The following is a 144,179-nucleotide window of genomic DNA, read 5'->3' on the forward strand; positions in this document are numbered from 1 at the left end:
AACATTTGATGATGCATCTGTGTGTTTAAAGTTGATTTTGACACCCCGGGGGCCAAGTTGGACCCAACACTTGTGAGACTGTTGAGAGTATGAAGAGAAGAGGTCTACTTTTACCAACGTGTGTGCTTTAAATACGATGAACAGTGTCATTGGTATTTACTTAGATATAGTACTATCCTATAAATGTAAAGGCTATGCCGACAGATTGAAATTTGTATCACGACAGCTAGGAGTATCTGATACGTTTCAAATCCTATTTCGTTTAACGATTACTCTTTTACATGTTACCTAGATCAGCGACGCTTCACACAGCTCCACTTTCTGGAGTGATTAACTTCGAATCACTTTATTATGGTGCACATTTTTGGTTTGTGATTGTTCATTTATGTCATGTGTGTATGTTGCATCAGTAATATGTTGGTATGGTCACCGATAATGGAGTAAGAAGCCAAAAAAACGTTGGCCCGTCTTGGCCCGGCCCGGCCTGTCTTTTACGCAATCCCCTTTTCAGGTGGGCAAAACACATGGTTGGCAAAACATTTTAATGTAATTTTAACTCTTTCATCATGCTATTACATATCAACTTTATCACATATCAGATATCAAATGTGCGTTGAAACAGTGCTTTTGCACGTCAAGCGTTTGGATCAAACATTTCCCCCTTTTCCTGTGGTATAGCCAGTTCATTGGTTGATTCAACCTCAGCTGCACTGTGATATTTCTTTAACACAAAAACCGCATGCAACCGCTGCACGATATGTATAATTAACAGAATAACTGACTGTAAAAAGAGCAAATACGAGAACCACATATACGTCACTTCCTCCATCAGGTATCCTAGCAACAACGGTGTCGCCATTCCCGCGGATGCTGCGCATATCATAATAACAGACGTAACCTTTCCCGTGACCTTGATGACGTGCTCTTCGACCCATGTGAATGTCGTTGGAAATACGATAGATGTTGCCAGACCAATCCCCACAGACGAAATCCAAATTCCAATATTTACCGCAAAGAGGGAACAGATCAGGAATGCGCCCAAACTCGCTGACAAAATTACAAGACACAGAATTATCATTGAGGATGGAGCCAACATCTTAATGAAAAAGATCCCCAGAAACCGAAAGGCAGCAAAGCTCCCCCAAAACACAGACGTTACCAAAGCTCCATCAGGCTTGGTCCAGCCCATCCCTTCCACGGTAAATACCGCCAGGAAAGACATAAACGTCTCTTCTAGAGCGCAATAACAGAAAAAGAATGCCCCGATCAAAGCCACAGTTATCACATAGACCGGAAGTGGTATGCGCTGTCGGTCATCTTGTTGATCGTCTTCCGGCTTCCGGTTTTTGTCAACCTTACGGAGAAAGAACTCCACGAAGAAGGGAACGGACGCAGAGAGGAACAGGACAGCTGTGATTATGAAAGCAAAAAGGATTTGAGATTTCGGAGCGTCTTCAGTAGAAGCAGTCGTCATTTTGTTACTGGTGCCATTTAATCCCAAAAGGTCCTGGACGTATGCACTGGTTGAATTGTATCCATACTCAAGAATATTGGACTCGTTGGCCGAGTGCGTTGTGATCATGGGTTGGGCGGACTTTGGGGCTAGGAAGGGTTCTGTTACCAGAGGGGCTATGACGCCTCCCAGGGCGAAACAGAAGTGAAGAATCTGCATGAAAACACGACTATCCTTGCCCCAGAGTCGGAGTAAGTCGGCATTGCCACCTGCAAGTAAAAGAGACTCATCAGTTGTTGCATGTTACTTTTTTTGTTGATTTTATGTTAAAAATGAAAGTTACATTGGTGACAACACATCAGTGACTGGCTGATGGTGTGAAACAAGTTTTATCATCGAAAACTAGTCTCCACGGGAGTTATTGCTTGGTAACATCAAGCAATCACCAGCAATCAAGCAACTGTATGCCAATGCTTTACGGACCCTTGTGTCGTCATTGGTTACCACAATCTCATTAAAATCAAATCTGAGTTCTCGCTTTCATTAAACAAAGATCTGAGGACATCCCATTACGGGTCACGTCAGAACGACCTTTTATCCGACCAATCAAAGCGTCGCTTACCAGATCATGAAAGTGACAGTCGGAATGTGTTTTCTAATCATGCAACCTCGAAAACGTTAAGACGGAGTATTCCGAACGACAGTTACGGCCGGTACGACTGATTCCGTCAAAATTATCCTCTGTCTCTCGCTTCCGTGGGATAAACATTTGAACGGAGGAGGCGTTGCACAGTACGTGGGAAGCACTGCCATACAATTGCAGCCATATATTAGACATTTCGGAATGTTCGTTTGTTCAGTTTTCAAAATTTTAATCGAGAAATGTGTCAACATATTTTTGCAAGCGCAGTCTGAAATGGAAAGCTCCGGGTTGAAACGATTGCCGCAAAACTCGGGAAAGCTGCTTTCAAATTGGCTGATGTCGACTTCTTGTTAGTCGTTTCAGTCAAAGTTCGCGAAAGGTCATTCCGACGTGACTCGTAGTGAGATGTCCTCAGATCTTTGCTTAGGGGCAGCGAGAACTTATAGATCTGATATTAATGAAATTGTCGGTTACCATGATGTCGCAATCAAATGGCATCACTTATCTCTCTGCGACTCATGGTGGCTGGCAGTACCTTCTGCACTTAAGACCCTGCTTATTACTTTTTAAAACTGAAACAACTGTAGAATAATATTGGATGATGTTTTATCGGCTCGTGTATATATATATATATGATTTCAAAAGACACTCGGGTTAGATTCTCCACATCCGACGATGCTTGTCGTAAGAGGAGACTAACAGGATCGGGTGGTCAGACTCACTGACTTGGTTGATGCATGTCATCGTATCCCAATTGCGTGGATCGATGCTCATGATGTCAATCACTGGATTGTCTTGTCCAGACTCGATTATTTACAGATCAACGTCATATAGGTGGATGCCAGAGAATCCTAATCATGAGAGCTGACTAAGGGTCACCAGGTGGTCATGCTCTGCGTCATAGCTGATTGTGGGTCATCGTACCTAGATTGTATTAGACGTTGATAATTCAATTGTGGCTTTCAGAAACCCATACTTGTGGTCAGAGGCGACTAACGAGATCGGGTGGTCAGGCTCGCTGATTTGCTTGATGCATGTCATCGTATCCCATTTGCGGAAATTGATGCTCGTGATGTTAATCACTGGATTGTCTGGAACCGGTGGCCATTATAGTGTCGGGTGGTCAGGCTCGCTGACTTCGTTGATATATGTCATCGATCCCAATTGCATGGATCGATCCTCATGATATCAATCACTGGAGTGTCTGGTCCAGACTCGAATATTGCTGAGTGCGGCGTTAAAAACAACCCAACCAACCAACCATGACCGCCGTCATGTACTAGAATATTAGTAGAGTGCGGCGTTAAACAACAAACAAACAAAACAAAAAGGCCCAGATTGCGTTGTACGTTGTTCCAGGATCGAAGCATTTACAGACCGCCCTGGCAAAGCCATGTTGTTGCTAACTGCGCCATAAACCAACAAACAAATATACCTACCTGTATCCACACCAGCAGCCACGAAGGATCTGAGGAAGTACATGGCGATCATCGCTGGCAGCGGAGTACAGAGCGGGATGACGACGGAGAAGATGCTGCTACCGACGAGGCAGGCCGCCAACAACAGCAGCTTGTTACACTTGTCGTACAGAAACCCACTGAAGAACGCGCCGATCATGTAGCCAACAGCTCCTGATGTGAACAGCGCAGAGGCCTGCTCCACCTTCGTGTTGGTGATCAGCATGAGGTCAAGGAACGACGGGCCGCCCTGGCCAGCAGAAAAACCCTGCAGAAAGAGTGAATTAATGTATGTGTGTTTGTTGTTGATCGTCTCACTCAGACATATTCTAGCTATATGGCGCCAGCGTGTAAATAATCGAGCCTGGACCAGACAATCCAGTGATTGATATTGTGAAGAACGATCGGTGTATGGTGACAGTACAACGTTATTTGTTAAACTGTCCAACTGTCCTTCCATTTTGGGTCTTTTTTTAATGGATAAATGTGAATATAAATGATATGGTATTTGTAGGTTACAGAGATACAGTATTATTTGGAGTGAAAAAGAGTATCCACCGACGAAACGATACTCAATTATCTTCTTCTTATAGCAAAATGTTATGTGTATAAATGTGTCTCAATGATGTGTACATTTCATAACTATGTTAAGGAGCCAATGTTTCATGTACCAACTATTAACAAACATCAGAAAATGCACCATGAAACCACAGAGCAAATATCAGAAGCTCTGCCAAAATAATGTCTACTAAATATGCACATACTACGACCCGTTAGGCCAGTAACGTGGTCCTGTAGGGTCTGTTGTAAAATCGTGATACATAATGTGAATTAAATTTTAATTAAAATAGAAAAAAAAAAAAAAAAAGACAAGTCACCAAGCATGACCACCCGCTTCATTAGGTCGCCTCCATTAGTTCCATGAGGACCAATATTCTAACCCAAATTGAACCCCACAGGGCGACAAGCATTGCGTTAGGCACTGCGGACTTATTCTACCCCTGAACTCACAAGGGCCGTTTCCATGGAGTGCCATTACATACCCTCACTGTGACCCGTAATCTCCCGGGGGAATCAACGAGTTGGGTTTCAGATCGCTTTGATCGTTTGTTTGTTTGTTTATTGTTTGACGACACTCACAGCAATATTCAAGCCATATCATGGCGGTCTTTATATAACTGTTCTGGACCTGACAATCCACTGATCGACATCATGAGCATCGATCCAGGGCTGTTTGCATGACGTGTCACCTTAAACACATACTGTAACGCCGCACTCGGCAATATTCCAGCTATATGACGGCGGTCTGTACAGGCAGACAAACACAGTCTATTAAAGTATATAATTGTTCTTGACCAGACAATGAGCATCGATCCATGCAATTCTGATACGATGACATGCATCAACCAAGTCAGCGAACCTGACCACCCGATCCCGTTAGTCGCCTCTAACAAGCATGGGTTGCTGAAGACCTATTCTACCCGGACCTTCTCTTCTCAGGGCAGATCTCTTTAAACACTACTTCAGTTATATGACGGCGTGTCAGTGTCATTATAATCGGGGTCCGGTTCCACAAAGTGATCTTAGCACTACGATGATCATAATTCAATGTTAAAGTATGGGACTTACGATCACCTTTGCGCTAAGATCGCTTTGAGCCCTGATCTCACCCCGATACATCCCTCACTGAATAAAAGTCTGACCACACTGCCAGAGAGTGAGTGAGTTTGGGTTTAACGCCGCTTTTAACAGTATTCAAGTTATATCGCGGCGTGTCAGCTTAATTGAGGGAGGAAAGCCCGAAGTGATGCAGGTCTCAGACGTTTACCACTTCGGTGAAACCCACGAGCACGGGTATGGTGCTGACAAACCTAGAAACAAAATCGGGGCGAACCGGGATTCGAACCCATAGGCTTCTGGGGTGCCCAAGAGACGCAACTCTGCACAGCGAATCGCGGCAACTTAGACGAATGGGCCACCCGTGCCTCAATCCAAAGAGAGGGTTGCATCATGTTAACTCTCATTTTAATGAAGGATGTGTTGGTTCTTGAACTAATCTGTTGTCATCTTTCTAAAACGATCGCCTTCTTTCTTTACCATCCAATTTGGATATTTCCATTTTAACAAAAGAAAACCGCCACAAAACAACACGAACAACAAACAACAACATGTTCCCGATAGTACTCCCCCTTTAGGTGTCGATAAAAAGGCGCTCATAGGACATGATGTATTAAATTTCCAAAACAGATTATGGTTTTGTTGCTATCAGAAGTCGATTAAATTTGCTTTTGAGGTAAATTTTGGTTTCTCCCGCTCGTACCCAGAATTCAACAGTTTGATGCTGATTGGTCGATTAGACAGTTCCCCTGAATCTATAATAATTGATCACTGAACTTACCAGAACAATAAACGCCCAGAACAGGAACATTGTACATATGAACTTGTTCTTGTAGACGGGGTCTTCGAAATTTTCCTTAAATTTGACAAAAGACGATTTCTTCTCGGGTGTCCTCATCTCCATGTCATCGACCTCCATTGTTGCTGGTTCTGAAACAATGAATGCTTCTGTGAAGTCGGCAGCAATCGCCCGGGTTTTTTTCTGTGATTGAGTGAATATGGTTTTGAGCCGCTTTTAGCAATATTCCAGCTGTATCACGACAGGGAGCATCAGAAACGAGTTCACACATTGTACCCATGTGGGGAGTCGAACTCGGACCTTCGGCGTGAAGAGCGAACGCTTTTATCACTAGGTTAACCCACCGCCCCTTTGGTGAGTTGGCTCGGCCAGGGCGCATAATGTGAGTGAGAATCAGGGAATTGTAAATACTCCATGTATCTATAAGTACACCAAATATTTGGAATGAAATTGTAAAATTGAAAATGTCAAAAGTTCTGAACCGAAGGGTCGAGTGTTCAGCCTCGGCACCTGTTACTGTAAGACAATGCAAACAAGGTGAGGTGAGGTGAGGTGAAATGGGGTTTAAGGTGGCGTTCAAGACTACTGCGGGGGCACGGGTGGCCCAGTCGTCTAAGGCGCCGCGATTCGCTGTGCAGAATTGCGTCCCTTGGACGCGCCAGAAACCTATGATTGTGGGTTCGAATCCCGGTTCGCCCCAAATATGTTTCTAGGTTTGTCAGCACCATACCCGTTCTCGTGGGTTTCACCGAAGTGGTAAACGTCTGAGACGTTAAACCAAACTCACTCACTCAAGACTACTGCATGCACGTGTGTGTGAAGTGCTTGTACTAGTCAGGCCTGATGCTGATTTTATAGTGCTAGCCCTCTAAGATACTATGCCGCAGTTTAGCATGAATACCCCACTCAGACACAGTATACTGACTCCGAGCCGACCAGTCCTTGTTTTAGCCCCTGTATGTCTCCGGGCGGACGCTATACCACTAGACCACACTACAGACAAAGAGCCCGTTTTACATGCATTGGAAACACACATACTGTCCGGGATACAAGAAAGACACCAAACTCCCTGACTTGGTTGATGCATGTCATCGAATCCCAATTGCCTAGATCGATACTCATGATGTCAATCACTGCATTGTCTGGTCCAGACTCGATTATTTACAGACCGTCGTCATATAGCTGGAATATTGATGATGCGGCGTCCAGCAACAAACAAACAAAGCCTGATGCACATGATTATGCAAACCAAACTCACATACTCACGTCAATCAGTCGTAGACAATACACACTCAACGTGCTGTCACTGTGGGGTATGGATATGAGGGACAATCCCACCCTCCAGCGTTATGAAGCGGGTAGCGAGCGATGTATGTCTTCCAGTGGGTGTATTTGACTTTTTTGCAGCTGACACGTCTTGTTTGAGGGAGAGATAAACTGAGCGGAGACTCCAGTATGTTGACAAAACGCAAGCGTGTCAAGACACAGATTACAGCTGATCAAGGCTGCTATCCTGGGCTGAATTGTCGGGATATCTGTCCTTCAACCAGGAGTCCGTCATTGGGTCGACAGCACTATATTTGTGATATGACAACTATTGCGCCTATATGATCATGTGAGTGAGTTGGTATTAACGCCGCTTTTAACAGTATTCCAGTTATATCACGGCGTGTCAGCTTAGTGTGGGAGGAAAGCCCGAAGTGATGCAGGTCTCAGACGTTTACCACTTCGGTGAAACCCACGAGCACGGGTATGGTGCTGACAAACCTAGAAACATAATCGGGGCGAACCGGGATTCGAACCCACAATCAAAAGTTTCTGGCGTGTCCAAGGGACGCAACTCTGCACAGGGAATCGCGGCGCCTTAGACGACAGGGCCACCCGTACCCCCCTATATGATCATGATTATGGTTGCTAGACAGACATGTAGACATTTGTATTGGGCAGCACTGTGAATATTTGGATAGATACTTTTAACTTACTTAACGCAGGGAATATATAAGACATATATAAACTCCCTGTTAAAACCTATACCCTGCCAAACTGCCTACGATACTTATGAGTGGGTGAAACTCGGGTGAAACTCGATCATAGAAATGGAAGAAAAGGCAAAGAAATGATTATGTGTCTGTTCAAAGCGTTGTTATTAGTTCATATCACCAGTGGTGAAAGTTAGAAATCATAATCCCAATCTCATTTAAATCAGACCTTAGTTCTCGATACCACTCAACAAAGATCGGAAATCCCAATTCTGGTCACGTCAGAACGACCTTTCATCCGACCAATCAGAGCGTCGCTTACCAGATCGGGAAAGTGACAGTCGGGATGTGTTTTCTGAGGGACTGCCTAAAAGTCGGGCCGGGCCGGGCCAAGACGGGCCAAAGTTTTATTGACTATTTACTCCATTATCGGTGACCATACCAACATATTACTTAAGCAACATACACACATGACATTAAGGAACAATCACAAACCAAAAACGTGCACCATTATTAAGTGATTCGGAGTAAATCACTCCAGAAAGTGGAGCTGTGTGAAGCGTCGCTGATCTAGGTAACATGTAAAAGAGCAATCGTTCAACGAAATAGGATTTGAAACGTATCAGAAACGTCGTGATACAAATTTCAATCTGTCGGCATAGACTTTACATGTATAGGATAGTACTATATCTAAGTAAATACGGCTTTTTAATGTCACTGTTCATCGTGTTTTAAGCAGACACGTTGGTTAAAGTAGACCTCTTCTCCTCATACTCTCAACAGTCTCATAAGTGTTCGGTCCAACTTGGCCCGGGCTGTCAAAATCAACTTTGAACACACAGATGTATCATCAAATGTTTTTAAATCTATAGATTAGTATTATGTCTACCTATATACCACTTTATAGTCTGTAAACTGACCATTACAATGATCGAACGATGTGTGACGTCTAATATTCATCTGACAGTTGTAAAATTTATACATTTAAGCATTCGTTTTCTACTGAGGATTTAAAATTGGGAGGCCTCTAAACATGTAAGTTACCTACAACTCTATATATGTAAACACATTTGATGATACATCTGTGTGATTAAAATGGATTTTGACAGCCCGGGCCAAGTCGGACCCAACACAAAGCAAACACTTTTGATAGAGGTGAGGTGAAATGGGGTTTAACGTCGCGTCCAAGATTACTGCACTTATATAGCGACGTGCATGCACGTGTGTGTGTTTGTGTGGCTGCTTGTACTAGTCCGGACTGATGCCGATTTATAGTGCTAGCTCACTGAGATACCATGCCGCAGTTTAACATGAATACCCCACTCAGACACAGTATACTGACTCCGAGCCGACCAGTTCTTGATTTAACCCCTTAATGCCGAGCGCCAGACAGGGTAACAAAAAGTACCATCTTTTAACGTCTTTTGGTATGACGCGGTCGGGGATCGAACCCCGGACCTTACGCTCTCCGGGCGGACGCTCTACCACTATACCACGGAAGCGGAAGGGAAAAGGGCTTCACTTTGAGCACCTTGTTTTCTTTAAATACCGCGATCTGAGACACTATAAAGTGGTATATAGGTAGATATAATACTCATCTATAGATGTAAAGACATTTGATGATACATCTGTGTGTTTAAAGTGGATTTTGACATCCCGGGCCTAGTCGGACCCAACACAAGCCAAACACATTTCATAGAGACGATGTTGAGAATGTAGAGGGAAAAGGGCTTCACTTTGGGCACCTTGTTTTCTTTAAATACCGCGGTCTGAGACACTATAAAGTGGTATTTAGGTTGATATAATACTAATCTATAGATGTAAACTATATTTAATAGAAGTACAACACGTGTTGTGTCAGCCCTATGACATTCGCGAATATCCACTTCCAGAAAATATCCTGTGTTTGTTTAACGTGAATTAATAAAGGTTAATTAGGGATGCCCAACACGTTCATTAATGAAAGAAGAGTAGTAAAAACACTGTCATTTCCTGCTCAGGGCATCACACCCCCATATGCTTAGGTCGGTGAGAAACCACATGAAAGAAAACACACAGTCAAGACTCTGACTTTTCTACGGCGACTCTCGGTATGTAGTTATAATTATCAGTTTATTACATTGTTCAAGATGCATTTTGATTCAAATTCAATTAAATGAGATAAAAATTGTACGTTTGTGGACATACGAAATCTGCCTAGATAGGCACGTTTCGTTTTATTATTTCTGCAATCCACTTTTAGTATTACCCGCTGGCCCGGCCCGGCCCGATTTCTCTTGGTCCGACTTTTAGGCAATTCCCCTGAGGTCAACATATTTAAACATAAGAAAAATGTATCGTGACTGGTAATTTTTTATATGGGAGATTTTGGGTAGGGTGGGGTTGCGTGGGACATTTAATATACAGAGTGAATCCACCATTGTTTCTGGCACGTCTAGGGAGGCGACCCAGACGATTGGACAACCCATACTCACTGTTCAGTAAAGAGATGGTGAGGTGAGGTGAGATGAGGTGAGGTGAGGTGAGGTGAGGTGAGGTGGGGTGGGGTGAGGTGAGGTGAGGTGAGGTGAGGTGAGGTGAGGTGAGGTGAGGTGAGGTGAGGTGAGGTGGGGTGGGGTGGGGTGGGGTGAGGTGAGGTGAGGTGAGGTGAGGTGAGGTGAAATGAGGCTTAACGTTGCGTCGAAGATTATTGCACTTATATAGCGACGTGCATGCACGTGTGTGTGTGTGGCTGCGTGTACTAGTCCGGACTGATGCCGATTTATAGTGCTAGCTCACTGAGATACCATGCCACAGTTTAAAATATGAATACCCCACTCAGACACAGCATACTGACTCCGAGCCGACGAGTCCTTGTTTTAGCCACTTAATGCCGAGCGCCAGACAGGGTAACAACAAGTACCATTTTTTAATGTCTTTTGGTATGACGCGGCCAGGGATCGGACCATGGACGTTCTGCTCTCCGGGCGGATGCTGTACCACTAGACCACGGAGGCGGTCTTAAGACATCCAAAGCTTGCTACATATGATTAAGCAGACGCTGGAAATTGCTGTGCTAAAGTGCTACCCTTTATGGGTATGCCTGCGAATCCAAGATTTGCCATGATCATTATCTCATGTTTGCAAACACAGTACAGCACTGACAAACCAGGGATCATTATCAGGGCAAATCTTGGATTCGAACCCACAGTCGGCAGATCCAGGCAACCCTAAGGGACGTAACTAGGCACAGTCAATTGCAGTGCTTAACTGAGCCATCCTGGCCCCTCATATGTACAACAGTGGTTGTGTCGCCTTCGTAGACTTTTTTCACTTGGCAACTTTGGAATGTCAAACCAGTACAAGGTTCAAAGCAAGGAGCTCCACCAAAGACAGGTTTACCATGTACTGCTATACATGTCTACACACTCCGGCGCATGGAACTCTGGGTAGGAGAGTGTCTGACAAATACAGGTGCACAAACAATTATTGAAGTCCTTGAAGGCATTGAAGTATTTTTTGTTGAGGTGAGATGAAATTGGGTTTAACGTCGCGTCCAAGATTATTGCACTTATATTGCGTAGGGCTGGAACGATATCCCGGGACACCGATGCATCGCGATTCATAACATACGATACGGTGCGCGATTTGTGAGGTGCTCGATTTTTCAGGATGTTATTTTTAATAAACTTTTATCACAGATACGTTTTAAATGAGTTTTAAATGAATTTCAAATTCAAACTGAGTAAAAAAACGAAGGGACAATATAATTTTCACTACACACACATTCGTCTTCGAAAATACAGCGGCTATGCTAGCTTTGTGTATCAGTAGCAGTTCAAGCCTTCTGATTGGCTGAGCGGTCTCTAACTCAAACATGTTGGAAAAAGCAGACGCTTGTCCTTTGCTAGAGAAACGACCAGGGACTCACAAAACATTTCGGGTCGTGTTCCCAGTAACATTTGAAGATGGAATGAAACACGTGTGCAAAGATCAAACGTGCTGTCGCATGTGTCACGCAAGGTTGAAATACACGGGCAACACGACAAACATGACAACACACATACGCCGCCATCACCCAAATATAGACATCAGTGGTGCCGCGCGTTCAGGGAAAAAGACAAAGCCTGTAACCAACTTTACTAAATCCCAGAAGGATTTTAACATGAATGATCAGCCAACTTCGTTTACAAGAGGCTTTGTAACACAAATTGCCGGCAATGCCAACACGTGAACGAGCCATTACTAGGAGTCCACACGTATATGGCTCTTGTTATGATACTATATTCTGTCGTGGAGAAGATTCCGGGGTAGATAAGGTCTTCAGCAACCGATGCTTGCCGTAAAAGGTGACTATGCTTGTCGTAAAAGGCGAATAATGGGATCGGGTGGTCAGGCTCACTGACTTGGTTGATGCATGTCATCGATCCCAACTGCGTGAATCGGTGCTCATGATATTAATCTCTGGATTGTCTGGTCCAGACTCGATTATTTACAGACATCATTCATATAGCTGGAATATTGCTGAGTGCGGCGTTAAACAACAAACAAACAACAAATGTAGTGGAGAATGTTGGATTCCGAAATCTGCTGAAATCATCAGAGCCCAGATACGAAAGTCCATGTAGGACTGTTACTTTTATGTCTGTCTAATGGCATTTCAAAATACTGCAGACCTTTGTGTGTTTGAAATGTCAATGAAAACTGTTAAGTGTTTGAAAAAATCTTTTATTTGGATTCCTTTTATTTGTATCATGTATCATACATGATTAGAAGTTTTGTGACGTTATTTTATTAGTGGCAGTCATCTCCTCATAGACTGTTCTGTTGGTTGCAACAATTGTTTTTAATTGTTTTGTTTTTTTGCCTTTATACATGAAAATGGCAAATCATTAGTTACTGGACACTGGAACATTTAGTATTTACTCCTATCTACTCACAACTCACAAATATGTTGGACTGTTACTTTTGTGTTTGCTAGCCATTACATGGAAATATCAGATGATTCATAAAGTTCCATATATTTTATGACTCATGAACATTCATTCACTTTCATTTAATTTTTCATTTAAATAAACAAAGTTTAATTCATTTATCTCTTGTCTTCTATTGTCACTGTATCGTAGCGTATCGAATCGTGATGTAAGTATCGAGAAACGTATTGTATCGTGACCTATGTGTATCGTTGCAGCCCTAATATTGCGACGTGCATGTACGTGTGTGTGTGTGTGTGTGTGTGTGTGGAGGTGGCTTGCAGGGACAGCAGACAGACAGACAGCCGACGGACAACAGACAAACGAGCAGCAGACGGACTGCTGAGAGTTTTCAGATAACGAAAACATTCGCGATTTTATTCCTGACACAAACATAGGCAATCGTTGGGGGGTTTAAAAGACATGTCAACAAATACAGGTAGTGGTAAATCACTTTCATACAAAGGTGTACCAGTAGGATGTTGATTTTGTGAAACATTCTCTAATTGGACTGTGGATATGTGCGATAGTCGAATGATATTTAGCACAGGAAAGTGGGCTGGATGTGGCAAGGGTGGCAACAAGACTTTGATAAAAAGGCTAGTGGACTGTCTTGCCTCTGGATGATTATCTGTCATTGACATGACATCTCTTAAAGGACGAGGGCATTTAGCCACTCATTTGTCACTACTCGCCCCTTTCCGTAACCTGCAAGAAGACTCGTTCCCCTATCGATGAATGTTATGTGCGAAAATATGACAAACCAATCAGAATGTGTGTATGATTTCAAATTCTTCGTCAAAGAATCCCTCAGAAATAATATTTGATTTTACATATGTCTTGCATCTAAAAATATACCCAAGACACAGTTAAATGTGTTCAAACATACTGTATAATTGCGCATGTCCAGATCTGCTTTAAATTGCATCTGAAATATATATAATATATGGGGAAATATGTGTGAACCATAACACTAAGAGTTGACAATTGTTTTAGGTATGCCCGTTTGCGCCAAGATGGAACCCGGTCGCAAAAATGGCCTTGAGCGGGGCACGAGTCGCTATTCGGCTTGTCCCGGAATAACAAGAGTTGGTCACGAATGTTAGCCACTATATACACTCAAAACAACAAACTCTACATCGGCTTGCTATCATCTGTTTTAATTCACATCTGCTATCAAATTACAATACTGCCACCACAGCAGAGAGATTAGAACTGCCTTCAGCAATCGACCTGTATGAAATACTGATGGAAGCTTAACAAAATAGTGTCCACACTCTGTTTAGTTCCATATTTGTGAAAGGTTGATATCCAAACTAATACACACACAGCAAGGGCGGATCCAGCTTTTTTAAAAGGAAGGGGTCTAAATATCAAAATCCTCTCTTCCTCTCTCAGCAGTACAACATAATGCATTTGGTTTTCAAAAGGAGGGTCGCGACCCGCTGGACCCCACCTCTGGATCCGCCTAATCACAAAAAGATGTCCAACATCTTACCTCAGTATCATATACTCTACATGTACACAAACAAGATGTGTATCATCTGTATAGATGAACCGTAACAGCAGAGTCTACAGGGCAAATTGCAGTCAGACTAGGCAAGGATCATAATCTGCCAAGTCTGGGAGGCACGGGGGGCCCAGTCGTCTAAGGCGCCGCGATTTGCTGTGCAGAGTTGCGTCCCTTGGGCACACCAGAAACCTATGATTGTGGGTTCGAATCCCGTTTATGTTTCTATGTTTGTCAGCACCATACCCGTGCTCATGGGTTTCACCGAAGTGGTAAACGTCTGAGACCTGCATCACTTCGGGCTTTCCTCCCACATTAAGCTGACACGCCGTGGTATAACTGGAATACTGTTAAAAGCGGCGTTAAACCCAACTCACTCACTCACTCTGCCTGGGAAGTCTGGGAATTGAGAGAGTGAGTGAGATTAAATATAACAGCATCACTGGGATTTGAATCATTGATCAGCGGATCCTGGAAGCTAAGGGAGGTTACTCTGCATAGCAAATTGTGGACCCCAGACAACTGGACCAACCGTGCTCCCAATATGTAGTGACGCAATTCAGATAATCAAAATGGAGTTCTAGACCAGCGGATTCGGGAGTCATTTGAATCAAGTGATTAAGAATATTATATATGAACACTTAGCAGAGATGAGTTGATTGTCCCTAACTTTGTTTCCTCCTCAGTGGTATGTGTTAGATCATTAGCAACAGGCTTGCTATAACAGTCACATCTCAAACCAACATTCAGGTCAACATAAAATCATCACACAAACACCAATATTAATGTTAAAAGAAATATTCCATTAATATTCTTCCATTCACGGACCTGACCCGTACATCCATTATACACACAATTACACCAATATACATTTGTTCAGACCTATGAATGACAAAACACCTCCAACATCAGCCAGCACTCTGCCCTTGTGTTGGGTGGCCCCTCACTAAAATATTAAAAGCTGAAAAGTTGATTGACAATGGCGATCATGGTACCAATGACAAGAACTTAAAATAAATAAATACAATAATATTATTTTTTTATGTGAAGTTGTGTTAGTCCATTGTAAATTCTGCATGGGTTCGTTTATATACTGAATTAAAAAAAGTTAGGGAGCATGAACATTTGGGGGGATATTTTTCTATTTTGTTTATCATGAGGACTTAGCAAATATGCCCAAATATTCATGATTTCCTACATATGGATGCTTTGCAGCGTAGTAGTGCCCCGTGTCTATTTTCAGTAAGGTATTGGGACCCATGAAGATCTTGGGTAGAATAGGTCTTCAGCAACCCATGCTTGCCTTAGAGATGGCTATGCTTGTCGTAAGAGGCGACTAACGGGATCGGGTGGTCAGACTTGCTGACCTGGTTGATGCATGTTATCGTATTCCAATTGCGTGGATCGATACTCATGATGTCAATCACTGGGTTGTCTGGTCCAGACTCGATTATTTACAGACCACTGCCATCCAGCTGGAATATTGCTGAGTGCGAGGTCAAACAACAACTAAACAAACAAACAGTTAGTTAGCAAAACAAGGCCTTTTTTAACTCATGCTCAGCTCCCGGCATAGACTTTATGTAAACTCTACCTGTCTGATGTGCAGTGTGTAGAACAGCTGGCCACAAGGCTGTAACACATGATACAATGTTTGTGTGATGTCACCCAAGTCATTAGTCAGAGGACTCCTCTTTGATTTGTTGGTTAAAAACAAAGACTTCACTCCGAAACCGCCATGTGTATTCACAGGGGATTGAGGAACATAGAGTATACAAACCTATTATTTAATTAGGATAGTAAACCATCTTTTCACTGATTACTGACTGAATGATTCGAGTTTGAGGATAGTATTAATCCTGTTTCTGAAAATCAACCAAATTGTCAAAAGTAACAAGTTTGGTCAAGGACTGAGGACAATATTTAAATGTCTCTTTCAGATTTCCTAGGTGTCATCATGTTGTGGAGCAGCCATCACCTCACTGATTTGTTGGTTGGTTGGGTTGTTGTTTAACGCCGCACTCAGCAATATTCCAGCTATATGACGGCGGTCTGTAAAATATCGAGTCTGGACCAGACAATCCAGTGATTAATGTCATGAGCATCGATCCACGCAATTGGGATCGATGACATGCATCAACCAAGTCAGCGAGCCTGACCACCCGATCCCGTTAGTTGCCTTTTACTGACTGAATGAATGGGTTCTTGTTTGTATCACTCCTGTACACATTATGGCAAGAGAGCACATTATCCTGATGTGAAAGGTACATTGCTGACTACGGACTTTCTCCTCATGAAGACAGCATGGTGGATGTGAAGATCTGTTGGAGAATCTGAGGCAGGTTCTTGTTGTCCATACAGACGTAGGCGTGACCCATCGGGAGCTGCTTCGTCAGTCTGCAATATACCAACAATGTACACTGTAAATCTTGAAATTAATGCATCTCCAAACATGCGACTCATTATCAATGCGACTCCCCAATCTCATTAAAATCAGATCTTAGTTCTCACTACCGCTAAACAAAGATCTGAGGACATCCCAATACGGGTCACGTCAGACCAACCTAGCGCAAACTTTGACCGACCAATGGGATGACAAATCAGAAGGCAGCATTCTCGTGCTTTACCGCACTGATTTCAAATTGGCGACTATGCTTCCAAACATATTTTGATAATTCTCGATTACAAATTTGAAACCTGAACAAAAGAACATTCTGGAATGGCTAATCGATGGTCTAGATTGTATGGATACAGTCGTTAAACCCGTAACTATCGTTCGGAGTTAAAGTTTTCGAGGCTGCATGATCAGAAATGACATAACGACTGTCACTTTCATAATCTCGTAAGCGATGCTCTGATTGGTCGGATGAAAGGTCGTTCTGACATGACCCGTAATGGGATGTCCTCAGATCTTTGTTTAGCGGTAGGGAGAACTGAGGTCTGATTTTAATGAGATTGTGCGACTCCCCCACCCTATCCCCAGTGGAATGATACACATCCTTACCTTAATCCAATCAAACACAAATAGCACCGCTTACTAGCGCTGAGTAGAGCACTTTGTAAAAACTTTAAACAGTGTTTTCCTAAAAACAACACACAGTTTATATGTTTACTCTGTTGACTGGCATTAAGAAAGTTCAAAGGCAATAAAATAATTGAACCAACAACAGTTCACTGATTGGTATGCGGAGAAGGTGTCAACAAGTTTGTCACGATTGGGTAGAACTCTTGACCCCAGCAGTGATAACTCACTGGATGCCCATTGTGTAATTCCTATTCTTTAAATGATATTGTTATATACTTGTTACAACTGCTGTTAAAAAAAACCATTTGTGTTTATATTCAAGTTTGTATTTCCGCTATCCAAAGTGTGCAGTGAAGCCGTCTTATTGCTGATAGTCATTTTAGAGACATACCGTATTTGACGTAAGAAGCGCCTAGGGCGCTCTAAAAATAAAAAATTGGGGGCTCTTATTAGAATATTATTTTGGTGGAAAAAACAGAGTTGAAAGATTTTTTTCATGGTTTATGCTGATGACCTGACTGTTTATATACGACAGATATATTTTGCCAGAATTTAATTGCCCATAATTAAGGGTGCATGTAACACACGAGTGAGTATTATTGACGAATAAATAAGTCTTGTGTACATTGATCAATCGGAAGGGGTGCTAATTGGGATTGTTCACTAGCCAATATATTAGCAAATATCGCCGATGGCGCATATTAGAGCGGGGCGCTAATTAAGGCTAATTATTGCATGGAAAGACAACTCGCATTTTTTCGCATTTAATTCACGCTCACGTTAATTTCAAGATTTACAGTATATAGTTCTCATTTAAATACAACATCTGCAAGTTTGTTTCTTTCAGTTTGTGCTGGTAACGTACTGGGTATGTACAGTGCTATTGGCCTAGTTAGAGACGCACACTCTGCTAAATATTATAATATTATACATTCATATACCACAGGTATCCAGGTAATAGTATCTGATCAAATGCGGTTTTATTTGTTCCCCGACCAGTGGATCCGTTTGCATTCCAGTTATCATTCTCGACTCCCTGGGGAGTATACAGCCCAAGCTGCCTAGGGGCTCTACAGGGTTTATACATGCACCTCACATATAACCCCAAGCAATCTCCCAAATGATGACCCTTACCCAGATTTGAGTGAGTGAGTGAGTATGGTTTTACGCCGCTTTTAGCAATATTCCAGCAATATCACGGCGGGGGACACCAGAAATGGGCTCCACACATTGTACCCATGTCGAGAATCGAACCCGGGTCTTCGGCGTGACGAGCGAACGCTTTAACCACTAGGCTGCCCAACCGCCCCACCCAGATTTGAACAGAAAGGTTATCTAGGATTCCAAACTAGGAAGAATTGTTATGTTGTTCAAAATTGGGGATGCTTTTTAGTTACTTTCTAAATTCAGAGGAAAATAAACTTTATTCAAAGCATTAATGTCAAACTAATCATTCTAGACTCTATAGTGCTCTAGTTGTCAGTGAAATACAAGTCACCTCTACAAATCCATAACATTAGTTATAACCATTTAGGAAATGTTGAATTCCAATTTTGGAATTTACTAACAATTGCTGCAGACTTGGGGCCATATATCGGCCACTATGCAGGCCTAGATTTATTCTTATAGCAGAGTAACTGCAAAGGTGAACTAGGGCCCATTGTCAGCCACAAATTGCTTAGAGTAAGCAGTTTAATCGCTCACCCCAGGGTCTGCAACAGCTTGAAGAGCTTGTGCACTCTTCCAAAATTTCAGTGCCTTGCCCGTATGAAGAGCGTAATAGAAGAGGCTCGGTGACGAGCAGATGAGTTTATGACTATTGATGACTACTTAAAAGATATGGAGCAGACTGAGGATGCTGGGATGTTAGCTGCCTTTGCCCATGTCGCAGTTAATACAGTCAAGAATTTCTTGTCCTGCTGTCAAACTCAAATTTCAGTCAGCCTGTTACGACGTAAATTGTAATAAAAAGGTAAATTGTAATACTTGCAGCAAATTGTAATAATTTTGACGTAAATTGTAATAACAACGTAAATTGTTATAATATTTGACGTAAATTGTAATACACAAATTGTAATAAAAATTGACGTAAATTGTAATAATCTCTACTTGCGGTAAAATGTAATAAATTCTTACGTAAATTGTAATAACCTTACTACCGTAGTGTCCAAGACGCCAATTGACTAGAAATGATCTTTGTCAGTTGAGCTAGCGTTTCACATGTACAATTCGAGAAATACTGTGTATGATGACAAACGTACAAAACTGTTAAGTTAGGGATGGTTGGTATAGGCTTTATCGTACACTCGTCATTAAAGGGTGGTGTCAACATAGTGAAAGACATTTATTGGAAGTGATGTGATGTTTGTGGCATGCTATCATCTACGTAGAAGATACTACCATCTGCATAGAAAATACTATCATCTACGTAGAAGATACTTTCATCTACGTATATGATAGTATCTTCTACGTAGATGATAGTATGCCATCTAGATATTATCGTCCACTTACACACTTTCATCTACGTACATGATACTGCCATCTAGAGTATGTAGAAGTGCAGTCATATATGTGATACCAATGACATAGAGCTCACATTAACTGTCATTACATACACACCTACATGCGCGCACACACAAGCATACATACATACATACATACATACATACATACATACATACATACACACACACACACACACACACACACACACACACACACACACACACACACACACACACACACACATACACACACACACACATACATACATACATACACACATATAGTGTTTGTGTGGGGGTGTATGGGTATGTAGTGTGTGCAACACGTGTTTGTGTCTGTATCTGTGTGTGTGTGTGTGTGTTTGTGTGTGTGTTTGTGTGTATGTGTGTTTGTGTGCGTGCGTGCGTGCGTGCGTGCGTGCGTGCGTGCGTGCGTGTCTATGCTGATGAGGCCCAAGTATCTCAGCAACAGTATGATTTGGTTTCTTAGATAGTTACTAGTCTTTTCATCAGAATTTTAACAAAGTATGTTGTAATTTCATTACAGTGCTTGTTGTTTGTTGGAATTACTTTAATCCTCTTAGACCCCCAGAGGAGGTTATGCTTTCAGGGGATTATTGTCCGTCTCAAATTAGTGATAAAAAATGAAAAACGTATTATCTACGAAGAATATACTTATGTCCTCGTTGGACATACTTTTATCTACGTAGAAGACACGTTTATCTAATGTATTTGCTACATTCTAAATCGTATATCTACAGGTTTGTGTTTCTATTTTATATTTTAAAATATCTTACTTTGTTCATTTGTTACATTTTGTAGAACCTTTAATTGCTCATATCAGCATTTTTGTGGGACCTCTCACAAAGTAGTGTCACTTATTTTTCACTTGGAACTATATGTAGAAGTGTAGTCATAGATCTGATACCAATGACATATAGAGATCGTATTTACTGGCGCGCACACACACACACACACACACACACACACACACACACACACACACACACACACACAAAAACACACACACAAAAACACACACACACACAAAAACACACACACACACACAAAAACACACACACACACACACAAAACACACACACACACACACACACACACAAAAACACACACACAAAAACACACACACAAAAACACACACACACACACACACACAAAAACACACACATACATACCTATGTTTGTATGTATGTGTGTGTTGGTGTGTATATGTGTGTTGGTGTGTATGTGTGTATTATGTGTGTGTGTATACTGATGAGGGCATAGTATCGGAGATAAATATAATTTGGTTTCTTAGTTAGTCACTATTCTTTTCATTGGAATGTTAAGAAGGTATGCTATAATTTCAATACTTTATTACAGTGCTTGATGTTAGCTGGAATTATTTTAATCCTCTTAAACCCCCAGAGAAGATTATCCTCTGAGGTAATTTTTGTCCGTATATATGTCACAAATTAGTGATAACTTATGAAAAACGTTATTATCGGTTCCGAAAAGTATGTGCCGCATTATACGTGAGGTACCAAATTTGGTAGCAAGGTTGCTTGGCGCAATCCACCAACGATTGCCGTGTTTAATGATCTTAGAATACTCTTCGTATAAGGTCAAAGAGAATATTTATGTTAGTGACAAAACCCTTTTCATTATAGATTTTCCATCCTTTCAATTTTGATCACAACAGATTTATTTCAGCAATAATTGATTGCAACAAATGTATTATACATTCTGATGCTCTTTGAAACTCAACAAGACATGCCCGAAGATACCGGATATTATTTGTGTATGCTTTGAATTATGATTTCGTGCCGTTATCATGATGGATTCTGTGTTTGTTGTTGGGGCAAGGAGTTATTATCCCAGCAAAAGTTGTCAGTAAGTTGTTGTTAGTTTTTCATGACATATGAAAGGAATCCAGACAGGTACATTTATTCATTTATTTCATTAAATATACTTCTTCTTATGAAAGGACATATTTTATGTTATATTAATGATTCATATGTTAATAATACATTGCTACAAATATTGCATAAGTTAACATGGTTTGCATTTATTTATTATTATTTCTTTTTCTGTGAGAAGTTCACAGAGATCGAGAATACGCAATATCTAATAGTATATGCAATGTAGGTAAAGAATATCTACGCCCCTCTTTTGATATTAATAAAAACATCGTATATAATGTTATGTATTAAGTATTCTCCTTTCCCATGCATGGGAAATCTATGCTGCATTTGCTGACGACCGGTTTTTTTCATTTGACATTGCACAGGAGATCTGTCAATCATTTGTTGTATTTGAATTCTTCGTCAAAATATAATACAAAACACACAGAGTATTTCTCAAATAAATAAGAAAACTAAGTTCATTCTAGTAATTAATCCTCTTCTGGAGAACCATAGAAATGAAATTCCAATGCGTTTATATATATACATATAATTATACAACAATGTACGATAACGACCTCAATCCTCTCCCACACACATACTTTAATGACGATTGTACGATAAACCCTGTACCAACCCTGACAAGGATAGGTTCTAGTCATTTAATGCCTTTGACACTAAACTTATAAGGTTATTACAATTTACGTAAAAGGTTATTACATTTTACCGCAAGTTGAGATTATTACAATTTACGTCAAATTTTATTACAATTTGCGTATTACAATTTACGCCAACTTTTATTACAATTTACGTTGTTATTACAATTTACGTCAAAATTATTACAATTTGCTGCAAGTATTACAATTTACCTTTTTATTACAATTTACGTCGTAACACAACCACCATTTTGGTTTGGCAGCGATTGCAAACGGGTGAAAGATAGTATGAGATTGGCTGTTTTCGAACGCAACCCTACTTTGTCAGTGAAGTCACAGACTGCAGCAATCCACCCTCGCTGCAGTCATCAGCCCTATCCCTCCCCAGAATCCACCAAACAAGATCTTCCTACCTGGCAGCCTGATCGCCGAGTGACCCGATGAAGATGGCGTAGGCATTGACGTCTTCATTGGAGTTGAGGATCTCTGCAAATCGCGAAGGTCGGATGCCGTATCTGTCGAAGTTGGCGTCACTGAGGAGGAGGACGAAGTGCTCGTCAGCCTCTTCCTTGCCGATGACCTCGATGGCGTTCTTGGTGGCCTCCAGCGTGTTGTCTCCGCTCAGACAGAACTGGGAGTGGGCGTGCATCAGCTGGTGGAGTACACAAACAGTAAACAAGGGTCTGGCTTCAATCAATCACATTAAAATCACATCTTAGTTCTCGCTACCGCTAAACAAAGATCTGAGGACATCCCATTACAGGTCACGTCAGACCAAAATTGCGCTAACTTTGACCGACCAATTTTACTGACCAATCAGAAGGCAGCTTTCTCATGCTTTACGGCACTAATTCAAATTGGCGACTATGCTTTGAAACATATTTTGACAAATTCTTGATTACAAATTTGAAACCTGAACAAAAGAACATTCTGGAATGGCTGATAGATAGTCTAGATTGTATGGATTCAGTCGTTAAACCCGTAACTATCATTCGGAATTATGCAAGTTAAAGTTTTCGAGGTTGCATGATTAGAAATCGCAATCCGACTGTCACTTTCATGATCTGGTAAGCGACGCACGGATGAAAGGTCGTTCTGACGTGACCCCTAATGGGATGTCCTCAGATCTTTGTTAAGCGGTAGCAAGAACTGAGGTCTGATTTTAATGAGATTGGGCTTCAATACACAACATGGGCATCACTTTCCTGGGATTTTCAAGGGTCTATCTTTGTTTTAGTCCAGGGGACACTTTAGTAATACATCCATGATTTTCAGAAAATCACATCAAAATAGTTGTATAGCGCCGTATACTAACCATGATTTTCAGAAAAAGATATCTGGATAGTTGTATGGCCGGCAGTACACTATACATGACTTACAGAAACAGATGTCGAGATAGCTGTATAGCTGGTAGTATACCTTTAATTATATTCAAAAAATGACATGTGGACAGTGGTATGGCCGGCAGTATACTATTTTTGATGACTTTCAGAAATGGCATTCAGATGCTGTATGTCCAGAGTATACTTATCATAATTTGGATTTTCAGAAATTTTTTTTATCTAAACAGTTGTATGGCCGTCACTATACTATAAATGATTTTCAGAAATGGCATTCAGATGCTGTATGTCCAGAGTATACTTACCATAATTTGGATTTTCAGAAAAAGATATCTAGCTAGTTATATGGCCGTCAGTATACTATATCATACTATATTAAAAATGATTTTCAGAAAATGACATCTTGATATTTGTATGTCCGGTAATACTCTATCAATTATATTTAGTTGTATATCCAGCAGTAAGCTATTTACGAAGATTTTTAGAAAAAGGCATCTAGATAGTTGTCCGTCTGGCAGTATACAAACAATAATCAGGATTTTCATAAAAAGGTATCCAGATAGTTGTATGTCTGGTAGTATGAACCCACCTTCAACACTGTAAGTCTCTCTCTGTTGTTGGTGGGGGGTTTATCAGCGTTCACAAACTCGACCCTGTAATCTTCTCCTGAGTGGCCGTAGATGTCATACTGGAATAGTGAATGAGTGAGTGAGTGAGTTAGGTTTAGCACCTCTTTTAACAGTATTCCAGTTATATCACAGCGTGTCTGCTTCATGTGGGAGGAAAGCATACTGGAATAGGGAGCCGATACTGGCTAATATCATCTTCCTGAGGCAAGAGAGTTAACTGACTATAAAAGTCCAGTATCCACCCTTGCCGAACTAGGCTGTAATAACTGGGCTCTATTGTAGCGCCACCAGTGGCTATTATGAGTTATGTCCCTTCTAAGCCTCTCCTATTGACAATCTGATTCCATCACTTGCATTTGTTTCAAACAAAATGGCGACGACCCAGTCAAGACGATCTGACTGATAATCAAGATCTATATTGTAATAAAATGGGTCTTACAACGCGAAGTGCATCAAGTCACGCGGGCACATTGATTAAAAACATGAAAAGATTTGGAAAATATCTGTTGACAACGAGTTGGTGGTGCACATGCTTTGCAAATCCTGCAATCGATTGAAATCTGCAATCGACCGACAGTTTACAAACCGGATTTTGATTTCATTGCGCGATTTTGATTGGACTATGCATAGACTCGTCAGTCAGTTAAAGTAAGTTAACTCTCTTGCCTTGGGAAGATGGCCAATATGGACTGCTATAGAAGAATTTCTGCTGCAAAAGATAATGATGCTCACATGCTCCCTCTGAATCAGATTCTACAATCTGTCACAAACCATTGGTTAAACCAAAATCTAACCAATCTGTACATTCTTTTTTCTCACTAAACCAGACATGAATTAAGAATCAACAGAAAGATTCAAAATATCCCCTATTACTGAAGTAACAGAATGATGAAATCTGATATTTTGTCCACAAGTGAATGTGATGTGTTCTGCAGCACTGTTACAGCACAGCTAGATCTGCCCACCTTAAACTTGTCTTCATACTTCTCGAAGGCCTCCATCACCATCAGTGCAGCCTCCATCTCACGCTCCAGGCGGCCGTCATGGCCGTTGAAGCGGTACATGCTCCCGGACACGTCCACCACCACACGGAGTCGCTTCGGCTTCTCTTGTGGCGTGCCCAGCTACAGTCAAAACAGTGAGTGAGTGAGTTGGTGGGTGGGTGGGTGAGTGGTTGAGTGGTTGAGTGAGTGAGTGAGTTGGTGGGTGGGTGGGTGAGTGGTTGAGTGGTTGAGTGAGTGAGTGAGTTGGTGGGTGGGTGGGTGAGTGGTTGAGTGGTTGAGTGAGTGAGTGAGTTGGTGGGTGGGTGGGTGGGTGGGTGAGTGAATGGGTGATTGGGTGGGTGGGTGATTTGAGTGAGTGAGTGGGAGGGTGTGTGGTTGAGTGAGAGGGTGGGCGTGTTGTTGGGTGAGTGAGTGGTTGAGTGAGTGAGTGAGTTGGTGGGTGGGTGGGTGAGTGAGTGAATGGGTGATTGGGTGGGTGGGTGATTTGAGTGAGTGAGTTGGCAGGTGTGTGGTTGAGTGAGTGAGTGGTTGAGTGAGTGGGTGGGCGTGTTGTTGGGTGAGTGAGTGGTTGAGTGAGTGAGTAAGTTGAACCTCAGACCTTCTGATCTGACTTTCGATGCCTTGTCCACATGACCAGAGAGTTCACCCATAAGGATGTGATCTTTGGGATCACATTTCCCTGTTACAATAACAATGTATTTGTATTTGGTGACGTTCTGTTACATCGTCTTACCTCTGGCTCCTTCTCCCCCCTCCTCCTGTAAATGGACTTCTCCCCTGTCAACCCCTCTATCAACTTGGAATCATCCAGATCTCCATAGCTCTGGTTCTTCAGCCACTGTCGTTCCTTGCCCTTCGCCTAGCAACAAACAAACAAACACAGCCCTGGAATACACACAGCAGTAACAAAGCCATGGGTATTTTCAGCATCCACAGTCAGACAGTGAGAGAAAAATAAAGAGGAATGTATTCAGGTGCAGCAGAAATACTGATGTATTAGGCTTGTAAAACACATTTCTTTGAATTTCTAAGCACTATTAAGAATTTTTTTTTTCAACTCCAATTTCATTTGCTGCACCAGATTCCAACATTTAGCACTACCCATGCCATTGATTGACCTAGTGTATGAGACCTGCAGAGACAACCTAACTGTGGTGACCTGTGTACTTTATTACAAAACGGGTTGTAACAGACCTGGGCCTACAGAGTCACCACAGTTAGGTCCTCTCTGCAAACTTCCAGTAACACAGAAACATGATAGAGGCGAGGCAGGATTCAAACCATAGATGTCTGAGTGTGATAAGGGACACAACTCTCAACACTGAATTACAGCATACAGCTGGTACATTGCTGTAATATTGCTGTAATATTGCTGGAACATTGCAGGAATATTAAAGGAATATTGCTGGAATATAGTTGAGCATTGCTGGGATATTGTTGGAATATTGCCTAATATTGCTGGAAAATATTGCTAGAATATTGCTGGAATATTGCTGGAATATTGTTGGAGTATTGCCGGAACATTGCTGGAATATTGCTGGAATATTGCTGGACCATTGCTGGAATATTGTTGGAGTATTGCTAGAATATTGCTGGAATATTGCTGGAATATTGCTGGAATATTGCTGGACCATTGCTGGAATATTGCTGGAATATTGCTGGACCATTGCTGGACCATTGCAGAGCAAAACAAACAAACATCACAAACAACCTCCTCCACAACTGCAAACATCAGGTCAACATGTCTCCTCACCTGCAAACTCTCCAGGATGACGCGGAGGGACTGGACTTGTCGTTTCACACTGTTGGAGAACTTGTCGTACGTTTCTCCGTCATAATCACTCATCTGAATCTCTCGTAACCTAGCAACACAAATTGACATCAGACTTCTAAACTCTGATTTCTTTATCTTACATCGCTCTCACAAGATAAATATCGTTTGTGAGATCAAACAATATATAAAGGGGAAGATATCATTGTATTCTACGATTCTATCTTACACAGCCTTTTACTTGAAAGAATGAAAAATACACAATCCATTGACACGAGGTGAGGCGAAATGCAATATCAAGATAGCATTTAAAGATGCACGTTCAAGATGTGCGTGTGTGGGCCTGGCAGGGTAACAACAAGTTCCATCTTTTAACGTCTTTTGGTACGACACGGCTGGGGATCACACCAACGACCTTCCACTTGCTGGGCACAGATTCTATGCACAAGACCACAGCGGCGGTCAGGCCATCCGGTAATCAGGGCAAAGCTTCCAACCCACAATTATAGCATCCTGGTCAGGCGGACAAGGGGCACAACACTGCCCAGTTCGAACTCCTAAACACATTGAGAACAAAATCAGTATGTGTAAATTCCTACCTTTCTTTGAACGCTTTCTCTTTCATCTGCTTGGCAGCTTCCCTCACCTACAGTAGAAACACATGGTGTGAAACACAGCACAAAGTGATGTCATATTTCTGTCCATTGTAATCAACCAATCCACTGAGTCAGCTTGTATGACAAGCATCTTGAAGCTGGTTGTTGGTTGGTTTGTTGTTTAACGCCGTGCTCAGCAATATTCTAGGTATATGACGGCGGTCTGTGAATAATCTAGTCTGGACCAGACAATCCAGTGATTGATATCATGAGCATCAATCCACGCAATTGGGATCGATGACATGCATCAACCAAGCCAGCGAGCCTGACCACCCGATCCCGTTAGTCGCCTCTTACGCCAAACAGTCGCCTTTTACGGCAAGCATGGTTTGCTGAAGACCTATTCTACCCCGGAATCTTCACGGGTCACAAGCATCTGAAGCCGGTACCTATTCTAGTTCTGATTCCCCACAGAGGTCCATTGTAAATATACTTCAGAAAACACAAGAAGAACAATTTATCATTCAACTTGATACAGACAATGCCATAGTTCGGTATGCAAAATTATCTAGGGGCCATGTTCCCTATTACAATGTCTGTGTTGAAGTAATTGGCAAAAGAAATTTGTTATCATGAAAAGTGGCACAAAATAGCAATTTCAGTTTTTGACATGACTTCAAATCCCACCCTACTCCCTACACAATTTGGTTGATCCCTTACCCCCTCTACCCTTCTTCCCCTGAGTAATGACAGGTCCCTTCATATAGGTTTATCATCCTCAGGGAGCTGAGAATGAAGACCGAGTGCATAGTGATCCACTCAACTGACCCACACCCAACTGACCCCACCAAACTGACCCCCACCCAGCCGACCCCTGCCAAACTGACCACAACCAACTGACCCCCACTCAACTGACCCCACCCACCTGACCCTAACCAACTGACCCCACCCAACTGACCCCCATCCAATTGATCCCACCCAACTGACCCCCACCCAACTGACCCCACCAAGCTGACCCCATTCAACTGACCCCCACCCAACTGACCCCCACCCAACTGACCCCACCCAGCTGACCCCACTCAACTGACCCCCACCCAACTGACCCCACCCAACTGACCCCACCCAACTGACCCCCACCCAACTGACCCCACCCAACTGACCCCATCCAGCTGACCCCACCCCAACTGACCCCACCCAACTGACCCCCACCCAACTGACCCCACCCAACTGACCCCACCCAACTGACCCCCACCCAACTGACCCCACCCAACTGACCCCATCCAACTGACACCCACCCAACTGACACCCACCCAACTGACCCCACCCAGCTGACCCCACCCAGCTGACCCCACCCCAACTCCCTAATAACAGATCTGATATGAAACAAGGAGTGTGGCGAAATGTACTGACTGCCTCCGGAACAGCATCCTTCTCCCACTGCGGCACCTGCTGCACATCGTGTCCCGCATCGAGACGGTATGGACCACCGAAACCACCCAGACCCGCTGTGCCACTGCCACCTAGGAATAAAGGTACAGATAATCAACGTTAGGATTGTAAGAATACACAGGAAATACCAAACTTAACCAACCCTCTGTTCATAAAATGGACTTACCGACCCCGCCGGCCCATGTGTTGCCTCCGACATGGGGCTGGTTATCTGGGTCAATCTTGCCGTGCTTGGGGTCGATGTCCTCGTGGTCACGCCCACTCTCTTTCTCTACTGTCAACTGCAGTGAAAGGAAAGGTCAGTTAGTACATCGTGATGATATTACAAAGATCCATTACAAAGATCCATTACAAAGATCCATAAACCCGTGAAGATTTCGGGGTAGAATAGGTCTTCAGCAACCCAGGCATGCCGTAAAAGGTGACTATGCTTGTCGTAAAAGGCGACTAACGGGATCGGGTGGTCAGGCTTGCTGACTTGGTTGATGCATGACATCGATCCCAATTGTATGGATCGATGCTCATGATATTGATCACTGGATTGTCTGGTCCAGACTCGATTATTTACAGACAGCCGTCATATAGCTTGAATATTGCTGAGTGCGGCGTTAAACAACAAACCAACCAACCAACCAACAAAGATCCATTAATAAGGTCAGTGAGTGACTCATCATCATCATCAGGGGGCACGGGTGGCCCAGTCGTCTAAGGCGCCGCAATTCGCTGTGCAGAGTTGCGTCCCTAGGGCATGCCAGAAACCTATGATTCCGGGTTTGAATCCTGGTTCGCCCCGATTATGTTTCTAGGTTTGACAGCACCGTGCTCGTGGGTTTCACCGAAGTGGTAAACGTCTGAGACCTGCATCACTTCGGGCTTTCCTCCCACATTAAGCTGACACGCTGTGATATAACTGGAATACTGTTAAAAGCGGCGTAAACCCAACTCACTCACTCAATCACAAATGGGCTTCACACACTGTGCCATGTGGGGAAATGAATCGGGTGTTTGGTGTGACAAGTGTGGTGTATTTGTTTGTTTGACTGACTGACTGACTGACAATATTCCAGCTATATGACGGCTGTCTGTAAATAATCGAGTCTTGACCAGACAATCCAGTGATTGACATCATGAGCATCGATCTATGCAAATTGGTTACAAGCACAGTCGCCTCTTATGACAAGCATGGGTTGCTGAGGACCAATTCTCTCCGATCTTAAAGGATGCTCCTGGTTGTGAAGGAAGAGGTCTAAAACAACTCTCTGTGCAAGACTCTGTAAAGTTGGAAAGAATATACATAATAAATCTCTGGAACATACTTGGAGTGGCTTGTCTTCCTGATAGCCAATCATGTTCCTCCATTCTTGCAAAGATCGCTCCAGGTGCACGAGAGTTGTCTCCCATGTCCGGACACACCCACCCATGTCTACCGTCACCAGACCGTCGTTGCTCAATGGAGCCATAAACACGTTCACGTCCGCCGCGTTGAACAGCCAGGAAGCATAGGGGGAAACTTTTGTAGCTCTGGAAGGATGGCGGAGATGGGTGATGAGTGAGCGAGTGGGTGGGTGATGAGGGTTAAGGATGCTGGTCATTATTTAGAATACTTAACTTTTCCTAAAATAGGTGTTTCTAACATCTTTAGTATTAAATCTAACTATCCAAATAAAAAGAAGAAAGTAAGGCTAAAACAAATAATAGTCTCGGTTCTCAGGCACCGCCCGCATCATCACAAAGTCTGCCGCACGATTCATTTTTATTTCAATTTCAAAAAAATATACAATCTTTAAATATTATGCATCTCGAACACACAACCCTGGCATTTAAATGCTACAATACTGATTTCTCCGAAACTATTGTAAACAGAATTTGGTTACATACTAGGTTGAACGACCAAAAAATACCAACGCCCCTCATGCAATAATTTTTTAAAAAATTGCCTGTTGAGCCAATTCTATAATTTTTTCAAGCCTTAAATATAATTCAGTTTACTAAAGAGGCATATAGGGAAATCATTCACTGTGTTAACAGTTTTGCATCAAAGTAGCACTGATAACATTCAGCTTTTTCAAACCATTTCTACCTCATATGGATTAAATGTTTATCTACAATTTTGCATCAAAGTATCACTAAATACATTCAACTTTTTCAAAATAGTTTTACCTCATGTGGACAAAATGTGTATCTTTAACAAAACATCATGATATCTACATGTCAGTGAGTATATTGTTTCACAAATAAACAAATAAATACATGCTGCTAAGGACCGGCCATTTTGCAAAAACATTTTATATTTTTTATTTATATATTTTATTTTAAAATGCCCACTGTTTCATTACCCTCCCCCAAAAAGTGTATTATTTTTTATAACCCTCCCCGAGAGACTGACATATTTGTAGGTGACCGGATTCCCTCTGACCCAGCCACCCTTATAAAAAATGACTGGTCCCTTACATAACTGCATCTTTAAAGATCTGACTTCTATTCTATGATTCTTTGCTCCCTGCTTCAGATGGAGGTGAGGGGAAATGGGGTTTAACGTCGCGTCCAAGATTATTGCACTTATATAGCGACGTGCATGCACGTGTATGTGTGTGTGTGTGTGTGTTTGTGTGTGTCTGCTTGTACTAGTCCGATTTATAGTGCGAGCACACTGAGATACCATGCCGCAGTTTAACATGAATACCCCACTCAGACACAGTATACTGACTCCGAGCCGACCAGTCCTTGTTTTAGCCCTTTAATGCTGAGCGCCAGACAGGGTAACAACAAGTACCATCTTTTAACGTCTTTAGGTATGACGCGGTGCTTCAGATGGAACCATTATCTGGTTACTTAGTGTGTCAATGGCTAAACATAGGCTGTCTAGATACTGCCTGTACATAGACGTGTTTCCCTCAGTTTCTAATGTGCAGCAACCTTCCATTGACACATGAACACATTTCATTTGTTTTCATTTCAAGAGGAAATACAGAGATACCCAGAGATACCCTGAGTGAAGAGTGACAGAGGATCAATGGTAGGTCTTGTTACAAGGGATGGAATAGTCTGTTATTTACCCAGGCACCGGTATGTATCGAAGCTTGTGATTGGCTATATCTGCCACCTCTAGGTAGCCACTCAAGTCTCTCGCAGAACCATCTGAAAACAAATAAAATACAAAGCATCAGCAGACATTTAAATATTAACATGATAGCTATGCGATAAATCGAAAAGAACAATGAAGAATGAAGCATGTTTTATTTCACGATAAAACATTGTTCTATCATGACGTCATTTCTGGAGATTCAATCATGCTCTCGCAACTTGATGACGTCATATATTGGATGAAGTTAAACTTGAGAGGAAAGTGCCTAGTGAGTTGTTCCCATAGATGTAACTGGGCAGCACAGATAAATGCAATGGCTGAATAATCACATCCAAAAGCAGGAGAGACATGACAATCGGTATTGGGAGAAAAGGTACAGGTAATCGACATGAACAACATCTTACAACAACCATAGTCGCCTTTTACAGCAAGCATGGGTTGCTGAAGACCTATTCTACCCCGGATCTTCATGGTGTCTTTCTTTTTGAAATATATCTGACCAAATTTACTGTTTATGTTTCAGAAACTAGCTGTCTTCCCTAACATGGTAAAAAAGTCTTGTCTGACCGTATCATTATTATTTTTATACAGATTAAAATAAATAAATGCAGCAAAGATGGTTTGGGTGATCCTGGCACAGTCAGGCTTATCATCAGCTCAGGGCCCTTGCCCCCTCTACACGCACCCCAGACAGCGAATGGGACTTTTCCTAGGAAGCGCTGCCCAGTCAAACCCACCCAGAACGTTTCGGAGAATGTGAAGACTCCCCAACACTGCAGCCTTCTGCATTACCCAGATTGTCAGAAGGGCTGCATTCCTGGTAGCAAACCCAGGTACTCTCCCAATGTCAGTCAACAGATTGAGAGGGGTACCAAGATAGAGAGGTATTATAGTTGTAGCATTATCATAACGTTATCATTACAGAGTGAAGAAATCACCACTGACCTTTAGGGAGGATCTCCTTCGCGACCTTCCACGTGGGGAGGGCCCGGATGATCTGGCCGGACTCTGGCAGGAAGACGTTGGTGGAGGCTGGGTTGGGGGCCGTGGGTTTGGACAACAGACTCAGGAACGGGTCAGTCTTGGACTCGGAGCTGGATGTAGGGAGAGGCTCTCGTGTGATGGCGTGAACTTCTGTGGTTTCCTAGTGTGTTTAACAGGAAAGGTATTTTAGGTATTTTAAAAGATAACTAGGTTAAAAATAATATATATGAAGAATTACCTGTTTAATTATCCTTATGTTTGAATTTGTCTTGTTTTTTAGCTATTTTTTTTAGAGTTTTTTTTAAGAAATCAAAAAAGGGAGAGTAACAGATAATTAAATAGAAATACTGTGAACTCTTTTTGTAGTTAATCTTGAATCAACCCATGACATATTTTTCTTATTTTGCCTCCTAAACCTTACGGCAAATAACGAAATTACAGAAAAAAATATAAATAAAATTGATTATACTGCCTACATCTTCATATCTCCATTCTGTTGTTATTTAAACCCGGTCCATTTGCCACCACTCCCTCGTCTTATGCCAGATTCTGATGGCACTAAACATAGCCATCCAATCAAAGTACTCGGTTCTTCCATGGTTGAAGCTAGCAGCGATGTAACCAGTATTCGATTTGTTGTGTAATGTCTAAAATACAACTGGGTGTGTCTTGCAACAAAACGACCTCCCGTCATAAGACACACAGAGAAATTTGGTTTTTACTTTTAATGCAAATAAATATATCAAGGCCTCACTCGTAGATGCAAGTTTGAACATAGATCTACGTCGGACTTGTGTTCAGAAGAGTCAGGTAATCGAGTGGTTGTCAATTTAAAGCTAAGCATGTGCTAAGCAAGAGACACAAGAGATGGAAAAGACATCACTTCTGAAATGAAGTCATGGTGGCGAATGGGCCCAGGGTAGACATAACAATGGAATGACAAAGTAGACAGTTTAAGAATAACAACTTCTTTATTTACTATAAAGGCGATATTTCAGTAAAGATCCTAAATCCGTTGTCAAGCAAGAAGTTGGAATCCATAATTTGTGTCTACTTTGTCATATGTCAACTTCTAAGTAATGCCTATCAAGCAATTCATCCATCATCTACGTGGAGACGTGGCAATCAACATCAGCCTTGCTTGATGTACCGTATTCAACGTAATAAGCGCCCAGGGCGCTCTCAAAATTAGAAATAGGGGGCTCTTATCTGAATATAATTTTGGTGAAAGAGTTGAAAGACCGTACATTTCGTGCTTTATGCTGACAGCCTGAAATGTTACAAAAGAAAAGTCTGGGTGTATTACACACGACAGATATATTTTTCAAAAATTTAATTGCCCATAATTAAGGGTGCATATAACACACGAGTGCGTATTATACAGGAAAAAATAAGTCTTGTGTACATTGATCAATCTGAAGGGGTGCTAATTGGGATTGTTCACAAGCAAATATATTAGCAAATATTGCCGTGGGCGCTTATTAGAGCGGGACGCTTATTACGTCGAATACGGAATAAGGATCCATACGCAAACAGTAAATAAAGAAGTTGTTATCTATAAATTGTGTCTACTTGGTCATCCGTCAACTTCTAAGTAATGCCTATCAAGCAATTCAATGACAACACAATACGCTGGATAATCGAGGCTGAACCCCCCTCATCTCTCACCAGGTCGGGGAAGCCCAGCAGAACGGTGGCGTAGGTCCCGGGGGTCAGCACGGCTCTGTTGGGACTGGCTATCTTCTGGTCAAGGGCCTTGCTCAGCACGCTGTCACTGAGGGGGGTGGTGCTGGTCAGCAGCAACTTCTGGTCAAGTTCTGACAAGGACATGGTGGGTGAGTGTTTGTTTCTTTGTTTGTTGTTTAACGCGGCACTCAGCAATATTCCAGCTATATAACGGCGGTCTGTAAATAATCGAGTCTGGACCAGACAATCCAGTGACTGACATCATGAGCATCAATCCACGCAATTGGGATCAATGATATGCATCAACCAAGTCAGCGAGCCTGACCACCCGATCCCGATAGTCGTCTCTTATGACAAGCATAGTCGCCTTTTACGGCAAGCATGGGTTGCTGAAGACCTATTCTACCCCGGTTCTTCACGGGTCAGCTTAATGTTGATGGAAAGCCCAAAGTGATGCAGGTCTCAGACGTTTACCACCAAGATCAAGGTTATGGTTATGCTGACAAACCTAGAAACATAATCAGAGTGATTTTGTCTTTGTCTCATCCCTTTCCCTCCTCCCTGCTTTCTCAATCTCATCATAATCAGATCTTTTACTCCGAACAGTGCCTGTCTGTGTGCAGATCTGACAAACACTCCATAGGACGTCATGTCAGGTCAGCCAATCAGCTCAAGAGCTTCTGAATCATTCATGTAAAAGTGTAAAAGTTCGCCTGACGAGATCTCTTGTTGTCAGACCTTCATGCAGACAGATTTGTTTGTTTATGTTTTGTTTAATGCCGCACTCACTAATATGCCAGCTATACGCCGGCGGCGTGTTAATAATCAAGTCTGGATGATGCAATCCAGTGATCAATATTGCGAGCACCGATCTATGCTGTCAGAAGACAAAGACACCATCAACCTCATTGAATTGAATGAGTTTGTTTGTTTGTTTTTAACGCCACACTCAGCAATATTCCAGCTATATGACGGCAGTCTGTAAATAATCAAGTTTGGACCAGACAAGCAAGTGATTGATATCATGAGCATCGATCCACGCAATTGGGATCGATGACCTGCATCCACCAAGTCAGCGAGCCTGACCACCCGATCCCGTTAGTTGCCTCTTACGACAAGTGAAGATCTGGGCTAGAAAGGGTCTTCAGCAACCCATGGTGACAATGTGATACCTCTCTGCGAGACTCTGTGGTATTCTAGAACTGAATGAGATTGCCCCCTTTCTAAGTCTCCTCTCTCCCCCCCTGCATCCCGGACACACCCCGTTTTCTTCATCAGCATCTCACCTCCCTGCTCCTTCACAGGCTGCAGCATGAACTCAGCAGGCGCCGTCCTCTCCATCACGTACTTGCTGCAAGGGAAACGTTGCCAGCATCACCAACAGTAGAGGCAGTGCAGTGAGTGAGTGAGTGAGTGAGTTGGGTTTAACGCCGCTTTTAACAGTATTCCAGTTATATCAGGGCGTGTCAGCTTAATGTGGGAGGTAAGCCCGAAGTGATGCAGGTCTCAGATGTTTACCACTTCGGTGAAACCCACGAGCACGGGTATGGTGCTGACAAACCTAGAAACATAATCGGGGCGAACCGGGATTCGAACCCACAATCATAGGTTTCTGGCGTGCCCAAGGGACGCAACTCTGCACAGCGAATCGCTGCGCCTTAGACGACTGGGCCACCAGTTCCCCTGGGAGTGCAGTGAAGATACTTGTAACTCGGCAGCCTTTGATGTCACAACATCACAACTGTCCGATTTGAAAAGAACTAACATACCTGAGAATGTTATTTTAATATATATGCTTACCAAGCTTTTGAAAACATAATGTTTGAAACAGAACACACTGAGGAGCATGTACAAGTCCAATACCTGACAAAGGACAAGCCATCTGTAATACCTACCCTTATACACTAGACTCTGTGACAGCTATCGGTTATACCTACCCATATACACAGAACTCTGTGACAGCTATCTGTTATACCTACTCATATACACAGAACTCTGTGACAGCCATCTGTAATACCTACTCATATACACTGGACTCTGTGACAGCTATCTGTAATACCTACTCATATACACTAGACTCTGTGACAGCTATCTGTTATACCTACTCATATACACTGGACTCTGTGACAAGCCATCTGTTATACCTACTCATATACACTAGACTCTGTGATAGCCATCTGTTATACCTACTCATATACACATAACTCTGTGACAAGCCATCTGTTATACCTACTCATATACACATAACTCTGTGACAGCTATCTGTTATGCCTACCCATATACACAGAACTCTGTGACAGCTATCTGTTATACCTACCCATATACACAGAACTCTGTGACAGCTATCTGTTATGCCTACCCATATACACAGAACTCTGTGACAGCTATATGTTATACCTACCCATATACACTGGACTCTGTGACAGCTATCTGTTATACCTACACATATACACAGAACTCTGTGACAGCTATCTGTTATACCTACCCATATACACTGGACTCTGTGATAGTTATCTGTAATACCTACACATATACACGGAACTCTGTGACAGCTATCTGTTATACCTACCCATATACACTGGACTCTGTGACAGCTATCTGTTATACCTACTCATATACACTGGACTCTGTGACAGCTATCTGTAATACCTACACATATACACTAGACTCTGTGACAAGCCATCTGTAATACCTACCAATATACACAGAACTCTGTGACAGCTATCTGTTATACCTACCCATATACACAGAACTCTGTGACAGCTATCTGTTATACCTACCCATATACACTGGACTCTGTGACAGCTATCTGTTATACCTACTCATATACACTGGACTCTGTGACAGCTATCTGTAATACCTACACATATACACAGAACTCTGTGACAGCTATCTGTTATACCTACACATATACACAGAACTCTGTGACAGCTATCTGTAATACCTACCCATATACACAGAACTCTGTGACAGCTATCTGTTATACCTACCCATATACACTGGACTCTGTGACAGCTATCTGTTATACCTACTCATATACACTGGACTCTGTGACAGCTATCTGTAATACCTACACATATAAACTAGACTCTGTGACAAGCCATCTGTAATACCTACCCATATACACAGAACTCTGTGACAGCTATCTGTTATACCTACCCATATACACAGAACTCTGTGACAGCTATCTGTTATACCTACTCATATACACTGGACTCTGTGACAGCTATCTGTTATACCTACTCATATACACTGGACTCTGTGACAGCTATCTGTAATACCTACACATATACACAGAACTCTGTGACAGCTATATGTTATACCTACACATATACACAGAACTCTGTGACAGCTATCTGTAATACCTACACATATACACTAGACTCTGTGACAAGCCATCTGTAATACCTACCCATATACACAGAACTCTGTGACAGCTATCTGTTATACCTACCCATATACACAGAACTCTGTGACAGCTATCTGTTATACCTACTCATATACACTGGACTCTGTGACAGCTATCTGTTATACCTACTCATATACACTGGACTCTGTGACAGCTATCTGTAATACCTACACATATACACAGAACTCTGTGACAGCTATATGTTATACCTACACATATACACAGAACTCTGTGACAGCTATCTGTAATACCTACACATATACACTGGACTCTGTGACAGCGATCTGTAATACCTACTCATATACACTGGACTCTGTGATAGCCATCTGTAATACCTACACATATACACTGGACTCTGTGACAGCTATCTGTTATACCTACCCATATACACAGAACTCTGTGACAGCTACCTGTTATACCTACTCATATACACTAGACTCTGTGACAAGCCATCTGTAATACCTACCCATATACACAGAACTCTGTGACAGCTATCTGTAATACCTACCCATATACACTGGACTCTGTGACAGCCATCTGTAATACCTACTCATATACACTGGACTCTGTGATAGCCATCTGTAATACCTACACATATACACTGGACTCTGTGACAGCTATCTGTTATACCTACACATATACACTGGACTCTGTGACAGCGATCTGTAATACCTACTCATATACACTAGACTCTGTGATAGCCATCTGTTATACCTACTCATATACACTAGACTCTGTGACAAGCCATCTGTAATACCTACACATATACACTGGACTCTGTGACAAGCCATCTGTGATACCTACCCATATACACTGGACTCAGTGACCAGCCATCGGTTCGAGTCTATCTGGTGTATGGAGTGGATGTTGACTGGCAGTGAAACAGAGTGGGACAGCCCTTCTAATACACTAATGAAGTCCACAATGCCACTGAAATATAAGATAAAAGACAATCCAGTGATAAGCATCAATTTGTCAATGCTACTTGCTTTGTGAAATACACTTTCAGCAAGACTTCCATGTTTGTTTGCATTCAGTGAATTAAAAAAGATATCTATATATTTCATATCTATTTCTTACTTCATATTTTTTAGGAAAAAAAAAATCAATAACTAATAATTAAAATTTATACTCTGCCTAAAATACTAATCCTATATGAGCACTGACAAGAAAAACAAATAAACAATAATCGATGCAGAATTTTGCTAATTGAGTTAGTGTCAGACGACCCATATGCCAGTTGTTGGCAAATAATCCACACTAACTGTATCCTTCCCTGGAACCCTTCATTGGGCGACAATACGTAAATAATTATATCATCCTCCACTGTCCTCATGACAGAACAAGTGACCCGTGAAGATCCAGGGTAGAATAGGTCGTCAGCAACCCATGCTTCCCGTAAAAGGCGACAATGCTTGTCGTAAGAGGCGACTAACGGGATCGGGTGGTCAGGCTTACTGACTTGGTTGATGCATGTCATCGCATCCCAATTGCATTGGTCGATGCTCATTATGTCAATCACTGGATCATCTGGTCCAGACTTGATTATTTACAGACCGCCATCAGATAGCTGGAATATTGCTGAGTGGGGCGTTTAACAACAAACAAACAAACAAACAAACAAACATAGAGAGTCTTACCCATTCTGTTTGTAGAACACAGCAGTGTTGTAGCCATCGGGGGCAAACGATGGACACAGGCGAAATGGATTCTGGAGGAAAGAGTTAGCGAGTTAAAAACTTAGTAAAATAGGCAATAATGAAGGAAACACTAGAAAGGCATCTTCTAATGCATGTTCTAATGTCTATCTTGGTAAATCAACACATCTATCTAGGATCAATGTGTCTCTAAAAAGAGCATACTTCACATTCAGAACTTCCATCATGTTTACCGACAAGTCTTACCTGAATTTTGAAAACGCAAATAAAAGGAAAATAAATGTTGTCAAAACTTATTATTTAATATATTCTTTAAGGAAATAAATCGCAATTTAAATTTTAGTTTATACTTCTGCTTGTAAACAATTGTAAAAAAGAAAATCTGGAGAACCAGAAGCTCACCTTCACTAGGTGATCATAAAATTTCAGTTTTAATGATGTGCAAAACTACCAAAGTTCACAAGAGCGACCAGAGAAGTATAGTTCACGTTATTACAGTTAGTCACATGCAGTTGCATTTCCTGCGAAGGATAGGGTTTTCCTCACAACTATTAGATATGACGGCAGTAAAGAGGATGTCTGTTAAAATTTGTCTTACATATGTGTGTAATTCTCAGCCTAAACAGCAATTTACGAGTGTGATATAACAGAGGTAGGATATTTGAAGGAATCAAGTTTAATTTATTCCAGTTAGTCAGGAGAAGATTAACATGGACAAATCGGTAAGTGCATAATTGCTCCATGTTGAATACATACCACAACTTTCGGTGTTGATGTCGGGAAACGTCTTTTCTCCGGGGGTGTTTCAGGAAGCACATCACTCATCAACCTCGTCACCTCGCCATTCTCAATGTTCACCAACAGAACCACATTAGTCTGAAACACAACAGTCCAGTATTTTACAGCCGGGACACCAGAAAAGGGCTTCATAAATTGTACATGTGTGGAGAATCGTCCATGAATCGGTATTATGAGCAATGCTTCAACTAAATCTAGATTGGAATGGGTTCAAGACTTGTCCACCTATAGTTTTCAGACATTTGTTTGTTGTTTAACGCCGCACTCAGCAATATTCCAGCTATATGATGGCTGTCTGTAAATAATCTAGTCTGGACCAGACAATCCAGTGATTGATATTGTGAGCAAAGATCCACATCATCCGTGTAAGACGACACCTAATGGAGTCTGGACCAGACATCCCAGTGATTGATATTGTGAGCAACGATCCACATCATCCGGGTAAGACAACACCTAATTGAATCTGGACTAGACAATCCAGTGATTGATATTGTGAGCAACGATCCACATCTAGGACGACACCAATCATCCAAGCCACAGTGCCCGACCACCTGTCATTCTTATGACCAGCATAGGTTGCTGGGGACATTGTCTAGCCTATAACCCATACAGGAATATCAGACATTCCACCACTTTGGCAGCAATGAGCATACACTCACCTATGCCATCTCTATATTCCTTCAAAATATTATCTACACCCAAATGTCCATAAGTTTAATATTATTTTATCTACAACCAACACAAAGATGATTATTAATATCGCTTAATATCTGTATCACAGTAAAGAAGAGAGAACACGTATTTTATCATTGTGACTGTTGCCATAAATATGCCATACATTTTGTACAAAGGGCCTGTGGCCTGTACTGTACTGAATAAAGAATTCGAAGAGTTGTTAACATGAAACACGCACCACTTCTTCATGCAGGATGACGGAGTCGTCTAAGGGAGCTGAGAGTGCCTGTATCTTCACGCGGGGCTTGTAGGAGCCGGACGTGGAGGGGAAGACATCGTACAGATCCACAAAGTTGCAGGTCTTGGTCTTGGTGTTCATGGCGTACAGACCGATAGGGTTGGCTGTGGCCACGTAGATCATGTCGGTCTTGTTCTGGCTAGGACTCCGGTGTGACGCTGAGATGAAAATGAAATGAAATGAAAGCAATGATATTTGTTTGTTTGTTTGTTTAGTGCCACACTCCAGCTATAAGACGGCGGTCTGTTAATAATCGTGTCTGGACCAGACAATCCAGTGATTGATATCATGAGCATCGATCCACGCAATTAGGATAAATGACATGCAACAACCAAGTCAGCGAGCCTGACCATCCAATCCCGTTAGTCGCTTCTTTCAACAAGCATAGTTACCTCTAACGGGAAGCATGGGTTGCTGAAGACCTATTCTACCCCGGATCTTCACAGGTCGAAAGCAATAATATAGTACCCAAAATTTGAAAGGGTTATTCTGAGTGTCCACGAGGGACCTGCATATGTGTGACTGGTTGCTTGCCTGCATCCCATATTGCCATGAAGCAAGCTCAGCCTCATTTAAGAGTGAGTGAGTGAGTTGGGTTTAACGCCACTTTTAACAGTATTCCAGTTATATCACGGCGTGTCAGCTTAATGTGGGAGGAAAGCCCGAAGTGATGCAGGTCTCAGACGTTTACCACTTCGGTGAAACCCACGAGCACGGGTATGATGCTGACAAACCTAGAAACATAATCTGGCCGAACCAGGATTCAAACCCACAATCATAGATTTCTGGCGTGGCCAAGGGTCGCAACTCTGCACAGCAAATCGCGGCGCCTTAGACGACTGGGCCACCCGTGCCCCCCCTCATTTAAGATCAGTAAAATTAACACGCAGTTCAAGTCCACCAGTCGCTGTCCTCAAGCTACGTAACAACATAAAATAGCACCGTGTCCCTCTCAAAAGTTGAGTAGTATATGTGAGTGACACGTTTGGTTAATACCACTTACAGTAAACAAACTATAACAAACTAAAAGGCATCACTAATTTTAGTTTGTTAAAACCGTAGTTCGTTATAAGCAAAGAACATATATACAGCAAAGTCAGAGACAAAAAAAGGAGTTTGTTTTATCCATCAGTTCATTATAAGCATGTTCCTTATAAACGTAGTTTACTGTGTAAATCAAGGCATGTCAGCCTGCTATGGGAGCAATCTCATTAAAACCAGATCTCGCTACTGCTAAACAAAGATCTGAGGACATCCCAATAAGGGTCACACCAGAATGACCTTTCATCCAACCAATCAGAGGGTCGCTTACCAGATCATGAAAGTGACAGTCGGAATGTGTTTTCTAATCATGCAACCACGAAATATTTAACACAGGGTATTCCGAACGAAAGTTACGGGTTTTATGATTATATGCATAAAATCTAGGCCATCTATAAGCCATTCAAGAATGTTCCTATCAGTTTTAATTTTTAATCGAGAATACGTCAAAATATGTTTCAAAGGGGATTCGCCAGTTTGAAACTAGTGTCGTAAAGCTCGAGAAAGCTGCCTTCTGACTGGCTAATGTTGACATCTTGTCAGTCATTTCATTGGTCGGTCAAAATTTGCCAAAGGTCGTTCTGACTTGACCCGTAATGGGATGTCCTCAGATCTTCGTGTAGCGGTAGCGAAAACTAAGATCTGATTTTAATGAGATTGGCTATGGGAGGAGAGGGATACAGGTCTTATTTACATCGATATGGTGTCGACAAATCAAGAATCCCAATCAGGGCAAGTCTGGGTTGTTGCAACATAAGATCTTTTGGGATATGGGGGCACGAGTGGCCCAGTCGTCTAAGGCGCCGCGATTTGCTGTGCAGAGTTGCGTCCCTTGGGCATGCCAGAAACCTCTGATCGTGGGTTCGAATCCCAGGTCACCCCGATTATGTTTCTAGGTTTGTCAGCACCATACCCGTGCTCGTGGGTTTCACCGAAGTGGTTAACGTCTGAGACCTGCATCACTTCAGGCTTTCCTCCTAGATTAAGATGACATATACATTGTAACTGGAATACTGTTCCAGCGGCGCTAAACCCAATTCACTCACTCACTCACTCACTCACTCACTCTTTTGGGATACAATGCCTCAGGTGACTTGGCCACCAGTGACCCACCAACTTGAAATATCATTTGATGATGATGAAGTTTTTTGGCACTCAGATTAAACTATAAATAACTGCAGCAACTCTATAGAAAAGATACTGTCAAATTTGTGTCGTATTTACGTACCTTTGCTGACGGCAACATCACAAATAATGTTCATCTCTTCCATAGGCAACTGCCAGTACGCTTCCTGTTCAGTGAACATGGACGATCGGGCTTCCGTTCTGTCGAGAGGCTTGGTCTCCAGATACATTCCAACAGGACCCTGACAGATAAACATAGGTTCTCAGAGAGGTTCCTCATCTAGGAACAATCGTAACTGCCTTTTCTTAACATAGACCTGCGATGATCGTAGCGCTAAGACGATCGGAACTCCCTTATCTTAACACAGACTTAGGATGATCATAGCACTAAGATTATCATAACTGCCTTATCTTAACATAAACTTACGCTGATCGTAGTGCTAAGACGATTGTAACACCCTTATCTTAACATAGATTTACTATGATCACAGCGCTAAGACGATCGGAACTCCCTGATCTTAACATAGACTTACGATCGCCATTGTTGGGGGCTCTAACAACAACGAGGTTCCCTGGGGCCAACAGGGAGACTGTCTATGCAATAATGAAACCACTCAACCACTCTCCTTGCTTTAGATATGGATAGTATATTGATACAAAATATTAATAATTTAAAAAAATGATACATTCGTTTTTAAGTAGGATATTGTTTTCTCAATCATGTTCTTAAAGTTTTGATTTCAGTGACAAACTATATGTGAAGTGTGCAGTATTTTCTCACTCTCGGTTTACCTTGACTCCGATCTGTGAGGTGTCAACTGGCAGACTCATGAGTGACGTCTTCTGTCTCATCCCCTGACTCGACGTCTTCCACTGACCGATCACCTCGAAGTTCGGCAGCGGAAACCTGCAAGAAGACCACACAACATCACAGACTGGGGAATGGTCATTACTTCTGAGAGGGGACAGTGAGTGCGTGAGTGAGTATGGTATTACGCCGCTTTATACTCCAGCAATGTCACAGCGGCAGACACCAGAAATGGGCTTCAGACATTGGGAATTGAACCCGTGTCTTCAGCGTGACGAGCAAACATTTTAGGGAGTAAACTGACTATAAAGTCCAGTTTCCACCCTTGCGGAACTAGGCTAGAATTCCAGAGTTACATTTTGGCTGGACGAACGAGTTTATGCATAGTCCAATCAAAATCGCGTAACGAAGATATCTGGATCATAAACAACATGGATTTCAACGTGCAGATTTCGGTCGGTTGTAGAATTTGCAAAGCATGTGTACTGCCCCCTGGACGTCGACAGATAGTTTGCAAATCTTTCCATGTTTTTAATCAAGGTGCTCACATGATTTGATGCACATCGCGAGGTAAGACCCGTTTTATTGAAATATAGATTTTGATTATTGATCAGATCGCCTTGATTGAGCTTAGCTAATTTGTTTGAAACAAATGCAAGTGATATGAGAGATGGAATCCGATTGGTCACTAGTAGGGACATAGAAGGGACATAACTCATAATAGTCACTGGTGACGCTACGGTCGAGCCCATAAATTCCAGCCTAGTTCGGCAAGGCTGGAAACTGGACTTTTATAGTCAGATAACTCCCTTGCCTCGGGAAGATGTGTTTTCAAGACTGACCCTATCACAACAATATGAAAATGACAAGAAAAGTAAGTTTTTCATGACTCACTTGAGGAAAATTCAGTCATGAACATCTTAACAAAGTAAGGCCTTAAACAGAATTTTAGTTACGTTTCAGCCTGTCAGCTTGGTGTCCGAGGAAAGCCCGAAGTGAAGTACATTTAGACATTTACCACTTTGGTGAAACCCATGAGGACATGCTGTATGGTGCTGACAAACTAAAAATCGCGATCAGGTTAAATTACGAGATATACATGTAGTTTCATTTGGAACTCATTGCGTTAAAATGTCCGAGCATTATAGTTTGTTTGTTTGTTTGTTTGTTTGTTGTTTAACGCCTCCCTCAGCAATATTCCAGCTATATGGCGGCGGTCTGGAAATAAATGAATCTGGACCAGACAGTCCAGTGATTGACACAAGCATCGATCCATGTAATTGGGATACAATGACATGCATCAACATCCGAGCATTGAAAAACACAACTTTGTTAACACTTGTTTATTGACAATGTATAATACAAAAGTACCTGTTTGACAAAAGTGACTGACTCAATGTTGTTCTGATAACTATTGATGAAACCTATTGATATTAGAGTGGTATCCACTTCACAAACACGAATAGTATGTATCAATAAAGGTATTCATACACAGTGAAAAGTCCGAAGATTCCTTGGATCCCATTTTTCATTTTCAACCAATCAGATTGCTGCACACATTCATTTTACAATTGGGGGAAATGCACAATATATAGGATTCTGGCATGCCTAAGGGACACAACTCTGAAGTGCATGTTGCCAACTTTACCATCTGGAATACCATGTATGTCATGCACAGTTCAATCTGAGGCTGGGACGAGTCCAAATTTACTGCCCGGGTACCCACCCACCCCATTACCCGACCCTACCCGGGTACCTGCTGTTGGTCTCAAGAGATAGGTACAAAATATCCGATTGGGAAACATTTGACCGTACTGTCAAAATGTATTTAGATACACGTATAAAATGTTCTGGTCATGCATATGTAAGCAAGGATTATTTCCTACCTAAATATCATCCTGGGGGAAGTTTTACTCTAGAGTATAGTATAGGATAGGATTAAACAAACTGGTATGGGTTCAAATTCACTATGGAGAATCATCCTGACACTAGAGAATTTCATCCTCGGGATAAAAAATAGGGTAGGATAATATTCACTCTTACACATGCACTGAAGTTGACTGAAGTTTTATCTTTATGCAAACATATAAAGTCAGAAGGAATGGGTGCATAGTCGGAAAGAAAGGTGAACATTTGTCACTTATTGTGTAGCCATAGAGTTCTAGATAATTTTTGCAGTTAAACAATGTATCACGTGAATAACCACGGGTCCTACTCAGAACCCATCCGACCCGGGTACCCGAGTTACTCGTCTCAGCCCTAGTTCAATCCCATTAATTCACTTACTGGCTACATAATTTTATGAGTGAGTGAGTGAGTAAGTTTGGTTTAACGCCACTTTTAACAGTATTACAGTTATATCATGGTGTGTCAGCTTAATGTGGGAGGAAGGCCTGAAGTGATGCAGGTCTCAGACGTTTACCACTTCGGTGAAACCCAAGAGCATGGGTATGGTGCTGACAAACCTAGAAACATAATTGGGGCAAACCGGGATTCGAACCCACAATCATAGGTTTCTGGCGTGCCCAAGGGACCGACTCTGCACAGCGAATCGCGGTGCCTTAGAAGACTGGGCCACGCGTGCCCCCCATAAGTTTATGATGTGATTGTACTAATTCACAACTTACAAATGTTGCACTTGAGTAGCTTTGAGAATAGAGGTGAATAGTGTTGTGAATTAGAAAACACATGAATAGTGAGGTCAGATTATAGAAGCCATTTCTGTACAGTTAGGAGAACATTGTGATACAAAGTCTGAGTGCCACCTACAGTTTTGTTTGTTTGTTGTTTAACACCGCACACAGCAATATTCCAGCTATATGACGGCGGTCTGTAAAATAATCGAGTCTGGACCAGACAATCGAGTGATCGACATCATGAGCATCGATCCACGCAATTGGGATCGATGACATGCATCAACCAAGTCAGCAAGCCTGACCACCGGATCCCGTTAGTCACCTCTTACGACAAGCATAGTCGCCTTTTATGGCAAGCATGGATTGCTGAAGACCTATTCTACCCCGGAATCTTCGCGGGTCCCAGCGTTGCCAAGGAGAGCAGTGCCCCCTACCATGCACACTTGTCATAGTTCTGGAAAAGCCGCGGGATCAGCAAAGGAGAATCGGTTCACAAAATGTCAGTCAAGTATATCTTGTAGACTAGTGGCACGTCCAGTGACAGTATCTTTCTCTCAGTCCTTATGCACATGGACACATTTACATATACCGTATTCGACATAATAAGCACCCAGGGAGCTCTCAAAATTAGAAATAGGGGGCTCTTATTGGAATATTATTTTGGTGAAAGAGTTGAAAGATCGTAAATTTCTTAGTTTATGCTGACAGTCTGAAAAGATACAAAAGAAAAGTCTGTGTGTATTATACACGACAGATATATTTTTCCAGAATTTAATTGCCCATAATGAAGGGTGCATATAACACAGGAGTACGTCTTATACACAAATAAATAAGTCTTGTGTACATTGATCAATCGGAAGGGGTGGGATTGTTCACTAGCCAATATGTTAGGAAATATCGCTGTGGGTGCTTATTGCGTCGAATACGGTACCACTGTGGTTTGTGTCTGCTTTCACATCCTTCTGAACTTGTTGGTTTTAATCTTTGCTTTGATGTTTGTCTGATCCTGTGAGTTAGGCAGAAACCATTTGATTTTCAAGGGGAGAGAGGCAGGATTTTGGTTTGAGATCACTATTTTTAGGAGCCCAATTATTTTACCATGACAAATAGGTGCTCAATTATGTTTTTTTAATTAAAAATAAAGAACTGCATAATTTGCAAAATTGTCCCAGCCAAAATCAAATGGTTTCTCCCTTGCTAAATGTCTGAGTAGATTCCCGTTGTCATTCAGTTTTCTGTAGCTTCAACATAATCGGGTCATCGGGTCATCAGGTCATCGGGTCATCAGGTCACCGGGTCATCAGGTCACCGGGTCATCAGGTCACCGGGTCATCAGGTCTCCAGCGCATCATGAAGAATTAGGACAATGTCGAAAGAGTGAACATTGACCAGGACACGACCAGGACACGACCAGGACAGAAATGATGCTTATCCCACTGTGATGCCAAAACAAATCAGTAGCCTGGCTGCACTAGTGTAGCATCACACCCGTATCACAGGTTGAATGTACTGACAGTGATCAGCAGTACAGAATGCTCCAACAGCATATTTCATAGATATGTCCAAACTATCATAAACACTTTATAGGATGAAAAATTTATTCACACTTGTATGTAAACATTCTTCCACATATACACTTCCCGTTCACATGACCTGAGTTATTTACTCCAACCAAGTGATATTTTGAAACTTCAATAAACTTTCATCAACAGTGAATATCATTATCAAATATGAGGTGTGACATTGGCCCAAAAAAAACTCTGGGAAATGTCAAACTGTAAAAGTACAGGTTCCGAAAAAGTTTAATTATTGACATTGAAATATATGACTATGGCAGGTAAAATCCTTGATGAGTTTTTTTCCTCATTCCATAAATTATGTCTGGGCTAACTATAAAAAATAGTCTCTCGCAGAGCTACAGATAAGCAGCGTTTTTGTGTAACATACCCCCCCAAAATATTCAAAACCCAATTACTTTCAAACTTGCGTGCAGAAACGCATGCATTAAATGAAAAACTCAAATGTATAAAAACAGCTCTCGTAGCTTTTTCATCATGCGTACAAATGAACTAATTTCTGAAACACAATTACGAGCTAATTTACTTTCCGAGTCAAGCCTATATATTTAGAACAGTTATATTCATCTAAAACATCATTTCATTTTTTTTACATCTTAAAATGTTCACTAATTTGGGGGAAAACTCAATAGAGTGATGAATAGATGAGTGAAAAAATATTGGTTACCCAATAAAACATGTATTACCGTATTCGACGTAATAAGCGCCCCCCCCCTAATAAGCGCCCACGGCGATATTTGCTAATATATTCAACTAGTGAACAATCCCCTTCCGATTGATCAATGTACACTTATTTATTCGTGTATAATACGCACTCGTGTGTTATATTCACCCTTAATGATGGGCAGTTAAGTTCTGGAAAATATATCTGTCGTGTATAATACGCACAGACTTTTCTTTTGTATCATTTCAGGCTGTCAGCATAAACCACAAAATTTACAATCTTTCAACTCTTTTTTTTCTCTCACCAAAATTATATTCTAATAAGAGCCCCCTATTGCTAATTTTGAGAGCGCCCTGGGCGCTTATTACGTTGAACACGGTAACCCAATTTAAATAGAAACCCTAGAGTAAAAACTCAATTGCTCAAAAAGTTATCTGGAGCTCTCCTCTCATCACTCCTCATCCTTCAATACTGGATCACAAAAAACATCCTCTCAAGCATGTCGCCTAACTCCCAATTGATTCACAGTCTAAAATCACCTTAAAATAAAAATGCAAGCCATGACAGGACACCCACGGCCTACACCATGTACACTCATATTAAATAAAGACACAGTCTAAAAGATCAGTTTAGTCCTGTAGCGGGCTGATCCTTAAAATATTCTGAAAATATTCATAAAACCCATTTGTCAATAAACAACTGAAGTGGCTGTACTACATGACAAACAAACATAACAATCTTAAACTGGGAAAATTCTCAGAAATCAGATACATCAACAAGAATAAAGATTTGGTTGTTACAAGATTGTGTTAAAAACAAATCATTCAAAATAACTACAATACTACTCAACTTTATGTTGTGATATTCCTCTCCTACCTTACTAAATAAATATTACAAGTAAATATTAATACCTCAGCAGTGTCCGAAATTAAAGGGGGTCCTGTGGTCCTGAGGGCAGCATTTGATTCAAGAGCCCCCTAAATTTAATATACCACTCTATCATATTGCTGTAGTTAATTCTACCATTCTACCATGAATTTAGAAATGACTCGATTCTGATTGGTCAATCAGAGGTTGTCAAATCACAATAAATCCCCTCGTATTGAAATGGCCGATTTGACGGCCACATCACCGCGGAAGGAAGGTAATACTCATAGAATAGTACTTCTTCAGTCATTGTTGGTAGGCATATATAAATAATTATATCTGCAATTACAGGTTACCAAATGCAAAGTTGCAGTTACTAGAGCATTCAAAGGATGTGTGGCAATACATTTCGTGCAGTAAACACGAAATCTGCAAAGAGAATGTATTCTAAGTTTTGGGGAGAACAGAGAGCTTCATATACCACTGTGACATCATCATCTTTTGTGTGACAATCAGTGACATGACATCAAAATGGGGATGTGCTTGATCATATACAGGCCATATATAGTTTAAAGGCTTTTGTCGGTGATTCCGTACTTCCGTAATTCAGATTGACAACCCCCTCAAAAAATGGACCCAACCCATGCCAATACACTAAAAATATTTCCTAACACAAAAGAGTTAGCTGTTTATTTAATATGGCAGAAAGGAGATAAACATACTGTGTTTTCAATGTAGAGCTAGGTTACCTGTAGACTTAACCGCGCTAAATAGAATCTGGAACCAAACAAGCGTATATCATCTCCTAGTTGTCAGATTAACTATAGAAATATGAAAGAATCTTGAATTTCTTTTGAGTAGTTTTGACAAGGGCTACTTGGCTTTATTGTGAACACTGCTAAGTAAATATCTCAGCATCTGTATCAAAAGTTGAGTAGCATATCACACATTTCTCCGAATTTCGCTCACATTAATTTTCTAAAAGTTTGTCAAATAGTACAGACTTCAACCATCTTCCGAGGCAGAGGAGTTAACAGACTTTAAAAGTCCAGTTTCCATCCGTGCCGAACTAGGCTGGAATTCCTGGGCCCGATCGTAGCGCCACCAGTGGCTATTACGAGTTATGTCCTTTCTATGCCTCTCCTATTGACTAATTAGATTCAACCTCTCGTATTACTTGCATTTGCTTCAAACAAAACGGTGACGCCCAGTCAAGACGATCTGATTGATAATCAAGATCTATATTGTGATAAAACAAGTCTTACATCGCGAAGTGCATCAAATCACGCAGGCACTTTGGTAAAAAACATGAAAAGATTTAGAAAATATCTGTTGACGAGTTAGCGGTGCACATGCTTTGCAAATCCTGCAGTCAACTGAAATCTGCATGACACTTTACGAACCGGATTTCGATTTCGGTGCGCGTTTTTGATTGGACTATGAATAGACTCATTAGTCCAGCCAAAATGTAACTCCATAATACCAGCCTAGTTCGGCAAGGATGGAAACTGGACTTTTATAGCCAGTTAACTCCCTCGTCTCGGGAAGATGGACTTGAACACAACCATATCACATTGTTACGGTCAAGATCTAAGACAAACCCTGAGTTTAAATATACCGGTAACAGTACCAAGCAAGGAATACTGGTCTCCCAGCTCGGCATCACTCTACTAGTTCTACATCTTGTAACAACCAGATCTTACTCTTTAGCGAGGCTGATTCTGGCTTCTCGGGCGCCGAGGGGGATGCCATGCTTCTCCATGGTCTGCACGATGGTCTCCTGCAACTCCTGGTTGTACGAGTCGAAGTCAAACACGTTCTTCACCACGGTCGTCAGGCCCTCGCTGGGGAATTTCTGAAACAGGAATTGAGCGAGTGTGTGAATGTTGTTTTACAGTCTAGGTAGGTTGGTTCGTTGTTTCGTTGTTTTACGCCGCACTCAGCAATATTCCAGCTATATGATGGTGGTCTGTAAATAATCGAGTCTGGACCAGACAATCCAGTGATTGAGATAATGAACATAGATCCACGCAATTGGGACATGCATCAACCAAGTCAGCGAGTCTGACCACCCGATCCCGTAAGTCGCCTTTTACGACAAGCATAGTCGCCTTTTACGGCAGGCATGGGTTGCTGAAGACCCATTCTACCCCGGAATCTTCACGGGTCTTACAGTCTAGGGGCATCAGTGATTGGATTAGTATTGACTCAAAAATTGGAACTGTTTAAGGTGAAGTGAAATTGGGTTTAACATCGCGTCCAAGATTACAACATGCACGTGTATGTGTGTGTGTGGCTGCTTGTACTAGTCTGGCCTGATGCCGATTTATAGTGCTAGCTCACTGAGATACCATGCCGCAGTTAAACATGAATACCTCACTCGGACACAGTATACTGACTCCGAGCCGGCCAGTCCTTGTTTTAGCCCCTTAATGCCGAGCACCAGACAGGGTAACAACAAGTACCATCTTTTAACGTCTTTTGGTATGACGCGGCCGGGGATCGAACCCAGGACCTTCCTCACTCCGGGCGGACCTCTACCACTAGACCACGGAGGCGGTCTGGAACTGTTTAAAACTGACAGAAGATGTAAACATAGTAAACATGTTTGTCCTGTTCAAGCAGGATTAGCTACACACTCTGAGGTACAGTGAAATAAGGCTTACACAAGTCATTTGGAGTAGTCGGTAACAAACTCATGATCTTCGTTTTTTGTTATACTATGCTTTCAGGAATATTCCAGCTATATGACCAGACAATACAGTTATAGACATCATCAGCATCGATACACGCAATTGGGATACGATGACATGCATCAACCAAGTCAGCGAGCCTTTAGTCGCCTCTTACAACAAACATGGGTTGCTGAAGACCTATTCCCAAATCTTTAACAAACAAATGTCTAAGACTGAATAGTGTGTTCAGTTGGACCCCCGTGAAGATATGTGTTTTCAGCAGCCCATGCTTGTCGTGAGCGACTAACAGGATCGGGTGGTCAGGCTCGCTGACTTGGCTGATGCATGTCATGGTATCCCAATTGTATGCTCATGATGTCAGTCACTGGATTGTCCGACCCACTTAATTATTATTATTTACAGACCGCCGTCATATAGCTGGAATATTGCCGAGTGAGGTGTTAAACAACAAACAAACAAAACTGTAGGTGGCATTCAGACTTTATATCACAATGTTCTCATAACTGTACAAAAATGGCTTCCATAATCTGACCTCACCATTCATGTGTTTTGTAATCACAACACTATTCACCTCTATTCTCAAAGCTACATAAGTGCCACATTTGCAAGTTGTGAATTAGTACAAACGCATCATAAAATTATGGGGGGCATGGGTGGCCCAGTATAGGCGCCGCGATTTGCTGTGCAGAGTTGCGTCCCTTGGGCACGCCAGAAACCTATGATTGTGGGCTCGAATCCCGGTTTGCCCCCATTATGTGTCTAGGTTTGTCAGCACCATACCCGTGCTCGTGGGTTTCACTGAAGCGGTAAACGTCTGAGACCTGCATCACTTCAGGCTTTCCTCCCACATTAAGCTGACACGCCGCAATATAACTGGAATACTGTTAAAAGCGGCGTTAAACTCAACTCACTCACTCACTCACTCATAAAATTATGTAGCCAGTAAGTGGAATTAATGGGATTGAACTAGGGCTGGGATGGATAACTCGGGTACTCGGGTCTGGTGGGTTCTGAGTAGGACCCGGGTACCCACAGGACAAAATATGGTTCCTTGGTTTGCGACAGCTGCTTGCTCTCAGGTTCCAAGTAAGTATCACACATTCTTAATGTTTTAGGTAAATCAACCTGCAACAGGAGGCTGAAGTGAGTGAGTTTGGTTTAATTCCAGCAATGTCACGATGGGGGACACAAGAAATGGGCTTCACACATTGTACCCATGTGCAGAGCTCCAGATAAGCTTTTGCTGTTGTGGGTATTTTACCCATGCATTTTAAAATCATTGGGTATCAGTAATTCTATCTGGGTATTCAAATTTCTGTTACCCACTAGTTTTTATACATGTGGGTATTTAAGTGAAATATTAAAAAACACTATTCATCTAGTCCCTGCAAACTGGTGTCGTGTGGGTTCGAGACTAAAAAATACCACAATACTTCCACAAGAAAGTGTGATGGCAAATGATCATGATGTAACTGTCATCGTGGAGTTTGGCAAGGTTGACGGAATGCCCATTTATAATTTCAAAATAAGTTGCTGATTTGCTATTCGAATACGCAGGGTTACTTCACAATATTTTGATGATACCCACAAGTTTTATTTTTGTAGCTTATCTGTAATATTCATTGCGTATTTGGTACGCTTGGATTTTACTTAATGCGTATTTCTGCATTTCTGATGCGTATTTTACGCAGAAACGCAGCTCTGCATCTGGAGTTCTGCATGTGGGGAATCGAACCCAGGTATTCGGCATGACGAGCAAACGCTTGAACCACTCGGCTACCCCACCACCCAGGAGGCTGAAGTAAGTCTAGAAGTTACCTGTATATGCCGAACCATGTTGACAACTTCTCGGGTGGAGTAGGGATACGATATAAGACCTTGGTCCGCCATGTCACGTAGTTCCCCGAACGCCATCACCAACTTCCGCAGCGTCCCCTCCGACACGCTCGGCCCGTACTGTCTCAACATCGCCATCTCCGACTCGATGTCTGGATTGTCGATGGCGTGACAGCTAAAGATGTCACCTGCGCAAAACAGAGAGGAAACAGGGAAATTAATCTATCCTTAATAATCCAGGATGTTCATTCTTCAGTATTATATATGCTAGACCCAATCGCCACCAAATCTTTTTTGAAATTATGTGATGCGAAAAAAAGCCAAATCTCATTAAAATCAGATCCTTGTTTTCGCTACCTCTAAACAAAGATCTGAAGACATGCCATTAGGGGTCACGTCAGAACGACCTCTCATTCGACCAATCAGTGCGTCGCTTACCAGAATATGAACATGACAGTCGGAATGTGATTTCTAATCATGCAATCTCTAAAACTTTAACACGGGGTATTCTGAACGATAGTTACGGGTTTAACGACTGAATCCTTACATTCTAGACCATCTATTAGACATTCCAGAATGTTTTTTTTGTTCAGGTTTCAAATTTGTAATCGAGAATTTGTCAAAATATGTTTCGGGTGGTCAGGCTCGCTGACTTGGTTTATGCATGTAATCATATCCCAATTGCATGGATCGATGCTCATGATGTCAATAACTGGATTGTCTGGTCCAGAATCGATTACTTACAGACAGCTGTCATATAGCTGAAATATTGCTGAGTGCAGCGTTAAACAACAAACAAACAAACAAACAAACAAACTTACCCATAGCACCGAAGAAGTCGTTTCCCAGGAAGGGGAAGCCAGGTCTGTTTGCCAGGACAATCATCCGGAAGTCTGGGTGAGCCACGATCACGTTGCTGGAGGGGGCCATTCCTGTCCTGGCTGTGCAGACAACAGGTAGAGTGAGTCACTTCAGTGAGTGAGTTGAAGTGAGTCAAGGGTTAAATTGGAAGATAAGTGCAGACTTCTGGTTCGCAAATATATTGAAAGAGAGGATTGCGGTGACAAGTCTGATCATTTGATGTCTCACCCGACAAAATCCTCCTGCCATCGGCCAAATGCATCTCCCCGGACTCCACCAGTGTCTTCAGCACACACGTCACATGCGTGGGAGCCTTGTCTGCCTCATCCACAACCAACACATGACCTTGCTTCACGGCCTTGACCTACAACACGTGATATAAAATGTTCTCAAGATTTGTGCCCAATGCTAAAACACATGACCTTGCTTCACGGCCTTGACCTACAACACGTGATATAAAATGTTCTCAAGATTTGCGCCCAATGCTCAAACACATGACCTTGCTTCACGGCCTTGACCTACAACGCGTGATATAAAATGTTCTCAAGATTTGTGCCCAATGCTGAAAACCATGACCTTATTTGGCATATTTTACACAAATGGACCTTATGTGGAGCTCTGTAACATAATATTAGTGAGTGAGTGAGTGAGTTGGGTTTAACACCGCTTTTAACATCATTCCAGTTATTTCGCGGCGTGTCAGCTTAATGTGGGAGGAAAGCCCGAAGTGATGCAGGTCTCAGACGTTTACCACTTCAGTGAAACCCACGAGCACGGGTATGATGCTGACAAACCTAGAAACATAATCGGGGCGAACCAGGATTCGAACCCACAATCATAGGTTTCTGGCGTGCCCAAGGGACGCAACTCAACACAGCGAATCGTGGCGCCTTAGATGACTGGGCCACCCATGCCTCCGTAACGTAATATTAGACTCTATTAGTGTCATTCTATTACAGCATACATACAACAGTTTAGAACATGTGACATGTTTGATGTTTTTTTCTGGGTATTACTTTTAAAGTTCAGAGAATAGTCCTGCGTAAATATGATGAAAGTGAAAACCACCATTTTAAAGGAAGAATAACAATACATGAATATTTTTTGGTAATCATTAAATCATTGTCTGGTTATTTTATCATTGTCTCATTGTTTTATCAGACTCACTGTTTAACCATTGTCTCAATATTTTATCATTGTCTCATTGTTTTATCAGACTCACTGTTTAACCATTGTCTCAATATTTTATCATTGTCTCATTGTTTTATCAGACTCACTGTTTAACCATTGTCTCAATATTTTATCATTGTCTCATTGTTTTATCAGACTCACTGTTTAACCATTGTCTCAATATTTTATCATTGTCTCATTGTTTTATCAGACTCACTGTTTAACCATTGTCTCAATATTTTATCATTGTCTCATTGTTTTATCAGACTCACTGTTTAACCATTGTCTCAATATTTTAACATTGTCTCATTGTTTTATCAGACTCACTGTTTAACCATTGTCTCAATATTTTACCATTGTCTCATTGTTTTATCAGACTCACTGTTTAACCATTGTCTCAATATTTTACCATTGTCTCATTGTTTTATCAGACTCACTGTTTAACCATTGTCTCAATATTTTATCATTGCCTTATTGTTTAACATTGTCCTTATGCTGAATCCATGTCTCGTTTACTCATTGACTTATTGTTCAAAGGTGGAAGTCGGGTAGCCTAATGGTTAAAGCGTTTGCTCGTCACGCCGAAGACCCGGGTTCGAATCCTGACATGGGTACAATGTGTGAAGCCCATTTCTGGTGTCCCCCGCCGTGATATTGCTAGAATATTGCTAAAAACGGCGTCAAACCAAACTCACTCACTCACTATTGTTCAAAGGTGCAGGTGAAATGGGGTTTTATGTTGCGTTCAAGATTTTTGCACTTATATAGCGATGTGCATGTACATGTGTGTCTGTGTGGCTGCTTGTACTAGTCAAGTCTAATGTTCATTTATAGTGCTAGCCCACTGAGATACCATGCCACTGTTTAACATGAATACCCCACTCAGACACAGTACACTGACTCAGAGCCGACCAGTCCTTGTTTTAACCCCTTTATGCCAAGCGCCAGGCAGGGTAACAACAAGTAACATCTTTAACATCTTTTGGTATGAGGTAGCCAGGGAATGAACCCCGGACCTTCCGCTCTCCGGGCGGATGCATTACCACGAGACCATGGACGTGGTCTTTATTGTTCAATCATTATAAAAATATGTTATTATTTCTTAACCATTGTCTGAGTGTTTAATTATTATCTCATTGTTACATAAACAGAGTGTCTGAACATCTGAATGAGTGAGTGAGTGAGTTGGGTTTAACGCCACTTTTAACAATATTCCAGTCATATCACGGCGAGTCAGCTTAATGTGAGAGGAAAGCCCGAAGTGATGCAGGTCTCAGACGTTTACCACTTCGGTGAAACCCAGGAGCACGGGTGTGGTGCTGACAAACTTAGAAACATAATTGGGTCGAACCGGGATTCGAACCTAAAATCATAGGTTTCTGGCGTGCCCAAGGGACGCAACTCTGCACAGTGAATCGCGGCGCCTTAGACGAGTGGGCCACCCGCGCCCCCTCTAAACATCTGGAAGACCCATGCCAGGGCTGCCTACTTACCAGTGGAGAGTCTTCATATATAATGATGCCATCCTGAACAGTGGGCTGCAGCGTGAGCGTCTGAACAGTCGTGTCTCTGTCAAAAATAATAATCAACATACCGTATTCGACGTAATAAGCGCCCAGGGCGCTGTCAAAATAAGGAATAAGGGTCTCTTATTAGAATATTATTTTGGTGAAAAAAAACAGAGTTGAAAGATAAATTTCGTGGTTTATGCTGACAGCCTGAAATGTTTATGTACGACAGATATATTTTTCCTAGTTTGAACAAGCAACAAAAAATAACACCGCCTGTTTACACTTTATTTTCAAAAGATGCCTGAGAACCGATTCTTATATTTTTTATGATACAGTAACACACTCGGCTACTAATCTGTGTTGATGTTTTTGTTTGTTTGTTGTTTAACGCAGCACTCAGCAATATTCCAGCTATATGACGGCGGTCTGTAAAATAATCGAGTCTGGACCAGACAATCCAGTGATTGACATCATGAACATTGATCCATGCAATCCGGATTCGATGACATGCATCAACCAAGTCAGCGACCCTGACCACCCGATCGCCTTTAACGACACGCATAGTCGCCTTTTACGGCAAGTTTGGGTTGCTGAAGACCTAGTCTACCCAGGAATCTTCACGGGTCCTGTGTTGATGTGTCGCCTCCTTCCGTACCTGTGTAGCTGGATGTACTCCCTCGGCCGACTCAGCATCTGGAGGAAGCGGTCCACGATCTTGTTCTTGCCGACGCCCTGGTTCCCCACCAACAGCAGGTGCTCCCCCAGGGTGAAGTCCTTCAACATGTCCTCCATCACAGACAGGTGCTGCAACATCATGTTACCATGGAGATGGTTGCCATGGAGATAGTCCAAAACAATCAGGTGGGTTTAATGTTGATTTGAAGGCCAAAATGACCTCAGGTATGTTGCCATGAGTGAGTGAGTGAGTGAATTGGGTTTAACGCCGCTTTTAACAGTATTCCAGTTATATCACGGCATGTCAGCTTAATGTGGGAGGAAAGCCCGAAGTGATGCAGGTCTCAGACGTTTACCACTTCAGTGAAACCCAAGAGAGCACGGGTATGGTGCTGACAAACCTAGAAACATGTGGATTTTCTCATGTTTGGATCTCACAGAGTGTTTTTACATGTATTTAGACAAAAATTGGGGGGTACTTATACTCAAACGATTCAAAATCTAGCTCATTGTAGTAATGTCAAAGAATCCTTGCTAGAAACTGACATGTACATTACTCATTTAGCATGTCTTCAACATGTATGACTAAAACATATTTGAACGTTAAATTGTAATCTGGTCAAGCTTGTAACACACTTGTCTTGTCAGATATGCTTGTGGTCTTAATGATAAATATTGTGGTCAAATCTCAAACAGTGGTCCTTCCTACCTGTTGATTTTCATAGAAGAGGATGTCGGGGACTTTGGTCCTGTTCTGTGGGTTATACACCGGCACCGTGGTGCTGCCAATACGCAGCGTGTCCCCCTGCACCTCGCACGTCACCGACGTCTCGAAGGATGCCACGGAGTGGTCGGGCTTCAGTGGCTGTATCCCCGCTGAGTCCAGAGTCTGATCCAGGGCTTGGCGGGCGAGACGAGGCAGGAACCTAAACAAACCATGTGGGTTAGAACTGACCCCAGCAACCTATGCTTGTCATGAAACGAAATTGGTCCCCAGAAACCTGTAAAAGTGTGTGAGTGAGTGAGTGAGTGAGTTGGGTTTTACGCCGCTTTTAACAGTATTCCAGTTATATCGCGGCGTGTCAGGTTAATGTGGGAGGAAAGCTCAAAGTGATGCAGGTCTCAGACGTTTACCACTTTGGTGAAACCCAAGAGCATGGGTATGGTGCTGACAAACCTAGAAACATACCGAGCGATCTATGCTTGTCGTAAGAGACAATTAATCGGGGTATCCAGGCTCTTTGAATTCATTGTGTGTCATCATAGCCCGACGATATGGGACACTGCTCACAATATCAATCACTGGTTTGTCTGGTCATTATTCACAAGCCACCGTCATACAGCTAAAATATTGCTGAGTGTGGCGTCAGACAACAAACAGCATAAGCATATCTCCTAGACATCTTGTGTTGTGACAGAAACATCATTACTTGTTGGATAGACATTAAAAGTATTAGTGTTTATGTGGGGTTTTGTTTCTATGTTTGTTGTTTAACGCCGCACTCAGCAATATTCCAGCTTTATGAAAGCGGTCTATAAATAATCAAGCCTGGACCAGACAATCCAGTGACTGACATCATGAGCATCGATCCACACAATTGGGATATGATAACAAGCAACAACCAAGATCCCGTTTGTTGCCTCTTATGACCAATCTCATTAAAAACAGATCTTAGTTCTCGCTATCGCTAAACAGAGATCTGAGGACATCCCATTAAAGGTCACGTCGGAACTTCCTTTTGAGAACTTTGACCGATTCGGGATATTCGTGGTCGCAGTGAAATGGGGGCATTACGACAAGCATTGGTTGTTGAATACCAATTCTTGACAGTGCCTAAAGCCTTCCACACGCAGATAGCACTGTGGTTACAAATTGCTAATGTTATGTACTCCTGAAGGTGACACTGGGAACATATTTTTCTCGCAATCCTAAGGCATCTACACCCTCACCTAGACAGACAGGCCTTCTGTACAATGCCATACAAGTCCTCATTGGGGTACTGAGCTAGACTCCGGGCAATACGGAGCAGTTGGCGGGTGGACATGGAGGCAGCTATAGATTGTATCTGAAACATGAAGTTGTCTGGTGATTGAGGGAATAGAACAATGAGACAATGGTTGACAATGAAACAATGATGAAATACTGAGACAATGAGACATTGATGAAACAATGGGACAATGATGAAATACTGAGACAATGAGACAATGATCAAACAATGAGGCAATGATGAAATACTGAGACAATGAGACAATGATGAAACATTAGGACAATGATGAAACAATGATGAAACAATGAGACAATGATGAAACAATGATGAAACAATGAGACAATGATGAAACAATGATGAATCAATGAGACAATGATGAGACAATGATGAAACAATAATGAAACAATGAGACAATGATGAAACATTGAGAAAATGATGAAACAATGATTAAACAAGTATTTGTCACAAAGTGACGAAATGTCCCCCGCCTGTATATACACCATAGTACCAAATATGAAGACAATCCTGCGATTAGTTCTTGAGATACCGCGGCAACACCGTTTTCCAACTCCAAAAGCAGATTTGCCGGCTGTGACCTTGAAAATGGGGTCAAGGTCACCAAAACCGACTGGTGTCTGCGGTGTCTGTATATACACCATAGTTCCAAATATGAAGACAATCCTGCGATTAGTTCTTGAGATATTGCGGCAACACCGTTTTCCAACTCCAAAAGCAGATTTGCCGGCTGTGACCTTGAAAATGGGGTCAAGGTCACCAAAACCGACTGGTGTCTGCGGAGTCTGTATATACACCATATTTCCAAATATGAAGACAATCCAGTGTTTAGTTCTTGAGATATCGCGGCAACAAACTGGTGGGACGTACGGACGTACGGACGTACAGACGTACGGACGGACGGTCGTGAATACTATATCCCCCACTTCGCGCTTTCGCGCGGCGGGGGACAACAATGAGACAACAATGAAACAATGATGAACGAATGAAGAAACAATGAGACAATGATGAAACAAAGAAACAATGATGAAACAATGAGCCAGTCTAAGAAACATTGAGACATCAATGAGACAATGATGAAACAATGATGTCACAATGAAGAAACAATGAGACAATGATGAAACAAAGAAACGATGATGAAACAAAGAAACAATGATGAAACAATGAGCCATTTTAAGTAACATTGAGACAACAATGAGACAATGATGAAACAATGAGGCAATGATGAAACAATGAGACAATGATGAAACTATGATGAAACATTAAGACAACAATGAAACAATGATGAAAGAATGAAGAAACAATGAGACAATGATGAAACAAAGAAACAATGATGAAACAATGAGCCAGTCTAAGAAACATTGAGACATCAATGAGACAATGATGAAACAATGAGACAATGATGAAACAATGAGACAATGATGAAACAATGAGACAATGATGAAACAATGATTAAACAATGATGAAACAATGAGACAATGATGAAACATTGAGAAAATGATGAAACAATGATTAAACAATGAGACAATGATGAAACTATGATGAAACATTAAGACAACAATGAAACAATGATGAAAGAATGATGAAACAATGAGCCAGTCTAAGAAACATTGAGACATCAATGAGACAATGATGAAACAATGATGTCACAATGAAGAAACAATGAGACAATGATGAAACAAAGAAACGATGATGAAACAAAGAAACAATGATGAAACAATGAGCCACTTTAAGTAACATTGAGACAACAATGAGACAATGATGAAACAATGAGACAATGATGAGACAATGATGAAACAATGAGACAATGATGAGACAATGATGAAACAATGAGACAATGATGAAACAATGAGACAATGATGAAACAATGATGAAAAAATGAGACAATGGTGAAACAATGAGACAATGATGAAACAATGAGACAATGATGAAACAATGAGACAATGATGAAACAATGAAACAATGATGAAACAATGAGACAATGATGAAACAATGAGACAATGTCGAAACAATGACACAACAATGAGGCAATGTTGAAAGAAGAAGAAAAGGCATAAAATCCATGAAGTATGTCATATACTTCATCATACCCCAAAATTGTCATCCTAAATCTTGTGAGTTCAATACACTCCTTAAGTAATCCTCAACAGACAGATTGTTAATTTGATAGCAATGTTACACATAATATTTTCTGAAATAAAAAAAATTCAAACAAAATAGCAAATACATAAAACAAATCCTGAATTGATGTACACCGCTGTACTTGTTTTTGTTATTTTATTATAAACTGCATTATTAAATAAGTCCTAGTGTCTGGGTTCGATGCCATGTAATCAACCACTTCATCAAGTCTGACAATCCAATCAATTCAGTAGCCTTTCAAAACAAGCACAGGTAGCTAGGAACCTAATTTAACCAGGGATTCCAACAGGGCTGTATCATGTATCGTGTATCATGTATCATGTGCTTTCAAGTTTGATCAAGAAGCCTCATTTGATAATAAGTCTATTCTAACAATTTCCTACTATTTCCAGGATTACATGTCAGTTATATTTTCGCTTTAGACAAAAAACGTTGTTGTGCCATCATTGTGTGCACGACACAGCTGTATATTGTAGAAAGTGGTCCATGCTTTACTTACAGTGGGGTCTGTTGAATCTCTTAGCTTGTGGACGAAATCAAACAATTTACTCAAATTATCAGCATTAGGAACCTGAAATCAAAGAAACACCATTGTTATTATACTGGTCATAAAATATTGTAGACAAACGTCTCAACCTTTCAGAAATAATTACTCCTTGTTACATAGGTGATCGCCCCTCTTCCCGAGGCAAGAGAGTTAACTGACTATAAAAGTCCAGTTTCCACCCTTGCCGAACTAGGCTGGAATTCTGTTGCTCGATCGTAGAACCACCAGTCTCTTCTATGTCCCTCCTACTTACTAATCAGATCACATCTATCATTTTACCTGCATATGCTTCAAAGAAAATGGTGGCGCCTGGTCAAGATTGTCCGATCAGTAATAAAGATCGTCATTGTTATAAAATGGATCTTACCTTGCGAAATGCATCAAATTACTTGAGGACCTTAATTTAAAACATGATAGATTTGGAAAATATCTGTAGATGCCCAGTTGACAGTGCAATTGGTTTGGAAATCCTGCAATCAACCTAAATATGCACGGCAGTTTTCGAAACAGGATGTCTATTTCGTTACGCGATTTTGACTCGGATTATGCAAAGACTCAACAGCCAAACCATAACTCAGAAATTCCAGGCTAGTTTGGCAAGGTTGGTAACTAGACTTTTAAAGTCAGTGCTTCGGTAGATGGTGATTACCCTACAATAAGCACCCACCAGTTTGTGTATAACATCTGTCTCCTCCGTCCGTGACAGCGGCCGCATGTGGTGGTACAGGAACATCGTCAACATCTCCGGCGACATCCACTGCTGCTTGCTGCTCCCGACAACTGGGGGCTCCCCGAGAGCGATGAGGCGGAAGGATGGATGGATGGGGAAAATCCTCCTGGATACAGAACAGTGAGGACATTAATGTGGAGCAGCAGGGTAGCTGAACAGCGGATTCCCCATGAACCCCCAGAACACCAGAATCCCAGAACCCAAGAACTCCAAGAATCCCGAAACACCCAAGAATTACATTAACTTAGAATCCCCAAAACACAAGAACTCCATGAATGTTGAATCCCAGAAGACTAAGAACATCATAATTCCAGAACCCAAGAATTCCAAAAACATGGTAGCCCAAGAATCCCAAGAACCCAGAATCTCAGAAATAAAAGAACTCAAAGAACCCAGAATCATAGAAACCCAAGATTCCAGAATCCAAGAACCCAGAAACTCAAGTATCCAAGAACCCAGAATCCCAGAAACCCAAGAACCCAGAAACACAAATACTGGAATAACCCAATTACTACAAGAACCCCCAAACCCAGGAGTGGTTCTCAGCTCACCGCTCCTCCAGTTGTGGTTGGGACAGCCCTGTCTTCTCCTGAATGTCCTGGTATCTGTCGTGTCGCACCAGCCGAGTCCCGTCATACAGCTGCAGGTCCCGCTCGTGGACCAATCTGGAGACACAAAATCCAAACCAAATCCAATACAATTATATATGAAAATCAAGATAATTGAAACAAGAGGTGTAATATCTCAAGCAATATAAAATCAGAAATGAAAAATCTCAAGACAATGAACTTGAAAGTAATTAGTGATATTGATGATTTAGATGTAAAATCTAAAAATAACAAGTATTTGTCACAAAGTGACGAAATGTCCCACGCCTGTATATACACCATAGAACCAAATATGAAGACAATCCAGTGTTTAGTTTTTGAGATATTGTGGCAACAGCGTTTTCCAACTCCAAAAGCAGATTTGCCTGCTGTGACCTTGAAAATGGGGTCAAGGTCACCAAAACCGACTGGTGTCTGCGGAGTCTGTATATACACCAAAGTTCCAAATATGAACAATCCAGTGTTTAGTTCTTGAGATATCGCGGCAACAAACAGGTGGGACGTACGGACGGTCGTGAATACGATATCCCCCGCTTCGCGCTTTCGCGCGGCGGGGGACAATTACAATCACAGATGTAAATCTCAAGAAAATGAATTCAAGAGTGTGTTTGGTTAGTTTGTTTGTTGTTTAACGCTACATTCAGCAATATTCCAGCTATATGACGGCGGTCTGTAAATAATCGAGTCTGGACAGACAATCCAGTGATTGACATCATGAGCATCGATCCACGCAATTGGGATACAATGACATCCAACCACAAGATCCTCATATCAGAAGGCTACGACAAGCCTGGGATACTAGGACCGAGATTCCAATGGGGAAGATGTAGTCAAAGATGTCACTGCACATGTTCATTACAATCTTCCCGAGGCAAGGGAATTACTTGACATTAAAAGTCCTCTTTCAACCCTTGCCGAACTATACTTGAATTTCGTAGCTAGATCGTAGCAATTGGCAATTACAAGTTATGTCCCTTCTATGTCCCTCCCATTGACCAATCAGATTCCACCTCTCATATCACTTGCAATTGGTTCCAATAAAATGGCCGCACCCAGTCAAGACAATCTGATCGATTATCAAGATCTATATTTTGTAATTAAATCAGACTTTACTTCACAGAGTGCACCAAATCGTTTGAGCACCTTGATCAAAAACATGAAAAGATTTGGAAAATATCTGTCGACGCCAAATTGATGGTACACATGGTTTGCAAATCCAAATCTGAACGCTGAATTCCATTTTGTTGCAAATTGAATGTCTAGTTTGTTGCACAATTTTGATTATATTTTTATATTTTTTGTTTAACGCCGCACTCAGCAATATTCCAGCTATATGACGGCGGTCTGTAAATAATCGAGTCTGAACCAGACAATCCAGTGATTAATATCATGAGCATCGATCCACGCAATTGGGACCGATGACATGTATAAAACAAGTCAGCGAGCCTGACCACCCGATCCCGTTAGTCGCCTTTTACGACAAGCATAGTCACTATTAGTGGCCTTTTACGGCAAGCATGGGTTGCTGAAGACCTATTCTACCCCGGATCTTCACGGGTCCAATTTTGATTGGACTATGAATAGATTCGTTAGTCCAGCCAAAATGTAACTCCGGAATTCCAGCCTAATTCGGCAAGGGTGGAAACTGGACTTTTACAGTCAGTTAACTCCCTTGCCTTGGGAAGATGGTAAACAGGTGCGGCAGATCTGTGACAAATGACACATGCCCATTAACAATGTATAAGAATTGGATGTCAAAAAGACAAATAATTTCTCGGGAAGTAACAATCATTTTGGACACAGGTGTGCTAATCTGATAGTATTCCAGCAACACATCGGCAGGGGACACAACGAATAGGCTTTACGGAACGTACGCAAGTTGGGAATGGAACCCAGGCTTTCAGTGTGACAAGCAAACACTTCACCCACTTGTCTTTCCCACCTGTACTATTTGTTTGTTGTTTAACGCCACACTCAGCAATATTCCAGCTGTATGACGGCGGTCTGTAAATAATCGAGTCTGGACCAGACAATCCAGTGATTAATATCATGAGCATCGATCCACGCAATTGAGATCGATGACATGCATCAACCAAACCAGCGAGCCTGACCACCTGATCCCGTTGGTCGCCTTTTACAATAAGCTAAATCACCTTTTGAGGCAAGAATGGGTGGCTGAAGACCTATTCTACCCCGGAATCTTCACGGGTCCCACCTGTACTAACCTATGCAGCACAGAGAAAGACCCTGGGTTTATTCGATGAACCCCGTCAAGTACAGCCAGGCTTCCCTCCAGGGCTGCCGTGACGAGCGGAGAGTGTCGCCATGTGGTGTCGCCATTCGGTAACGTCGTCCTCTGCTGAAGTAAGTCTCGTGACGTCATATCCTAGATTCCAGAGAATATAACACATTCTTCAATTATTATTCTCATGATGGGTCCACTGCATATAGTCCAGACAAAATACATGACCAGATTAACAAAATATGGTATAGAGTTATGTCCCCTTGTCTAAAGTCACACATCCATATATGGCTTAAAAGTATTTAAAAAATGGTTCTCAGGCAATGTTTTTTGCAAATATAGTGCCGGCGGGCGGTATCTTTTTTCTTATTGGTTGTTCAAACTAGAATGTAACCAAATAAACAGTTGTGTAACCAAATAAACAATTTTGTACAATTAACTGGGGAAAGGGCCTCCCTACATAAATGTATGCCTTAATGAGTAAATGCAGTATACTGGAATGCAGTATTTGACTACTGTTGGACCTAGAATATTTAAGGATTTTTGGGGGTTTTTTTAAAATGGAAATAAAAACGAAACGTGCAGCGAACTTCATGATGAAGGGGGCGGTGCCTGAGAACCAAGACTTTTTTTTTTAGCCTAAGGCAAAAACAAACTGATTATTTATTTGTCAGATTTTATTTTCTGAGTTGGAGCTAGGAGTTATGATAACAAAGAAATAAATTCAAATGAGAAATCTTCATGAAAACAGAATTCAGAAGTCCTTAATGTTGAGGAAGGGGCGGTGGGTTCAATTCCCGACATGGGTACAATGTGTGAAGCCCATTTCTGGTGGCCACCGCCGTGATATTGCTGGAGCAGCATAAAACCATACTCACTCACTCGCTCACTCACTCACTCACTCACTCACTCAGTCGAGGAACCCGTGTTGATGTTACTGTTGTTTGATAAATCTGTGGCTGTTGTTTCCTTCTCACGATTGTTAAAATCATGTAGTGTTAAACTATTCCACCAATCGATTATATCGATTGATAGGAATGACAGGACAATGTTGCTAAGGATACGCTAGATCAAGGGGGGGGGGGGGGGTAATTTGAACAGCCTCATGATGTCAACCGATGAAACGTTGCTCAAAATGTGCACTTTATCACAGTAATAAAGTCATTATTGTCTCCTTTGATCTTTTAGTGAAACATTTTGGAATGTTCTTTATAGACGGTGACAAGCCAACGCATTGCTACTTTCCTTTACGAGCAATGATTACCTGATACAACATGATGGGTTCTGTGTGGTAGCCTAGCAGATCTGCAAACTGCTTGACCAATACACTCTTGCCACAGCCCTGCAACCAAACACCACAGCAATCACAATGACTGAAATACACATGGCATCTCCCACTCACAATGAGATGACTAAAACAGCTTCTACAAAACGCTCAACTTTTGAAATGATCCATCAGCTTCAAAAACTCATTTTTTAAGACTAGTCCAAACGGACTTGTGTACACCTTATTTCACAAGTCCTCAGAGTTTGTAGCTAGTCCTGCTTGAACAAGACAAAAAGGTTCGCTGTGTTAAAATTTTCTGTCATAATATTCAGTTCCAATAAGTAGCAAAATTAAAGCATTAAATACTATAGACCTCAAATGCTACCAGTGAATGAGGACTACCATCATTGGATCTTTACTTGTCCTCAGAATAAATTAGTTGTCTCGATCTAGTGGACCAGCAGACTTGTGGGAGTTCCAAAGTGTGTCCATGTCCATGAATAACAACACAATTGTCAATTCTTTATCATGATCCGATCGTCATGTCTGTTCCATTATTTTTTTGCATGAGTATACCAGGGTGAGCTTCCCTACCCTTGGCCCCACGAGACAGAAGTCTGTTGTGACGTGAGACTGCAGCATCTCGGACAGCAGAGCATCATGGTAGCCGGTCCTGATGAAGGGCGAGTCCTTGTCACCAGCTGACGAGGGGAGCATGCCGGCCGACACCTGGAAAAAACATCTCATTTTACATCATGACTAAATCCTGACAGGTATGTTTTCTACCTGAGACACAAGGTGAGGTGAGGTGAAATTGGGTTTAACGTCGCGTCCAAGATTATTGCACTTATATAGCGACGTGCATGCACGTGTATGTGTGTGTGTGTCAGCTTGTACTAGTCCGGACTGATGCCGATTTATAGTGCTAGCTCACTGAAATACCATGCCTCAGTTTAATATGAATACCCTACTCAGACACAGTATACTGACTCCAAGCCGACCAGTCCTTGTTTTAGCCCCTTAATGCCGATCGAAACCCGAACCTTCCGCTCTCCGGGCGGACGTTCTACCACCAGACCACGGAGGCGGTCCCTGAGACACAAGCATCAATCCATCTCACCTGTACAGCTGTGACTAAATCACTATACCTGACAGGTATGTCTACTACCTGAGACACAAGCATCAATCCATCTCACCTGTACAGCTGTAACTAAATTACTATACCTGACAGGTACATCTACTACCTGAGTCACAAGCATCTATCCATCTCACCTGTACAGCTGTAACTAAATCACTATACCTGACAGGTACGTCTACTACCTGAGACACAAGCATCAATCCATCTCACCTGTACAGCTGTGACTAAATTACTATACCTGACAGGTACGTCTACTACCTGAGACACAAGCATCTATCCATCTCACCTGTACAGCTGTAACTAAATCACTATACCTGACAGGTACGTCTACTACCTGAGACACAAGCATAAATCCATCTCACCTGTACAGCTGTAACTAAATTACTATACCTGACAGGTACGTCTACTACCTGAGACACAAGCATCTCTCCATCTCACCTGTACAGCTGTAACTAAATCACTATACCTGACAGGTACGTCTACTACCTGAGACACAAGCATCAATCCATCTCACCTGTACAGCTGTGACTAAATTACTATACCTGACAGGTATGTCTACTACCTGAGTCACAAGCATCTATCCATCTCACCTGTACAGCTGTAACTAAATCACTATACCTGACAGGTACGTCTACTACCTGAGACACAAGCATCAATCCATCTCACCTGTACAGCTGTGACTAAATTACTATACCTGACAGGTACGTCTACTACCTGAGACACAAGCATCTATCCATCTCACCTGTACAGCTGTAACTAAATCACTATACCTGACAGGTACGTCTACTACCTGAGACACAAGCATAAATCCATCTCACCTGTACAGCTGTAACTAAATTACTATACCTGACAGGTACGTCTACTACCTGAGACACAAGCATCTCTCCATCTCACCTGTACAGCTGTAACTAAATCACTATACCTGACAGGTACGTCTACTACCTGAGACACAAGCATCAATCCATCTCACCTGTACAGCTGTGACTAAATTACTATACCTGACAGGTATGTCTACTACCTGAGACACAAGCATAAATCCATCTCACCTGTACAGCTGTAACTAAATCACTATACCTGACAGGTACGTCTTCTACCTGAGACACAAGCATCAGTCCATCTCACCTGTACAGCTGTAACTAAATCACTATACCTGACAGGTACGTCTACTACCTGAGACATAAGCATAAATCCATCTCACCTGTACAGCTGTACCTAAATCACTATACCTGACAGGTACATCTACTACCTGAGACACAAGCATAAATCCATCTCACCTGTACAGCTGTAACTAAATTACTATACCTGACAGGTACGTCTACTACCTGAGACATAAGCATCAGTCCATCTCACCTGTACAGCTGTAACTAAATCACTATACCTGACAGGTACGTCTACTACCTGAGACACAAGCATCAGTCCATCTCACCTGTACAGCTGTGACTAAATTACTATACCTGACAGGTATGTCTACTACCTGAGTCACAAGCATCTATCCATCTCACCTGTACAGCTGTAACTAAATCACTATACCTGACAGGTACGTCTACTACCTGAGACACAAGCATCAATCCATCTCACCTGTACAGCTGTGACTAAATTACTATACCTGACAGGTACGTCTACTACCTGCGACACAAGCATCAATCCATCTCACCTGTACAGCTGTAACTAAATCACTATACCTGACAGGTACGTCTACTACCTGAGACACAAGCATAAATCCATCTCACCTGTACAGCTGTAACTAAATTACTATACCTGACAGGTACGTCTACTACCTGAGACACAAGCATCTCTCCATCTCACCTGTACAGCTGTAACTAAATCACTATACCTGACAGGTACGTCTACTACCTGAGACACAAGCATCAATCCATCTCACCTGTACAGCTGTGACTAAATTACTATACCTGACAGGTATGTCTACTACCTGAGACACAAGCATCAATCCATCTCACCTGTACAGCTGTAACTAAATCACTATACCTGACAGGTACGTCTTCTACCTGAGACACAAGCATCAGTCCATCTCACCTGTACAGCTGTAACTAAATCACTATACCTGACAGGTACGTCTACTACCTGAGACATAAGCATAAATCCATCTCACCTGTACAGCTGTACCTAAATCACTATACCTGACAGGTACATCTACTACCTGAGACACAAGCATAAATCCATCTCACCTGTACAGCTGTAACTAAATTACTATACCTGACAGGTACGTCTACTACCTGAGACATAAGCATCAGTCCATCTCACCTGTACAGCTGTAACTAAATCACTATACCTGACAGGTACGTCTACTACCTGAGACACAAGCATCAGTCAATCTCACCTGTACAGCTGTAACTAAATTACTATACCTGACAGGTACGTCTACTACCTGAGACATAAGCATCAGTCCATCTCACCTGTACAGCTGTAACTAAATCACTATACCTGACAGGTACGTCTACTACCTGAGACACAAGCATCAATCCATCTCACCTGTACAGCTGTAACTAAATCACTATACCTGACAGGTACGTCTACTACCTGAGACACAAGCATCAATCCATCTCACCTGTACAGCTGTGACTAAATTACTATACCTGACAGGTATGTCTACTACCTGAGTCACAAGCATCTATCCATCTCACCTGTACAGCTGTAACTAAATCACTATACCTGACAGGTACGTCTACTACCTGAGACACAAGCATCAATCCATCTCACCTGTACAGCTGTGACTAAATTACTATACCTGACAGGTACGTCTACTACCTGAGACACAAGCATCTATCCATCTCACCTGTACAGCTGTAACTAAATCACTATACCTGACAGGTACGTCTACTACCTGAGACACAAGCATAAATCCATCTCACCTGTACAGCTGTAACTAAATTACTATACCTGACAGGTACGTCTACTACCTGAGACACAAGCATCTCTCCATCTCACCTGTACAGCTGTAACTAAATCACTATACCTGACAGGTACGTCTACTACCTGAGACACAAGCATCAATCCATCTCACCTGTACAGCTGTGACTAAATTACTATACCTGACAGGTATGTCTACTACCTGAGACACAAGCATAAATCCATCTCACCTGTACAGCTGTAACTAAATCACTATACCTGACAGGTACGTCTTCTACCTGAGACACAAGCATCAGTCCATCTCACCTGTACAGCTGTAACTAAATCACTATACCTGACAGGTACGTCTACTACCTAAGACATAAGCATAAATCCATCTCACCTGTACAGCTGTACCTAAATCACTATACCTGACAGGTACATCTACTACCTGAGACACAAGCATAAATCCATCTCACCTGTACAGCTGTAACTAAATTACTATACCTGACAGGTACGTCTACTACCTGAGACATAAGCATCAGTCCATCTCACCTGTACAGCTGTAACTAAATCACTATACCTGACAGGTACGTCTACTACCTGAGACACAAGCATCAGTCCATCTCACCTGTACAGCTGTAACTAAATTACTATACCTGACAGGTACGTCTACTACCTGAGACATAAGCATCAGTCCATCTCACCTGTACAGCTGTAACTAAATCACTATACCTGACAGGTACGTCTACTACCTGAGACACAAGCATCAGTCCATCTCACCTGTACAGCTGTAACTAAATCACTATACCTGACAGGTACGTCTACTACCTGAGACACAAGCATCAATCCATCTCACCTGTACAGCTGTAACTAAATCACTATACCTGACAGGTACGTCTACTACCTGAGACACAAGCATCAATCCATCTCACCTGTACAGCTGTAACTAAATCACTATACCTGACAGGTACGTCTACTACCTGAGACACAAGCATCAATCCATCTCACATGTACAGCTGTAACTAAATTACTATACCTGACAGGTATGTCTACTACCTGAGACACAAGCCTCAGTCCATCTCACCTGTACAGCTGTACCTAAATCACTATACCTGACAGGTACATCTACTACCTGAGACACAAGCATAAATCCATCTCACCTGTACAGCTGTAACTAAATTACTATACCTGACAGGTACGTCTACTACCTGAGACATAAGCATCAGTCCATCTCACCTGTACAGCTGTAACTAAATCACAATACCTGACAGGTACGTCTACTACCTGAGACACAAGCATCAGTCCATCTCACCTGTACAGCTGTAACTAAATTACTATACCTGACAGGTACGTCTACTACCTGAGACATAAGCATCAGTCCATCTCACCTGTACAGCTGTAACTAAATCACTATACCTGACAGGCACGTCTACTACCTGAGACACAAGCATCAGTCCATCTCACCTGTACAGCTGTAACTAAATCACTATACCTGACAGGTATGTCTACTACCGGAGACATAAGCATCAGTCCATCTCACCTGTACAGCTGTAACTAAATCACTATACCTGACAGGTACGTCTACTACCTGAGACACAAGCATCAATCCATCTCACCTGTACAGCTGTAACTAAATCACTATACCTGACAGGTACGTCTACTCCCTGAGACACAAGCATCAATCCATCTCACCTGTACAGCTGTAACTAAATCACTATACCTGACAGGTACGTCTACTACCTGAGACACAAGCATCAATCCATCTCACATGTACAGCTGTAACTAAATTACTATACCTGACAGGTATGTCTACTACCTGAGACACAAGCCTCAGTCCATCTCACCTGTACAGCTGTAACTAAATCACTATACCTGACAGGTACGTCTACTACCTGAGACACAAGCATCAATCCATCTCAAATGTACAGCTGTAACTAAATCACTATACCTGACAGGTACGTCTACTACCTGAGACACAAGCATCAGTCCATCTCACCTGTACAGCTGTAACTAAATTACTATACCTGACAGGTACGTCTACTACCTGAGACACAAACATCAGTCCATCTCACCTGTACAGCTGTAACTAAATCACTATACCTGACAGGTACGTCTACTACCTGAGACACAAACATCAGTCCATCTCTAAATTAAATCGTCCAAATTACTATACTTGACACAGGGCTCGAAAACTTTCTTAATCCCAACTTGTCCTGCAGGGCAAGTACATAATATTTTGTACTTGTCCTGTAATATTTTTACTTGCCCTGTTATATTTTATAGAAGTCCCCGCCATCTACGCTCATCTCCGCCCATTCAAACTCACTGAACCATACATCTTCCACAGTTGTTGGTTGTTTTTTACAGACATACTGTTTTTTTAGAAAGTTTCCTTTTCTTGGCCTGTTTGTTAATTATGTCAACCACACCATCCCTGATCAAAAACTTCTGTATGTCGGCCAATTCGATCACAAAATCAAACATTAGCTGTTCACTATCAATTTGACATTTGAGCATCAGTAACGAATCGCTAACTACAAAAATAAAAAAAAACATCATTATATCTCCCAAAAAGATTCAATACCTGCTGCGCAATCGCTTACTGTTTTTTTGACAGTTGCTGAATATGTCGTCTGTTCATGAGAGGAGAGACATGTATTTTGTTATTACGTAGAACGTGGGAGAGATGAAAACATACTTTAGGTTCGAACATATTCTGCATATAGTATTGAAAATGATTAGAGATGAATTGAATACGATTAAAATATGTCCTCGCCCGGGAGGACGAGAGTTTCTTCAATTCCTTCTCGCCCAGCACATGCTGCCACTTGTCAATACAAGCGGACAAGTGGATTTTTCAAGCCCTGATGACAGGTATGTCTACTCCCTAGGTCACAAGCGTCAATCCATCTCACCGGTACAGATGACAGGTAATTCTACTACCCAAGACGTGTGTGCCACTCACCTGTATTGGGTGCACATCTCGGCCTTGAGACAGCGTCACCATGGCTTCGTTACCCTGCTTATCCACGCTCCCTACACTGTACACAGGGGTTGACCCAATCAACTCAAATTTCTGAAAGGTCAAGGTCAAGGTCATGGTCAAGGACAGCAATGTTTAGAGGATATCTGACATACAATTCATACACTGATGTAACTATATTAAGGTGAGCTATGAGCAGTAAAATAATCAGTGATTTAATCCCAGATCCTTGTTCCACACAATTAGTAAATATTTCAGAATTAACATAAAAAACTTCCAATAACTGCATTATGTATTGGTTTAAATTCAAATATGACGTTATGACATCATGATGAAACAAAATGAAACATTGCGTCAGTTGAGGCAAGACAATGCTGATCTCTCCAAAAACGGGATGTCTTTTCAGTGCGAAGATACAGATTGTTTCTTTGCTTGTTTATTTGTTGTTTAAAACTGCTCTCAGCAATATTCCCGCTATATGACAGCAGTCTGTAAATAATCGAGTCTGGACCAGACAATCCAGTGATTAATATCATGAGCATCGATCCGTGCAATTGGGATACGATGACATGCATCAACCAAGTCAGCGAGCCTGACGACCCGATCCCGTTAGTCGCCTCTTACGACAAACATAGTCCCCTTTTATGGCAAGAATGGTTGTTGAAGACATATTCTACCTTGGATCTTCACGGGTCAGATACAGATTGACTGATTGCTGTCATATGGGGTGGAGAGCAAAGTACAGACACACATCAAGGGATAAAGGAGTTGAGTGAGTGAGTTGGGTTTAACGCCGCTTTTAACAGTATTCCAGTTATATCACGGCGTGTCAGCTTAATGTGGGAGGAAAGCCCGAAGTGATGCACGTCTCGGACGTTTACCACTTCGGTGAAACCCACAAGCACGGGTATGGTGCTGACAAACCTAGAAACATAATCGGGGCGAACCGGGATTCGAACCCACAATCATAGGTTTCTGGCGTGCCCAAGGGATGCAACTCTGCACAGCGAATCGCGGCGCCTTAGACGACTGGGCTACCCGTGCCCCAAATAAAGGAGTTGAACGTTGTGTATCTACCCCCTGATCTTTGGTGTGTGATGTACAAGTGCTTCCACGGCTATTAACTGATGTGTGAACTTACAGTGAGCGTGTCCTCCACGGCCGTCTTCCCCTCCTTGCCCAGCATGATGTTGTAAGGGTACAGCCTCTGTATCAGCTCCAGGGAGGATACAGACGGTACAACATCCTGGAACATAAAGACATTGATAAACAAGGGCAGACAACTCCTGTCCTGGAACAAAAACACATCGATAAACAAGGGCAGACAACTCCTGTGTCCTGGAACATAAACACATTGATAAACAAGGGCAGACAACTCCTGTGTCCTGGAACAAAAACACATCGGTAAACAAGGGCAGACAACTCCTGTGTCCTGGAACAAAAACACATCGATAAACAAGGGCAGACAACTCCTGTGTCCTGGAACAAAAACACATCGATAAACAAGGGCAGACAACTCCTGTGTCCTGGAACATAAACACATCGATAAACAAGGGCAGACAACTCCTGTGTCCTGGAACATAAACACATTGATAAACAAGGGCGGACAACTCCTGTGTCCTGGAACATAAACACATTGATAAACAAGGGCGGACAACTCCTGTGTCCTGGAACATAAACACATTGATAAACAAGGGCAGACAACTCCTGTGTCCTGGAACATAAACACATCGATAAAGAAGGGCAGACAACTCCTGTGTCCTGGAACATAAACACATCGATAAAGAAGGGCAGACAACTCCTGAGTCCTGGAACAAAAACACATCGATAAACAAGGGCAGACAACTCCTGTGCCCAGTGACAGAAACGCTCCAATAAACAGGTTTAGGTGAGGTGAAATGGGGTTTAACGTCGAGTTCATATTGTACTTATATTGTGTGACAGGCAAGCACGTGAGTGTACTACTCTGGATTAATAACAGTTGTTTTTTTAAAGTGCTAGGCCACTGTCGCAGTTTAACATGAACACCCCTCTCACACACCTATATTGACTCTGCCGACCAGTCTCATATACAGAACGCCAGACAGGGTAGAAACAAGTACCATCTTTTACCGTCTTTTGGTATGATGTGGCTGTGGAACGAACCCGACAACCCGCTCTCTGAGCAGATGCGCCACCACTAAACAAGGAGAGACAACCCATGTCCTGTGTCAGAAACTGAGATTAACAAGGGCAGGCTGACAAGGTAAGACTATCATCTGTGGGATGACCAAATGCCCTGCTACATGTACAATGAACAAAGAAACTCCTTCACAGAATGATTACTCTGAGTACCTACCATAATCCTGACTAGATGCACGAGATTGTCGAGGGGGAAGTCCGGCAACCCGAGGGAGGTGGACTCGGTCGTCAACATGGTGGACGCAAATGACAACAGCTGGGATATCCTGGAACCAGATTTCTCTTAGATAAACATACGTGCAGGAAAATCCAACATGATCACCGAACAATAGAATTGAGTGAGTGAGTATGGTTTTACGCCGCTTTTAGCAATATTCCAGCAATATTACGGCGGAGGACACCACAAATGGGCTTCACACATTGTACCCATGTCGGGAATCGAACCCGGGTCTTCGGCGTGACGAGCGAACGCTTTAACCACTAGGCTACCCGACCGCCCCTGGAACAATAGAAACACTTCCTGACTGTTATTTTTTCATTTTTCTAGACAGGACTAGAACAAGCATAACTTCATACCATTGCATTACGTGAAATTAATCTACTCTGGACCAGAAAATCCAGTGATTAATATTGTGAGCAACAATCCACACCATCAGGGTATGACGACAATCAACCAAGTCCTGACCTCCCGATTCATATGGCCGCCTCTTACGATCAGCATAGATTGCTGTGGAGCAACTCTAACCTGGAATCCACACAATCTCATTAAAATCAGATCTTAGTTCTCGCTACCGCTAAACAAAGATCTGAGGACATCCCATTATGGGTCACGTCACTCTGACCGACCAATGGAATGACTGACAAGATGTCGACATTAGCCAATCAGAAGGCAGCTTTCTCGTGCTTTACGGCACTAATTTCAAATTGGCGACTACGCTTCGAAACATATTTTGACACATTATCGATGAAAAATTTGAAACCTGAACAAAAGAACATTCTTGAATGGCAATTATATCCTCTAGATTGTATGGATTCAGTCGTTAAGCCCGTAAGTATCGTTTGGAATACCCCGTTTTAAAGTTTTCGAGGTTGCATGATAAGAAATCACATTCCGACTGTCACTTTCATGATCTGGTAAGCAACGGTCTGATTGGTCGGATGAAAGGTCGTTCTGACGTGACCCTTAATGGGATGTCCTTAGATCTTTGTCTAGCAGTAGTGAGAACTAAGATCTGATTTTAATGAGATTGTAATTCACACAGCCTGCTTATACCAATGAGGCTCCCGAAATGATGGCTTACCAATGAAGATCTGGGTTAGTATACTTGTCCTAAGAGGAGACTAACGGGATCAGATGGTTAAGCTCCCTGACTTGGTTCATGCATGTCAATCACTGGACTGGACTCAATTAGTGGAAAATTACTGAGTGCATTATTAAAAAACACACTAAATAAAACAAAATTACAAATGGACAGTATGTTCCTACCGTTCTGGAGCCACAGTCCTGGTGTTTTCTTGCAGGGCTTCTAAAACTTCCTGAAATATGAAAATATCTCTGCAGGCAAGTCGGAATCATAGTCATCTGACAGGCGAAACTTTGGCATAAAAGTATTACATCTGTCAAACATGTAGTTAGACCAAGCAACAGTAGTCATGAAGTATTGGAGAAAACACGCTCACGAGGTTTTGGTAGACAGAGCATGCCCTGGGGAGAGGGAAAAACCAAGAGGGCGAAGCCCCCGCCTTTTTTCCCGACCCCCAGGGCATGCTCTGTCTACCAAAACCGAGGGAAAGTGTTTTTCCATGCTTATAAACCGAAAAAAGAAACTTAAAACAACATTTATCAACATTTTTATGTTTCGAACATACTTTCCATGAACCTTAGGAAACGCTCGTAAAATATCTGTTGCTGGCGTACAGATCTTGAAAAGGACATTCTAAAAACCAGCGAGGCTTATCAACACCTCTGTAGCCTCGTGGTACACTTACTGGGCTACAGATATGAAGGTTGCAAGTTCGATCCTCGGGAATTGAAGAAAACATTTGTCATTTGATTTTACATTTCATTACATGTTACAATCTGAACGGAAGTTATATTAATAAAATACCCAGGACATTATATAAAATCCCTGGGATATTATATAAAATCTCAGGGACATTACAACGTCCCTGTTTATGAGATTTAACCCAACTGGAAAGTAAAAACCTCACAATAGGTCTTAATGCCTATAGAAAGAAGTCTCTTACTTAATAGCGATCCCAATGAATAGGTTTATAAACATAGTTCCAAAATATCACCAGGACCAAATTATTAAAATTCATTTATGTGTCGGGAAATGTATTTAATTAACATAAAAAAATTAAAAAACTGCAATCCTTAAAGAACCATGTAAAAAACATTTAGTTTTTCAATCATTTCAAGATTACCTTAAAAGGCAGGGAATGTACATCTCTGGCCTGAAACCGGGAACGTAATGGTGGATCTAGTGGGTTGCCTTGGTAACGTGGAATTGGCAAACCAAGAGCAATGACCCTAAATCGTTCACTAACTCGTACAAGATTGAGAGAGTCAAGTTCCTCCTTGGTATGATCGTTGAGCAGTTTATCGTATCGGTCAGCAGCTACAAGAAAGCGGCCATCGTCGAGCTGCATTTCACGATTTTCAAGAAGGTTATTCAACACCGGGAGCACATTCCTCTCGGCTTTTTCAATTCCCTCCAAAACCAGAATTCTTCCCTCTAAAGCAGCCCTTACTGCACACTGAAATGTAAAACATTGTGTTCAGAACAATTGAAAGGGGGACAAGAAGTTGCTCAATCTCACAGTTGGCACATAATTAACAAAGTCTCAGGACCCAGAAAGCTTAGTCACCTCTCCAAGTCACATCAAGCTCACTGTGAAGTTAGAACAGGTCCCCAGCAGCCTTTGTAAGCCGTATGGTGGGGATTCCGGGTTAGAACAGCTCCCTAGCAACCTATGCTGGTCGTACCGTGGGGATTTTGGGTTAGAACAGCTCCCTAGCAACCTATGCTGGTCGTACCATGGGGACTCTGGGTTAGAACAGCTCTCTAGCAACTTATGCTGGTCGTATTGTGGGGGTTCCGGGTTAGAACAGCTCTCTAGCAACCTATGCTGGTCGTATTGTGGGGATTCCGGGTTAGAACAGCTCCCTAGCAACCTATGCTGGTCGTACCGTGGGGATTCTGGGTTAGAACCTGTGCTGGGGTGAGGTGACCAAATGTTTCAGGTGGTCTGGTTCAGTGACTTAGTTCAAAATTGTTCCTGGTAGGATGAAATGGTAATGTGAATGACAACCTTTCAGCACCTTATTGGCAGCTTGGCTTGTATACTTCACAGGGAGCTGAGAAAGTAATTGGACTATAATGTCATGCACTTTAAGCATCATCATCATCATCATCATCATCATCATCACTGATCTATAATAAAAATTTCAACATTTTACCCAATGACCAAACATGCTTGAGATATTTTACTTAGTTTTATTTTTGAAATAGGTATTATTTATCAATTTATAAATATTTTGAGAATATCGCATTAATATCTGTGAACGATTAAAACTAAAATTCCTTTAATACATATTACTACATATCACTGCCTATTTCCTGAATTACCGACCTGGTCGATGTAGAAGGCAGTTCCGCCTTGGATCTCTCGCCGCTGTTTGAGATCAGACTCAGTCGTATCTCGAGATAATGAGATGTACTCCGACTCCCGCTGGGTGAGCTCCTGAAACAGTGAGTGAGTGAGTGAGTGAGTGAGTGAGTGAGTGAGTGAGTGAGTGAGTGAGTGAGTGAGTGAGTGAGTGAGTGAGTGAGTGAGTGAGTGAGTGAGTGAGTGAGTGAGAGTGATGATTAGTATTTAACATCATATTTGCATCTTTCAGACATTTGTATAACTTTCTTAAATCAGGTAGGTAAGCTGGGTGTGAGGAGAAAGCCAAAGTGATGTTGGTCTTAGTTAGTTACCACTTTGGTAAAACCAATGATCACAGATATGGTGCAGACAACCCAAGAAATAAAACAATCAGGGTGAAACCACATTCATAGCATCCTGGAATACGCATGGGATGCAACTCTTCACATCCAATTGTGGCTCTTGGCTACTGAACAGCCAGAATATTAGTCATCAGGTGAATTGGGCATGTTGCAATCAGATTTTGTTTTAATGCTAGACAAATCTAACATTCCACAATGTAACCAGTTGTCAACTCCTGTAGAAAGCTAGCTCCTCAAGTGAACGACAAGCAGTGCTTGATGCGACTTCCAGCAAGATGACATCAAGAACTGGTTTCACAGTTCGGCACCTTAGACAACTGGGCCACCCATGTCCCCTCTTGTCAAGAATATTACTATACAGCCCTCATGATGCAACAAAATTTTGTTCTGCATCCGTTCTACACAAATGTGTGTTATGGATGCATATTTCTGTGTCGTGTAAAACCGTAAAGGAGTTTAACACACAAACTCCATGGTGATACACCACTGCCAATGTATCAATGTAAGTGAAATCCACGCATGTCATCGTATCCCAATTACGTGGATCGATGCTCATCATATTAATGACTGGATTGTCTGGTCCAGCCTCATTTATTTACAGACGGCCGTGATATAGCTGGAATATTGCTGAGTGTGAAACAACAAACCAACCAACCAATGTACCCCGGTAAGTGAAATAACATTAGAAAGACAGAACCTACCAGATACATCATGGCGACCTCTCTGCGGAACGGCCCGGGCGGTCCTATCAGAAACACGTCTTGTCCCAGCAGGTCCTGTAACCATGGAAACAATAGCAGTTTGCAACAAGCCACTAGTTATGTCCAAGTCTGGTGTAGAATGCCTGGTCTGGAAACATGGTACGATCAGCACATACTAGTCCATAAACTAACACGAAAATCTGTTGAAAATAAACCATTATACAATCTTGTTTGTACAGACTGCAATTTGGGAGAATTATAGGTAAACAGGATAATAATGAGATTAATAGAAATTCATGGTATACCAGTTTGCGATTAACTGAACTGTTACATGGTTAACAACAACTTGTCATTTTGATGATTTTAGAATTAATCAAACGGCATATTGAAAAGATGTCAGGGTATTATTCTGAGTAGGACTCCTTTACTTATCGTTTAACTTGTTGAAACAATGTTTACATGATTAATACAGTCCAAACAACTCTACATAATTTATTTATTACCTACGAGGGCAAACATATCGAGGTTCATAAAAATCATATGTGCCCTTGGGTCGTATTACGTCATGAGACAACAGTGTATTGTTTCCGTCATCCGGACGGCATTGTTGACGTCATTGTTGACCAAAGTGCTACGCTTGTGGTTCTTATAATTTTAAGTATAAATGGTGGAAGCTGTAACTAAAATATCACGATATGGGAATATATTATTCCTGATAAAATAATAATTTCAGATACAATTTCTTCCAACCATTGCATCAAATTTCTTTAAAGTGGTATCACTGGGTACGTTTTAACTGAATCACCAGTAGATTGGGAGGAAACGTGTGCACAGCTGATTGCTATTTCTGGCTTAGTTTACGAGAAAATACACATGGTAATCTTAATCTCTGCACATAAAACAATGCCCTCAGCGCAGGAAATACATTGATAAATACAGCGTATTATTATCAAGCCTTAAAGTTGGTTTACTACAATCCTAAAAGTGAAAATAGCCCCAACAGTCACCCATAGATCAGCCAGTCAGGTAAAAATAATAACCGTATTCGACATAATAAGCACCCAGGGCGCTCTCAAAATTAGAAATAGGGGGCTCTTATTAGAATATTATTTTGAGTTGAAAGATCGTAAATTTCGTGGTTTATGCTGACAGCCTGAAATGTTTATATACGACATATATATTTTTCCAGGATTTAATTGCCCGTAACATACGAGTGCTTATTATACACGAATAAATAAGTCTTGTGTACATTTATCAATTGGAAGAGGTGCTAATTGAGATTGTTCACTAGCCAATATATTAGCAAATATCGACGTGGGCGCTTATTAGAGCAGGGCGCTTCTTATGTCGAATACGGTATAAGAATTCATGTAATGCACTAACTTCCATACAACAATGCATGCTCAAATCGCTGACAACACACCTACATATGTAAACAAGAGTTAAATGGCTGAGTTATCAAACAAATATGTTTTAAGTCTTGACTTGAAAATATCAAGTTATGGGTCTTTTCTGAGGACAATTGGAAGAGCATTTAATGAGCTGCAGCAGTTACTAGAAATGTTCGTGCACCAAAGGATTTCAGTTTCCATGTGGAGTGACCAGCTGAAGTTTGTCACCAGACCGTGAGTTCCTAGATGTCTGGTACGCATGGACGAGGTCGTTGGAGCTCTTCCATTTACTCACTTGTACGTAAGAGTTAGTGAGGTGAGGTGAGGTGAGATGAGGTGAAATGGGGTTTAACGTCACTTCCAAGATTATTGCACTTATATAGTGACGTGCATGTACGTGTGTGTGTTTGTGTGGCTGCTTGTACTAGTCCGGACTGATGCCGATTTATAGTGCTAGCTCACTGAGATACCATGCAACAGTTTAACATGAATATCTCACTCAGACACAGTATACTGACTCCGAACCGACCAGTCCTTGTTTTAGCCCCTTAATGCTGAGCGCCAAACAGGGTAACAACAAGTACCATCTTTTAACGTCTTTTGGTATGACGAAGGGCGGACGCTCTACCACTAGACCACGGAGGCGGTCCGTAAGAGTTAGTAACTTGAGTGAGTGAGTGAGTATGGTTTTACGCCGCTATTAGCAATATTCCATCAACATCACGGTGGGGCCACCAGAAATGGGCTTCACACATTGTGCCCATGTAAGGAATTGAACCAGTTTTCCTGTGAGACGAGTGAAATGTTTAACCACAAGGCTACCCAACCGCCCCATAAGTAACTTGGAAGTCAACTTTCTTTGCAGCGTTCTGATGCATACAAACCTTTTGCATGATCCATCTCAGGTGGCGCAGCACGGACTGGGAGACATTGGCCGGCACTGGAAGGAGGAACGTTTAACAATAAGACAGGAAAACTCAGGCATTTTCTTAACTGGTGGGGCCTGTGAAGATCCGGGATAGAAGAGGTCTTCAGCAACCCATGCGTGACCCGTGAAGATCCGGGATAGAAGAGGTCTTCAGCAACCCATGCTTGACCCGTGAAGATCCGGGATAGAAGAGGTCTTCAGCAACCTGTGCTTGCCGTAAAAGGTGACAATGCTTGTCGTAAAAGGCGACAAACGGGATCGGTTAGTCAGGCTCGCTGACTTGGTTGATACATGTCATCGATCCCAATTGCGTGGATCGATGCTCATGATATCAATCACTGGATTGTCTGGTCCAGACTCGATTATTTACTGCCGTCATATAGCTGTAATATTGCTGAGTGTGACATTAAACAACAAACAAACAAAAATCTTAACTGGTGGCTTCAATATCTGGCAACACTAAAATTTGAAAACACTTGAATTTCTGGTAAGTCATTTTTCTTACTGCCAAATCTAAATAAAGTTTTAATAGGCATTTAGAAGTTGGAAGAACATAAATAAATGACACTTTTTTATGGATAACAACTTCTATATTCTTGTAACATCCCAGAAATGTAAAACGACAACAAAAACTCCCCGAAATGTTAATCAATAAAAAAGAGTTTGAATTATTTCAGCATAAAAGAACAAACTTAAAAGTAGATCAAATGGAAAATAATCGCCTTATTTCAACTGCCCTCAGCTTTCTTAACGGATGATCATAAATTTCAAGTTTTAATTCTCAATATTATCCACTGACCCTCAGAAGTGTCTAATCAAAGAGCATTTGGCACATTCTATAATCTGTCCCAAAAAATAAATATATGTTCAAGTGTTTTACTTGCCTACTGACAAGCTCATGTAAGTCGCTGGAAGATGAAGAGTAACTTACTGTATTTCCGTGGCACAAGCTCTGCGTTTTTGGCATCTCGCAGGACGATGCTGATGTCGCCTATACTTGCCCTCGTCCCATCTACAGGAGAAAGAAGAATGTGTAACCATGGTAATGCATCAGTACAAATAACCAACTGGAAAATATCATCATAATAAAACAGCATTTGTAACTGATGATCGATCAATTGCCAATGTCCAACGTAATGGCTGATTTTACAGTGATGAGGTTTACATGATGTACACATAGACGATATTTCATGTGTCAAGTGAAATATCATGTTTCTCTCATAGTCACGTGGGGAAAGGAAATATCTCCTTTGCCCGTCACGAGACTGAGTTTTCTAAGGTTAAGAAAAATGATATTTTCTTTGCAGTGAACATAACACTTGATATTTCACTGTAGTGAACATGACACTTGATATTTCACTGTAGTGAACATGACACTTGCTATTTCACTGTAATGAACATAACACTTTGATGGAACTGAATATTTAGGCATTTAATGAATTGTCTAAGTGAAAATATTAGTCATTTTACACAATGACTCTAACACATACACATGATAAATTAAACAATGCTCAGGTGAAATATTTAGTTTGTTTTGCAAGTCAAAATAGTGAAAACGAAAATCGCACAATAAAGCAATTGACTTGTCAAAACTTTTTCACCATTATCATTGCTACCTCTAAAGATACCTACATTTCCTTATTTTTTCCAAGACAAAACTGTATTCTTGTTGATGAATGTGACAATACGCCCTTATACTATCAATAAAAGTGACAAATACGCTTACGGTTGGCGCAGCACAGCTTGCGAACTAGTTAAGATGTTTGGGATAACATCCCGGTATCCACGGAAAAAAACAAAGGCATCAAACAGTCCCGGTGAATTGTCAGAGATCAGTGCGCCTTTAATACCAGTGGTACAATGTGTGAAGCTCATTTCTGGTGTCCCCCGCAGTGATGTTGCTGGAATATTGCTAAAAGCGGCGTAAAACCATACACACTCACTCACTCACTTTAATACCAGTAAAATACAGGCATTAGAGTACCAGTAACCATGGTAACCAGAGCTAAGCCACCAATATATAGGGATCATGACATTGGGAATGACAGTGCAGATCGAGGATTTTTAAAAGGGAGTGGTCTCTGCATGCACTGAGCTACCTTGATCTGTTAAGCCTATATATGAGTGAAGACGAATCTTCTCGTCGTTGCATGAGACCCGCGAAGACCTAGAGTATAAAATAAATAGGTCTTCAGCAACCCATGCTTGCCATAAAAGGAGACTATAATATGCATGTCGTAAAAAGCGACAAACGGGATTGGTGGTCAGGCTCGCTGACTTGCTTGATGTATGTGGATCAATGCTCATGGTGTCAATCACTGGATTGTCTGGTCCAGAATCGATTATTTACAGACAGCCGTCATATAGCTGGAATATTGCTGAGTGCGGTATTAAACAACAAACAAACAAACAAACGTTGTCGCCTGCTACTAGTTTATTCACGGAGCTTTTGACTAGATCTATTTTGTTTTTATTAAACACGGCTGACTCAATAATGACCTTTGACAGGTCAGGACCGTTCCAACACTACCACGACCTCAATAGCTTATTTTCGCTGTGTCACTGCAATATCTGCAATAAATATGCAAAATTTTATTCAATTAAGCCTGCTTATTAAATTTTGTTACCTCCAGTAGATGATGATAGACGTATCCTGAGACCGGCTCTGGCTCCCGAGGGGCTCAGCACCGCCTGCAGGTGCTTGAGGCGCCTCCCTGCCCCTTCCATTCTCACCCTAGTGAGGATCCACATCAGATGTACCTGTGCGTGGCCCCTACACTGTCACATCGCTGTCATCCAGATCCAGGTCGCAAAACAGGTGCAAAGTACTTGCAATAGGTCCAAAGTTCGACCTTTCGGATCTTCGCTATTTGTACACAGTTTACGAAACTACGGAAGCGTACCACGGTTATCGAGTGGTACAGCCCTTCGTGTCGCGCGTATAACTCAGTCTGACTGTTATTCTATGTGCGCTCCGCAAATACATATGCGCTGTCGACTGCCAAAAAAGACATGTTTATATGGATGCGGTAAATTCGTAGACACCGCCAACTCGTAGACACAATTTACAGTGAAATCGTAGACAAACCATGAGTGAATTCGAAGACACATGTTTTAGCTATTGGAATTAAATCATGATTAGTAATCTAATCAATATTATTATTACTTAGCGGAATATTGACCTCGTAAAACTTATGTTTCTGAGTTTTTCGTTTGCATGTTCTTTTGTATTTGTTTAATACATTTGTTAATTGTTTAACGGCGCACTCAGCAATATTCCAGCTCTATGAAGGCGGCCAGTATATAATCGAGTCTGGACCAGACAATCCAGTGATTGATCGATCCACGCAATTGGGGTACATGAATCAATCAAGTCAGCGAGTTTGTAATCCCGTTAGTCGCCTCTATCGGCAAGCATGGGTTGCTGAAGACCTATTCAACCCCGGATGTTCACGGGTTTAGTAAAAGATATGGTAAGTATTAGTATTTCTCTTGCAGGACGCTGTATAAATAATTTGATAATCCGGTAAGTACACCCATGGTGAGGGGGACAAGAGGAGTGTTCGGTATGTGGTGAGTCAAGTAGGGGATTACCGTACTATTGTTTTGATTTGAAAGACTTATCAGGATCCTCTGTAAAAATAATTAATCCGGAAAATATATCCAAGCAGAGAAAGACAAGAGGATAGCAATAATATTTATTGTCATTTAACATTTATTTTTTGAAATACATTTACCACATAATTCAAAATGTACATGTAATAAGTCTATGTTTAAGTCTATTACCCTATTTTATTTCTTTTTCTACGAGTTCACCCCGAATTGTGTATACGAGTTGGGAGTGTCTACGAATGTCTACGGATTAGTTTGGTTACGAATTCACCTATATTTACATATGAGAATTTTAATGTGTATATTTAAAGGCTGAGAAGTATGTGTATTGTTTCGCAATTGTATGTCCAGCTGCAAATTTAGTTCGTGTCTGTTGTTTTATTCTTATTTTAGATAGTATAATATTTCCCAATATCGTAAACAACCTCTTAAATATGAGTTTATATTTTTTTTCATTAGTATGAACATATTTTTTCCACATTCCTTCAAAACACACAATGATTTTTCTCTGATAGAAACATCCGATTTTTTTTTCACAACACAATATTTTGAAAACATGCAACACGTCCATCAAACATTATTTTGTGTGCAAAAGCTGAGGCAATTGTTTTTCAACTATTTCCTGGTACAAATTATTTTTGTGAAAAATGTTCCAACAAGTTTATTGTCATCTCATAACATTACAGTGATTACACCTCTAATGGGGCCTTTACACAGGATAGCGACCTTTGTGCCACCCGTGTGCGACCATAAAAATTGCCAGGTCGTCGTTGGAGGCTCAAAGGAGGCAGAATGGTTGCCTAGGTCGTTCCAAGGTGGTACACAGGAGGTTCAGACATCGCCATGGACGCCATGGTCGCCGTGAATTTTTGAACATGTTCAAAACAGTCGCACAAAGGTCGGCGAGGAGGTTGGTTGCTCAAAGATGGCTCAAAGGAGGCAGAAGGGAGGCACAAGCATTGCCGTTGTTGCAGAATGAAGACACAGTGGTCGCCCAATGGGCGCCAGGTAAAAGATGCGTTCTGTTGCAATTTGTTCCCGTCAATCTGGGCGATGCTTCTGCCTCACTTGTGCCTCCTTTGGGCGATCATCAGCGTGCATTGAACGATGACTGTGGCGACCGCCGTGCCTCCATTCGGCGACAACGGCAACCCTTGAAACACCATGGCAATGCGTCTGCCTCCTTTGAGCTACCTGTAGTGCCTCTTCAGCCCGCCTGTAAATATAGGACTTGTACCTGCAGTGTTTCCCGTGTGCGAAATACGCATCAGTCGGAAAGCGCACGTTAAATCTCCAAAGTAAGTAAGTAAGTAAGTAAGTAATGCAGTGTTTCATTGTGGTTGCAGACGCTGAACAACTCGAGCAGTTTCTGCTGAACAACTGCTGCAGCAGTTACATAGAAACGTGATTTTCTGGGTTCAGGCGACCATTGAGCGTCCTGGCCAGTTTTTGATTGCTCAAAAGGTGGCACAAAGGTCGCAGCCCTGTGTAAAGGGGGCTTAAACCTAACCAACAGTGCACGCCTCTAGATTTACATTTCCCTTTACCATGTATACGCCTTACCATCGGGATTGCCTAAAAGTCGGGCCAAGAAAAGTCGGGCCGGGCCGGGCCAGCGGGTAATACTAAAAATGGATTGCAGAATAATAAAACGAAACGCGCATATCTAGGCAGATCTCAAATGTCCACAAACGTATAGTTTTGCTCATTTAATTGATTTTGAATAAAAATGCACCTTCAACAATGTAATTAACTGATGATTATGACTACATACCGTGAGTCTCGTAGAAAAGTCAGCGTCTTGACTGTGTATTCTTTGATTAGAATGCTTCTCACCGACCTTAGCGTGTAGGGGTGTGATGTCCTGGGCAGGAAACGACAGTGTTTTGACTACTCTTCTTTCATTAATTAACGTGTTTAGGTAATTAACCTTTACTAATTCGTGTTAAACCAACACAGGATGTTTTCTGGAAATGGATATTCTCGAATGTCAAAAGACTGACACGACACGTGTTAATAACTGTCCAAGCACTTCTAAAGTTCCTAACATTATTTATATCTAAAGACTAGTATTTTATCTAATTATTTACCACTTTATTGTCTCATATTTCAGTAGTTAAAGAAAACACAGAACTCAAAGTGAAGCCCTTTTCCCCTCTACATTCTCAACATAGTCTCTATCAGAAGTGTTTGGCTTGTGTTGGGTCCGACTTGGCCCGGGCGGTCAAAATCAACTTTAAACACACAGATGTAACTTCAAATGTGATTAAATCTATAGATTAGTGTTATATCTACCTATACACCAATTTATAATGTCCAGGTGTATCGCATTTAAAGAAATCTGCGCCCTTAAAGTGAAGCATTTTTACTGTATTTTCTTTAAAAAATCCAAGTCAGAAATGTTCGGTCCGACCTGGCCCGGGCTGTTAAAATCAACTTAAACCTCACAGATCTATCTTTAAGTGGATTCACATCTATAGATTAGTATTATATCTACCTATACACCACTTTATAATGTCACAGATTGCAGTATTTATAGACAACAAGGGGCTCGAAAGTGAAGCCCTTTTCCCTCTACATTCTCAACATAGTCTCTATCAGAAGTGTTTGGCTTGTGTTGGGTCCGACTTGGCCCGGGCGGTCAAAATCAACTTTAAACACACAGATGTAACTTCAAATGTGATTAAATCTATAGATTAGTGTTATATCTACCTATACACCAATTTATAATGTCCAGGTGTATCGCATTTAAAGAAATCTGCGCCCTTAAAGTGAAGCATTTTTACTGTATTTTCTTTAAAAAATCCAAGTCAGAAATGTTCGGTCCGACCTGGCCCGGGCTGTTAAAATCAACTTAAACCTCACAGATGTATCATCAAATGGATTCACATCTATAGATTAGTATTATATCTACCTATACACCACTTTATAATGTCACAGATTGCAGTATTTATAGACAACAAGGGGCTCGAAAGTGAAGCCCTTTTCCCTCTACATTCTCAACATAGTCTCTATCAGAAGTGTTTGGCTTGTGTTGGGTCCGACTTGGCCCGGGCGGTCAAAATCAACTTTAAACACACAGATGTAACTTCAAATGTGATTAAATCTATAGATTAGTGTTATATCTACCTATACACCAATTTATAATGTCCAGGTGTATCGCATTTAAAGAAATCTGCGCCCTTAAAGTGAAGCATTTTTACTGTATTTTCTTTGAAAAATCCAAGTCAGAAATGTTCGGTCCGACCTGGCCCGGGCTGTTAAAATCAACTTAAACCTCACAGATGTATCATCAAGTGGATTCACATCTATAGATTAGTATTATATCTACCTATACACCACTTTATAATGTCACAGATTGCAGTATTTATAGACAACAAGGGGCTCGAAAGTGAAGCCCTTTTCCCTCTACATTCTCAACATAGTCTCTATCAGAAGTGTTTGGCTTGTGTTGGGTCCGACTTGGCCCGGGCGGTCAAAATCAACTTTAAACACACAGATGTATCTTCAAATGTGATTAAATCTATAGATTAGTGTTATATCTACCTATACACCAATTTATAATGTCCAGGTGTATCGCATTTAAAGAAATCTGCGCCCTTAAAGTGAAGCATTTTTACTGTATTTTCTTTAAAAAATCCAATTCAGAAATGTTCGGTCCGACCTGGCCCGGGCTGTTAAAATCAACTTAAACCTCACAGATGTATCATCAAATGGATTCACATCTATAGATTAGTATTATATCTACCTATACACCACTTTATAATGTCACAGATTGCAGTATTTATAGACAACAAGGGGCTCGAAAGTGAAGCCCTTTTCCCTCTACATTCTCAACATAGTCTCTATCAGAAGTGTTTGGCTTGTGTTGGGTCCGACTTGGCCCGGGCGGTCAAAATCAACTTTAAACACACAGATGTATCTTCAAATGTGATTAAATCTATAGATTAGTGTTATATCTACCTATACACCAATTTATAATGTCCAGGTGTGTCGCATTTAAAGAAATCTGCGCCCTTAAAGTGAAGCATTTTTACTGTATTTTCTTTAAAAAATCCAAGTCAGAAATGTTCGGTCCGACCTGGCCCGGGCTGTTAAAATCAACTTAAACCTCACAGATGTATCATCAAATGGATTCACATCTATAGATTAGTATTATATCTACCTATACATCACTTTATAATGTCACAGATTGCAGTATTTATAGACAACAAGGGGCTCGAAAGTGAAGCCCTTTTCCCTCTACATTCTCAACATAGTCTCTATCAGAAGTGTTTGGCTTGTGTTGGGTCCGACTTGGCCCGGGCGGTCAAAATCAACTTTAAACACACAGATGTATCTTCAAATGTGATTAAATCTATAGATTAGTGTTATATCTACCTATACACCAATTTATAATGTCACAGATCGCAGTATTTATAGAAGACATGGGGCTTAAAGTGAAGCCCTTTTCCCCTCTACATTCTCAACATAGTCTCTATCAGAAGTGTTTGGCTTGTGTTGGGTCCGACTTGGCCCGGGCGGTCAAAATCATCTTTAAACACACAGATGTATCTTCAAATGTGACTTAATCTATAGATTAGTGTTATATCTACCTATACACCAATTTATAATGTCCAGGTGTATCGAGGTAAACCCAAGTACAGTACAGAAACTGAAGTAATTTGGGCTCTCTTAGTTTTCTGTATGCTTATACGTCATACTGTATTTAATTATGTTTCTTATTCTAAGAGGGCGGTCGGGTCGCCTAGTGGTTAAAGCGTTCGCTCGTCACGCCGAAGACCCGGGTTCGATTCCCAACATGGGTACAATGTGTGAAGCCCATTTCTGGTGTCCCCCGCCGTGATATTGCTGGAATATTGCTGAAAGCGGCGTAAAACCGTACTCACTCACTCACTAACTTATTCTAATACTGCTAATGTTTGTCAGTGGCCAGTGATAGTATGTTTTATGGAATAGTATCTTTCATACCAATATGGTGATATGTTATAACTTTATTTCGTACTTGCGAGGGACACGACACTATCATAGCTTACAAAAGTATTCTGGAAGCATTTTAGGACAAACATGTTAACGTAAGTTCAAAAGAAAATAAATGGGTTTTGTTAATTAGCCTCACCAAATGCATAAGTTATCAATGAAACGGTCTGCTATTAACTACAGCTCAAGACAGCTAATTAAGGGCAAATGGTTGATTGATTACGCAACACCTACTTGATTGCAATTAAGCAAGGGGCAATTAAGCAAGCTGGGTACAGGTGTAATTTGGATTAATTCCACACTTAACGTGCATATACGGACGCAATGAGAAGGATCGATGAGACACAAGACTTGAAGTAAGGCAAAAACGTTTCTCCAGTATAATCGAATAATCAAATTAGCGCATTGTGAGACGATGCTTGAACTGTGAAACCAAACATTAATGTTATCAACTCAAGTTCGGGTGCAGGAAGTGTTTTTCTTGCAAAAAAAGATGTACATGTGCATATAGGTACGAAAACCTGGTCCCTAAGTGGTACCTCAGATGTAAGTACAAATACTAACAGTTCACGATAATCTTCAACATTGAGATGTGTTCACATGTGTTAACCAGTAGTACGTTACGAATAATTCTCAATTGGAAATATTATGCGTATGTTTTATGAGTACATGTGAATCAGTTTTGTAAATGCATTCTCAACCCGCATCGGTATATTTCTAATTACAGTTTAGTTTGCGTTCGGGAAAGAAACCGTAAGTGTCTACACCTGATGTAAGAACAAATATTGCGTAAAATGGCAAAACATAATTGAGAAAGTTAAAACACATGTTTAAAATTCACATTACAACAAGTATTTGTCACAGAGTGACGAAATATCCCCCGCCTGTACACCATAGTACCAAATATGAAGACAATCCAGCGATTAGTTCTTGAGATATTGTGGCAACACCGTTTTCCAACTCCAAAAACAGATTTGCCTGCTGTGACCTTGAAAATGGGGTCAAGGTCACCAATCTGACAGGTGGATGCGGTGTCTGTATATACACTATAGTTCCAAATATGAAGACAATCCAGCGATTAGTTCTTGAGATATCGCGGCAACACCGTTTTCTAACTCCAAAAGCAGATTTACCTGCTGTGACCTTGAAAATGGGGTCAAGGTCACCAAAACCGACTGGTGTCTGCGGTGTCTGTATATACACCATAGTTCCAAATATGAAGACAATCCAGTGTTTAGTTCTTGAGATATCGCGGCAACACCGTTTTCCAACTCCAAAAGCAGATTTGCCTGCTGTGACCTTGAAAATGGGATCAAGGTCACCAAAACCGACTGGTGTCTGCGGAGTCTGTATATACACCATAGTTCCAAATATGAAGACAATCCAGTGTTTAGTTCTTGAGATATCGCGGCAACACCGTTTTCCAACTCCAAAAGCAGATTTGCCTGCTGTGACCTTGAAAATGGGATCAAGGTCACCAAAACCGACTGGTGTCCGCGGAGTCTGTATATACACCATAGTTCCAAATATGAAGACAATCCAGTGTTTAGTTCTTGAGATATCGCGGCAACAAACAGGTGGGACGTACGGACGGACGTACGGACGTACGTACGGACGGTCGTGAATACTATATCCCCCGCTTCGCGCTTTCGCGCGGCGGGGGATAATAAATATGAATATGAATGTTGCGTTTTCTGAATCAGCATAAAAAAGGAACATGTGTGAGTCTTGAGATAGTGTTTTTTTACATTTCTTATAAATTCAAAACACGTTTGACTAAAGATCATAGCTTATGACACCATATAAACATGCCAAGACTTCAACACGCGTTATCTGTTGTTGGAATAAACAGCTTAAGTTACAATTTATTCAGCAACATAGCTGCAAAACTTACTCTACAATGAGATCAAACAAGGTATACAAGCTTAGATTAATCTCGAGAATGGGGAAGTCAAAAGCATTTACTCACTTATTTTGGAATTATAAATATTGTATAACTAATAACGGGAAGTGGAATGGCATGTAGTACATGCATCGTACTTATAGTGACACAATAAGATGCCAACAACTACGCCCCGTCTACGCAGCCTGCCAGTTTCTAATTATTTGGAATAATCCTTTCCGGCGTTTCTTTCAATTATAAAGGACTCATTTCATACGTAGGGGTCTGTGATCTAAAAAACACAATTGGTATGTTTACGTAGACACAAACACGTGGTGTGGTTTGGTATGGTCAGTAACTGACAACCTGCTGATGACAAATGTCAACACACCGGGTCAGTAAACTGACCACTACAATGATCGAAGGATGTGTTACGTCCATGCATCTAACAGTTGAAACATTTGTTTCTCTTTGTTGAAGTTCACGGATGACAAGGTAGACACAACTTTATGGGTAACGTCTACCTTGTCAATCGTTTTCTACCAAGGATTTACGATTGGGAGGCCTCTAAACGTGTAAGTTATTTTCCTTTTCAAAAGAATAGGATTTCAATCAAAAGGTTACAGTTAAAATGACATATACAACGTTTAAATCTATAAGGTTATGGTGAATTTTGGCTCAGGCAAAACAATGCTTCACTTTGTATACATGTTAATACATTTGATACATCTGTGAGGTTTAAGTTGATTTTAACAGCCCGGGCCAGGTCGGACCGAACATTTCTGACTTGGATTTTTTTAAGAAAATACAGTAAAAATGCTTCACTTTAAGGGCGCAGATTTCTTTAAATGCGATACACCTGGACATTATAAATTGGTGTATAGGTAGATATAACACTAATCTATAGATTTAATCACATTTGAAGATACATCTGTGTGTTTAAAGTTGATTTTGACCGCCCGGGCCAAGTCGGACCCAACACAAGCCAAACACTTCTGATAGAGACTATGTTGAGAATGTAGAGGGAAAAGGGCTTCACTTTCGAGCCCCTTGTTGTCTATAAATACTGCAATCTGTGACATTATAAAGTGGTGTATAGGTAGATATAATACTAAATCAGTTTTTACAGTCAAATTTTAAACCTGACTTGTCACGGTGCGTTGATAAAGGATTACGACAACTTCTGATTACAATTACTTCCCTTCCCTTTGAGAAGCAACACCAGAAGACCATGGAGGCGGTCCGTAACAGTTAGTAACTTGAGTGAGTGAGTGAGTACGGTTTTACGCCGCTATTAGCACTATTCCATCAACATCACGGTGGGGCCACCAGAAATGGGCTTCACACATTGTACCCATGTCAGGAATTGAACCGGGTCTCCTGTGAGACGAGCGAACGCTTTAACCACTAGGCTACCCGACCACACCATTAGTAACTTGAAGTCAACTTTCTTTTCAATATTCAGCGTTCTGATGTGTACAAACCTTTTGCATGATCCATCTCAGGTGGCGCAGCACGGACTGGGAGACATTGGCCGGCACTGGAAGTAGGAACGTTTCAACAATAAGACAGGACAACTCAGGCACTTTCCTAACTGGTGGGGCCTGTGAAGATCCGGTATAGAACAGGTCTTCAGCAACCCATGCGTGACCCGTGAAGATCCGGGGTAGAAGAGGTCTTCAGCAACCCATGCGTGACCCGTGAAGATCCGGGATAAGAGGTCTTCAGCAACCCATGCCTGACCCGTGAAGATCCGGGGTAGAATAGGTCTTTAGCAACCCATGCTTGGCCCATGAAGATCTGGGGTAGAATAGGTCTTCAGCAACCCATGCTTGCCGTCAAAGGCGACTATGCTTGTCGTGAGAAGCGACTAACGGGATCGGGTGGTCAGGCTCGCTGACTTGGTTGATACATGTCATCGATCCCAATTACGTGGATTGATCCTCATGATATCAATCACTGGATTGTCTGGTCCAGACTCGATTATTAACAGACTGCCGTCATATAGCTGGAATATTGCTGAGTGCGGCGTTAAACAACAAACCAACAAAAATCTTAACTGGTGGCTTAAATATCTGCCAACACTAAAATTTAAAAAAGACTTGAATTTCTGGTAAGTTATTTTTCTTACTGCCAAATCTATATAAAGTTTTAATAGGCATTTAGAAGTTGGAAGAACATAAATAAATGACACTTTTTTATGGATAACAACTTCTTTATTCTTGTAACATCCCAGAAATGTAAAACGACAACAAAAACTCCCCGAAATGTTAATCAATAAAAAAGAGTTTGAATTATTTCAGCATAAAAGAACAAACTTAAAAGTAGATCAAATGGAAAATAATCGCCTTATTTCAACTGCCCTCAGCTTTCTTAACGGATGATCATAAATTTCAAGTTTTAATTCTCAATATTATCCACTGACCCTCAGAAGTGTCTAATCAAAGAGCATTTGGCACATTCTATAATCTGTCCCAAAAAATAAATATATGTTCAAGTGTTTTACTTGCCTACTGACAAGCTCATGTAAGTCGCTGGAAGATGAAGAGTAACTTACTGTATTTCCGTGGCACAAGCTCTGCGTTTTTGGCATCTCGCAGGACGATGCTGATGTCGCCTATACTTGCCCTCGTCCCATCTACAGGAGAAAGAAGAATGTGTAACCATGGTAATGCATCAGTACAAATAACCAACTGGAAAATATCATCATAATAAAACAGCATTTGTAACTGATGATCGATCAATTGCCAATGTCCAACGTAATGGCTGATTTTACAGTGATGAGGTTTACATGATGTACACATAGACGATATTTCATGTGTCAAGTGAAATATCATGTTTCTCTCATAGTCACGTGGGGAAAGGAAATATCTCCTTTGCCCGTCACGAGACTGAGTTTTCTAAGGTTAAGAAAAATGATATTTTCATTGCAGTGAACATAACACTTGATATTTCACTGTAGTGAACATGACACTTGATATTTCACTGTAGTGAACATGACACTTGCTATTTCACTGTAATGAACATAACACTTTGATGGAACTGAATATTTAGGCATTTAATGAATTGTCTAAGTGAAAATATTAGTCATTTTACACAATGACTCTAACACATACACATGATAAAATAAACAATGCTCAGGTGAAATATTTAGTTTGTTTTGCAAGTCAAAATAGTGAAAACGAAAATCGCACAATAAAGCAATTGACTTGTCAAAACTTTTTCACCATTATCATTGCTACCTCTAAAGATACCTACATTTCCTTATTTTTTCCAAGACAAAACTGTATTCTTGTTGATGAATGTGACAATACGCCCTTATACTATCAATAAAAGTGACAAATACGCTTACGGTTGGCGCAGCACAGCTTGCGAACTAGTTAAGATGTTTGGGATAACATCCCGGTATCCACGGAAAAAAACAAAGGCATCAAACAGTCCCGGTGAATTGTCAGAGATCAGTGCGCCTTTAATACCAGTGGTACAATGTGTGAAGCTCATTTCTGGTGTCCCCCGCAGTGATGTTGCTGGAATATTGCTAAAAGCGGCGTAAAACCATACACACTCACTCACTCACTTTAATACCAGTAAAATACAGGCATTAGAGTACCAGTAACCATGGTAACCAGAGCTAAGCCACCAATATATAGGGATCATGACATTGGGAATGACAGTGCAGATCGAGGATTTTTAAAAGGGAGTGGTCTCTGCATGCACTGAGCTACCTTGATCTGTTAAGCCTATATATGAGTGAAGACGAATCTTCTCGTCGTTGCATGAGACCCGCGAAGACCTAGAGTATAAAATAAATAGGTCTTCAGCAACCCATGCTTGCCATAAAAGGAGACTATAATATGCATGTCGTAAAAAGCGACAAACGGGATTGGTGGTCAGGCTCGCTGACTTGCTTGATGTATGTGGATCAATGCTCATGGTGTCAATCACTGGATTGTCTGGTCCAGAATCGATTATTTACAGACAGCCGTCATATAGCTGGAATATTGCTGAGTGCGGTATTAAACAACAAACAAACAAACAAACGTTGTCGCCTGCTACTAGTTTATTCACGGAGCTTTTGACTAGATCTATTTTGTTTTTATTAAACACGGCTGACTCAATAATGACCTTTGACAGGTCAGGACCGTTCCAACACTACCACGACCTCAATAGCTTATTTTCGCTGTGTCACTGCAATATCTGCAATAAATATGCAAAATTTTATTCAATTAAGCCTGCTTATTAAATTTTGTTACCTCCAGTAGATGATGATAGACGTATCCTGAGACCGGCTCTGGCTCCCGAGGGGCTCAGCACCGCCTGCAGGTGCTTGAGGCGCCTCCCTGCCCCTTCCATTCTCACCCTAGTGAGGATCCACATCAGATGTACCTGTGCGTGGCCCCTACACTGTCACATCGCTGTCATCCAGATCCAGGTCGCAAAACAGGTGCAAAGTACTTGCAATAGGTCCAAAGTTCGACCTTTCGGATCTTCGCTATTTGTACACAGTTTACGAAACTACGGAAGCGTACCACGGTTATCGAGTGGTACAGCCCTTCGTGTCGCGCGTATAACTCAGTCTGACTGTTATTCTATGTGCGCTCCGCAAATACATATGCGCTGTCGACTGCCAAAAAAGACATGTTTATATGGATGCGGTAAATTCGTAGACACCGCCAACTCGTAGACACAATTTACAGTGAAATCGTAGACAAACCATGAGTGAATTCGAAGACACATGTTTTAGCTATTGGAATTAAATCATGATTAGTAATCTAATCAATATTATTATTACTTAGCGGAATATTGACCTCGTAAAACTTATGTTTCTGAGTTTTTCGTTTGCATGTTCTTTTGTATTTGTTTAATACATTTGTTAATTGTTTAACGGCGCACTCAGCAATATTCCAGCTCTATGAAGGCGGCCAGTATATAATCGAGTCTGGACCAGACAATCCAGTGATTGATCGATCCACGCAATTGGGGTACATGAATCAATCAAGTCAGCGAGTTTGTAATCCCGTTAGTCGCCTCTATCGGCAAGCATGGGTTGCTGAAGACCTATTCAACCCCGGATGTTCACGGGTTTAGTAAAAGATATGGTAAGTATTAGTATTTCTCTTGCAGGACGCTGTATAAATAATTTGATAATCCGGTAAGTACACCCATGGTGAGGGGGACAAGAGGAGTGTTCGGTATGTGGTGAGTCAAGTAGGGGATTACCGTACTATTGTTTTGATTTGAAAGACTTATCAGGATCCTCTGTAAAAATAATTAATCCGGAAAATATATCCAAGCAGAGAAAGACAAGAGGATAGCAATAATATTTATTGTCATTTAACATTTATTTTTTGAAATACATTTACCACATAATTCAAAATGTACATGTAATAAGTCTATGTTTAAGTCTATTACCCTATTTTATTTCTTTTTCTACGAGTTCACCCCGAATTGTGTATACGAGTTGGGAGTGTCTACGAATGTCTACGGATTAGTTTGGTTACGAATTCACCTATATTTACATATGAGAATTTTAATGTGTATATTTAAAGGCTGAGAAGTATGTGTATTGTTTCGCAATTGTATGTCCAGCTGCAAATTTAGTTCGTGTCTGTTGTTTTATTCTTATTTTAGATAGTATAATATTTCCCAATATCGTAAACAACCTCTTAAATATGAGTTTATATTTTTTTTCATTAGTATGAACATATTTTTTCCACATTCCTTCAAAACACACAATGATTTTTCTCTGATAGAAACATCCGATTTTTTTTTCACAACACAATATTTTGAAAACATGCAACACGTCCATCAAACATTATTTTGTGTGCAAAAGCTGAGGCAATTGTTTTTCAACTATTTCCTGGTACAAATTATTTTTGTGAAAAATGTTCCAACAAGTTTATTGTCATCTCATAACATTACAGTGATTACACCTCTAATGGGGCCTTTACACAGGATAGCGACCTTTGTGCCACCCGTGTGCGACCATAAAAATTGCCAGGTCGTCGTTGGAGGCTCAAAGGAGGCAGAATGGTTGCCTAGGTCGTTCCAAGGTGGTACACAGGAGGTTCAGACATCGCCATGGACGCCATGGTCGCCGTGAATTTTTGAACATGTTCAAAACAGTCGCACAAAGGTCGGCGAGGAGGTTGGTTGCTCAAAGATGGCTCAAAGGAGGCAGAAGGGAGGCACAAGCATTGCCGTTGTTGCAGAATGAAGACACAGTGGTCGCCCAATGGGCGCCAGGTAAAAGATGCGTTCTGTTGCAATTTGTTCCCGTCAATCTGGGCGATGCTTCTGCCTCACTTGTGCCTCCTTTGGGCGATCATCAGCGTGCATTGAACGATGACTGTGGCGACCGCCGTGCCTCCATTCGGCGACAACGGCAACCCTTGAAACACCATGGCAATGCGTCTGCCTCCTTTGAGCTACCTGTAGTGCCTCTTCAGCCCGCCTGTAAATATAGGACTTGTACCTGCAGTGTTTCCCGTGTGCGAAATACGCATCAGTCGGAAAGCGCACGTTAAATCTCCAAAGTAAGTAAGTAAGTAAGTAAGTAATGCAGTGTTTCATTGTGGTTGCAGACGCTGAACAACTCGAGCAGTTTCTGCTGAACAACTGCTGCAGCAGTTACATAGAAACGTGATTTTCTGGGTTCAGGCGACCATTGAGCGTCCTGGCCAGTTTTTGATTGCTCAAAAGGTGGCACAAAGGTCGCAGCCCTGTGTAAAGGGGGCTTAAACCTAACCAACAGTGCACGCCTCTAGATTTACATTTCCCTTTACCATGTATACGCCTTACCATCGGGATTGCCTAAAAGTCGGGCCAAGAAAAGTCGGGCCGGGCCGGGCCAGCGGGTAATACTAAAAATGGATTGCAGAATAATAAAACGAAACGCGCATATCTAGGCAGATCTCAAATGTCCACAAACGTATAGTTTTGCTCATTTAATTGATTTTGAATAAAAATGCACCTTCAACAATGTAATTAACTGATGATTATGACTACATACCGTGAGTCTCGTAGAAAAGTCAGCGTCTTGACTGTGTATTCTTTGATTAGAATGCTTCTCACCGACCTTAGCGTGTAGGGGTGTGATGTCCTGGGCAGGAAACGACAGTGTTTTGACTACTCTTCTTTCATTAATTAACGTGTTTAGGTAATTAACCTTTACTAATTCGTGTTAAACCAACACAGGATGTTTTCTGGAAATGGATATTCTCGAATGTCAAAAGACTGACACGACACGTGTTAATAACTGTCCAAGCACTTCTAAAGTTCCTAACATTATTTATATCTAAAGACTAGTATTTTATCTAATTATTTACCACTTTATTGTCTCATATTTCAGTAGTTAAAGAAAACACAGAACTCAAAGTGAAGCCCTTTTCCCCTCTACATTCTCAACATAGTCTCTATCAGAAGTGTTTGGCTTGTGTTGGGTCCGACTTGGCCCGGGCGGTCAAAATCAACTTTAAACACACAGATGTAACTTCAAATGTGATTAAATCTATAGATTAGTGTTATATCTACCTATACACCAATTTATAATGTCCAGGTGTATCGCATTTAAAGAAATCTGCGCCCTTAAAGTGAAGCATTTTTACTGTATTTTCTTTAAAAAATCCAAGTCAGAAATGTTCGGTCCGACCTGGCCCGGGCTGTTAAAATCAACTTAAACCTCACAGATCTATCTTTAAGTGGATTCACATCTATAGATTAGTATTATATCTACCTATACACCACTTTATAATGTCACAGATTGCAGTATTTATAGACAACAAGGGGCTCGAAAGTGAAGCCCTTTTCCCTCTACATTCTCAACATAGTCTCTATCAGAAGTGTTTGGCTTGTGTTGGGTCCGACTTGGCCCGGGCGGTCAAAATCAACTTTAAACACACAGATGTAACTTCAAATGTGATTAAATCTATAGATTAGTGTTATATCTACCTATACACCAATTTATAATGTCCAGGTGTATCGCATTTAAAGAAATCTGCGCCCTTAAAGTGAAGCATTTTTACTGTATTTTCTTTAAAAAATCCAAGTCAGAAATGTTCGGTCCGACCTGGCCCGGGCTGTTAAAATCAACTTAAACCTCACAGATGTATCATCAAATGGATTCACATCTATAGATTAGTATTATATCTACCTATACACCACTTTATAATGTCACAGATTGCAGTATTTATAGACAACAAGGGGCTCGAAAGTGAAGCCCTTTTCCCTCTACATTCTCAACATAGTCTCTATCAGAAGTGTTTGGCTTGTGTTGGGTCCGACTTGGCCCGGGCGGTCAAAATCAACTTTAAACACACAGATGTAACTTCAAATGTGATTAAATCTATAGATTAGTGTTATATCTACCTATACACCAATTTATAATGTCCAGGTGTATCGCATTTAAAGAAATCTGCGCCCTTAAAGTGAAGCATTTTTACTGTATTTTCTTTGAAAAATCCAAGTCAGAAATGTTCGGTCCGACCTGGCCCGGGCTGTTAAAATCAACTTAAACCTCACAGATGTATCATCAAGTGGATTCACATCTATAGATTAGTATTATATCTACCTATACACCACTTTATAATGTCACAGATTGCAGTATTTATAGACAACAAGGGGCTCGAAAGTGAAGCCCTTTTCCCTCTACATTCTCAACATAGTCTCTATCAGAAGTGTTTGGCTTGTGTTGGGTCCGACTTGGCCCGGGCGGTCAAAATCAACTTTAAACACACAGATGTAACTTCAAATGTGATTAAATCTATAGATTAGTGTTATATCTACCTATACACCAATTTATAATGTCCAGGTGTATCGCATTTAAAGAAATCTGCGCCCTTAAAGTGAAGCATTTTTACTGTATTTTCTTTAAAAAATCCAATTCAGAAATGTTCGGTCCGACCTGGCCCGGGCTGTTAAAATCAACTTAAACCTCACAGATGTATCATCAAATGGATTCACATCTATAGATTAGTATTATATCTACCTATACACCACTTTATAATGTCACAGATTGCAGTATTTATAGACAACAAGGGGCTCGAAAGTGAAGCCCTTTTCCCTCTACATTCTCAACATAGTCTCTATCAGAAGTGTTTGGCTTGTGTTGGGTCCGACTTGGCCCGGGCGGTCAAAATCAACTTTAAACACACAGATGTATCTTCAAATGTGATTAAATCTATAGATTAGTGTTATATCTACCTATACACCAATTTATAATGTCCAGGTGTGTCGCATTTAAAGAAATCTGCGTCCTAAAGTGAAGCATTTTTACTGTATTTTCTTTAAAAAATCCAAGTCAGAAATGTTCGGTCCGACCTGGCCCGGGCTGTTAAAATCAACTTAAACCTCACAGATGTATCATCAAATGGATTCACATCTATAGATTAGTATTATATCTACCTATACATCACTTTATAATGTCACAGATTGCAGTATTTATAGACAACAAGGGGCTCGAAAGTGAAGCCCTTTTCCCTCTACATTCTCAACATAGTCTCTATCAGAAGTGTTTGGCTTGTGTTGGGTCCGACTTGGCCCGGGCGGTCAAAATCAACTTTAAACACACAGATGTATCTTCAAATGTGATTAAATCTATAGATTAGTGTTATATCTACCTATACACCAATTTATAATGTCCAGGTGTGTCGCATTTAAAGAAATCTGCGCCCTTAAAGTGAAGCATTTTTACTGTATTTTCTTTAAAAAATCCAAGTCAGAAATGTTCGGTCCGACCTGGCCCGGGCTGTTAAAATCAACTTAAACCTCACAGATGTATCATCAAATGGATTCACATCTATAGATTAGTATTATATCTACCTATACACCACTTTATAATGTCACAGATTGCAGTATTTATAGACAACAAGGGGCTCGAAAGTGAAGCCCTTTTCCCTCTACATTCTCAACATAGTCTCTATCAGAAGTGTTTGGCTTGTGTTGGGTCCGACTTGGCCCGGGCGGTCAAAATCAACTTTAAACACACAGATGTATCTTCAAATGTGATTAAATCTATAGATTAGTGTTATATCTACCTATACACCAATTTATAATGTCCAGGTGTGTCGCATTTAAAGAAATCTGCGCCCTTAAAGTGAAGCATTTTTACTGTATTTTCTTTAAAAAATCCAAGTCAGAAATGTTCGGTCCGACCTGGCCCGGGCTGTTAAAATCAACTTAAACCTCACAGATGTATCATCAAATGGATTCACATCTATAGATTAGTATTATATCTACCTATACATCACTTTATAATGTCACAGATTGCAGTATTTATAGACAACAAGGGGCTCGAAAGTGAAGCCCTTTTCCCTCTACATTCTCAACATAGTCTCTATCAGAAGTGTTTGGCTTGTGTTGGGTCCGACTTGGCCCGGGCGGTCAAAATCAACTTTAAACACACAGATGTATCTTCAAATGTGATTAAATCTATAGATTAGTGTTATATCTACCTATACACCAATTTATAATGTCCAGGTGTATCGCATTTAAAGAAATCTGCGCCCTTAAAGTGAAGCATTTTTACTGTATTTTCTTTAAAAAATCCAAGTCAGAAATGTTCGGTCCGACCTGGCCCGGGCTGTTAAAATCAACTTAAACCTCACAGATGTATCATCAAATGGATTCACATCTATAGATTAGTATTATATCTACCTATACATCACTTTATAATGTCACAGATTGCAGTATTTATAGACAACAAGGGGCTCGAAAGTGAAGCCCTTTTCCCTCTACATTCTCAACATAGTCTCTATCAGAAGTGTTTGGCTTGTGTTGGGTCCGACTTGGCCCGGGCGGTCAAAATCAACTTTAAACACACAGATGTAACTTCAAATGTGATTAAATCTATAGATTAGTGTTATATCTACCTATACACCAATTTATAATGTCCAGGTGTATCGCATTTAAAGAAATCTGCGCCCTTAAAGTGAAGCATTTTTACTGTATTTTCTTTAAAAAAAAACAAGTCAGAAATGTTCGGTCCGACCTGGCCCGGGCTGTTAAAATCAACTTAAACCTCACAGATGTATCTTCAAATGTGATTAAATCTATAGATTAGTATTATATCTACTTATACACCACTTTATAATGTCACAGATTGCAGTATTTATAGACAACAAGGGGCTCGAAAGTGAAGCCCTTTTCCCTCTACATTCTCAACATAGTCTCTATCAGAAGTGTTTGGCTTGTGTTGGGTCCGACTTGGCCCGGGCGGTCAAAATCAACTTTAAACACACAGATGTATCTTCAAATGTGATTAAATCTATAGATTAGTGTTATATCTACCTATACACCAATTTATAATGTCACAGATCGCAGTATTTATAGAAGACATGGGGCTTAAAGTGAAGCCCTTTTCCCCTCTACATTCTCAACATGGTCTCTATCAGAAGTGTTTGGCTTGTGTTGGGTCCGACTTGGCCCGGGCGGTCAAAATCAACTTTAAACACACAGATGTATCTTCAAATGTGACTTAATCTATAGATTAGTGTTATATCTACCTATACACCAATTTATAATGTCCAGGTGTATCGCATTTAAAGAAATCTGCGCCCTTTTAGTGAAGCATTTTTACTGTATTTTCTTTAAAAAATCCAAGTCAGAAATGTTCGGTCCGACCTGGCCCGGGCTGTTAAAATCAACTTAAACCTCACAGATGTATCATCAAATGGATTCACATCTATAGATTAGTATTATATCTACCTATACACCACTTTATAATGTCACAGATTGCAGTATTTATAGACAACAAGGGGCTCGAAAGTGAAGCCCTTTTCCCTCTACATTCTCAACATAGTCTCTATCAGAAGTGTTTGGCTTGTGTTGGGTCCGACTTGGCCCGGGCGGTCAAAATCAACTTTAAACACACAGATGTATCTTCAAATGTGATTAAATCTATAGATTAGTGTTATATCTACCTATACACCAATTTATAATGTCCAGGTGTGTCGCATTTAAAGAAATCTGCGCCCTTAAAGTGAAGCATTTTTACTGTATTTTCTTTAAAAAATCCAAGTCAGAAATGTTCGGTCCGACCTGGCCCGGGCTGTTAAAATCAACTTAAACCTCACAGATGTATCATCAAATGGATTCACATCTATAGATTAGTATTATATCTACCTATACACCACTTTATAATGTCACAGATTGCAGTATTTATAGACAACAAGGGGCTCGAAAGTGAAGCCCTTTTCCCTCTACATTCTCAACATAGTCTCTATCAGAAGTGTTTGGCTTGTGTTGGGTCCGACTTGGCCCGGGCGGTCAAAATCAACTTTAAACACACAGATGTATCTTCAAATGTGATTAAATCTATAGATTAGTGTTATATCTACCTATACACCAATTTATAATGTCCAGGTGTGTCGCATTTAAAGAAATCTGCGCCCTTAAAGTGAAGCATTTTTACTGTATTTTCTTTAAAAAATCCAAGTCAGAAATGTTCGGTCCGACCTGGCCCGGGCTGTTAAAATCAACTTAAACCTCACAGATGTATCATCAAATGGATTCACATCTATAGATTAGTATTATATCTACCTATACATCACTTTATAATGTCACAGATTGCAGTATTTATAGACAACAAGGGGCTCGAAAGTGAAGCCCTTTTCCCTCTACATTCTCAACATAGTCTCTATCAGAAGTGTTTGGCTTGTGTTGGGTCCGACTTGGCCCGGGCGGTCAAAATCAACTTTAAACACACAGATGTATCTTCAAATGTGATTAAATCTATAGATTAGTGTTATATCTACCTATACACCAATTTATAATGTCCAGGTGTGTCGCATTTAAAGAAATCTGCGCCCTTAAAGTGAAGCATTTTTACTGTATTTTCTTTAAAAAATCCAAGTCAGAAATGTTCGGTCCGACCTGGCCCGGGCTGTTAAAATCAACTTAAACCTCACAGATGTATCATCAAATGGATTCACATCTATAGATTAGTATTATATCTACCTATACATCACTTTATAATGTCACAGATTGCAGTATTTATAGACAACAAGGGGCTCGAAAGTGAAGCCCTTTTCCCTCTACATTCTCAACATAGTCTCTATCAGAAGTGTTTGGCTTGTGTTGGGTCCGACTTGGCCCGGGCGGTCAAAATCAACTTTAAACACACAGATGTATCTTCAAATGTGATTAAATCTATAGATTAGTGTTATATCTACCTATACACCAATTTATAATGTCCAGGTGTGTCGCATTTAAAGAAATCTGCGCCCTTAAAGTGAAGCATTTTTACTGTATTTTCTTTAAAAAATCCAAGTCAGAAATGTTCGGTCCGACCTGGCCCGGGCTGTTAAAATCAACTTAAACCTCACAGATGTATCATCAAATGGATTCACATCTATAGATTAGTATTATATCTACCTATACACCACTTTATAATGTCACAGATTGCAGTATTTATAGACAACAAGGGGCTCGAAAGTGAAGCCCTTTTCCCTCTACATTCTCAACATAGTCTCTATCAGAAGTGTTTGGCTTGTGTTGGGTCCGACTTGGCCCGGGCGGTCAAAATCAACTTTAAACACACAGATGTATCTTCAAATGTGATTAAATCTATAGATTAGTGTTATATCTACCTATACACCAATTTATAATGTCCAGGTGTGTCGCATTTAAAGAAATCTGCGCCCTTAAAGTGAAGCATTTTTACTGTATTTTCTTTAAAAAATCCAAGTCAGAAATGTTCGGTCCGACCTGGCCCGGGCTGTTAAAATCAACTTAAACCTCACAGATGTATCATCAAATGGATTCACATCTATAGATTAGTATTATATCTACCTATACATCACTTTATAATGTCACAGATTGCAGTATTTATAGACAACAAGGGGCTCGAAAGTGAAGCCCTTTTCCCTCTACATTCTCAACATAGTCTCTATCAGAAGTGTTTGGCTTGTGTTGGGTCCGACTTGGCCCGGGCGGTCAAAATCAACTTTAAACACACAGATGTATCTTCAAATGTGATTAAATCTATAGATTAGTGTTATATCTACCTATACACCAATTTATAATGTCCAGGTGTGTCGCATTTAAAGAAATCTGCGCCCTTAAAGTGAAGCATTTTTACTGTATTTTCTTTAAAAAATCCAAGTCAGAAATGTTCGGTCCGACCTGGCCCGGGCTGTTAAAATCAACTTAAACCTCACAGATGTATCATCAAATGGATTCACATCTATAGATTAGTATTATATCTACCTATACATCACTTTATAATGTCACAGATTGCAGTATTTATAGACAACAAGGGGCTCGAAAGTGAAGCCCTTTTCCCTCTACATTCTCAACATAGTCTCTATCAGAAGTGTTTGGCTTGTGTTGGGTCCGACTTGGCCCGGGCGGTCAAAATCAACTTTAAACACACAGATGTAACTTCAAATGTGATTAAATCTATAGATTAGTGTTATATCTACCTATACACCAATTTATAATGTCCAGGTGTATCGCATTTAAAGAAATCTGCGCCCTTAAAGTGAAGCATTTTTACTGTATTTTCTTTAAAAAAAAACAAGTCAGAAATGTTCGGTCCGACCTGGCCCGGGCTGTTAAAATCAACTTAAACCTCACAGATGTATCTTCAAATGTGATTAAATCTATAGATTAGTATTATATCTACTTATACACCACTTTATAATGTCACAGATTGCAGTATTTATAGACAACAAGGGGCTCGAAAGTGAAGCCCTTTTCCCTCTACATTCTCAACATAGTCTCTATCAGAAGTGTTTGGCTTGTGTTGGGTCCGACTTGGCCCGGGCGGTCAAAATCAACTTTAAACACACAGATGTATCTTCAAATGTGATTAAATCTATAGATTAGTGTTATATCTACCTATACACCAATTTATAATGTCACAGATCGCAGTATTTATAGAAGACATGGGGCTTAAAGTGAAGCCCTTTTCCCCTCTACATTCTCAACATGGTCTCTATCAGAAGTGTTTGGCTTGTGTTGGGTCCGACTTGGCCCGGGCGGTCAAAATCAACTTTAAACACACAGATGTATCTTCAAATGTGACTTAATCTATAGATTAGTGTTATATCTACCTATACACCAATTTATAATGTCCAGGTGTATCGCATTTAAAGAAATCTGCGCCCTTTTAGTGAAGCATTTTTACTGTATTTTCTTTAAAAAATCCAAGTCAGAAATGTTCGGTCCGACCTGGCCCGGGCTGTTAAAATCAACTTAAACCTCACAGATGTATCATCAAATGGATTCACATCTATAGATTAGTATTATATCTACCTATACACCACTTTATAATGTCACAGATTGCAGTATTTATAGACAACAAGGGGCTCGAAAGTGAAGCCCTTTTCCCTCTACATTCTCAACATAGTCTCTATCAGAAGTGTTTGGCTTGTGTTGGGTCCGACTTGGCCCGGGCGGTCAAAATCAACTTTAAACACACAGATGTATCTTCAAATGTGATTAAATCTATAGATTAGTGTTATATCTACCTATACACCAATTTATAATGTCCAGGTGTATCGCATTTAAAGAAATCTGCGCCCTTAAAGTGAAGCATTTTTACTGTATTTTCTTAAAAAAATCCAAGTCAGAAATGTTCGGTCCGACCTGGCCCGGGCTGTTAAAATCAACTTAAACCTCACAGATGTATCAAATGTATTAACATGTATACAAAGTGAAGCATTGTTTTGCCTGAGCCAAAATTCACCATAACCTTATAGATTTAAACGTTGTATATGTCATTTTAACTGTAACCTTTTGATTGAAATCCTATTCTTTTGAAAAGGAAAATAACTTACACGTTTAGAGGCCTCCCAATCGTAAATCCTTGGTAGAAAACGATTGACAAGGTAGACGTTACCCATAAAGTTGTGTCTACCTTGTCATCCGTGAACTTCAACAAAGAGAAACAAATGTTTCAACTGTTAGATGCATGGACGTAACACATCCTTCGATCATTGTAGTGGTCAGTTTACTGACCCGGTGTGTTGACATTTGTCATCAGCAGGTTGTCAGTTACTGACCATACCAAACCACACCACGTGTTTGTGTCTACGTAAACATACCAATTGTGTTTTTTAGATCACAGACCCCTACGTATGAAATGAGTCCTTTATAATTGAAAGAAACGCCGGAAAGGATTATTCCAAATAATTAGAAACTGGCAGGCTGCGTAGACGGGGCGTAGTTGTTGGCATCTTATTGTGTCACTATAAGTACGATGCATGTACTACATGCCATTCCACTTCCCGTTATTAGTTATACAATATTTATAATTCCAAAATAAGTGAGTAAATGCTTTTGACTTCCCCATTCTCGAGATTAATCTAAGCTTGTATACCTTGTTTGATCTCATTGTAGAGTAAGTTTTGCAGCTATGTTGCTGAATAAATTGTAACTTAAGCTGTTTATTCCAACAACAGATAACGCGTGTTGAAGTCTTGGCATGTTTATATGGTGTCATAAGCTATGATCTTTAGTCAAACGTGTTTTGAATTTATAAGAAATGTAAAAAAACACTATCTCAAGACTCACACATATTCCTTTTTTATGCTGATTCAGAAAACGCAACATTCATATTCATATTTATTATCCCCCGCCGCGCGAAAGCGCGAAGCGGGGGATATAGTATTCACGACCGTCCGTACGTACGTCCGTACGTCCGTCCGTACGTCCCACCTGTTTGTTGCCGCGATATCTCAAGAACTAAACACTGGATTGTCTTCATATTTGGAACTATGGTGTATATACAGACTCCGCGGACACCAGTCGGTTTTGGTGACCTTGATCCCATTTTCAAGGTCACAGCAGGCAAATCTGCTTTTGGAGTTGGAAAACGGTGTTGCCGCGATATCTCAAGAACTAAACACTGGATTGTCTTCATATTTGGAACTATGGTGTATATACAGACTCCGCAGACACCAGTCGGTTTTGGTGACCTTGATCCCATTTTCAAGGTCACAGCAGGCAAATCTGCTTTTGGAGTTGGAAAACGGTGTTGCCGCGATATCTCAAGAACTAAACACTGGATTGTCTTCATATTTGGAACTATGGTGTATATACAGACACCGCAGACACCAGTCGGTTTTGGTGACCTTGACCCCATTTTCAAGGTCACAGCAGGTAAATCTGCTTTTGGAGTTAGAAAACGGTGTTGCCGCGATATCTCAAGAACTAATCGCTGGATTGTCTTCATATTTGGAACTATAGTGTATATACAGACACCGCATCCACCTGTCAGATTGGTGACCTTGACCCCATTTTCAAGGTCACAGCAGGCAAATCTGTTTTTGGAGTTGGAAAACGGTGTTGCCACAATATCTCAAGAACTAATCGCTGGATTGTCTTCATATTTGGTACTATGGTGTACAGGCGGGGGATATTTCGTCACTCTGTGACAAATACTTGTTGTAATGTGAATTTTAAACATGTGTTTTAACTTTCTCAATTATGTTTTGCCATTTTACGCAATATTTGTTCTTACATCAGGTGTAGACACTTACGGTTTCTTTCCCGAACGCAAACTAAACTGTAATTAGAAATATACCGATGCGGGTTGAGAATGCATTTACAAAACTGATTCACATGTACTCATAAAACATACGCATAATATTTCCAATTGAGAATTATTCGTAACGTACTACTGGTTAACACATGTGAACACATCTCAATGTTGAAGATTATCGTGAACTGTTAGTATTTGTACTTACATCTGAGGTACCACTTAGGGACCAGGTTTTCGTACCTATATGCACATGTACATCTTTTTTTGCAAGAAAAACACTTCCTGCACCCGAACTTGAGTTGATAACATTAATGTTTGGTTTCACAGTTCAAGCATCGTCTCACAATGCGCTAATTTGATTATTCGATTATACTGGAGAAACGTTTTTGCCTTACTTCAAGTCTTGTGTCTCATCGATCCTTCTCATTGCGTCCGTATATGCACGTTAAGTGTGGAATTAATCCAAATTACACCTGTACCCAGCTTGCTTAATTGCCCCTTGCTTAATTGCAATCAAGTAGGTGTTGCGTAATCAATCAACCATTTGCCCTTAATTAGCTGTCTTGAGCTGTAGTTAATAGCAGACCGTTTCATTGATAACTTATGCATTTGGTGAGGCTAATTAACAAAACCCATTTATTTTCTTTTGAACTTACGTTAACATGTTTGTCCTAAAATGCTTCCAGAATACTTTTGTAAGCTATGATAGTGTCGTGTCCCTCGCAAGTACGAAATAAAGTTATAACATATCACCATATTGGTATGAAAGATACTATTCCATAAAACATACTATCACTGGCCACTGACAAACATTAGCAGTATTAGAATAAGTTAGTGAGTGAGTGAGTACGGTTTTACGCCGCTTTCAGCAATATTCCAGCAATATCACGGCGGGGGACACCAGAAATGGGCTTCACACATTGTACCCATGTTGGGAATCGAACCCGGGTCTTCGGCGTGACGAGCGAACGCTTTAACCACTAGGCGACCCGACCGCCCTCTTAGAATAAGAAACATAATTAAATACAGTATGACGTATAAGCATACAGAAAACTAAGAGAGCCCAAATTACTTCAGTTTCTGTACTGTACTTGGGTTTACCTCGATACACCTGGACATTATAAATTGGTGTATAGGTAGATATAACACTAATCTATAGATTAAGTCACATTTGAAGATACATCTGTGTGTTTAAAGATGATTTTGACCGCCCGGGCCAAGTCGGACCCAACACAAGCCAAACACTTCTGATAGAGACTATGTTGAGAATGTAGAGGGGAAAAGGGCTTCACTTTAAGCCCCATGTCTTCTATAAATACTGCGATCTGTGACATTATAAATTGGTGTATAGGTAGATATAACACTAATCTATAGATTTAATCACATTTGAAGATACATCTGTGTGTTTAAAGTTGATTTTGACCGCCCGGGCCAAGTCGGACCCAACACAAGCCAAACACTTCTGATAGAGACTATGTTGAGAATGTAGAGGGAAAAGGGCTTCACTTTCGAGCCCCTTGTTGTCTATAAATACTGCAATCTGTGACATTATAAAGTGGTGTATAAGTAGATATAATACTAATCTATAGATTTAATCACATTTGAAGATACATCTGTGAGGTTTAAGTTGATTTTAACAGCCCGGGCCAAGTCGGACCGAACATTTCTGACTTGGATTTTTTAAAGAAAATACAGTAAAAATGCTTCACTTTAAGGGCGCAGATTTCTTTAAATGCGACGCACCTGGACATTATAAATTTGTGTATAGGTAGATATAACACTAATCTATAGATTTAATCACATTTGAAGATACATCTGTGTGTTTAAAGTTGATTTTGACCGCCCGGGCCAAGTCGGACCCAACACAAGCCAAACACTTCTGATAGAGACTATGTTGAGAATGTAGAGGGAAAAGGGCTTCACTTTCGAGCCCCTTGTTGTCTATAAAGACTGCAATCTGTGACATTATAAAGTGGTGTATAGGTAGATATAATACTAATCTATAGATGTGAATCCATTTGATCATACATCTGTGAGGTTTAAGTTGATTTTAACAGCCCGGGCCAGGTCGGACCGAACATTTCTGACTTGGATTATTTTAAAGAAAATACAGTAAAAATGCTTCACTATAAGGGCGCAGATTTCTTTAAATGCGATACACCTGGACATTATAAATTGGTGTATAGGTAGATATAACACTAATCTATAGATTAAGTCACATTTAAAGATACATCTGTGTGTTTAAAGTTGATTTTGACCGCCCGGGCCAAGTCGGACCCAACACAAGCCAAACACTTCTGATAGAGACTATGTTGAGAATGTAGAGGGGAAAAGGGCTTCACTTTAAGCCCCATGTCTTCTATAAATACTGCGATCTGTGACATTATAAATTGGTGTATAGGTAGATATAACACTAATCTATAGATTTAATCACATTTGAAGATACATCTGTGTGTTTAAAGTTGATTTTGACCGCCCGGGCCAGGTCGGACCCAACACAAGCCAAACACTTCTGATAGAGACTATGTTGAGAATGTAGAGGGAAAAGGGCTTCACTTTCGAGCCCCTTGTTGTCTATAAATACTGCAATCTGTGACATTATAAAGTGGTGTATAGGTAGATATAATACTAATCTATAGATGTGAATCCATTTGATGATACATCTGTGAGGTTTAAGTTGATTTTAACAGCCCGGGCCAGGTCGGACCGAACATTTCTGAATTGGATTTTTTAAAGAAAATACAGTAAAAATGCTTCACTTTAAGGGCGCAGATTTCTTTAAATGCGATACACCTGGACATTATAAATTGGTGTATAGGTAGATATAACACTAATCTATAGATTTAATCACATTTGAAGTTACATCTGTGTGTTTAAAGTTGATTTTGACCGCCCGGGCCAAGTCGGACCCAACACAAGCCAAACACTTCTGATAGAGACTATGTTGAGAATGTAGAGGGAAAAGGGCTTCACTTTCGAGCCCCTTGTTGTCTATAAATACTGCAATCTGTGACATTATAAAGTGGTGTATAGGTAGATATAATACTAATCTATAGATGTGAATCCACTTGATGATACATCTGTGAGGTTTAAGTTGATTTTAACAGCCCGGGCCAGGTCGGACCGAACATTTCTGACTTGGATTTTTTAAAGAAAATACAGTAAAAATGCTTCACTTTAAGGGCGCAGATTTCTTTAAATGCGATACACCTGGACATTATAAATTGGTGTATAGGTAGATATAACACTAATCTATAGATTTAATCACATTTGAAGTTACATCTGTGTGTTTAAAGTTGATTTTGACCGCCCGGGCCAAGTCGGACCCAACACAAGCCAAACACTTCTGATAGAGACTATGTTGAGAATGTAGAGGGAAAAGGGCTTGACTTTGAGCCCCTTGTTGTCTATAAATACTGCGATCTGTAACATTATAAAGTGATGTATATGTAGATATAACACTAATCTATAGAGGTAATCACATTTGAAGATAAATCTGTCTGTTTAAAGTTGATTTTGACAGCCCGGGCCAAGTCGGAGCGAACTGTGTGACTGTCGAGAGTAGAGGGAGAAGAGGTCTACTTTAACCAACGTGTCTGCTTTAAATACGATGAACAGTGACGTTATAAAGTGGTATTTACTTAGATATAGTACGTTCCTATAATATAAACGCTATGCCGACAGATGGAAATTCGTATGACGATAGCTAGAAGTATTTGATACGTGTCAAATCCTATTTCGTTTAACGATTCCTCTTTTACATGTTACCTAGATCAGCGACGCTAACACACAGCTCCACTTTCTAGTTTTTAAGTGATTTACTCCGAATTACTTAATTATGCTGCACGTTTTGGATTGGTGATTGTTCAGTAGTGTCATGTGTGTATGTTGCATCAATAATATGTAGATATGATCGCCGATAATTAAGTAATTAGCCAATAACACTTTGGCCCGTCTTGGCCCGGCCCGGCCCGACTTTTAGGCAATCCCCTTACCATCAGCTAGTCCCTCTCCGGCGAGTCCTCATCCAAGGGGTTACAATGTATTCAAGGAACACGATTCATCTTGCCTTGTCAATTCACCCACGGCATATACGTATTGTCTACTGCATGCTTTATAATTTAAACCACAAACCTAGACGGCCATAATCTGTAGATATCAGATATATCAGAGATTAATTTATCTTGCCAATGTGTATGTGTGACAGACATTGCGAATTGGGACATCGAAGACACTAACCCGTCGACTGTTCGTTCGAAAGAAACTGCAAAGTCTTCACCTGGTAACGTCGCTTGTGCAAAAGAAGGAAGCACATTTTGTATTGTTGATCTGTTCGTGTTTAACATTTAGGCCAAAGGACGCAATTCTGGATCCGTGAATGATTCGGTTATCTTTAGAATGCCGTTTATATCTTTCATGTCGATTTAATTCATTTTCGATCATGGAATTTTCGAAAAAAGCACGATTGGTAAAACTAATTAAGTTCAATTCAAGTTGTACCAAGGGAGTAAAACATCCCTCAGTCGCTGATGAAGAGATCCCGATCGTATCATAATAAACTGTTCCACTTACACGTGGCTGTGTCAGATGAGCATTGCACGGAGCATACACGATATATATCAGCTATGTGTGTTGGTTAAAATGAAAATTATGAAACTACAACATGACTAAGCTGTGTGTTTCACTTGTGTGAGAGTGCTTCACCATTGTGTGCTTCACTTGTGTAATGGTGCTTCACCACTAGATGTTTCACTTCTGTGAGGGTGCTTCACCATTGTGTGTTTCACTTGTGTGAGGTTGCTTCGCCATTGTGTGTTTCACTTGTGTGAGGGTGCTTCACCACTGGATGTTTCACTAGTGTAAGGATGCTTCACCACTGGATGTTTCACTAGTGTAACGATACTTAAACATTGTGTGTTTCACTTGAGTAAGGGTGCTTCACCATTGTGTGTTTCACTTGTGTAAGGGTGCTTCACCAGTGTGTGTTTCACTAGTGTAAGGGTGCTTCACCACTGTACGTTTCACTTGTGTTAGGGTGCTTCACCATTGTGTGTTTCACTTGTGTGAGGCTGCTTCACCACTGTTTGTTTCACTTGTGTGAGGGTGCTTCACCACTGTGTGTTTCACTTGTGTGAGGGTGCTTCACCATTGTGTGTTTCACTTGTGTGAGGTACTTCACCATTGTGTGTTTCACTTGTGTGAGGCTGCTTCACCACTGTTTGTTTCACTTGTGTGAGGCTGCTTCACAACTGTTTGTTTCACTTGTGTGAGGCTGCTTCACCACTGTTTGTTTCACTTGTGTGAGGGTGCTTCACCACTGTGTGTTTCACTTGTGTGAGGGTGCTTCACCATTGTGTGTTTCACTTGTGTGAGGGTGTTTCACCATTGTGTGTTTCACTTGTGTAAGGGTGCTTCACCACTGTATGTTTCTCTTGTGTGAGGGTGCTTCACCATTTAATGTTTCACTAGTGTAAGGATGATTCACCATTGTGTGTTTCACTTGTGTAAGGGTGTTTCATCACTGTATGTTTCACTTGTGTGAGCGTGCTTCACCATTGTGTGTTTCACTTGTGTAAGGTGCTTCACCATTGTGTGTTTCACTAGTGTAAGGGTGCCTCACCACTGTATGTTTCATTTGTGTAAGGGTGCTTCACCACTGCATGTTTCATTTGTGTAAGGGTGTTTCACCAGTGTGTGTTTCACTTGTGTGAGGGTGTTTCACCATTGTGTGTTTCACTTGTGTAAGGGTGCTTCACCACTGTATGTTTCACTTGTGTGAGGTTGCTTCACCACTGGATGTTTCACTAGTGTAAGGATGCTTCACCACTGGATGTTTCACTTGTGTAAGGATGCTTTACCATTGTGTGTTTCACTTGTCTTAGGGTGCTTCACCACTGGATGTTTCACTTTTGTGAGGGTGCTTGACCATTGTATGTTTCACTTGTGTAAGGTTACGTCACCACTGTATGTTTCACTTGTGTGAGGGTGCTTCACCATTGTGTGTTTCACTTGTGTAAGGGTGCTTCACCACTGTATGTTTCACTTGTGTGAGTTTGTTTCACCATTGTGTGTTTCACTTGTGTAAGGTGCTTCACCATTGTGTGTTTCACTTGTGTAAGGTGTTTCACAAGTGTGTGTTTCACTAATGTAAGGGTGCTTCAACACTGTATGTTTCACTAGTGTAAGGGTGCTTCACCACTGGATGTTTCACTAATGTAAGGGTGCTTCAACACTGTATGTTTCACTTGTGTAAGGGTGCTTCACCACTGGATGTTTCACTTGTGTAAGGGTGCTTCACCATTGGATGGGGGCGGTCGGGTAGCCTAGTGGTTAAAGCGTTCGCTCGTCACGCCGAAGACACGGGTTCGATTCCCGACATGGGTACAATGTGTGAAGCCCATTGCTGGTGTATTCCGCGATGATATTGCTGGAATATTGCTAAAAGCGGCGTAAAACCATACTCACTCACTCACAATTGGATGTTTCACTTGTGTAAGGATGCTTCACCATTGTGTGTTTCACTTGTGTAAGGGTGCTTCACCACTGTATGTTTCAATTGTGTGAGGGTGCTTCACAATTGTGTGTTTCACTTGTGTAAGGTGCTTCACCATTGTGCGTCTCACTAGTGTAATGGTGCTTCACCACTGTATGTTTCACTTGTGTAAGGGTGCTTCACCACTGCATGTTTCACTTGTGTGAGGGTGCTTCACCATTGTGTGTTTCACTAGTGTAAGGGTGCTTCACCACTGTGTGATTCACTTGTGTAAGGGTGCTTCACCACTGCATGTTTCACTTGTGTGATGGTGCTTCACCACTGTGTGTTTCACTTGTGTAAGGGCGTTTCACCACTGGATATTTCACTTGTGTGAGGGTGCTTCACCATTGTGTGTTTCACTTGTGTGAGGGTGCTTCATCATTGTGTGTTTCACTTGTGTGAGGGTGCTTCACTACTGTGTGTTTCACTTGTGTGAGGGTGCTTCACCTGTGTGTGGGACACGATTGACCCAGTCCTCTGAGGCGAACAATTCGCCGTGAAGACTTACATTAATTCTCATGGCACTCCCCAACCAAACTGACACACCATGGTACAACTGAAATACTGTTTTATAATTTTGTAAAACACCCCTCACAGATTCACTGTCTGCAAGCTGTGCAGGTCAACTGTGAAAATAAACCATACTCACATTTCATCAGAAACAAATGCGCCAAAATTGTGTTTTAAACTTAAACTATATTTTTGCAGGCTCTTTCTGTCCAATGCACATCCTCAGAGAGGGCAGCAGTGTCAAATACATCATCTGTAAGTATATTGTACTCTTTGTAACATGCTTTAGTGAAACTCAACCTGACTCACCGTGTGCCATTATGCACTGACGTTAAGGAAAGTTACTTTCCGCCACTGGTGTCTGGTCAGACTTGTATATTAACAGACCACTGTAGGGAAGCCGGAACACTGCTCAAACAGACGTAGAACAATCCATTATATGCGACGTATATAGTTAGTGAATGAGTAGATATTAAGTCACCTTTGGCAGTATTCCAGCTATATCACAGCTGGAGACACCAAAAATGGGCGTGTACCCTTGTCTGGAATCGAACTGATGTTTTTGACCTGTCAGGCGCTTTAACCACCAGGCTACTTCCAGCAGTTTATAATATCCAGTATTTCAAATGCCTGGAGCATCTCGGTTGTTTTCAGTGGACACATTTTTGTAGAGGTGTTGATTTCCGAGTGTTGACATTACAACGTTCGGTTGTTCTCCAGATGCTTTTAGTATGCCGGCATTGAGTCTTAATACCTCCCGTCACTTATATGTTGAGTCGTAGTGACATGGATAATATTTACAGACGATTCCTACTCTAAGCTTATGCATATGTTGTGAAACGTAAATCCTAATCATTCCACAACAAACTGAAACAAAGTCGATTCAGAAATTCACGTAAGAACTATGGCATTGTAGATTTCAGTTTATCAGTTCACCTGACATAGTATTTCCCCCTTGTCGACCCCTGTTACTAAGGACGTTGCTAAGGCGGTTAATTTCATTGGTAACAATCATTACGGTAAAACATTCTTTTTGCGTTCGGGTTAACGTTCCTCTTCAATGCTGTTTCTGAATGAAACTTTTAGACAAATTGTTGTAATGTTGCACTTGATACTTTTTTAGAGACATTTATTTCATTTTAGAATCTGATAGAAAACTATGCTAGTCGTAAGAGGCGACGTGCCCGACATGGTTGATGAATGAATTAATGAATTTCTTTGTTTCTTTGGCTGGTAACAATTCACATCCATAAAAACTTGTAGATAAAATCATTCTATTCCATATATTGACACATGCAACTGGGTGGAGGTCTGAATCGTTAAGGCCGAGTGATCGTAGTTAATTAACACATTTTCTTTCTTTTAAGCAACACGTCATGATTCTTTCTTTACATGCTAAATTTCTGTTTATGATTATTCCGCCATATTTGACTATATCCGAGTGCGGCGTTAAACAATATTATTGCATTGTCACTTTAAACTGCGCCACAACACGTGCATGGCAATGATTATAAAGGTTTATAAGAATTAACAAACTCATGTATTGTGATGTACATGCTTATCGTAAGTGTGCATATGTGTGTGATACTGATGATGAAGGCCGTGCATGTTGCTATGGCAAGCGATACTCGTCTGGCGCAATGAGAATATCATCATGTTTAATGCCTCTTTCTTAATAACTTGGGGCACTTGTAGTCTAGTGGGTAATGCGTTCGCTCGTCACGCCTAAGGATTGGGTTCGATTCCTCAGATGGGTACAATGTGTAAGGCCCATTTCGGATGTCACCAACCGTGAAATTGTTGGAATATTGCTAAAGGCGGCGTAAAACCCTACTCACTCACTCACTCTTAATGACGAAGTTTTCGAATTCTGTCTTGAAAACAGTGGCGTCAGTGGTCAATATGAGAAAGAACATTTCTGAATCTGACTTCTAACGAGAATTATCGCTCGGGTAAATGTATAAATATTTGGAGGTTGTATTGCAAATCAAAAGTGATCAACTTATCTTGTGTAGATCTGACCAAGGAGGACATTTCTGTATAACTTAAAGGTATAAATTTCACCTCTACTCCATTGAAACAGGATTTACATGAACTAGAAACAGATGTGTCTGATTTTTGTAGAAAATTGAGATTACTAAATCATTTTGTATATTGATGCCAATAACGAAGATACTTCATTAGCTAGAAACAAAAGCGCCTTCACTCCAATACCTGATAGTAACAAAGTGTAAGACAATGTTGTTAACCGCCTCAAAGATTTAACCTTTACTGTAAACCCTCAAAGAGGTAAATCAAACAAAACAAAACAAAACATGAACGAGCGGTTCTTAACAGATTATCAAACGATTCAATTGTTATTAAAGAAGCTGGTAAGGGAGGCGCTGTAATAATTTTGGACAGCAATTATTACCAAGAACTCTCATTGGAAATGTTAAAAGACGAATCTTGTTACAGAAGGCTTTCAGACAATTTCGGAAAAATCTGTATTACTTAATCTTAAAAGATTAGTATATTCACATTCTCAATGCCTTACTAAAAACGAAGAGGATTATTTAATTAATTTTGAATCGAAAGAAAGTAACTTTTATGGCTGCCCTAAAGCTCATAAGAGCGCACAGATCCAAGAAAAATGTCGAACATTGAATTCTGCTTATGTCAAAATACCCCCCGTAAATGATTTTAAATTACAGCCAATAATTGCAGGACCCAAATGTCCCATACACAGAATCAGTTGAAATCAACAGTTAAACATGTCAAGAGCTACATATCAGATACCACTGATTTTCTGAACCAACTTCCCGCCTCAGTCGAAAATGGTACAAAGTTGGTCAGTTTTGATGTAGTTAGTTTCTGTTCAACATTCCCATGATCTCGTCACAGAAGCTATTGAATACTGGATAAATAAACACCGTTCGGAAATCCGAGAAGACATTTTCGTTATCGATAGTATTAAATTTATTCTAAACAATAACACTTTTAATTTTGATAGTTCGCATTACAAACAAATTAAAGGCACATCAATGGGGACAAAAATGGCCCCTACTTATACAACTTTACTTGGTTATTTAGAGGAAAAACTACTCAAAAGTTGATAAAAAATTCGGCATTGAATTTGGACAGGGATTTCAAGATAAATGGAAAAGATTTTTAGATGATTGTTTTGTTCTATGGAATCGGAATTAGGAATTTGATAGATAGTTTACAGACACTCCATCCAGGTTTAATCTTTACTTTAGAGATGAGCGATAACAATATATCGTTTCTAGATGTAATGGTTACAATTTCAAACAATAAAATTGAAACAGATGCATATTACACACCAAACGATTCCAAACAATACCTCAATTACAATTCCTGTCACCCCGTCATATTAAAAACAGGGCGTAGAATCTGTGCGATAGTATCTACTTCAGATCGTGCACAATGTAGACTCGATGAACTGAGCGAGTCACTTTTAGAAAGAAACTACCCTAGCAAAATAGTAAAATAGTAGGAGACGCAATAAACAAGGCTAAATCACAAAACCATTGTGATCTTTTAAAACCTAAAGATAAACCTAACGAGAGTGTTCTCCCTTTAGTTACAACCTTGAATCAGACAGGGGACAACCTAAGAGCGAGAGTGAGGGTCCCCCGACAACAAATAAGGGACCCCTCTTGCCGGTGTATCCCACTCAGTCAACACATTGATCCGTGTGTCGGGAATACAACACACAATTTTGTGATATTCCCATTTTACAAATGTGACAATGATGCATGGAGAAAGATAAAAGAAAGTTATTTTATTAATACTTTCAAACCAAAATTAAATGGCCTGTAATAATTGAATTATTTTATACAATTACATGTATTGTGCATTTTACAGCTACAACAATAACTACACAACGGCAAATTAGTCAGTGATCATTTAGCATTGTTGACTTGTCTATCCGCAGGATAATATAGGTTTTGCTCAATGTTGATCGTTGTTATTTATATATTGTTTAGTTATTTTCTGTTTGATGTCTGTGGGAACTGTTATAGAATTTGGTGCATTAAATACTGAGAATGTATTAAATGATATCCCCGACAACATTATTAATAATCGTCATGTGACAATAATCTACATCGTGTCCCAGTCACAACACATGACGCGACATCCTCCCGCCCAGCGAGTGTGCTGAAACTGTGGCCAGTGACTGAAGCGGACGTAGAAGTTACCTGTTCACACTGTGTTTGTTGAACACTCACGTGTAAAAAAATCGTCAAACAACAGCTTTTTCCATCTTATTGTTTACAAAATTGTACAAGAAGAGTTTAGAATTGCCATGATGATAGTTTTATCGTGAAATAATGTGGAAACACTTGTATATTTAGGCTGTTGTCGCCTATTTCTGATTTCTGACACAAAACAGCTCAACTACAACTTTGTGAAAAAGTATTTAAAACAGCATTCATTTGTTTACAAATGCACATAAAAATGTATGAAAAACATTTTGAATACCCAGTCAAATAATTTCACAGCGTTATTGTCACTATTTAGGGCATTGTTATGTTGAAATTCACAGACAGACGAAAATGACAGCCGATCGTTCAGTGCGGCGTTTTGTAAACATTGAAACGAGGTTCACAATAAAATGACTAATTTGTTATCTGAAGTCAGGAAATTTGGTAAACTGTAAACAAAATGTATATTTCCAGGTCCTAAACTACAACTGGACGCTGATCGAGCCAACACAGACTGCTGCCACGTAACTACAGACGGTGAGCTGGTCAACTCGCGGCCCGCCACACGACACAGATACAGCGGCAGGTTTCAGATATACTGCGGCACCTGTAGTTCCACCCCCATCCCCCTTCCTCCACCCCCCTCTAATGTCACCCCTGCCCCACACACACCACGATACTGGGAGACCCACTCCAGGGTGGGTGTGGTGGATGGATGTTTGTTGTGGCCTGTCCTGGAGATGGGTGTGGGGGAGGAGAGCCAGGTGGACAGTGGGTTGTATGTTGGTGAACAGCGCCGCTCCTGGTGTGTCTATGTAGGGAGCTGTGGCATACACCGGGGGAGTCTCTGTACCTGGGTGTGTCAGCCGGGGGAGCGGGGGAAGTGTTACAGAAACACAATGTCTGCCACACCCGGCACACAGGCCACCCTCCACTATGGCGTTGTGCTGGATGTGGGGAGGGGGAGACTCGCCTTCATGGACCTTGACAGGGAGATTGTTTTGGCAAAGTTGGATGTTGAGTGGAGGGAGTCTCTTCTCCCCATGTTTAGTGTTGGGCTGCCAGGTGACTGCACAGTCAACATGAAGGTGGTCAGCGGGGTGGACATCACCATGACTGACTCCAAGAAGTCACTTATTTATAACGCCCTCACATAGGAAATAAAATAAACATGACATTGTGTAAACTTGTAAGTGTGACATGTCTATTTAAACTGTCAAAAGTAATGTGATTTTATTGATTGAGGCGGACATAGAAGTTACCTGTCTCTGTGTTGTTTGTTGTGTACAAGAATGTGACAAGGTTAGCTAAATGTGTTGTTTTCTACTTGACTGGTTTCTGTTGTGTATTAGAAACATTTTGCATCCTCACATGAGTATTGTTATGATTATTAATCTGCGGTAATCGATCAGTTTATCACACATTTCCTACATTTCTGGGAAATGGCACAACAAACAACTGAGTGCACAAATTCATGAAAAGTTGTTTCAAATCATGAATTTGTTGACATGGTCCGTTTCTTCTCTGTTATATAATTGTTTCAAATCCCCACATGAATAGTGTTGTGCTGAAAGTATTGCAGTTGTGCCGCCACATTGCCACATTTGATGTCGGTGAAGAAATGGAATGAAAATGATTGAAGCGGACATAGAATGTACCGGTGTACATGTGACGTGTGTACAGGAATGTTACAAAGTTCACTAAATATATTGTTTCTCTGTTATCATGTGTTTGCTGTGAGGGAAAAACACTTAGAATACCCACAGTAGTGTTTGTTTAATTATCTGCTCTGATTATGTCAAATATTGTGTCGACATAAGGTAGCACGCGGTGCTGTGCAGGTGAAGTGAAGCAACGTCGTTCGCAGAGAAGATTGTTGGGCGGGTGACCGTGTTCAGCAGCTTGGCTTCTGAGAGTTTCTAGGGCTTCGGTCCTACCCCACACTGAAGCACATGTAATTTAAGACACGTGGTGTCTCCTTGGGCATGTGACTTTATTCGAAATGTGCCTCTGTTCACCCAGCAGTACCCGAGATGATGAGATGGTAATGTGGCTGTTTACCTTCAAGCGCCTCACGGGCAGGTTGGGTTGTACACTCCCCAGGGAGGTGAGAATGAAAAAATCGAGTCTACACTTTTTCATTGATCGGGGTATTAATGTTGGCGCTTGAGCATACACCTTGTGTAAGGAGTTTAGCGCATTATATAAGTACACATTATTATTATTATGATTATTATTATTATTATTATTATTAGATTTGGATTTAGCCCCTGTTTTGTTTTGATATTTTTCCGAAGCAAATTTTTATAAGTTTTGAAACTTGAAAGTTGTGCGAGAACTGTGTTCGTGCGGCACTGGATCTACCTCTGACTATCAGAGACGCAGAATGTACAATTTATTGTCATGTGGTATAATATTAATTCCAGCTATAAAATGTGTCCAGCACACAACAAAGTTTGCCACTTCAATCGCTCACCTGTTGGGGCGTATTTGTGTCACAGTCTACACAAACTATCATACTTTTGTCAACCTAGATGATACTTTCATCTGCGATTGTGGGGGGCACGGGTGGCCCAATCGTCTAAGGCGCCGCGATTCGCTGCGCAGGCCACGTCAGAAACCTATGATTGTGGGTTCGAATCCTGGTTCGCCCCGATTATGTTGCTAGGTTTGGCAGCACCATACCCGTGTTCATGGGTTTCACCGAAGTGGTAAACGCCTTAGACCTCCATCACTTCGGGCTTCCCTCCCACATTAAGCTGACACGCCGTGATATAACTGGAATACTGTTAAAAGCGGCGTTAAACCTAACTCACTCATTTCACGTTTGTGATATTATAATTGTGCGTATCGTTACGTGATACTGTCCTGTGAAGTTGCTTGGATACCAGATTATGCAAACATTTATATTTTGAATAAAGTAATTACTTAATTATTGTTAATTCAATTAAATGTTTGGGAGCATATTGGTTGTTTATTTGGCCTTTTCAATAATTTTACCACATAATGAGATCATTTCAACTGACAAACTATCAGCGCTTAAAACTTCAGAATTGAGCCTTCAGTGCTTCATAGGATGATGATGGCGAGTATTGGTTTGATACAGTTTTTACAGTTTGAGTGATTCTCCCACTTCATATTCACGTTTTACCTGTTAAACCTAATTTCCGTAATTGAGAAATCATGCGAATCGTCATATTCGAGTGACTTCTCCGTTCTAACTCATGTTATGGTTGATATATAATTTCATTAAGATTTTGCATAATGACCTATAGTTGATGCGGGGTAGAATAGGTCTTCAGCAACCCACGCTTGCCGTAAAAAGCGACTATGTTTGTCATAAGAGGCGACTAACGGGATCGGGTGGTCAGGCTCGTTGACTTGGTTGATGCATGTCATCGATCCCAATTGCGTGGATCGATGCTCATGATACTAATCAGTGGATTGTCTGGTCCAGACTCGATTATTAACAGACCGCCGTCATATAGCTGGAATATTGCTGAGTGCGGCGTTAAACAACAAACCAACTAACCAACCAAATATAATTTCACTAAGATTTTGCATAATGACCTATAGTTGTTTGTTTGTTTGTAGTTTGGATGAAATTTTCTACTTCAGTAACTTTAGTAACTTCGACACATTTAAATGAAGATTTACTGTATTTAATAGTTAGATATTCCTCCAGAAAGACTTAACCAGATTGAAAGTCAAACAAATCGGTTATATATAACTGACAAGGAAATAGTGTCGATTACTCAACAAAATATTGTTACAAAATACGATAATTTGATAGTAGATTATAGTATCGTATACGTTGACGAAAGTACCTTCTGCGATTAAAGTATTATCTTCGAAGATGAAAGTATCATGTACGATGATGATATACTTTGTAGACTCATACGCTTCCATATTCCGACAAAGGCACTTTTCCGGAAACCTGTATTTGACAGCTTTACTTAGATCGTGAGCGGACGAAATATGGTCTTCTATATGAACGCCATATCAGTATTTGTAATACATTTGTATTGTTATGTATATAGAGGTTATCACGCGAGTGTGTTTGGGGATGGTAAATATCCTGCATTAGGAATAAACATTGTATTTAGCGAGCCTTGGCGAGCTAAATACATAGTGTTTATTCCTAATACAGGATATTTACCATCCCCAAACACACAAGCGTGATAACCTCTTTATCATATAATGTCATTCTTTAATTCTGTGCTTCAAAATCGCTTTCCCTCTCTCACAAACATTACCGAAACATTGCGAGTTTTCATGGAATGCGCGCATTAATATTTATTACGTCACAGGGTAAGTGATGTGTCAGTCGGACAGTGACAGAAACCAATATAGTTCCAACTGAAATCTGTTTCTTATACAGTGGCCACGGTCACTTTCCTACCCAGAGTTCCATGCGGCCGGCAGCCAGCTAGAATAGTACCTCTGCCACAGGCCAGCGCCATGTGACGATTCGTCACATCTTTCACAGTCCATTCAAGATATTGCATATGCTTTTCATCCTTTTCATGTTTGACAAGTCTACACATTTTCATAAACAAATGTCAAAGAATGGTTAACTTTCATTGAGAAAGTATGCAAATACGTAAATTTCTACTTGTTTTTGCGTAGTTATCCTATGTTTACATAGGTTGTTCGGCTCCACGTGCTGTCATCGAAGCCCAACGGAGAGCTAGCGACACGGTCACTTTGATGCATAAATATATAGTCATGCAACTCACTGTCGCAGTTGTAGTAGCATATCTATATAGTTATGCAAAACAATAAGTAAAGTGCCCCCAAATACTTGCATTAGTCCGTTCTATAGTGATTTCTGAAAAAGCGCGTTTGTTTACAAACAAGAGAAAAGTCCGGTCACGTGATATGCAAATTAGCCTGTGGCAGTGGTGTTATGCTGAGTCACCACTGCGACGGAGTGTGGGCCACTGTCAGTCGTTGTTGACAGTCGGTCTGTCCTGTCATAACGTTAAGAAGTGTAGTCAGATGTACACACAGCGACAAAACGAAACAAGGTAACAATTCAAACATATTTCGGACAAATCCAACTGTTTTAATTTGTGGAGAAGGTTTCAAGCCGCAGAGGTCTACAAGCACAGATATGGCTACTGATCCCGCTTGGCTAGGCCTCGTGCCCTCGAAAAATTGTTTCGAAATTTATATCTCTAAAGTTGCCCAAACTTATAAAATGCCTTAGCTACGTCACAGTTAGAGGCTGAATTTCAGTATATTAGACTGTTCTTTTGATAATGATAGCAATTATCCCTGTAGTTTATCCAGATTCCCGATGGTTAATTCTGACTCGATCCCCGAATGATGAGGGCGACGCCATGTTTGTTTATAAACACTGAAAGTAGTCCCTACTTGACCTTTGATATTTGCATCTCTATCCGCATATGACCCCAACGGATATCGTTTTTATCCGTTGGCTTTATCCTGCCGAGAAACCTACCCATTATATGATAAAAAGGTATACAGTCGATGGCGATATTTGCTTTTTCCTTGTGAAATCGAAATATTCGGGACACAGAAAAGGGGCATAACTCCGCTATGCTTAAATGTAGCTCATTGAATTTCTGCAGTCCTTGTGGTACTTTTATATGGATCACGACAATCTATTTTTTTATGCTTTGTTCACGAGTTACCAAACAGTTCTAACACATTTATCGATATTGAAAGAATATACTATTTTTCAGTTTAAATAAAATTGTACCACGCAAAGAATAAGTAAGAAATTACATTTATCCCTGATTAATCCTGATTTTGTCAGTGTACTGTGGCTCTTATTCACCTGATGTGTCAGTGTACTGTGACCCTAGATCACCTGATTGTGTCAGTGTAGTGTGACCCTGATTCACCTGATCGTGTCAGTGTACTGTGGCCCTGATTCACCTGATCGTGTCAGTGTACTGTGACCCTGATTCACCTAAATTGTGTCAGTGTACTGTGACCTTTAGTCACCTGATTGTGACAGTGTAGTGTGACCCTGATTCATCTGATTGTGACAGTGTACTGTGACCCTGATTCACCTGATTGTGACAGTGTACTGTGACCCTGATTCACCAGATTGTGACAGTGTACTGTGTCCCTGATTCACCTGATTGTGTCAGTGTACTGTGACCCTGATTCATCTGATTGTGTCAGTGTACTGTGACCCTGATTCACCTGATTGTGTCAGTCTACTGTGACCCTGATTCACCTGATTGTGTCAGTGTAGTGTGACCCTGATTCACCTGATTGTGTCAGTGTAGTGTGACCCTGATTCACCTGATCGTGTCAGTGTACTGTGGCTCTTATTCACCTGATTGTGTCAGTGTACTGTGACCCTGATTCACCAGATTGTGTCAGTGTACTGTGACCCTGATTCACCTGATTGTGTCAGTGTACTGTGACCCTGATTCACCTGATTGTGTCAGTGTACTGTGACCCTGATTCATCTGATTGTGTCAGTGTACTGTGACCCTGATTCACCTGATTGTGTCAGTGTACTGTGACCCTGATTCACCTGATTGTGTCAGTGTAGTGTGACCCTGATTCACCTGATTGTGTCAGTGTAGTGTGACCCTGATTCACCTGATCGTGTCAGTGTACTGTGGCTCTTATTCACCTGATTGTCTCAGTGTACTGTGACCCTGATTCACCAGATTGTGTCAGTGTACTGTGACCCTGATTCACCTGATTGTGTCAGTGTACTGTGACCCTGATTCACCAGATTGTGTCAGTGTACTGTGACCCTGATTCACCTGATTATGTCAGTGTACTTTGACCCTGATTCACCAGATTGTGTCAGTGTACTGTGACCCTGATTCACCTGATCGTGTCAGTGTAGTGTGACCCTGATTCACCTGATCGTGTCAGTGTAGTGTGACCCTGATTCACCTGATTGTGTCAGTGTAGTGTGACCCTGATTCACCTGATCGTGTCAGTGTACTGTGGCTCTTATTCATCTGATTGTGTCAGTGTACTGTGACCCTGATTCACCTGATTTTGTCAGTGTACTGTGACCCTGATTCACCTGATTGTGTCAGTGTACTGTGACCCTGATTCACCAGATTGTGTCAGTGTACTGTGACCCTGATTCACCTGATTGTGTCAGTGTACTGTGACCCTGATTCACCAGATTGTGTCAGTGTACTGTGACCCTGATTCACCTGATCGTGTCAGTGTAGTGTGACCCTGATTCACCTGATCGTGTCAGTGTAGTGTGTCCCTGATTCACCTGATTGTGTCAGTGTAGTGTGACCCTGATTCACCTGATCGTGTCAGTGTACTGTGACCCTGATTCACCTAAATTGTGTCACTGTACTGTGACACTCTCATTCACCTGATCGTGTCAGTGTACTATGGCCCTGATTCACCTGATTGTGTCAGTGTACTGTGACCCTGATTCACCTGATTGTGTCAGTGTACTGTGACCCTGATTCACCTGATTGTGTCAGTGTACTGTGGCCCTGATTCACCTGATCGTGTCAGTGTAGTGTGTCCCTGATTCACCTGATTGTGTCAGTGTACTGTGACCCTAGGTCACCTGATTGTGTCATTGTAATGTGACCCTGATTCACCTGATTGTGTCAGTGTAGTGTGGCCTTTAGTCACCTGATTGTGTCAGGGTAGTGTGTCCCTGATTCACCTGATTGTGTCAGTGTAGTGTGACCCTGATTCACCTGATCGTGTCAGTGTACTGTGACCCTCTCATTCACCTGATTGTGTCAGTGTACTGTGACCCTCTCATTCACCTGATCGTGTCAGTGTAGTGTGTCCCTGATTCACCTGATTGTGTCAGTGTAGTGTGTCCCTGATTCACCTGATCGTGTCAGTGTACTGTGACCCTCTCATTCACCTGATTGTGTCAGTGTACTGTGACCCTCTCATTCACCTGATCGTGTCAGTGTAGTGTGTCCCTGATTCACCTGATTGTGTCAGTGTAGTGTGTCCCTGATTCACCTGATTGTGTCATTGTACTGTGACTCTAGGTCACCTGATTGTGTCATTGTAATGTGACCCTGATTCACCTGATTTTTTCAGTGTACTGTGGCCTTTAGTCACCTGATTGTGTCAGTGTACTGTGGCCCTGATTCACCTGATTGTGTCAGTGTACTGTGACCCTGATTCACCTGATCGTGTCAGTGTACTGTGACTCTAGGTCACCATATTGTGTCATTGTAATGTGACCCTGATTCACCTGATTTTTTCAGTGTACTGTGGCCTTTAGTCACCTGATTGTGTTAGTGTACTCTGACCCTGATTCACCTGATTGTGTCAGTGTACTGTGACCCTCTCATTCATCTGATTGTGTCAGTGTACTGTGACCCTAGGTCACCTGATTGTGTCAGTGTAATGTGACCCTGATTCACCTGATTGTGGCAGTGTACTGTGACCCTCTCATTCACCTGATTGTTTCAGTGTACTGTGTCCCCTGATTCACCGGATTGTGTCATTGTACTGTGACCCTGATTCACCTGATTGTGTCATTGTAATGTGACCCTGATTCACCAGATTGTGTCAGTGTACTGTGACCCTGATTCATCTGATTGTGGCAGTGAACTGTGACCCTCTCATTCACCTGATCGTGTCAGTGTAGTGTGTCCCTGATTCACCTGATTGTGTCAGTGTACTGTGACTCTAGGTCACCTGATTGTGTCATTGTAATGCGACCCTGATTCACCTGATTGTGTCAGTGTACTGTGGCTCTTATTCGAAGAGTATACGAATTAGCATAAATTTCTTGCAATCAATTGCTGAAATATATCTGCTTGTATCCAAATAGAAAGGAATTGAAAATTTATAATGGAAATATGTTTGTCACTAAAGTACATTTTAGTCCACGTTATATATACAACATGTTCGATATATCAAGTTTCAGAAAGTTCTCACACCCCACACTAAGTCATATTTAATGATGATTGTACGATAAATGCTGTACCAAACTTCCCTTAACAGTTTTGTACCTTTGTATATATATGTACTACAAATGTTCGGAGTCCAGTATATATATTCCTGCTGCAAAGGTCTGCCGGTACATTGAACCAAAATATTTCCCTTGTGAAGATGCACTGTCTTTCTGCTCTCCTGGCACATTCTCTGTATAGGTTCGACTGGCCTGGTGACATGTAAGTTGTCTGTGGATTGCAACACTACTTGAAATAGATTAACTTATTCGTCCCACATTATGCTATAAAACACATATAGCTGACCCCCATGAGGTCAACGTGTTCAGAGTTCACCACTTCAATCTGATACTATCTTTGAACAGGCCGTTGTCATGGCGTCTTCGTCTAACGTGAATGTCATGAGGTTATCCGTGTTTGTTTCCACAGCACTTTATTGTTTGTAGAAGTTGATACCGCTTGTGTTCCCTCGTTTGTCCATCCACTGTATATATCCACAACCCCAGGACAGGGCTAACTGCAAAACATCAGTGAAAAAGGTGGCAGCGAGGATGAAACACACAAATAGAGTCAGGCAGATAGGGGTAGATTACTGCATATATTTCATAGTAAACTATCACACTGACACGACGACAGGAAACCAGCCTTGACCTACTTATGCGGCTGTGGTGGTCTATTGTTAAAAGAGTCGCCGTGTCTCGCGAGCCACGATGGTGTCCGAAAGACCAATATATCGTCGATGTGTATTGCAGAGACACTTTCATTACACAATTCATTTCTACCCTCTAATATTGTTTCTATGGCTGATTTAAGCCTCGGCGTTGGTTTCAAATATTTCCAGTCTGTCGCGGCTCTTGGCAATATGTGCATATGAGGCTCTCACTGATATAGTTTACCAACTGTCCTCTTTACACAAGTACTTGTGTTATATATCCATCTCACGTTACCCGCTCTGTGTATCAGGTAAACATGCCTAGCCACAGTTTAAGATAACGTACCGAGGACTCAGTGAACACGTACCTACTGATGCAGGAAGTGAGTGCATGTTGTTTAACGCGTCAGTTAGAAATAGTCAGAAGCTATATCACAACGATTTGTATACAGTCGAAAGTCCTTGATATCAGGTATGATGGCGTACACTCGTCCTAGCCACCGAGCCCGACAAGTTGGCTCTCACGACGACCATAAGGTATACTGGGGGCCTAATGTGACTCTGAATCCCCACAGCATAAGGCATATCTCAACCCTCATTTTAGTGTCCATGGATGTGCATATCCTCACCCTAAAACCCTGTAATGGTATTTAATCGTTATCGTTGTGAAACAATTCAATACATGCAATTTGCTTATTTTGTCTAAATCCATCGCTATTTTCCATCTGGACCTTAAATATTATAACTAGATACAGTTGAAGCCAAACCCAACCTCCTGCGTCCATTGAGGCTGTTTTTAGTTGTCATTCACACAACCACAAACTAATCAAGATACGAAACTTGATACTAAACACAATCATGCTGACATCTTCATTGTATTACAGTCAGTACTTGTGACTAAACACCCCATGTCATACACCATCATGCTGACATCTTCATTGTATTACAGTCTGTACTTGTGACAAAACACCCTATGTCATACACCATCATGCTGGCATCTTCATTGTATGACAGTCAGTACTTGTGACTAAACATCCCATGCCATACACCATCATGCTGGCATCTTCATTGTATTACTGTCTGTACTTGTGACAAAACACCCTATGTCATACACCATCATGCTGGCATCTTCATTGTATTACAGTCAGTACTTGTGACTAAACACCCCATGTCATACACCATCATGCTGGCATCTTCATTGTATTACAGTAAGTACTTGTGACTAAACATCCCATGCCATACACCATCATGCTGGCATCTTCACTGTATTACAGTCAGTACTTGTTACTAAATATCGGATGCCATATTCAATCAAGCTGTGTCATCTTCATTGTATTACAGTCAGTTCCTGAGACCTAAAGACCCCATGTCATACACCATCATGCTGACATCTTAATTATATATTTTCCAGTCTGTACTTGTGACTAAACAATCCATGTCATACACAATCGTGCTGGAATTTTCATTGTATTACAGTCAGTACTCGTGACTAAACATCCCATGTCATACACCATCGTGCTGGCATCTTCATTGTATTACAGTCAGTTCCTGAGACTAAAGACCCCATGTCATACACCATCGTGCTGGCATCTTCATTGTATTACAGTCAGTACCTGTGACTAAAGCCCCGCGCCGTACACAATCATGCTGGCATCGTCATTGTATTAGAGTCAGTACCTGTGACATAGTGTGTTAAGCCAAGCGTACGGACCACTACTACTACACAATACTAGCAGTCGCAGACACATTCTGCGATTCCATGATCTCGGAAATATTTGCAGAAAAAGTGTAATTTATCGCAGAATTTTCGAACATCGCGGATTTTGATTTTTGTGTGAATCAATACACTAAATTATTTTCAAGTCTTTTTCTCGAATGTTGCACTCAAAACGTAGCCCAAAGGTTTAACATGAGATTCAAACATACAAAATATGAATCCTACAATAACACAATTTTTAAATTAGTATTTTTCACTTCTAAACGTCCTTTTGGTATTATGACCAGATAAACTATGCTAACATCTAACTTTAGATAATGTCAATGACACTGTGCATATGACATGTTTTGACATGATATGTCTAAATGCAAGAGATTAAGTTTGTTAAAGAATTTTCTTAAGGAGAAATAGTGAGATTTTTACAACAAAATGTCATTGTCATTGTACCGATTTTTTTGTAATTTTACTGCAGAATCTATTATTACTATTACCACTACTGCTGATACTACTGCTACACAACAACCACTATCACTACTACTATTACTACTACTGCTGATACAACAACCACTATCACTACTACTGCTACTACTGGTGATATTATTGCTATACGACAACATCTATCATAACTACTACTAGTACTACGACTGCTAATGCTAAAACCACTATCACTACTACTACTGTTACTACTACTGATACAATTACTACTACTCCTCCTCCTACTGCTACTACTACTACTACTACTACTACTACTACTACTACTACTACTACTGTTATTACTACTCCTGATACTACAACCACTACCACTACAACCACTACTATTACTACTGCTGATACTACAACCACTATCACTACTACTACTGTTACTATTACTGATACAACAACCACTATCACCATCACTACTACTACTACTATTATTACTACTACTACTGTTATTACTACTGCTGATACTACAACCACTACCACTACAACCACTACTATTACTACTGCTGATACTACAACCACTATCACTACTACTACTACTATCACTACTACTGATACTACAACCACTATCACTTCTACTACTACTGATACTACAACCACTATTGCTACTACTATTATTACTACTCCTGCTGATACTACAACCACTATCACTCCTACTACTACTGATACTACAACCACTATCACTTCTACTACTATTACTACTATTAATGCTACAACAAATATCACTACTACTACTATTACCACTACTGATAGTACAACCAGTGTCACTACTACTGTAACAGGATCCTCACTGGGGGCTCCATTATTGCAGGGGTGGTTCATTATGAAAAATGACAAGCTGCGGTTGTGTTTTTGAGGTGACATTTATTCCATTATCAATCACTTCAATTGATCAATTGATCAATCACCCTGTAATAAAATATATAACATTATATACTGTACATAGAATAGCATTCAAAGATATGGCTGCATATTAATTATTTCCTAGTTTGAGCAGTCACATTAATCCATACATGCAACGCATACAGTTACAAATCCCTAGTTTGTTGTAGAAATACAATTTACCGAACTTTCAAATGGTAATACATATATTACATGTCTCTTATCATAACCGAATATATCAGTTACACACCATATAGTTAGAAGAATACTAGTAGCCGTGTGGCGTCATAAATATATACTTTTTTCTCTAAGAGTAGGAATATATAGAAAATGCTACCATGTTGTGTTAAATTATAACACATAGTTAATACATATAAATTTATTCATAAGTGAGTGATAAGATAAAGGATTTATACATACCCTGTGGGTGACACCGGGGTGTGTCTATAAACCCACATCATATAGGATTATAGCATTTCTATAAAAAGTAAATAGCTATCATGCCTGAATACATACATACATACATACATACATACATACATACATACATACATACATACATACATACATACATACATACATACATACATCATGACAACCATTTCCTTAAAATATAGAAAACCAACTTCTAATTCAATCCTTACATTCAAAACTCCCAATCAAATCATGCTCTCACACATGCTTACATGTTAAACACTTTACGCTGATAAGATAGAAGATAGATTGATTACTTGATATCATAGGTAAGCATTTACAATATTTTACATTATTGATAACATATTTAAATGATAAGTTAGAATACTATTTAGGAAAGATAATGTAAATAACTAACCTGAAGTAGTCCATGTCCTGTCTGTGCAGAGTTATAAGCAGAGTGAATAAAAAGTGTGCAAATGTTAGGGAGGAAAGCTGTAGTTAGATAATGTTAATCAGCTAGGAAGCTGAAAGCTATTGTATTGACATGCTGGAGAGTTGGTGACAAAGGGACAGGAATAAACTAACCTGTTCACCCTTCAATAAAATTGGACCAACCGCTTGGACTCTTAAACCAAGCATATACATTTTGTACTACAACTAATGAAGATATATACAACTACTTGACACAACTACTACTACTACTACTACTACTACTACTACTACTACCACTACTACAACCACTATCCCTGCTACTACTATTACTACTATTGATACAAGAAATATCACCACTACTTCTATTACTACTACTACTACCGATGCTACAACAACTATCACTACTACTACTATTACTACTACCGATACTACAACCACTATCACTACTACTACTACTACTATTACTACTACTGCTGATACTACAACCAGTATCACTTCTACTGCTAGTATTACCACTACTACCACCATCACTACTACTACAATTACTACTTATACTGATACAACAACTACTATCACTAATATTACTATTACTGATACTACAGTTACTATCACTACTACTACTATTACTACTACTGATCCTACAACAAATATCACTATTACGACTACTTTTTTTACTACTACTGCTAATACTACAACGACTATCATAACTACTACTATTACTACTACTGATACTATAACCACTATCACTACTACTACTACTATTTCTACTACTGATACTACAACCACTATCACTACTACTACTGCTATAGCTACTATTACAATAAGCACTACTGATACTACAACCACTATCAAAACTACTACTATTACTACTACTGATGATGATTTACAACCACTATCACTACTACTACTGTTACTACTAGTGCTGATACTACAACCACTATCACTACTAATACTATTACTACTACTGCTGATACTACAACCACTATCACTACTAATACTATTACTACTACTGCTGATACTACAACCACTATCACTACTAATACTATTACTACTACTGATGATACTACAACCACTATCATTACTACTACTATTAATACTTCTTCTGATGATACTACAACCACTATCACTACTACTACTGTTACTACTACTGCTGATACAACAACCACTACCACTACTAAAACTATTACTACTACTGCTGATACTACAACCACTATCACTACTAATACTATTACTACTGCTGCTGATACTAAAGCTACTATCACTACTACTACTATTACCACTACTGCTGATACTACAACCACTAACACTACTACTACTACTATCACTACTACTGCTGCTCATACAACAACCACTTTCACTAGTAATACTATTTCCACTACTAATCATACCACCACTACTACTACTACTGATACTACAACAACATCTCTACTGCTACTACTTCTGATATTACAACAACAGCTACTACTCCTCCTACTTCTGATACTACAACCACTACCACTACTAATACTTCTATTACTACCACTACTGATACTACAACCACTATCACTACAACAATTGCTTCTGATATTACAACAACAACTACTACTACTACTACTACTACTACTACTACTACTACTACTACTACTACTACTACGCCTCCTACTTCTACTACTACTACTACTACTACAACTACTACTACTACAACTACTTCTCATAATACAACCACTATCACTACTACCACGATTACTACTACCGATACTACAACCTCTATCACTACTACTACTACTACTACTTCTACTACTACTACTACTATAACTACTACTGCTGATACAACAACCAGTATCACTACTACAATTACTTCTGATATTACAACAACTAATACTACTACTACTACTGATACTACAACCACATCACTACTGCTACTACTTCTGATATTACAACAACAGCTACTACTACTACTACTAATAATAATAATAATCATAATACTAATACTAATACTAATACTAATACTTCTGATACTACAACCACTACCACTACTTCTACTACTATTGCTAATACTACTGATACTACAAACACTATCACTACAACAATTACTTCTGATATTACAACTATTACTACTACTAGTACTTCAACTACTACTACTACTACTACTACTACTACTACTACTACTACTACCACTACTACTTTTCATAATATAACCATTATCACTACAACTACTATTACTACTACCGATACTACAACCACTATCACTACTATTACTACAACTACTGCTACTATAACTACTACTGCTGATACTACAACCAGTATCACTACTACTACTGCTATTACTACTAAAACCACTATCACTACTACCACAATTACTACTACTACTGATACAACAACTACTATCACTAATATTACTATTACTGATACTACAGCTACTATCACTACTACTAATATTACTACTACTGACACTACAACCACTATCACTACTACTTCTACTACTACTATAGCTACTGCTATTACTACTTCTATTAGTACTACCACTACTACTACTATTACTACTACTACTGCTGATACTACAACCACTACCACTACTACTACTATTACTACTACTGCTGATACTACAACCACTATCACTACTACTACTGTTACTACTACTGCTGATACTACAACCAATATCACTACTAATACTATTACTACTACTGCTGATACTACAACCACTACCACTACTACTACTACTATCACTACTACTGCTGCTCATACAACAACCACTTTCACTAGTAATACTATTTCCACTACTACTCATACTACAACCTCCACTACTACTACTACTGCTGATACTACAACAACATCACTACTGCTACTACTGCTGATACTACAACAACAGCTACTACTACTCCTACTTCTGATACTACAACCACTACCACTACTAATACTACTATTACTACTACTACTGATGATGATACTACAACCACTATCACTACTACTACTGTTACTACTACTGCTGATACTACAACCATTACCACTACTAATACTATTACTACTACTACTGATACTACAACAACCACTTTCACAAGTACTACTATTTCCACTACTACTCATACTACAACCACCACTACTACTACTACTGATACTACAACCATATCACTACTGCTACTACTTCTGATATTACAACAACAGCTACTACTACTACTAATAATAATAATAATAATAATAATAATAATAATAATAATAATAATAATAAAAATAATACCAATAATAATACTAATACTCCTACTTCTGATACTACAACCACTTTCACTACTACGACTATTACTACTACTGATGATACTACAACCACTATCATTATTACTACTGTTTCTACTACTGATGATGATACTACAACCATTATCACTACTACTACTATTACTACTACTGCTGATACTACAACAACCACTTTCACTAGTACTACTATTTCCACTACTACTCATACTACAACCACCACTACTACTACTACTGATACTACAACCACATCACTACTGCTACTACTTCTGATATTACAACAACAGCTACTACTACTACTACTACTACTACTAAAAATAATAATAATAATAATAATAATAATAAAAATAATACCAATAATAATACTAATACTCCTACTTCTGATACTACAACCACTACCACAACTAATACTACTATTACTACTACTACTGATACTACTACTACTACTACTACTTCTACTACTACTTCTTTTCATTATACAACCATTATCACTACTACTACTATTACCACTACTGATGATACTACAACCACTACCATTACTACTACTATTAATACTTCTGATGATGATACTACAACCACTATCACTACTACTGTTACTACTACTGCTGATACTACAACCACTACCACTACTAAATCTATTACTACTACTGCTAATACTACAACCACTATCACTACTAATACTATTACTACTACTGCTGATACTACAACCACTAGCACTACAACAATTACTTCTGATATTACAACAACTACTACAACTACTACTACTACTACTACTACTACTACTACTACTACTACTACTACTACTTCTCATAATACAACCACTATCACTACTACTACTATTACTACTACCGATACTACAACCACTATCACTACTACTACTACTACTTCTTCTACTACTACTGCTGATACAACAACCAGTATCACTACAACAATTACTTCTGATATTACAACAACTATTACTACTACTACTGCTCCTACTACTACTTCTACTACTACTACTACTACTACTACTGATACTACAACCAGTCATACTACTACTACTATAACTTCAAATGATACTACAACCACTATCACTGTTACTACTGCTATTACTACTACCGATACTACAACCACTATCACTACTACTACTACTACTACTACTACTACTACTACTACTACTACTACTACTACTGATACTACAACCAGTATCACTACTACTACTACTACTACTACTACTGCTGATACTACAACCAGTATCACTACTACTACTACTGCTATTACTACTACAATCACAATCACTACAACTACAATTACTACTACTACTGATACAACAACTACTATCACTAATATAACTATTACTGATACTGATACTACAACTACTATCACTACTACTATTACTACTACTATTGATACTACAACCACTATCACTACTACTACTACTACTACTATTTCTACTACTGATACTACAGCCACTATCACTACTACTACTACTACTTCTATAGCTACTACTATTTCTACTACTATTAGTACTACAACCACTATCACCACTACTACTACTACTACTACTACTATAGCTACTACTATTTCTACTACTATTAGTACTACAACCACTATCACTACTATTACTATTAGTACTACTGATACTTCAACCACTAATATATGATATTCCACTATATCAGGGAATCGTAAACATGGACTACAAAAGGACATCAGATAAAGAATTATGAGTCGTGTGTTTTACACGTCACGTGACAAGAGAAGGGTCAACTATTACTTAATGACTGAGATGCTGGGTGCCTGGTCTTGAACAGTTGTTTAGTATCTCGGATGCATGTTTATATAAGACTTATATTGACAATAGCTCAAATATACAAGACTATTACTCGTGAATTTTATATAGAACCACTTCAGCCTTGATGATCATCCGGGACTTAGTCGGAGTTTAACGTCACTTGTGATCAGTATTTTAGTTATATGACAGCAACACTTGTTTGTACATGTATTGACAGAAACTCATTCCAGATTGGAGACCCGGTTTATGTAACAATGCGATCGACCACGAGGTTTCTGATAAAAACTGAACTAGAATGCACGACTGGGAAGGCAACCTTGACAACAGTTTAGAGGACCCTCCCTCTGCACTATGCATTGCGTGACTTGCGTGGCTACGGCACTGGATATAAGTATGTCCAGGTTTGCTTTCTGCACCTGATGATTCTTAAGCACAACCATATTCAAATCTATTTGCCACATACAAGTTACATTTGTACCTACAAAACTGGTGAAAAGGATAACTTCTCTTTCTTGCACTGCATTACACGAACGCTCTCGGCCTTGGGCTATAGCTGAGTCTGCATTCGTATCCCCGCATGTAATGTATGATGAAAACTTTTGTGTTGTCCCCGACATCAAAACTCGCGAAATCGTAAACGTGCATATAAATAGCCCCCCTGCTGCGACCGAATGCATTTGTCATTGAATAACCTGACCATGACGAGTTATCGTACCCAATGAAGACAGGTGTTTAATGCGTCACGCGAGTAGGCGCCACTCACAGCCCGAGTTCCGTTTTGTAGCTGAACAAGGCGACGGCCATATTTGACTTCTTGTTGTACCTGTGTCGTGTAAGTAAAATATATCTACTTATTTCTTGTGGTTATATTATCATCTTCTTAACATATATTATGTTGTGCCGCTTGATGAGTGTTTACAGCTGTATGACTTTCATTATAGACCTTAAACATTAGTATGAGCTCTGTTGAATCCAGTATGTGTGTGTGGTTATGAGGGGGAATGCAGTGGGTAGGTCGGGCTGGGTGGGGTGCTGTAGGAAAATATGAACACAGTGTTGATAAAACGGCACTTTATGGCCACATATTTCTTAATTTTATGTTGACACAAACGCTTCTTTTATTATTTGTTTGCACACTTGATACAGGCCATGTCTCACCATGTAATTTTTAGAAAAGTTAGAAATTCGTCAATCAGCATCACTGATGAAAGGGTCCAGCAACTTTGTTTGCAGACACTAGTTTGTAAGTGTTGTACAAGAAGAGGTAGAGTGGTGGGAACGGCAGCCATGTTGTAACATGCTACACAAGCTGGCCACGGCTGGTGGTGAAGTCATTCTATAGGTTGTCATGGCTGCCACTCTGACGTTACGATGTATGAATAGCGCTTCGACATGCCTGTCAAGTGCACGAACTGAGCG

The 144,179-nt window shown here is 40.7% G+C and overlaps 5 protein-coding genes across 5 annotated transcripts in view; 2 read left to right on the top strand and 3 right to left on the bottom strand.

Moving 5' to 3' along the window:
- Positions 1-634: 634 nt before the first annotated feature.
- LOC125376800 (sodium-dependent glucose transporter 1A-like) lies at positions 635-6,089 on the bottom strand. The gene is made up of 4 exons (XM_048388784.1): positions 5,952-6,089; positions 3,536-3,821; positions 1,160-1,722; positions 635-721 (listed from the first exon to the last, which is right to left on the bottom strand). The coding sequence occupies exons 1-4, from the start codon at positions 6,087-6,089 to the stop codon at positions 635-637; spliced, it is 1,074 nt and encodes a 357-aa protein (XP_048244741.1).
- Positions 6,090-15,826: 9,737 nt separating this feature from the next.
- On the bottom strand, positions 15,827-87,944 carry LOC124121858 (von Willebrand factor A domain-containing protein 8-like). Its single transcript, XM_048388774.1, has 44 exons — positions 87,700-87,944; positions 86,004-86,084; positions 85,029-85,084; positions 82,754-82,828; positions 81,673-81,783; positions 80,464-80,796; positions 79,523-79,572; positions 78,194-78,302; positions 76,997-77,101; positions 75,838-75,948; positions 69,479-69,613; positions 68,882-68,959; positions 67,601-67,761; positions 65,319-65,432; positions 64,705-64,873; positions 63,990-64,061; positions 61,296-61,411; positions 60,055-60,271; positions 59,326-59,474; positions 58,653-58,728; positions 56,218-56,353; positions 55,950-56,069; positions 55,111-55,316; positions 52,300-52,451; positions 44,837-44,951; positions 44,148-44,286; positions 41,819-42,036; positions 40,864-40,983; positions 40,090-40,160; positions 39,254-39,379; positions 36,327-36,391; positions 35,023-35,171; positions 33,316-33,514; positions 32,342-32,423; positions 30,602-30,806; positions 29,452-29,566; positions 29,247-29,356; positions 27,840-27,886; positions 27,223-27,331; positions 26,203-26,328; positions 25,431-25,589; positions 24,426-24,524; positions 22,910-23,148; positions 15,827-16,807 (listed from the first exon to the last, which is right to left on the bottom strand). Exons 1-44 carry the CDS (start codon positions 87,821-87,823, stop codon positions 16,702-16,704), a joined length of 5,655 nt encoding a protein of 1,884 aa, XP_048244731.1. The 5' UTR covers positions 87,824-87,944; the 3' UTR covers positions 15,827-16,701.
- Positions 87,945-97,000: 9,056 nt separating this feature from the next.
- LOC125376801 (von Willebrand factor A domain-containing protein 8-like) lies at positions 97,001-100,044 on the bottom strand. Its single transcript, XM_048388785.1, has 3 exons — positions 99,800-100,044; positions 98,104-98,184; positions 97,001-97,086 (listed from the first exon to the last, which is right to left on the bottom strand). Exons 1-3 carry the CDS (start codon positions 99,921-99,923, stop codon positions 97,001-97,003), a joined length of 291 nt encoding a protein of 96 aa, XP_048244742.1. The 5' UTR covers positions 99,924-100,044.
- Positions 100,045-119,987: 19,943 nt separating this feature from the next.
- LOC125376805 lies at positions 119,988-125,474 on the top strand. Its single transcript, XM_048388797.1, has 2 exons — positions 119,988-120,331; positions 124,759-125,474. Exons 1-2 carry the CDS (start codon positions 120,232-120,234, stop codon positions 125,439-125,441), a joined length of 783 nt encoding a protein of 260 aa, XP_048244754.1. The 5' UTR covers positions 119,988-120,231; the 3' UTR covers positions 125,442-125,474.
- A 17,093-nt stretch (positions 125,475-142,567) lies between these two features.
- Positions 142,568-144,179, top strand: part of LOC124128318 — an 18,070-nt gene continuing 16,458 nt past the window's right edge. The window contains exon 1 of the mRNA XM_048388775.1: positions 142,568-143,592. The gene's annotated coding sequence lies outside the window, so the exon portion shown is untranslated. The remainder of the gene's footprint in view (positions 143,593-144,179) is intronic.

This window comes from Haliotis rufescens, unplaced genomic scaffold (assembly GCF_023055435.1).
Source record: "Haliotis rufescens isolate VD_foot unplaced genomic scaffold, xgHalRufe1.0.p SCAF_79, whole genome shotgun sequence".
Classification (NCBI taxonomy): Eukaryota; Metazoa; Mollusca; class Gastropoda; order Lepetellida; family Haliotidae; genus Haliotis; species Haliotis rufescens.

What these genes read in the sequence shown, in the direction of transcription:
- LOC125376800 (XM_048388784.1), bottom strand. Translation starts at nt 6,089, where the DNA reads ATGGAGGTCGATGACATGGAGATGAGGACACCCGAGAAGAAATCGTCT. An exon ending in GGCTGCTGGTGTGGATACAG is followed by an intron (nt 1,723 to 3,535) that starts GTAGGTATATTT and finishes TTTTACTTGCAG; the next exon opens with GTGGCAATGCCGACTTACTC. An exon ending in CCAAGCCTGATGGAGCTTTG is followed by an intron (nt 722 to 1,159) that starts GTAACGTCTGTG and finishes TTTGTGTTAAAG; the next exon opens with AAATATCACAGTGCAGCTGA.
- LOC124121858 (XM_048388774.1), bottom strand. Translation starts at nt 87,823, where the DNA reads ATGTGGATCCTCACTAGGGTGAGAATGGAAGGGGCAGGGAGGCGCCTC. An exon ending in AGGATGCTGTTCCGGAGGCA is followed by an intron (nt 27,887 to 29,246) that starts GTCAGTACATTT and finishes TTTCTACTGTAG; the next exon opens with GTGAGGGAAGCTGCCAAGCA. An exon ending in TCATCCTGGAGAGTTTGCAG is followed by an intron (nt 26,329 to 27,222) that starts GTGAGGAGACAT and finishes GTTTGTTGCTAG; the next exon opens with GCGAAGGGCAAGGAACGACA.
- LOC125376801 (XM_048388785.1), bottom strand. Translation starts at nt 99,923, where the DNA reads ATGTGGATCCTCACTAGGGTGAGAATGGAAGGGGCAGGGAGGCGCCTC. An exon ending in TCTATCATCATCTACTGGAG is followed by an intron (nt 98,185 to 99,799) that starts GTAACAAAATTT and finishes TTTCTCCTGTAG; the next exon opens with ATGGGACGAGGGCAAGTATA. An exon ending in GCTTGTGCCACGGAAATACA is followed by an intron (nt 97,087 to 98,103) that starts GTAAGTTACTCT and finishes TCCTACTTCCAG; the next exon opens with TGCCGGCCAATGTCTCCCAG.
- LOC125376805 (XM_048388797.1), top strand. Translation starts at nt 120,232, where the DNA reads ATGCGCCAAAATTGTGTTTTAAACTTAAACTATATTTTTGCAGGCTCT. An exon ending in CAGTGTCAAATACATCATCT is followed by an intron (nt 120,332 to 124,758) that starts GTAAGTATATTG and finishes GTATATTTCCAG; the next exon opens with GTCCTAAACTACAACTGGAC.